This window comes from Hypanus sabinus, unplaced genomic scaffold (assembly GCF_030144855.1).
Source record: "Hypanus sabinus isolate sHypSab1 unplaced genomic scaffold, sHypSab1.hap1 scaffold_349, whole genome shotgun sequence".
Classification (NCBI taxonomy): Eukaryota; Metazoa; Chordata; class Chondrichthyes; order Myliobatiformes; family Dasyatidae; genus Hypanus; species Hypanus sabinus.
The window spans coordinates 240,078-384,256 of NW_026781251.1; the positions used below are offsets into that span (position 1 = coordinate 240,078).

General features: G+C 46.1%; 3 protein-coding genes across 8 annotated transcripts; 1 reads left to right on the top strand and 2 right to left on the bottom strand.

The window, feature by feature from the left end:
* Positions 1 to 2,277: 2,277 nt before the first annotated feature.
* On the bottom strand, positions 2,278 to 10,675 carry LOC132388566 (zinc finger protein 229-like). 4 transcript variants are annotated; one of them, XR_009510273.1, is made up of 4 exons: positions 10,305 to 10,675; positions 6,147 to 7,732; positions 3,270 to 3,380; positions 2,278 to 2,403 (listed from the first exon to the last, which is right to left on the bottom strand). XR_009510273.1 is itself a non-coding variant. In XM_059960944.1 (3 exons), exons 2-3 carry the CDS (start codon positions 7,323 to 7,325, stop codon positions 3,321 to 3,323), a joined length of 1,239 nt encoding a protein of 412 aa, XP_059816927.1. In that variant the 5' UTR covers positions 7,326 to 7,732; positions 10,305 to 10,645; the 3' UTR covers positions 2,820 to 3,320. The 4 variants fall into 4 exon arrangements, 2 of the variants coding, with proteins under 2 accessions (XP_059816927.1, XP_059816926.1); XR_009510272.1 differs by lacking the exon at positions 2,278 to 2,403 and having other exon boundaries at positions 2,820 to 3,380; positions 4,218 to 7,732; positions 10,305 to 10,641; XM_059960944.1 differs by lacking the exon at positions 2,278 to 2,403 and having other exon boundaries at positions 2,820 to 3,380; positions 10,305 to 10,645.
* A 9,590-nt stretch (positions 10,676 to 20,265) lies between these two features.
* Positions 20,266 to 32,332, bottom strand: LOC132388567 (zinc finger protein 271-like). Its single transcript, XM_059960945.1, has 2 exons — positions 32,288 to 32,332; positions 20,266 to 22,855 (listed from the first exon to the last, which is right to left on the bottom strand). The coding sequence occupies exon 2, from the start codon at positions 22,448 to 22,450 to the stop codon at positions 21,143 to 21,145; it is 1,308 nt and encodes a 435-aa protein (XP_059816928.1). The 5' UTR covers positions 22,451 to 22,855; positions 32,288 to 32,332; the 3' UTR covers positions 20,266 to 21,142.
* Positions 32,333 to 46,836: 14,504 nt separating this feature from the next.
* Positions 46,837 to 85,021, top strand: LOC132388561 (NACHT, LRR and PYD domains-containing protein 3-like). 3 transcript variants are annotated; one of them, XM_059960937.1, is made up of 11 exons: positions 46,837 to 46,987; positions 60,873 to 61,154; positions 68,030 to 68,323; positions 71,440 to 71,536; positions 73,622 to 73,782; positions 76,567 to 76,738; positions 76,837 to 76,902; positions 80,341 to 82,078; positions 83,064 to 83,150; positions 83,304 to 83,471; positions 84,292 to 85,021. In XM_059960937.1, the coding sequence occupies exons 4-11, from the start codon at positions 71,527 to 71,529 to the stop codon at positions 84,377 to 84,379; spliced, it is 2,490 nt and encodes an 829-aa protein (XP_059816920.1). In that variant the 5' UTR covers positions 46,837 to 46,987; positions 60,873 to 61,154; positions 68,030 to 68,323; positions 71,440 to 71,526; the 3' UTR covers positions 84,380 to 85,021. The 3 variants fall into 3 exon arrangements, with proteins under 3 accessions (XP_059816920.1, XP_059816921.1, XP_059816922.1); XM_059960938.1 differs by lacking the exon at positions 68,030 to 68,323; XM_059960939.1 differs by lacking the exons at positions 46,837 to 46,987; positions 60,873 to 61,154; positions 68,030 to 68,323; positions 71,440 to 71,536; positions 76,567 to 76,738 and having other exon boundaries at positions 73,644 to 73,782.
* Positions 85,022 to 144,179: the final 59,158 nt, after the last annotated feature.

The following is a 144,179-nucleotide window of genomic DNA, read 5'->3' on the forward strand; positions in this document are numbered from 1 at the left end:
GTGACGTTCTGGGGGACCGTATTCGGAGGAGTTGCTGTTGTAAGAAAGTGGGATGATCGGAATTTCCGTGACCGGGTCAAATAAAGTTGTAAACAGGGGAGGAACTGCTCCGTTGTGTCGGACGCTCGCGTGTACTTTCAGGAAGCAGCCATTCTCTCTTCAAATGAATTGTTGTCTAATCTTGCTGCTAACATTGTGTTTGTTACAATGCCCCAGAGTCTGGCAGAGCTGTCACCGTCATGGGCTGTTGGTTCAGATTGGGATGGCGGTGGGGTGTCAGTGACCTCTGTATCAGAGAGCAACACGGGTTTCTACATCCTCTTGTGAGATATAAATGTCCTCACAGTGGATTCGGATCAGCTGGCATATCTGGAGCTTGCAAGGGGAAAGAGAATAGAGAAGGGGTGAGGAGAGAGAGTATTAATCCGCAAATCATCATCCGGGATGGAGGGGTACAGGAGCTGTCTGATAGATCGTTTTACAGTAATTGTATTTTTATATAATCTCACAGACGGTGACTGAGGAAGGAGCTTGGTGAGGGAGGATACCCGGAGGTGAGCAGGTCAGACACGTTATCAAGACAGTGACAGTGATGTGATATCCTGTGTCATGGGTATAGACAGTCGTCTCAAATGAGGGATTTGTTTGGTGATGCCGCTTCCCTGGAGGTGGAGGAAAGAGGACACACAAACAGGTGGAACCAGCTGTGGGAAGACATGGTTTGTCAGGTCTGACGATGAGCTGAATGTACCATAACTTTCAGACTGAATCAGAAAACCATTCTGAGGGTATTTGAAATGTCAGAAGCAGGAGAGATGTGATCCCATGTGTCCATCAGACCCTCACTGAGATGGTTCCAGTTATAACGTGCAGGGATGAAAGCATAGTGTTTGGGGCTGATTTAATCACTGATTCTGACACAGTGAGAGGGTTAGTTTTGCTGTAAGGAAGTAATATTAATGGAAGACACAGGAACTTCATCAATTGCCAGTTGTTTAGCAGATGTGACCAATCTCTGTCACGTTGACATAAACATAGACTCGCAGTGGTGACAAAGGGGTGCAGTCTGGTTTAATTCAGGTTGGAGAGGGGTGTGGAGTTTTGAAATCAATGCCTTGAGGTGCCACCATCGTTAATTTACCATGTCCGGAGTGGCGGGTCACACAGCACGGAAACAGGCCTTTGGCCGGCCATACCTGTTCTGACCATCCAATCACTGTCTACACTGGTCCCATTTATCAGCACTTGGTTCACAGCCGACTGTATCTCGGCAGTTTCAATGCTCATCCTCTTCGTAAATGTTGTGAAGGGACCTGCCTCCACCACCACCTCGGGCAGTGAGTTCCAGATTTCAGCTACCCTCTGAGTGAAAAGTCTCTTCCTCAGATCCCTCTAAACCTCTTCATCCTCTGCTTAAAACTATGCCCTCTGATCGGTGACACCTCTGTCCCAGGATCGTGGCTGATATGGGCATCAGTGAGGCCTTTGATAAGGTTCACATGGTAAGTTCCTGTGGAAAGTCAGATCACACGGGATCCAGGGAGAGCTGGCTCACTGGATGCACAGTTGTCTTGATGGTAGGAAGCAGAGAGTGATAGTGGGAGGCTGTTTATTGGACTCGAACCCCGTGCCTACTGAGGTTCCACAGGGTTACACCCCATTGCTCTGATTATTCATTGATATTTAAATATATTTGCATTTGCACAGTTTGTTGAATTCTTTGAACATCAACCATTGCTACTTGTCATCTAGATCAATAATTTGGTTAAGAATACACAGGATATGGAGAGTAGATTTGCAGCATGTTCAAACAATTAGTTTTTCTTAAAGAGATTAAGTATAAACTCTCCGCTCTGTTACCCTCTGCGCACACGACCACCTCCTCCCCTTACCGTCCTCCCTCTCACCCTGACATTGGACATACATTCAGGGTGAAAGTGAATTATTTCGGGGAATCTGAAGGGGAATTCTTCACAGAGGTTGGTGAGAGTGTGGAATGAGTTGCCAGTGGAAGTGGAGGATGTGGGTCTGATTTAGACACTAAAGAGGAATTTGGGTGAGGACGTGGGTGGGAGGTGTATGGAGGCTCTGGTGCAGGTAGCTGGAACTAGGCAGTAACAACAAAAACAGGTCGGCATTGGCTGGAAGGGCCGAAGGGCCTGTTACATTGCTGCTGCTCTCTTTGACTCTAATAATATTCTAATTTGTAATTTCCACATCAGTTCTTTGCTGTTCATGACTGAACCCAAACATTTACCCAAACAACAATTGTATGTCTCTTGGCTGGCTACAGAAAGCACTTACCAGCTGTGATACTTGCCAAAGTGGGTGTTACTAAGTACCGACCATGCAGGGTGCCCAAACTTTTGCTTTGGGCCCTTTTCCTTTTTTGTTATTTTGAAACTGTAAAAGATGGAAATTAAAATGTAATCTTGTTTAAAATATTAAAGAAATGTGTCATCTTTGACTTTATGCCTTTCGGAAATCAGGTCATCTTTTACTCGCTGAGCTATTCACAGTAACAGAAATTTTGACCAGGGCTGCCCAAACCTTTGCAAGCCACTGCTGGACTAAGTGTGTAAATGTAGGACGGGACCACGTTGAAAAATAAATGTGCCAGTTTTCCAAAATTGCTCCCTTCCACCCGAGGCCACGAATATATCAATCACCCCTCGTATATATTTTCGTCAAATATGAACAGGATTCAGCACTCCATGTGTGTATATGCAATCGTGATCAGACCAGAACACGTACATGAGAGGCCAACTCAGAAAAATAAATCATCACTCTGGAAGAAAACATTAACCAGTGGAATGAGTATGACCCTCCATGGGAGACATCCTAACGATCTGAGCAGACGAGATGGTGACAAATGAGCCCTGAATAAGGAAGTTAACTCCCAAAGTCATTCTTCCACAGCCAGAGATTTGAGAGGCGAAGAAAATCTCAGACAGAACTACAGTCAGCTCGACTTCTTCAGTCTGCAGGAAATTCAAGGGAAACTTCTTCACCCAGAGTGATGACAATTTGGAACCCATCACCACAGAGGTGGACAACAGGGGAGGATTTGAAAGTTCTGTTGTGGAACAGAATCAGGTCCAGCCGGCCTGAGTTGACTCTGTACTGTACACTAGGTGTGTTATAAATTCACTAAGTACCGGAGACAGTGTTTAAAATACAACTGATTTATTTGTCACAGATCTAGTCCCATTAAAGATGAATATGCAGCAGATGAAACTCCTCCCATGCCCAGTGACCAGGGTGCAGACCTGGGTGTGGTGAGCAGCAGCAATAATTGCAGAGTTCAGCACCGACAACTGCTACGAAGGATGAACAGCTGTGATGGGCAGAAGGGTGCAGAGTTGCCCATGTCCCCCCACCTGCCGGGGAAAATCACAAACTGTTATTGTTACCACGCTGCTAATGAGAGAGAAAGAGAGACAAAGGGAAAACATACTGGGACTGGAACATTTGCTTCAGACAAGGGAGAGACAACACCGGGAGTGAGAGACTTGTTGTTCCACCATATTATGACTCCTGCAAGACTTATGGCTCCGGAGAGGGCTGTTTACTTGGTACTATTCTGTTCATTAAAATTCTTCAGTGGACAGCTGGAGTGGGCTGGTTTGATGGACTAAGCCATTCAAAACTGATTGACACCTGAGACCCCGTGAGTAGGGATAAAATTGAGGTCTGGGGAGATACCCCTCAGATTCACCAGGAGACACACTAGTGAGCACTGCTTGAGTGTTGGAACCCACAAGAAGGTGTGGGGCATCGGGGACCGAACAAAGAATCGGTCAGTTTAACTCACAGGGCTTGTGTGTGTGTCCACCCTTGCCTGGGTGATGAGTCCACCACAGAAGAATGGTCGGACAGAGGGGTCTACCTGAATGGCCACAACACATTGACGGATCGAGAACGTAAAGGAAGGTTTGACTGACTGTAGCTGTCACTGTTCGCTCGCTCTCTCTTTCTCTCTCCAACGATTAAAACACAAGAACCAACAACTACCTCAGCACGTATGAACTGAACTGAACTTTATATTCACATATGACAATTCATTATCCCCTAGACATCGATAGAGCTTGTTTATTATTGATTATTATTATACCCACACTTTTAGGTTTAGTATTGCTAACGTGTATTATCTATATATTTGCATTATTGATATTGATTTGTATATTTTACTAATAAACAATGTTTGAAAATAGTACCCCCAGACTCCAACGGATTCTTCTATCTTTGCTGGTCAGACACCCAGTTACGGGGTACGTAACACAACCACTCTCGAAATTGCATTCAGCAACGGTGATGGACAAATATGCAGCATGCAACTCATTGAAACTTTCTCCCCAGTGTGAACCCGGTAGTGTGTCACAAGTGTAATGCGCTGTAAGGTTTCACTGCTGATGCAGTGGACTCTCTGCAATGTTTCCCTGCTGAGTTAATGGCTTCCCTGCAGCAGCAATGTTTAGGGTACGACTAGCGATAACAGGGTTTTGGAGTGTGGGACTATCCAATGACAGAAATGTTCTTTCTTGTGAGTCTGGTAGAGAGATTTTCATGGCCTTTTGCTGGGGAGAGATGAGAAGAAGAGAGAGTGGGCTCTTTTTTCTTTCTTTTTCATTACTTCACTAACCATCTCGTCAAAGTAAGAATTGTACATCTCAGTCGTTTAATCACATATTGTGTATCGTTTGTTACTGCGGGGGTACTGATTTGTAACAGGGGATACGTCACACAGCATCCACCCAAACAAGATTTCTTAAGTTTGGCCGGGCTGGGGGATATCACCCCCTATATTTAGCTGCTAGCCGAAGTAAGAGTTGCACAGGGTTAGATTACTGAGTGAATCGCTTCTGAAATACACAGCAGGTGAACGGTCTCTCCCCAGTGTGAACTCAATGATGCACATTAAGTTGATTTTGCTGAGGGAATATCTTCCCAACATCTGAGCATGAGATCGGCCTCTCCCCAGTGTGAACTCACTGGTGTCTCTGCAGTTGAGATGTCGGAGTGAATCACTTCCCACACACTGAAGCCTGAATTATGCTTCACCGTACGCTCTGCGTAGCCGCGTACCCGACACGGCACTCTAGGCCATACCGTACGCCGTAGCCTAAAGCACACCTTACGAAAATGTAACTGTGTGTCACAGACTGCGAGAACTGTGATTGGTCTGCTTGGTAACAGCACATTTCCTCCTAGAGATTTCCTGTTGCTTCAAAGTTGGGAAAATGGACCAAATCGAGGAGAGGTTAAGTCAGGAAGTCAGAAAATATTTACATTTGTACGACTCTTCATTGGTATATTATAAAGACTTGCAAATGGTATGAAATTTGTGCAAAGAAGTTTCCACAAACATCAGTTTGGACGTCACGGACTGCACAAAGAAATGGAAAAAACTTCTCTCTTTTCTGCGCTGCAGTGATTTCAATAACTCTTATTCAGCATCTATTAGCTCCAAATCCAACAAGATGAACTCAGCAGTTACCATCATTCCCAACTCCACAAGTCAATTCAACACAGTAGCATAGAACCCCAACGCCAACTAGCATTTTGCCAGAGCAACACAGACACACGAACTCACAAGTAATGGCATACAATGGCATAGGCCACTTGCGTGGGCTACTGTGTATGATACACTGTAGCGTCTACACAGAGGTATAATTCAGGCTTGAGTCTGTGAACGGCCTCTCCCCAGTGTGAACTGACCAGTGTTTTTGTAGGTGGTGTGACTGAGTGAATCCTTTCCCACACTCTGAGCAGGTGAATGGCCTCTCCCCGGTGTGAATTCGCTGATGAACCATTAGGTGTGATGACCGAGTGAATCCCTTTCCACAGTCTGAGCATCTGAACCGCCGTTCCCCAGTGTGAACTCTCTGATGGACCTTCAGGTCAGTTGAACAAGTGAATCCCTTCCTACAGTCCGAGCAGGTGAACGGCCGCTCCCCAGTGTGAACTCTCTGGTGAGCCATTAGGGTGGATGACTGAGTGAATCCCTTACCACACACTGAGCAGTTGAATGGCTTCTCGCTAGTGTGAACAGACTGGTGTCTCAGTAGCTGCGATGACAAAGTGAATCCCTCCCCACAGACTGAGCAGGTGTATGGCTTCTCCCCAGTGTGAACTTGCTGATGTACCTTCAGTTTAGATGACAGAGTGAATCCCTTCCCACAGTCTAAGCAGGTGAACGGTCGTTCCTCAGTGTGAACTCTCTGATGTACCTTCACTTGAGATGACTGAGTGAATCTTTTCCCACAGTCTGAGCAGGTGAACGGCCTCTCTCCAGTGTGAACTCGCTGATGCACCTTCAGTTGAGATGACCGAGTGAATCCCTTACCACAGTCTGAACAGGTGAATGGCCGCTCCCCTGTGTGAACTCGCTGGTGTGCCAATAGGTGGGATGAATGAGTAAATCTCTTCCCACAGTCTGAGCAGGTGAACGGTCGCTCCCCTGTGTGAGCGCGCTGATGCACCATTAGGTGAGATGACCGAGTGAATCCCTTCCCACAGTCTGAGCATCTGAATGGCCGTTCCCCAGTGTGAACTCTCTGATGTACCTTCAGGTCAGTTGAACAAGTGAATCCCTTCCCACAGACGGAGCAGGTGAACGGCCGCTCCCCAGTGTGAACTCGCTGATGAGCCATTAGCGTGGATGACTGAGTGAATCCCTTCCCACATACTAAGCAGGTGAATGGCCACGCCCCAGTGTGAACAGACTGGTGTCTCAGTAGCTGCCATGAGAAAGTGAATCCCTCCCCACAGTATGAGCAGGTAAACGGCCTCTCCCCAGTGTGTACTGACTTGTGTGCTTGTAGGTGGGATGACTGAGTGAATCCCTTCCCACAGTCTGAGCAGGTGAATGGCCTCTCTCCAGTGTGAACTCGCTGATGTACCTTCAGTTTAGATGACAGAGTGAATCCCTTCCCACAGTCTGAGCAGGTGAATGGCTTCTCCCCAGTGTGAACTCGCTGATGGACCTTCAGTTTAGATGAGCAAGTGAATCCTTTCCCACAGTCTGAGCAGGTGAATGGCCTCTCTCCAGTGTGAACTCGCTGATGTACCTTCAGTTTAGATGAGCAAGTGAATCCCTTCCCACAGTCTGAGCAGGTGAACGGCCTCTCTCCAGTGTGAATTCTTTGATGTACTTTCAGTTGGTATGAGCCAGTGAATCCTTTTCCACAGTCCGAGCAGGTAAACGGTCTCTCCCCAGTGTGAACTCTCTGATGTAGCTTCAGTTTAGATGACTTAGTGAATCCCTTCCCACAGTCTGAGCAGGTGAACAGCCACTCCTCAGTGTGGACTTGCTGGTGAACCATTTGGTCAGATGACCGAGTAAAACCTTCCACACAAATTCAGCAGATGACCAGCCTCTGCCCAGTGTGAACTGACTGGTGTGTCAACAGGTGGGAAGACCAATTGAATCCCTTCTCACACACAGAGCAGGTGGATGGCCTTGTCCCAGTGTGAACTTATTGATGTCCCTTCAGTTGAAATGTCCATCTGAATCCATTCCCACTGTCTGAGCAGATGAATGGGAATCACCTGTTCAAAATGACAGCCGTGGCAGTTGGTCAGATCATAGAGTGAATCTCTCTCCGCAGTCTGAGCGGGAATGATGATCGAGTGAATCCCTTGCTCCACTTCTTAAATACCTGGACAGAGACAGCAAAACTGGTGTGTTGTGTTTTAGATTTCCGTAGAGAAATTCCTTGTGATTTGTAACCTGTAAGAAGATGAACAAAATCCATCAGTGGGTGCAGGACAACATTTCAGATGAGATCACTGAGTTGTCAAGCTGTGAATTGATATCACACTGTTACAGTGAGGTTCAACACAAGTTGGAGAGTGAAATCACCTTCTAACTGGGCTCAGTGCTGGCATCTGGAATGACCCTCAAACTCTCTGATGCTCTTCCTGTCTCTATAAGAATGGGGCATTTCTGCCATCTCCAATCTGTGACCTGGCTTAGTTTGACTCTCTCCATTGGCATTATTCCCTGTTCCCACTGAGCTGCATGGGTTCCTGGCCCCACAGTAACTGAAACACTCTCACCGAAAAAGCCGGCAGTGCATTCCACACATTTCAGCCCTGGGAAAACAAACCTCTGGCTGTGCACACGATCAATGCCCCTCATCATCCTCTACACCTAGAAAAGGCACTAAACATAAACAAGGAAATTACACATTGCTTTGAGGATTTGTCAGATGCATACAAAATGATAAAGGAGAAGATTGGGTAAATAAATGCAAGCGGCTTTTTCCACTGAGGTTGGGTGGGATGACAATCAGAGGTCATGGGTAAGTGGGGAAGGTGAAAATGTAATGGGAACATGTGGAAAAGCTCTTTACTGAAATGGTTGTGAGAGTGTGGATTGAGATGCCAGCACAAGTGGTGAATATAAGCTCGGTTTCACCATTTAAAAGAAGTTTGGATAGCAGCCTGGTTGGTAGGGTATTGTTTTTGTGTAAAGATGGCCCAAGGGATATCAGGGACCAAATTCACCACAACCACAAACTGTTCCTACTGCTCCCATCCAGGAAACGGTACCACAGCAAAAGGAACAACAGCCTCCGGGATATCATCTTCTATCAGGCCATCCCACTGGTTAATTGATTTCTATGTTTTCTCGACTGGCCTATATACAAACTAATTATTATAAGTTAATTTAAATTACACATTGCACATTTAGATGGTAACGTAATGTAAATATTTCTACTCCTCATCTATATGAAGGGTATTTGTAATAAAGTCAATTCAATTCACCCTCTCCAACATATGTTCTGTCAATCTAGCTCCCATTCCTCCTACAACTTATTTAAACCACATCACGCCCCCCCCCCCCACGCTACCTCTTGCAAGCCTTATCACTAGGATATTAGTTGCCTCTTGGTCTGTTCCCCTAACTAACAAGTCTCCTATCAACCCTTCAACTTTCCCCTGTAAGGTAATTGCCCACAACAGTGTCTGCAGTGGTCCACCTGCTGTTGTGCGGAATAGCAACAAAGTACTCTGCGATGGCTATTTAACCTCATTCCCCTTCCTGACTCTCACACAGTTTCCTGTGCCCTGCACCTTGGGTGTAACTCACCTCTCTTCATGTCATACCTATCACCACCTCCAACTGCTGGATGATCTGGAATTCATCCCTTTCAAGTTCCAACTCCTTAAAGTGCAGGGTTACAAGCTGCAGCTGGATGAACATCTTGTAGGTGAGGGCATCAGGGACACTGGATGACTCCCCTCCTTCCCTCCAATATCCCCTCTAATTTGTAATAACCGGTGTGCAGATAAATCTTGTACTGTGCATTTTTTACCCAGTGACAAGATGTGCACAGTGAATTTTATATAGAGAGGTATTCATTTTCACAGCTGGCAAATCACTGTCAATAGGAACTTTGATCTCCTCTGGGTTTGATGCAGTTCATCTGCACTCTCACACAACCTATGTAGCAGGCCTGTAACGGGTAATGAAGGATTTTCTCACCAAAGCTTTTGCACACTGTCCATATGTGATTTGCTTGCTAAATTATGCTTTAAAAAGTCAGCTTTCCAAATAGCACTCCATTTCTTCCCACTTGCAAATTCTCCAGCAACTTTAGCATCAACACAATGCACACAGATAACACCAGTTTCTGTATGCTGCATAAATATTTCCCCTGAACCCTCCCTCAAGTGACAGATGGTGGTGAACTCAGTGATGGCAATGCCAATGAATATGAAGGGAAGGGCAGTAGTTTGTCTCATTGGAGTCTGGCACATTTGTGAACTGAAAGCTACTTGTTGCCCAGGGCAAAGGTGTTTGATATCATTATGTACCCAGAGAGAATGGGACAAAACATGTTCTCACCGGTAGAAAAGTCCAGAACAAGAACACACACAAAATGCTGGAGGAACTCAGCAGGCCAGACAGCATCTATGGAAAACTGTACTAAAGCTGAGTTCATCCAGCAATTTGTGTTGCTTGGATTTCCAGCATCTGCAGATGTTCTCTTGTTAGTAATTGGGGAAAGAACAAAGGTGATTTTCTCAACTGGTGATGTAAAAGATTTTGTTCCCTTTCTCCGAGTTCCTAATCCTTGCATTTAGATAGCTGGAGCTCAGCTCTGTCTGAGAGATCCATCGGTTCCCATTCCCTCATCAGCCGGAAGCTCCCCGGGGCCCGTGTACGGATCGTGGGGCTGAGAGAGAGGGAAGAGGGCAGGACTGTCCCGGGATTGCGGGTCACGGTGCCCGCAGTTCACAGGAATTGTCCCTCAGTCGGTGTTTAAGATAAAAACACAGAGAATCGATCTTACCTGCAGACGCTATTTCCAAGGCCTTCTGTGTACCATGCGCATGCGTCATGCTTTGCGACGTCATTAGCCCTGACGCCTGCGCATCTGTTCGGTTCTTCAGCGCCAGCGAAATTTTAAACGCACCGCCTTATGGGTAATCCCGGAGCCATTAAATATTTCTGCAGGCTCTGGTTCAATATTCATAACTCATTTTTTTCGTGTGTGTATAGAAAAATCTGCATCTGTTTTAACGCAGAAAGCTCCCATAAACAACTCAATATACTCAATATCAATGTGTATCCAATGCCAAAGTAAAATGCAGATATAAAACACAGGAGATTCTGCAGTTGCTGGAAATACAGACACACACACACACTCAAAATGCTACATTTTCGAGTGGATTTACAAACCTCTCCTCTCACTCACTTATTCCGTGGATTACTGAACTTTTCCACTTTACCATCTTAAGACTTTAAGCATTGTTTCCCAAGCTTGATAGTTTGGGAGCTATATATACTCACAGCACTGTTAACTTCTGTGTATTTCGTTTAATCTTTTATATTTGGAGTAGATACAGATAAAGATAGTGGTTTTCACATCGAAACCAGACTCCATTAGTGATCTATTGCTGCTGGTCCGTAACAATTGTGCTGTCTGAGGCACAGTCCTTTAAAATTGGTGAAAATGACCCAAAACGTTGAAAAGAGCGGGGAAGAAGGAGTTTAACCAACTTCGTCCGGAGCCCTGAACAACGTCACAACCACAGTGAGCTCATCGTCTTGTTCAGCCCGGAGAAAATCATGCAGGAAATTCATGCAGGTGTATAAGATGATGAGAGGCATTGGTCGTGTGGATAGCCAGAGGTTTTTTCCCAGGGCTGAAACGGCTAACACGAGGGGGAATAGGTTTAAGCTGCTTGAGAGTAGGTGCAGAGGAGAAGTCAGAGCTAAGGCTTTTAAGCAAAGAGTGATGTGTGTGTGAAATGCACTGCCAGCGACGTTGGTAGAGGCGGATACAATAGGGTCTTTTAAGAGACTCTTGGATAGGTACATGGAGCTTAGGAAAACAGGTGGCTATGCGGTCGGGTAATTCTAAGCAATTTCTAGAGTAAGTTACATGGTCGGCACAACATTGCGGGCCAAAGCGTCTGTAATGTGTTTTGGATTTCTATGATTCCATGAAATTCAAAGGAAATCTCCTATCCCACGGAGTGGTGACTCGTTGCAACCTGTCATCTCAGGGAGAGTGATAGGGGAACGGCAGGGAAAGATTTTGATATTCTGATATGGAACAGAAACATGGGCAGAAACCAGATGGGCTGAATGGCCTCTCTAGTGTACACAGTGAGTGTGGTAGAGACTGTATGTACCTGACACACGGGATTTGATACAAAACTGATTTATCTTTCACAGATCCACAATATTAAACACCAGTCTAGTTTAAGGCTGACATCAGCAGAACAGACTCCTCCAATGCTCAGTGACCAGGGTTCAGTCCTGGGTGCGATGAGCAGCCGCAAGAACTGCAGAATCTGACAGTGACAGTCCCTCATGAACCTGCAGCTGCCTTCAGTCACCGTGATGGTGAAACATTTAACACGGAGCTGATTTGAACTTCCTCCCTGATGTGACGTTGCTGGTGTTGCAGCATCTGGGATGATTGAGTAAAACTTTTTGCTCATTCCGGACAGAAATGTGGCCTCTATTTATTGTGAACTCACCGGAGCATCACAAGGTGGGTTAACTGAATGAGTCTCTTCGCACACACGGAGCAGGTGAACGGCCGCTTCCCAGTGTAGAGCTGTTGGTGTATCTGCGATAGCCGACTGAATCCCTTCCAAAATGCGAGCCAGTGAATGACGTCACATTGCTATAAACGTCATGGCAGTGTATCCAATCAGACACGGGCATGGACAGATGTTCGGGCTCTCCTTGTCGCGAGTGGGGCGTTGTCTTCAGCAACTCCGCCTCCACATTCAAGAATCGGCGGCATTCAAGTGCTGGTGAACTGACAGATACAACGGAACTATCGTGCTGTTGTGGTTGTGATTCCCATACACAAATCCTTTGTCTTTTCTAAACTGTTAAAAGTTTACAAACCACGTCAGTGGGTGAAGGACAACATTTCCACTCAGATTATTTACTTTCCATGGTGCCTTCTGAGAAAAACACTGTCACAACTCAAAACAACTTGGGGGGACAAGACTTCATCTTCTAACTGGCCACAGTTCCGGAATCAGGCACAATATCAAACTCTCTGCTTCCCTCTCTGTATCAAAATGGATCATTCCTCCCCTTCATCAGTCTGTGACGTGGCTCAGTTTGTCTGTCTCCTTCGCGTTCTGAGCATGCGCCACACACCCACTGAGATCACATTTTATTCACACGGCTGTGACTAGAGACTTTCTGATTATTATGTCCCTCCTGGTATTTGACGGTTGTAATCTCAGAGTCAGCAATGGTATTGAACATCGGGAGTAGGTGATTAGGCTTTTTCGTTGGAGATGATAAACTGCCGGTAGTGTGTGTCTGGATGAGTGGGTCGTTTTCAGACTGGAAGGAGGTAGCGTTTGGTGTACCCCAGAGATCAGTCCCTGACCACAGTTGTTCACAGTTTAATGTCCTGGCGGAGGCAGCGAGATGTGAGATGCCCCAGTCTGCTGGTGACGCAGAAAGAGTGGAGTTGAGGGAGGGGAGGCTGTTCACATGCAATTTCGTAGCTTTGCAATCAGTACATAGTGCACTGTGGGGCTGCAGTGGCGGGTTCCAATCTGCTAATTACATTTGCCGACGGCACTACATTGATCGGCCGAATCCCAAATAATAACGAGGCAGCCGACAGAGAAGAAGTCATCACCCCGACACTGTGGTGTCAAGAAAACAACCTCTCTCTCATTGTGACAAAAACACAGGAGCTGGTTGTGGATTACAGGAGGAATGGAGACAGTGAGCACATTCAACATTTCCAAGTCTGTTATTGACACAAATGCACATTTTAATATTGATTATGACACAATGTATTTCACAGGTTGTTAATGACATAAAACATATTTAGAGATTGTTACTGACAGAGAATCGTATAATTTATGTTTCGTGTGTTATCTGAATGTACTTGCCTGTGATGCTGCCACAAGTCAGTGTTTCTCTGTACCTGTACCTTCCAGTACTTGTGCACTTGGCAATAAATTCAACAGGACCTGAGAAATCTCAGTGAGATTTGATTAGTGATGATCATCTTGGCAGCTCGGTAGGTCGAATGTATCCGACAGTCCACTGTTAAATGCAAAACCCTGAACAGTGTCGATCAGAGTGATCTTAGACTCCAAGTTCATCGAGAAACTGCACAGATTGATCGGGTGGTTAAGAAGGCAAATGACATGGTTGACTTTATTAGTTGAAGCATTGAGTTCAAAAGTCGGGAAGTTGTGTTGTGGCTGTTACGAGCCTGCGGTCGTACTGTGACTGTTTCTTTAAGAGCGGCGGCGTGAGGAGGCGGGGCTATGATGTCAGTCACAGGCTGACTGTGGGAGGGGGAGAGGGAGAGGGAGAGGGAGAGGGAGGGAGAGAGAGAGAGAGAGAGAGAGAGAGAGAGAGAGAGACTGGAAAAGCTGATCGCTTCAGTTAGTCGCAGCTGAGGCTTGGAACTCTCCTGTGCCCACAAGAGTGGGTTGATCAACGGTACACGGAACCACAACGAATGTGTGTGGCTGTCACTTCCTATAATCCATAGGAGTGGATTGTGGAATGTCTTCTGTTAACCCTTGCCTGGGTATGTTGCTTGGTAACCCCTGGAAGACGGTATTCCTGTGACAGGTCACTTTCGCTGATAACTCGTATGTGGACGGATTCAACGGATAAGAACATCGGCGGCGGTTATTTTGAAGTAACGGCCGTTTCTCTACGTTTCACCCTGGATTACAAATATCTCTCTCCCATCATTTATTCCGTAGATTACTGAACTCTCCTACTTTACCATCTCAAGACTCTGAGCTTTGTTCCCTCAGGCTCGATAGTCTGGGAGTTATACTTACACATATATACACATTACACTGTTAACTTTCCTTTATTTCGTTAAGTTACTATATTATAAGTCGATACTAATAAAGAGAATGGTTTTAACATCAAAACCAGACTCCGCTGTGAACTCTATTGCTGCTGGTTCGTTTCTAAAACGTCACAGTTCGTAACACAGTTTTATAAAACTAGTTAGACCACATCTGGAGTGTTTCATACAGTTCTGGTCGCCCCCATTCTCGGAATGATGTCGGGGCTTTGGAGAGGGCACAGAAGAGGTTTACCAGGACACTGCCTGGATTAGAGGGCATGAGCTATAACGAGAGGCTGGACAAACTTGTGTTGTTTTCTCCAGAGCGGCGCAGGCTGGGGTGAGACTGGATGGATGTTTATAAGATTACGAGAGGAATAGATCGAGTGGACAGACGATATATTTTTCCTGGGGGTTGAAATGTCTAATACAGTTAAGGTGAGAGGAGATGTGAGCGGCGTTTGCGTCTTTCCACAGAGTAGTGGGTAAACGGACATCTGTCTGGGGGTGAGAGACCAAAGCGGCCATGTAATCCCGGTTCCTGTTCACGTTTCTCTGCAGATCTGCAGCATCTGCGAGGCACTGCTCTACCTATACGTGGAGCTTCATCTTTCCCCGTTCAGGCAAGGCAGTGAGATCCGGATCTGTCACGTCCTCTCGTTGTGGTGGACAATATGGTTTTTTTTCGGCAATATTTTCAGCATGTTTCATTCCACTGTTTTCACCTGCTGAAGTGCTGCCGATGTTTCTGGGTGTCTGACCCACTTATGTGAGAATTTAGCTTTTTATAATTATCTGAGCTTCTCATAAATGTGGACAGTTCAGTTAAGCTTCACTCCACTACTTCCAAAGCAACAACCCAGTCAGTCAAATAGTTCCACACAATTAAAATAGTTTATTACATCTTTTTTTCATTTTGTACTATTTATATAAATTAACAATGTGATAGTTATATTCTTATATTAAATCACAATTGTTAAAATCTATGGTTAAAAATTGGGTTCCACTGCTGAACGAATTTCTTGACATAATTCTGGTATTGATATGGGAGACCCACCACCAGTCACCTGATCCCACTTACCGCAGATCGTAATGAGAGATTAAAGCCTTTTCTATTTATTTGCGTTCCTCAGAAAGAGAACTGTTCAGTTTCCTTCTGTGGTTCCAGAGCAGAAGCTCAGTCTGTCTAATATTTCCACACAATTAAAATGGGGAATTTGTTTATTATCATCATGTACTGAACGACAGTTCAAATCTTCCCTGACGTACCATCCACACAGATCGATACATAACAACGGTACATCGGTCTGATATACGATAAAACAATAACTGTAACAAAGCATTATGGCTGCAGAGAAAGTGCAGTGCAGATAGACATATGGTGCAGGGTCACGTCGAGTCACATTGTGATGTCGAGTCTATTTAATCATTCATTTGGCTTATAACTGCAGACAGGAAGCCGTCCTTCAGCCTGGTGTTACGCACTTTAATGCTTTTGTATCTCCTCCCCGATGGGGGAGCGGGTTTGCAGCGAGAATGTCCAGGTTGTGAGGATCTTTAATACATGGCCTGGTTCTCCGAGGGAGTGGAAGTGTAGGGAGAGTCCATGGAGTGGAGGCTTGTTTCTCTGATGTTCTCTGCTCTCCAAAGTTCTCTGCAGTTCCTTACAGTCATGGGCAGAGCAGTAGCCATACGAATGCGTGAAGTATCGACAAGAAGCTCAGAGACCTCGGCCTTCACCCTGCCTTGTGTAGCTGGATCCTGGACTTCCTGTCAGATCGCCGGCAGGTGGTAAGAGTGGGCTCCATCTCCTGTCTCTCTGACCCTCAGGACACATACCCCACAGTGTTGTCTCTTTGGCCCTCTCCTTTACTCTCTGTGCACCCTTGACTTGTGTTGCCACCCACAGCTCCAACCTGCTAATGAAATTGGCTGACAACACTACATTGATTGGCCTAACCTCAAATAATAACTTTCAATCGATCAAATGCCTCCCGACAAGGTTCGGTCCAAACATACTTTTCACGCTTCTTCAGGAGATTGGTCAGAGGAAGAGCGATAGCAGCAAAGTTCTTACGATAATATCCATCCATTCCCAGAAACCTTCTAAGAGCCTTCTTAGCAGTCAAAATAGGAACTTGAGAAATTGCCTGGACTTTTGCCCCAACAGGAGCCAACTTGCTTTGACCAACAACATAGCCATGACAGGTCACAGTGGCATGGCCAAATTCACTCTTAGCTAACTGTAAGGTTGTCCTGAGAAAGCCTGTCAAACGGCTTCTCGACTGCAGAGATATGCTTTTCCCAAGTGCCACTCCCTGTGGCTAAGTCATCAATATAGGCATCTGTGTGTTCTAACCCTGGAATTACAGAATCAATCATTCTCTGGAATGATCCTGGACCATTTTTCCTTCCAAAAGAGAAAACATTGTGTTCATACAACCCAGAAGGTGTCACAAATGCAGAAATTTCTCTACCTCTGTCCGTCAATGGATCACACCAATACCCTTTCAACAGATCAATCTTTGTAAGAAATTTAGCTTTTCCAGACTTATTGATGCAATCATCCTCCCTAGGGATAGGAGAGGATTCTGTTTTTGTTACTGCATTTACCTTCCCATAATCAGTACAAAATCTAACACCACCATCAGGTTAAGGCACAATAACGCAGGGTGAGCTCCAATCTGATGCCAAAGGACTAATAATACCACTTTCATCATATATTCAATTCCTTGCTCAGCCAATTTACACTTTTCGACGTTCATGCAATATGGGTGTTGTTTAATCGGTTTGGCTTGACCAATATCTACATCATGTACTGCGACTGTGGTTTGCTTGGGAACATCGTGAAATAAATCTTTAAACATCAGGATTACTTCCTTCAGCTGTTGTTGTTGCTTTGGCTGCAGATGAGCCAACTCGTTAGCAATGTTTTCTGGAACAACCGAGTTCATTAGCCTAACTGGGACCATGTTTGGCTTGTGAAAATTCTCAGACGAGTCGATTGTTTCATTCTCAATATGTTTTGACAACAACACTCACAGACGGTGCCTGCTTGTCAAAATACGGCTTCATTATATTTATGTGTACCACCTGTGTTAGTTTACGTTGGTCGGGTGTTTTAATAGCATTATTCAGATCATTAATTTGAGAGACTATTTCAAGCACCTTATCTCCCACCTGATATTTTCTTTCTCAAGCCCACTTATCAAACCAACACTTCATTTTGTTTTGAGAGATCTTTAAGTTTTGTCTCACTAGACTACAGACTTGGTGTAGTTTATTCTTGAACTTCTAAACAGAGTCTAACAAGTTAACATGTACATCCCCATCAATCCACTGTTCCTTTAACAAGGACAAGGTTCCCCTCACTATAAATTTTGAAAAGGGTTCACCGAATGCAGTTATAGGGCAGAGTGGGGCCACTGGGGTGACCTGATTCGGTTTACCCACAACTTGACAAGTGCGACAGCTTCTGCAAAAGGTCACAACATCTTTCCTCAAATTAGGCCAGTAGAATTATTACATAACTGTTTACAGTTTTATTCACTCCAAAATGTCGACCTAATGGCATACTGTGGGCCAAAGTTAAAATTTCAGCCATATAACTTTAGGAACTACAACTTGGTGAACAATTTCCCATTCCTCACTCGCTGGTATAGCAGGTGGCCTCCACTTCCTCATTGACACTTCATCATGAGATAATACCCTACTGGCACATTCTTAATCTCATCATCTGAGAGAGCTGTTTCTTTTAAAGCTTCAATCTCAGGGTCTCGGTTCTGTTCTGCTATAAACTCCTTCCTAGACAGGGATAAATCTTTCTCATCAGACTTACGACTGAATCCTGTTGAAACAATGAAGGCAGAAATTCCCTGACAAGTCATCATAACCTGAATCCCGATTTTGGCTATCATGGGTATCAGAATCATGCTGCACAGATTCGTCTGCGTCGGCATACTTTTAGCCATACTTCGAGTTCCTGCGCAGGAAGGATAAATGTTAAAATCCATCTGTGGGTCGTCAGTGGTTGTCTTAGTTGTCAACAGCGCTGCAGGAACAACTTTAGGTCATTCCCTAACAGCAAACTAACATCTTCCAATGGTAAAATGGAGTATAATCCAATTTTAACAGGTCCCAAAAGCAACCCTGACAGTAAATTTACCTTGTACAATGGCACAGAAACCATGCTACCCCCAAAGCCTTTAATAAGATTTACTTCATCAGTGTTCGTCTCATCACCAAACTTTAGAACGCTGTCTAATATAAGTGACTGAGAATCCCCAGTAACTCAAAGAATTTTTGGTAGTTGGGTTGACCCTTCCTTTACTAATACAAACCCATTTGACATAAAATGATCAAAAGCCTTCTTAATTCAGTCAGAGTTCTCAGTCCATAACTGAGCCTCAACAGAATGTTCAGAACCCTGTGGGTTTATAGGTGCGTCAACAAACTGAACACCTGCATTTGGGACTGGCTTCTTTTCATTTTTCTTATTCAGGATAGAACAATTAGCCATCACATGACCAGCTTTCTTACAATAGTAACAAGCAAGACCAGAATATTTCTCTTTCAACTGCTTCCCTTCATCCTTACTCTTGTCACTAGTCCCAGCTGTAATTTCTGGTTTACCCTGGTGATCTCTGGCACTCTTTTGGAAGCTCTTATTTGGGATAATCTTAACCTTATGAGTAAAAGCAAACTCATCTGCTATTCTATCAGACTCCTGCAAATTGGCAGTATCCTTTTCATCTAAATATGTCTTTATGTCGTCAGGAGCACACCTTTTGAATTCTTCAATTAAAACTAACTCTTTCAAGCTATTAAAATCATCATATACTTATCATCATCATCATATATGTGCACCAGCGATCAAAACACACAGACTTCTCATAAGCAAATTACATATGTCCGGTTCACAGATTTCCACAAATTTCAAAACTTTTGCCTGTATGATTCTGGGACCAACTCGTAAGCTTTGAGCACAGCCTGTTTCACTATGTCACAATCAGCTGCTTCATCAACTGTCAAAGCAGAATAGGCTTGCTAAGCCTCCCCCTTTGTAAGAGAACCAACCCTCTTTTGGCCACTTTAAATTCTAAGCAACCTTCTCAAAATGCTGTAAGTATTTATCAACCTCTTTCTCATCAAATGGAGGTACCAATTTAATTTCCTGACTAGCCTCAAACTTATCACCAGAGTCTAACGCTAGACCCCTTTGCTGAAACCACTGTATCTTTTCCAGCTCGAATAGCCTCTGTCTTTCTGCTTCCTCCCTGTTTTTCTGCCTCCTCTCTGTTTTTCTGCCTCTATAGCCTCAAACTGCCTCTGCCTTTCTGCAGCCTCCATCTTTAATTTTTCTGACTCGTACTGGAGCTCAAGTTCACGAGGTTTACTTTCAGGAAACACCTCCAAGTCCTCCACTTTAAACACACCCTCAGATACATAATGTTCAGCTGTCACCCTCTGCATCTGTGCCCTCCTCATTGTCAATTTCAACATAGCAAGTTTTAACCTTCTAGCAAGACTCAACAACTCAATCCGTCTGGCATCCTCTAATGCCTCAGAGGTTCCCGCTTCCAAACAATAATCAGCATCCGCTGCTGATTTTCCACACACAAATAAATCAGAAGGGACTTCCCCAATGAAATCGATAATTAATGACTACGCCCTCAGAGCTGTTCATATCCCAGATGCAGGCCCCAATTTTGTTATGAATCGTAAAGCTTTAGAAACGAATCAGCACCAATAGACTACACCTGGAACAACACACATAAAATACTGGTGGAACACAGCAGGCCAGGCAGCATCTATAAGGAGAAGCACAGTCGACGTTTCAGGCCGCGACCATTCATCAGGACTGCCTGAGACTGCCTGACGAAGGTTCGCGGCCTGAAACATTGACAGTGCTTCTCCTTATAGATGCTGCCTGGCCTGCTGTGTTCCACCAGCATTTTGTATGTGTTTGAATTTCCAGCATCTGCAGATTTCCTCGTGGAGACTACACCAGGAGTCTGTTTTTGATCTTAAAACTATCTTTATTAGAATCTACTTATAATATAGTAACTTAAGCAAGATAAACAAAAGTTAACAGTGTTATGTGTATATATGTGTGTAAATATAAATCCAAAACTATTGAGCTAGGGGGAAACAAGGCTTGGAGTCTTCAGATGGTAAATTATGAAAGTTCAGTTCAACCACGGAATAACTGATGAGAGAGATATTTGTAATCCAGGGTAAATGTCGACAGAAGGCAATTATGTCGAATTCCGCAGGTTCCATGGTGGTAAAACAAGAGAACAGTCACTGTAGATTTTATCTGTCATCCTTCCAAATCCACATACTAATTATCACCCAAAGTGACTTGTCACAAGGCATATTGTCTTCAAGTGAATTACCACACCACACCCAGGCAAGGGGTAACACATCAGTGGTCTTCACAGGATACCCCAAATCAGCTCCACTCCTATGGATCAAACGAGGTGACAACCACACATTCGATGTATGATGAATCGATAATTAACCCACACTTGTGGGCATAGGAAAATTCCAAACAGTGACCCTTGGCACCTATTTCCCTTGTATCGATCTTTCCATTTTTCCTCCTTCATCTCCGTCTGACTCTGAGTGTCTGTGTCCTCAGTTAAAACTAAACAAGCTGTGAGTGATGTAAACAAGCTGCAAGTCAAACTGATTCACCTTCCTAATCTCTCTCTCTTAAAATGACAGTCCACAGCAAACAAAACCTAGGGATTCATAACAACTGACTGGTGTGCCAGTAGTTGGGATGACTGAGTGAATCCTTTCCCACATTCTCAGCAGGTAAATGGCTCCTCTCCAGTGTGAACTCGCTGATGTCTCTGTAGTGTGGAAGAGCGAGTGAATCTCTTCCCACATTTTGAGCAGGTGAATGGCCTCTCTCCAGTGTGAGCTCGCTGATGTTCCAGCAATCTGGATGACTCAGTGAATCTCTTCCCACAGACTAAGCAGATGAACGGCTTCTCCCCAGTGTGAACTCGCTGATGTACCAGTCGGGTGGATGAGTGACTGAATCTCTTCCCACATTCTGAGCAGGGGAATGGCTTCTCTCCAGTGTGAACTCGCTGATGATTCTGCAGGTCGGATGAGCGAGTGAATCTCTTCCCACATTTTGAGCAGAGGAACGGCTTCTCCCCAGTGTGAACTCGCTGGTGTTTCAGAAGGTTGGATGACAGAGTGAACCGTTTCCCACATTCTGTGCAATTGAACGGCTTTTCACCGGTGTGAGCTCTCTCATGTCTCAGTAGGTAGGATGACTGAGTGAATCCCTTCCCACATTCTGAGCAGGTGAATGGCTTCTCCCCAGTGTGAGCTCGCTGGTGTCTCTGTAGGGCGGATGATTGAGTGAATCCCTTCCCGCATTCTGAGCAGATGAACGGCTTCTCCCCAGTGTGAGCTCGCTGGTGACTCTGTAGGGTGGATAACTCAGTGAATCTCTTCCCACATTCTGAGCAGGTGAATGGCCTCTCTCCAGTGTGAACTCGCTGATGACTCTGCAGGTGGGATGACTGAGTGAATCCCTTCCCACATTCTGAACAGGTGAACGGCTTCACCCCAGTGTGAATTCGCTGATGTACCAGTAGGGTGGATAACTCACTGAATCCTTTCCCACATTCTGAGCATGTGAATGGCTTCTCCCCAGTGTGAACTCGCTGATGTCTCAGTTGGCTGGATAAAGCACTGAATCCTTTCCCACATTCTGAGCAGGTGAATGGCTTCTCCCCAGTGTGAACTCGTTGATGTACCAGTAGGTTGGATAAATCACTGAATCCTTTCCCACATTCTGAGCAGGTGAATGGCTTCTCCCCAGTGTGAACTCGCTGATGTACCAGTAGGTTGGATGACCGAGTGAATCTCTTCCCACAGACTGAGCAGGTGAAGCGCCTCTCTCCAGTGTGAACTCGCTGGGGACTCCGTAGGTTGGATGACTGAGTGAATCTCTTCTCACATTCTGAACAGGTGAACGGCCTCTCCCCAGTGTGAACTCGCTGGGGACTCCGTAGGTTGGATGACTGAGTGAATCCCTTCCCACAGACTGAACAGGTGAATGGCTTCTCCCCAGTGTGAACTCGCTGGTGAGCCATAAGTTCAAATGACTGAGTGAATCCTTTCCCAGAAATTCAGCAGATCACCAGCCTCTACCAGGTGTGGTGTGAACTGACTGGTGTGTCCACAGGTCCAACTGAATCCTTTCTCACACACAGAACAGATGAATGGCCTTGCCCAGTGTGAACTTGCTGATGTACCTTCAATTGTGATAACTGAGTGAATCTATTCCCACTGTCTGAGCAGGTGAACAGCCTTTCTCCTGTGTAAGATGACTGGCTTGCTATTTGGTCAAATGATCAATTGAATCCCTCTCCACAGTCTGAGCAGGAAGGATAGTCGATTGAATCCCTTGCTCCACTTCTTAAATATCCAGACAGAGACAGCAAAACTGGCGTTTTCTGTTTGAGATCCCCGGCGACAAATTCCTTCTCGTTTTTAACCTGTGAAAAGATTTACAAAATCCATCAATGGGTTTAGGACAACATTTCAGATGAGATTACTTGAGTTGCCATGGTTTGACTTGGTATCACACGGTTACAGTGAGGTTCAACCCAAGTTGGACAGAGAAATCATCTTCTGACTGGGCAGAGTGCTGGTATCTGGAATGACCATCAATTCCCTGAAGCTCCTCCTGTCTCTATAAGAATGGGGCATTTCTGCCGTCTCCAATCTGTGACCTGGCTCAGTCTGACTCTCTCCGTTGGTATTATTCCCTGTTCCTGCTGAGCTGCATGGGTGCCTGGCCCCACAGTAACTGAAACAGTCTCACGCAAATTGTCTTTGTGGATGTGCATCTGGGAATTCTTTTATGTATTATTAACTTAAAGTGCTACAGCTTTAACACCATATAAAAAAATACCTGCTGAGATGACTGGTTGGTCCGCACAGCTGGTAAAAGGGGTTAGAGTGAATTTTTGTAATATTTCAAGTTCTTGTAGAAAAGTACAACACAGAAACAGGTCCTTTGGGCCATCTAGTCTTGTGCTGAACTATTTAAATTGCCCCTCCCACACTCCTACAATCCAGGTACCTACACGAACTTCCTAAATGTTGAAATCGAGCTCGCGTGCACCACTTGTGCTGGCTGCTCATTCCAAACCTAGATGACCATCTGTCTGCAGAAGTTTCCCCTCATGTTCCCCTTAACATTTCACCTTTCACCCTTAACCCCTGGCCACTGGTTGAAGTCCTACCCAATCTCAGTGGAGAAAGCCAGCTTGCATTTACACTATCTATGCCCCTCTACCACAATCAAATCTCACCTCAATCTTCTACATTCCAAAGAATAAAGTCCTGACCTGTTCAATCTTTCCTTACAACCCAAGTCCTCCAAACTTGACAACAGCCTTGTGAATTTTCTCTGAAATCTTTGAATCTCTTTTAAATCTTTCCTGTCAGTAGGTGACCAAAACACCACACAATATTCCAAATTAGGCCTCTTTTACAAGTCAACATAATATCCATCTATTGTCAGGATTTGGTTCACGAAAGCCAATGGGCTAAAATCTTTCTTTCCGTCACTATCTAACTGTGATACCACTTTCAGTGAATTAAGGACTTGTATTCCCAGGTCCCTTTCTTCTACAACACTCCTCCGTGCCCGACCAGTCACTGTGAAAGACCTCCCTTGGTAGGTCAAACCAAAGTGCAACAGCTCACACTGGTCTGAATTAAATTCCATTTTCCATTTCTCAAACCATTTTCCCAGGGGGTCCAGATTGCACTGCAAGCCATGATAGTCTTCCTCGCTGTCCACTACACCACCAGTCTTGGTGGTCATAAATCTGCTAATCCAGTTAACCACACTATCATCCAGATTACTGATATAGATGACAAACCACAACAGATCTAGCACTGATCCCTGTGGCAACCACTAGTCACAGGCCTCCAGTCAGAGAGGCAACCATCTGCTACCACACTCTGGCTTCTGCCAAAGACAGTGTCTCATCCAATTTACTATCTCATCTAGAATGCTGAGTGACTGAACCTTCTTGACCAACCTCCCATATGAGACTGTGTCAAGTGCCTTGCTAACGTCCATGTAGACAACATGCACTGCCTTGTCTTCAACCACTTTCCTGATAACTTCCTCAAGAGACTCTGTAAGACTGGTTAGACATGACCTACCATGCAAAAAGCCATGCTGTCTATCCTTAATCAGTCCACATCTAGCCAAATACTTATATTTCCGGTTCCTGCACATAAGTTCCAGTAACTTCCCCACTATTCACTACTAGTCACCACTCCGTGGGTTTGGAGATTTCCCTTGAATTTCATAGAATCATAGAAATCTATAGCACATTACAGACCCTTTGGCCCACAGTGTTGTGCCAACTATGTAACTTACTCTAGAAGCTGCCTGGAGTTTCCCTAGCGCATAGTCCTCTATTTTTCTGAGCTCCATGTAACTATCTAAGAGAGTGTTAAAAGTCCCTGTTGTATCCGCCTCGACAACCGCTGCTGGCAGTGCATTAGACACATCCAACACTCTCTGTGTAAAAAACCTACCCCTGACATCCCCTCGGCATATATTTCCAAGCACCTTAAAACTATGCCCCAGCCTGTTAGCCATCTTAATGCTGGGAAAAAACCTCTGGCTATCCACACACTCAATGCCCCTCATCATCTTATACACCTAAAAAAGGCTCCAAACATAAACAAGGAAATTTTACATTGCTCTGAGGATTTGTTGGAAGTAAACACAATTATGAGGGTATAGATAGGGTAAATGCAAACAGCTTTTTCCACTGAGGTTGGGTGGGACGACAACCAGAGGTCATGGGTAAGTGGGGAAGGTGAAAATTTAACGGGAACATTTGGAAAAGTTCTTTGCTGAAATGGTCGTGAGAGTGCAGAATGAGATGTCAGCACTAGTGGTGAATATGAGCTCGATTTCACCATTAAGAGAAGTTTGACAGGTACCTGGATGGTAAGGGTATGGAGGGTGATGATCCCAGTGCAGGTAGTTGCAGGTAGCTTAAATGTTTTTGTGGCATTGACTAAATGGGCCAAATAGCCTGTTTCTCCACTGAACTTCTCCATGTTTCTGTGACAGAGAAGCTGGCCAAACTTGTTTGGAAGGGAAAAGGTCGGAGTGACAATGGAGCAGCAATGGCTGGAGTTTCTGGGAGCAATTCGAGAGCTGAGTAATTGATACATCCCAAAGACGTGGAAGCATTGGAATGGCAGCAGGGCACAACCGTGGGTTAAATGAGAATCCAAAACCAACATAAAAGCAGAGGAGAGGGCAAACAAAAGAGCAAAAGACCATTAGGAAGCTTTTAGAATCCAACAGAAGACAACTAAAGGAAAGTCAGATGAGTTCAGGAGTGGAATTATGAAATGGTTGTCATTAATGAGTTTTGGTTGCACCCAACAGTCCGCGGCATTTAGAGGAATGAGATATCCAGGGCCTCAATATCTCTTGAAAACCAAGATTCCCTGCACTAGTTACCATTCAACTTTTATTTTGTCAGACACATACAAACTCTACACCCTTAAAATTTCACTTCTGAAGAACTCCCACTTACCAAGTTCTCCTTTGCTAAAAAACATCCTGTCCCAATCCACACTTGTCAAATCCTTGCAAATATCATAAAAATTGGCCTTTCTCCAATTTAGAATCTCAAGAGAGGTCCAGGCCTCTGCTTTTCTGTATTTACTTGGAATCTCATGATCAGTAGATACAAAGTGTTCCCATACACTAATTTCTGTCACTCGCCCTAGATCACTTCCCAATAGCTTATTGCACACTTCTACAACGGGAATTTTACATACTGATTAAGGTAGATTTGATAAGCTCTACCCCATCTAGTCCTTTTACAGCCTAGGATTCCAGTCAATAAACGGAAAGTTAAAATCACTCACTTTATCAACCTTTGTTTCTTGGCATAGTCCGCAATCTCTCTACAGATTTGTTCCTTGAAATCCCTCAGACTGTTGGGCGCAAGCAAGTCCAAGTAATGGCTACAATATCATAATTTCATGTCCTGAGGTCTGAATGACATCTGTTTGGTGTCAAAAAAACAACCTTGCCCTCAATGTCACTGAAACAAAGGAGCTGGCTGTAGACGACAGGAGAAATGGAGACAGGCTGACCCAGGATCTGGGGTTGAGAGGGTGAACAGCTTTAAGTTCCCTGGCACACACAACACCGAGGATCTCACCTGGTCTGTACATACTGGCTGTGTAGTGAAAAAGGCACAACAGCACCACTTTCACCGCAGGCGGTTCAGGAAGTGTGGGACGGGGCCCCAAATACTAACAACTTTCTACAGGGGCACAATTGAGAGCATCCTGACTGGCTGCATCACTGCCTGGTATGGGTGCTGTACTTCACTCAGTTGCAGGACCCTGCAGAGAGTGGTGCGGACAGCCCAGCGCATATGTAGATGTGAACTTCTCACTATTCAGCACATTGACAAAAACAGGTGTGTAAAAAGGACCACTGTGTAAAAAGGATCATTGGGGACCAGAGCCACCCCAACCACAAACTGTTCCAGCTGCTACCATCTGGGAAACGGTACCACAGCCTGAAAGCCTGGATCAAAAGGCCTAGGGACAGCTTCTTCCACCAGGCCATCTGATTGATTAATTCATGCTGATACAATTGTACTTTTATTTATCCTGACTGTCCTGTTGTACATACTATTTATTATAAACTATTAAAAAATTTAACATTGCACATTTAGACAGAGACATAACATAAAGATTTCTACAACTCATGTATGAAGAATGTAAATAATAAAGTCAATTCGATTCAATTCAACCTCTCCACTATCTGTTCTGTCATTCTGGCTCCAATCCTCCCTGCAACTTTAGTTTAACCACCCACCCCACAGGGGAGCACCAGCAAGCCTTGCCAATAGGATACTCATCCCTTTCTAGTTCTGTTCCACTAACTAACAAATCCCCTATCACCCCTTTGACTTTCCTCTGCCAGGTAATTCCCCCCAACAGTTTCTAAAGTGTCCACCTGTTGTTGTGTGGGATGGCAACAAGAGTACTCGGCGATGGCTATTTAACCTCATTCCCCTTCCTGACTCTCACCCAGTTTCCTGTGTCCTGCACCTTGGGTGCAACTCACCTCTCTGCACGTCATACCTATCACACCCCCTAACGCTTGGATGATGCGGAATTCATCCATTACCTACTCCAACTCCTTAAAGTGCAGCTGGATATACACCTTCTACGTGAGGGCGTCAGGGACACTGGAGGTCTCCCCGCCTTCCCACCAATATCCCCTCTAATTTGTAATGACCAGTGTGTGCAAAACCTTGTACTGTACAATTTTTACCCAGTGACAACAACATGTGCAAACTGAATTTTATATAGAGAGGTATTCATTTCAACAGCGAGCAAGTCACTGTCAGTAAGATCTTTAATCTCCTCTGGTTGAGTCTTGATTGAGTTCATCTGCACTCTCACACAACCTATGTAACAGGTTAATGAAGGATTTACTCGCCACAGCTTTTGCAAACCACCTATTTGTGATTTTCTTGCTAAATGATGCTTTCAATTTCAGATTTCCAAATATCACTCCACTTCTTCCCACTTGAAAATTCTCCAGCAACTCTTGCATCACCACAATACACACAGTATTGTACATAAATATTTCCCCTGAAGTCTCACCCAGGTGACTGACAGTGGTGAACTCAGTGATGGTAATGCCAGGGAATACTGCCTTTAAGGGCAGTAGTCTGTCTCCCTGGAGTCTGGCACATTTCTGATGTGAAAGCTACTCGTTGGCCAGGGCAAAGGTGTTTGATATCATTATGTAGCCAGACAGAATTGGTGGAAGCATGTTCTCACTGGTAGAAAAATGCAGACCGAGAGGAGGTAGAACAAGCAACAGACACAAAATGCTGGAGGAACTCAGCAGGCCAGGCAGTATCTATGGAAAAGAGTACTAATGCTGAATTCCTCCAGCAATTTGTGTGTGTAGCTTGGATTTCCAGCATCTGCAGATTTCCTCTTTGTGATTGGAGGTACAACAAAGATGATTTTCTCAACTGGTGATGTAAAAGATTTTAGAGCCATAGAATAGAACACTACAGCACAGTACAAGCCCTTCAGCCCTCCATGTTGTGCCAACCCATATAAACCTTAAAAAAAAGAACTAAACCCACACTACCCCGTAACCCTCCATTTTTCTTTCATCCATGTGCCTGTCCAAGAGGATGTTAAATACCCCTAATGTTTTAGCCTCCACCACCATCCCTGGCAAGTCATTCCAGTCACTCACAACCCTCTGTGAAAAAAAAACTTACCCCTGATGTCTCCCCTAAACTTCCCTCCCTTAATTTTATACATATGCCCTCTGGTGTTTGCTGTTGGTGCCCTGGGAAACGGGTACTGACTATCCACACTGTCTATGCCTCTCGTAATCTTTTAGCCCTCTATCAAGTTCTAGACCAGGCATGGGCAAACTACGGCCCGCGGGCCATATGCGGCCGTTAAGTTTTTTAATTCGGCCCGCAGAACTTGATGAAATTATATTAATAAACCTTGTTAACGTCTTTTCCCCGCAATTCTGGCGTTTTCCCAATAGATGATGCACTATATACATTGACCTTTGTTGAGGTGCAGCGTATTACTCCACATTTGCGCTTTACTCTTTGTTCGGCTCGACCTTTTTGTGTGAACAGGCGTTCAGCGTCATGAACATCAACAAAGCCAGCCACAGATCCAAGTTAACTGACCAACCCCTCAGATCCATCCTGAGAATCGCCACAACAAAACTAAATCCAGACTTTGATGCGCTAACTAAAAAGGGAGACCAACACTGTTCCCACTGAAATTAAAAATAAGTTTCTTCGTTGTGTTATGTAAAAAATGCATTTGAAAATATTTTTTTCAATAAGCCTTACATGTTACATGTCATTCCTGTTAAGTGATGGACACGAGTAGTGCGCAGGTGCACGTACGTTCTCAAAATAAAAAATGCGCTCCAGATCAAATAACGCGCTCCGCATACTGGCACGCTGGCATTGTTCTGTCTTTGTGCTGGTCGTTGTTGAGTTTTGGCACAGTGGACAATTGAATAAGAAGGAGTAGGACAAGTAGACCTGCATCTCCTACCGGTTTTGAAATAAAGACAGTCAGGAGGAGAGTGATGATGATAATACCTTGAAGGATAACAGAATTTTCAGTGCTTTAAAATAATAACTGTTACTATTTAAAAAAGCTGTATTTTATTCATTTAATTTTCAGTGTTTTAAAAGTCATTTCAATAAATAGCTAAATACCATGGGACTTCAAAGACAGATATTTTGTTGTAATGCATTTGTTCATTTTCAATTGAAATTAAAGCACATGTTTTCTACATATCCCATGATATTTTATTTTCTCTTATGAGGTGTATTACCAAAACACTCCGTCCATCTGCTCCTGGTCTGGCCCCTTTGTCAAATTTTAGAACCCTTTGTGGCCCACAAGTCAAAAAGTTTGCCCACCCTTGTTCTAGACCTTTCATATTATTTCACATTTCATAAAGATTGAAACAGAATAGGCTGAAACACACTGTTCAAAAGTGCTGGCGTTCAATCCACTTGGTGCATTGACTCATTACATTTTTTGGGTTTATGTTTGTCAGAAACACATCCAACAGATTTCCCATCAGAAGTGCAGGAAAATTCTGTACCTGATTTCAAATGAACCACTGAGCACTCTGAAAAAAAGGTGCGGCAGAGGCCGATTTCTCCCCTGTGCTTTTATTTTTAGTGTGAACTATGTAACATTGATGGTGATTAATGATCATTACTTTCAGGCGACAGCCCTCCAAACATGTGACGAACCACAGTAAAACTTAGTGAACCTGCCATGGTTGGGTCTTGGGTGTCGGACCAGCAGATTTTCTGTATTATTAGATGTTCTCATATTAATACATCATACCTCACTTCCAAATCACTGTTTTTAGACATCACATTATAGAATGATATGTTCCACATAACCTGCAAGTTTAAAAGAAGCTCAGAAAATAAGGTCAAAGTAAGTTTCAAAGGCATCTGGGAAACAGAAACGTGCAAGTTTAAAGGGAGCAGAGATACCTGACTGACCTGCATGAGGTGTTGAGCTACCTAAAATGCATTCTTGAACGTATAATGTAGATTTAAAGCAATAATTGGATTTAAATTATTTTATTAAATTAACATTATCTTGGATCTCTTAATCGTAATTCACATTTAATGTAGGATTAACCTTTCTGCATTTGGATAACTACAATTTTTGTTCTTTTCTTTCGAAAAATGCAGTCACATCATAACACTATTCAAACTTCAGACCAAAAGTCTTCTTTTTCCCCCTTCTATTTTTTCCCAGGAAAAAAATACTATAAACTTTTTGCTATTTAAAATTGGTAACATTTATCAATTCATGCTGTTGTTTAAAATTAAATTGCTTAACTCCATGAAGCAAACTTGCAAGTTCACTAGCTAATAAAGAATTGAACAAAGAGGATTGTATATTTTACGCACAAAGCAGCATAATATCAATGCTCCTACATCATAAATTGGGAGACAAATGTACACATCCCAAACTTATTAGGTATTTGTACTCAATTTTTCCCACAGATGGTGAACTGCTAATCTTGGCTGGTTCATCAGGCACAGCATGGAGTAGATCTGAAGGGAGCTGGAGTGGTTTGTGTATTTGCAGCAGTGCTGGGAGGAAAAATCAGCATGAATGATGAATGTCTTTAATGTCCCTTCCTATAAAATGCTCAACAGATGGTTCACACTTATTTGACCTTGAGCTTTTTTTTAAAAACCATATTACACTTTAGTCAGGATTACTTAGAATTTCAACATCTCTCTTCCAGTGAAAATAATAAGTGGGAAGGGGTATAATTTAAAGATCCTATATATTCAGTTTAATCCACCCCGTTCTAATGAAATGTTTATTCAGTTATTTATGCTATTGACAAGGCTCTGAATAAAGCAAATGAGGACCAATAGGTGTGATCCATTCTTACCAGTTCAATGGCATAATTTTAAACTCACTTCTCCAAGTTTTCACATTTAGGAGCAGAATCACAAGAAGAGGTGGCAAATGACCAGGGAAAGCTTCACACAGAATCACAGAATAATTATTATAAAATTATTGTTGGCATGAAAGGAGATCATCAACCAGAACTATCCTCTCAATTCCAATCCTTTTCTCTTGCTCTGCATCACTCAAAAATTCACTCTCATTTCCTTTCCAATTCTATTTGAAAGTACCGTCTTAGTCTTCGACAGTACTGTCCTGTGGATATCCAGTAACTGTGCTCTGGAAGTCCAATCCAAAGTAAAATCTTTCCTAATCTACAATACTAGCACTGAACCTCACCATACTTTATCCCTATTTTCTAATCACAGGAAAGACTAAGTACTAATTTAAAACAAAGGCTAAGATTTAAACTTTTATCTTATGGTGATGATCATCTAATGTTATACTGCTATATATAAATAAAAGGGGTGATAGATAAGTTTGTGGCCTAAGGTAGAAGGAGACAATTTTAGAAAATCCAGCATATCTATTTTTCAACATAGTCCACTCCTACATTTACGCACTTAGTCCAGCGGTCGTGTAACATACGAATCTTAGACCTCCAGAGAGTGTCCACAGATGGGTGATGTAAAAGATTTTGTTCCCTTTCTCCGAGTTCCTAATCCTTGCATTTCGATAGCTGGAGCTCAGCTCTGTCTGAGAGATCCATCGGTTCCCATTCCCTCATCAGCCGGAAGCTCCCCGGGGTCCGTGTACGGATCGTGGGGCTGAGAGAGAGGGAAGAGGGCAGGACTGTCCCGGGGTTGCTGGTCACGGTGTCCGAAATTCAGAGGAATTATCCCGAAGTCGGTGTTTAAGATAAAAACACGGAGAATCGCTCTTACCTGCAACCGACATTTTCAAGGCCTCGTGTGCTGCGCGCATGCGTGATACTCGGGGATGTCATCAGCCTGACGCTTGCGCAGTTGATCAGTGCTTCAGCGCCTGATAAGATTTATTCGCGCAGGGCCTTTTGGGTAATACCGGTGCCATTAAACAGTTCTTGAAGTACCGGTTCAATGTCCATATCTCATTTTTTTTCGGGTATATAGAAAAAGTCTGCAGCTTTTTTAACGCAGGAAGCGGCTCACATGAACAATATACTCAATATCAACGTGTATTTAATGCCAAAGTAAAATGTGGATATAAATCACAAGAGATTCTGCAGTGGCTGGACATACAGAGACGCGCACACACACAAAATGCTGGAGGAGCTCTGCAGTTCAGGTAGCAACTAAGCAGCGGAGTCCACAGTCTAGGCATGCTGAAGAGGCTCGGTCTAAAAGTTGTTTATTTATTCCTTTCCACAATTGCTGCCTGATCTTTTGATTCCCACTAGTATTTTGCAGAAACTAACCATCTTTTTTTTCGGTCAACCAGTTTCCAAATTTTTCTGATCTTCCCTTTGTAGCCATATCCTGCTGGTCTGATTCCTCCTCCTCCTCGTAAACTCCAGACCCCATCTCTGTCTGGAGCCCCAAAGCCTGACTCAGGCTGGCAACTCTTTGGTTTCTGACTCTGCTCCATCGAAGATTCACTCGCTAGTCTGCTGTCAGACTTTAGAGGTGCATTGTGTTACAAGACCGCAGATTCGTTTACTGTGAGTGTCGCTTTGAGTGCCTGAGTGAGGCGGGTCTGTGACGTCACACAGGCGTTGCAGCAGAGACAGAGAGACAGAGGGGGGAGGAGAGGGAGGGGAGAGAGAGAGATAGAGGGAGAGGAAGAGTGAGAGAGACTTCAGCTTGTCACTGCTATGCCCAAAAGATTGGGTTGATCATCGGCACGCAGTGCACAACGGATGTGTGACTGTCACTTCGTATCATCCATATGTGTGGATTTCCCTTACCCGGAATCGGGGTGTTTTGTGGTAACCACCCGAAGACGATATTCTTGTGACTGTCACCTGGTGATATTTCTAAGTGTATTTCGGAACTAATCGACGGATAAGATCTTCGGCGACTGTTATTCCGTTCACCCAGCGTGGAATGTGTGTGGAATTCTTCGTAGTTGCCTTCTCTCTACATCTTCGTGTGGATTTACAAATCTCTCCTCTCACTCACTTGTTCCGTAGATTACTGAACTTTCCCACTTTACCATCTTAAGACTTTAAGCATTGTTTCCCAAGTTTGATAGTTTGGAATACGTACAACACCGTTAATTGCTGTTTATTTCGTTCAATCTTTTAGATTTGGAGTAGATACTAATGAAGAGAGTGGTTTTAACATCGAAACCTGACTCCGTTAGTGATCTATTGCTGCTGGTACGTAAAAATTGCAACAACCCAGCTGTCTGAGGCACAGTCCTTTAAAATAGGTGAAAATGACACAAAACATTGAAAAGAGCGGGGAAGAAGGAGTTTAACCAACTTCGTCCAGAGCCCTGAACAACGTCACAACCACTGTGAGCTCATCGTCTTGTTCAGCCTGGAGAAAATCATGCAGGAAATTCATGCAGGTGTCTAAGATGATGAGAGGCATTGGTCGTGTGGATAGCCAGAGGCTTTTTCCCAGGGCAGAAACGGCTAACACGAGGGGGAATAGGTTTAAGCTGCTTGGAAGTAGGTACAGAGGAGATGTCAGAGTTAAGGTTTTAAAGCAAAGAGTGGTGTTTGTGTGGAATGCATTGCCAGCGATGGTGGCAGAAGCGAATACAATAATTTTAAGAGTCTCTTAGATAGGTACACGGAGCTTAGGAAAATAGGTGGCTATGCGGTAGGGTAATTTTAAAGCAGTTTCTAGTGTAAGTTACATGGTCGGCGCAACATTGTGGGCCAAAGCGTCTGTAATGTGTTGTAGATTTCTATGATTCTCTGAAATTCAAGAGAAATCTCCTATCCCACGGAGCGGTGACTAGTTGTAACCTGTCATCACAGGGAGAGTGAGAGGGGAACGGCAGGGGTAGATTTTAATATACTGATATGGAACAGAAACATGGGCAGGGACCAGATGGACAGAGTGGCCACTCTAGTGTACATTGTGAGTGTGTTAGAGACGATAAGAACCTGAGACACGGGATTTGATACAGAGCTGATTTATCTTTCACAGATCCACAATATTAAACATCAGTCTAGTTTAAGTCTAACATCAGCAGAACAGACTCCTCCAATGCTCAGTGACCAGGGTTCAGTCCTGGGTGCAATGAGCAGCCGCAAGAACTGCAGAATCTGACAGTAACAGTCCCTCATGAACCTGCAGCAGCCTTCAGTCACCGAGATGGTGAAACATTTAACACGGAGCTGATTTGAACTTCCTCCCTGATGTGACGTTGCTGGTGTTGCAGCAGCTGGGATGATTGAGTAAAACTCTTTGCTCACTCCGGACAGAAATGTGGCCTCTATTTATTGTGAACTCACCGGAGCATCACAAGGTGGGTTAACTGAATGAGTCTCTTCGCACACACGGAGCAGGTGAACGGCCGCTTCCCAGAGCGAAGCTGTTGGTGAATCTGCGATGGCCGACTGAATCCCTTCCAAAATGAGATCCAGGGAATGATATCTCACTGCTCGGAACGTCATGGCGATTTATCCAATCAGATCACGGACATGGGCACGTGTTCGGGTTCTCCTTGTCGCGAGTGGGGCGCTGTCTTCTCCAGCATCTCCGCCTCCACATTCAAGGATCGGCGACATTCAAGCGCTGGTGAACTGACAGATACAGCGGAACTAACGAGCTGTTGTGTTTGTGAGTCCCAGCATAAAAGTCGTTCAGAGAGAAAAATCAAACTCCCACCCCAACCCCAGCTTAAAAAAAAACGGCATCCCGATCATCAATCTACAAACCCCACCCCTCTGGACAAAAGGGTTATTTCAGGTTGGAGAGGGGTGTGGAGTTTTGAAATCAATTCCTTACAGCAAAACTAACCCTCTCACTGTGTCAGAATCAGTGATTAAATCAGACCCCAAACACTGTGCTTTCATCCCTGCACGTTATAACTGGAACCATCTCACTGAGGTCTGATGGAGACATAGGATCACATCTCCTCTGCTTCTGACGTTTCAAATACCCTCAGAATGGTTTTCTGATTCAGTCTGAAGGTTTTGGTACATTCAGCTCGTCATCAGACCTGAAAAATCATGTCTTCCCGCAGCTGGTTCCACCTGTTGGTGTGTCCTCTTTCGTCCACCTCCAGGGAAGCTGCATCACCACACAGACTCCTCACTTGAGAATACACACAGTGTATTCTGTTGACTAATACACCGTGTGTGGACCCCGCTGGCAATTCTGGTGTTGTGACCCGAATCGAGACAAACACCACGCTGCCCACTCCACCTACAACACGGCACAGCCGGACACATAACAGGGGACTTTACATCCCACAACGCTGGATTCAGTGATGAAACCCGTCATTGATGTTGTTGTCCCACTGAAAAGTCCATTAAGGTGCTTTTAAATGCCAGCGCTCGCCCACAGGTGACGTCAGACACAGTTCCCACGCGCCTGACGTCACACATGGGCTCCCCACACCGGGATCTGCCCTCACGTGCGCGGTGTCTTACGTCACCCACGAGCTTCATCGGTACAACGGCTGGGCTAATAATCACGTGACCAGCCCATTCCCCCATCGCTGTCAACAGAGGAGTCAGGAGCTACGTTATTCCCATTGGTGCGAAGCGATGTCAATCACTGGTTACAACCAGTCACGGAGGCGGACAAGCCGAGTGGGCGTTACCCCACTGAGTTCGTCTCCCGCTCAAGCGCCGACCGCCTCCTCAGAGCGGAGAAAACCTCAAAGTAAATGTTCGCTTTCTGATTTATTTCCATTTCCCTCCGAGGGAAGTTGGGGCGTTTGTGAAGCGTCTCCCGCGGCCGGAGTCTGATGTATCGCTGAGAGGTAGGAGGAGACCGCTCGGCCCGTCGGTTCGATGCCGGTTCCCCGGGGAGGGAGGGATTTTATTGACAGGATGAAGATGCTGAGAGAGGGGGCGGACAGGATGTTTGTCCCGATGGGGACAGGAGGGGCTCATCTGTGGAAATGTCTGAGCCCACGGTGGTGTCGAGCAGAGGGATTCACCACATGGGGGGCAAACACCGGCAGACTGTTGCCCTGCAAGCGGGGCCAATGGTCCGGGCAAAGTGACAATTATTTGTGTTTTGTTGAGATTGTGCCTGGAATATGGTGTAAAATCCCGCTCCCCAAACTAACACGGGTTATACAGACCAAAGAACAAACTGCCGGAGGAACTCAGTGGGTCGGGCAGCATCTGTGGAGGGAAATGGACCGTCAACATTTCGGGTTGAGACCCTCCCTCTGGACTGAGAGTGGACGGGAAATAGTCAGAGAAAAGAGGTGAGGGGTGTGGATGGGGTAAGAGCTGGGGAGTGAGAGGTGGATCCAGGTGAGGGGGAGGTGGGAAGGTGGAAATAGTGACAGGGGTGGGAGGTGAGGGGTTGGGGCAACACCGGGCTGCAGAAGATGGAAATTAATTCCACAGAAGATTAACAAAGAAGTTAGAGAGTATTTGTTATAGAGAGTGCAATGAAGATTCACCAGACTGATCCCTGGGGTGCTGGGCTCATTATATGAATAAAGATCAAATGTGATTACCCTTTCATTTAGAGAATCGAGGATTGAGACACATTGAAATGTACAACATCATTACCGGCTGAACCAGGGATCACAGTCTCTGAAAAAAGGAGTGGTCTGTCCGGGACTGAGATGAGGGGAAATGTCTCCACTCCGAGGGTGGTGAATGTCTGTAAACCCCACCTCAGAGGGTGGTGAAGACTCGGTGATCGTCCCCACGTAAAACAGAGGCTGACTCATGTGTGGAGACCGAAGGGATCGAGGAAATTAGGATCGGACAGAAACATGTGTCTGAGATGGGAGAGCAGCCGCCATCTTGTTGATAGTTAGAGGGGCTAAATGGCCACCTACTGCTGTTTCTCACTTGATGTTTCAGTGTTCCTGTCCAGTGAGGCCGGAGGAATGTGAATACAAATTAGTGTTTATAAACATCGACTGATTTACATGAAACCTGCACAATCCTGTTTTGGATCTAAAATGTTAGTCGGATCGGAATGGGATTCGAACCCGTAGCCCCTAACCCAGGGAGGTGGAGGGATGGGACGGGAATATACGGAGGGAAAATGTTAAACATGTACCCGGTGTAAATAGGGAATAATGAGGGAAATGCGGTGGGGAGGTCGGGCAGCGTGTGAGGGGCGAGGAGCGGAGTCACCGGGTCACGTGGGAGACCCTCCACCCGTCACGTGATCCCGTTTTACCGCGGATCCGCAGCATCTGCAGCACACACACAAAATGCTGGCGGAACACAGCAGTCCAGGCAGCATCTACAGGGAGAAGCTCTGCCGACGTTTCGGGCCGCGACCCTTCGTCAGGATGTCCAGCATTTTGTGTGTGTTGTTCTCCAGCTTTTTACCTCTTTCCCCAATCAGATCTTCCCTTCTCCAGACAACACACACACACAACACTGGTGGAAAGCAGCAGGCCAGGCAGCATCTCCAGGGAGAAGCTCTGTCGACGTTTCGGGCCGAGACCCTTCGTCAGGACTAACGGAAAGGAAAGATAGTAGGAAATTTGAAAGTACGAGGGGAGGGGAAAGTGCGAAATGATAGAAGAAGACCGGAGGGTGTGGGGAGAAGCCAAGAGCTGGAAAGGTGATTGGCGAAAGTGATACAGAGCTGGAGAAGGGAAAGGATCAGGGGACGGGAGGCCTCGGGAGAAAGAAAGAGGGAGGGGGGCACCAGAGGGAGATGGAGAACAGGCAGAGTGACGGGCAGAAAGAGAGAAAAAAAGGAGGGTGGCAAAAAAACTAAATATGTCAGGGATGGGGTAAGAAGGGGAGGAGGGGCATTAACAGAAGTTAGAGAAGTCAATGTTCATGCCATCAGGTTGGGGGCTACCCAGACTGATATAAGGTGTTGTTCCTCCAACCTGAGTGTGGCTTCATCTTGACAGTAGAGGCCATGGATAGACATATCAGAATGGGAATGGGACGTGGAATTAAAATGTGCTGCCACTGGGAGATGCTGCTTTTTCTGGCGGACCGAGCGTTGGTGTTCAGCGAAACGGTCTCCCAGTCTGCGTCGGGTCTCACCAATATATAAAAGGCCACACCGGGAGCACCGGACGCAGTATATCACACCGGCCGACTCACAGGTGAAGTGTCGCCTCACCTGGAAGGACTGTCTGGGGCCCTGAGTGGTGGTGAGGGAGGAAGTGTAAGGGCAGGTGTAGCACTTGTTACGAACCCCGTAACTGGGTCACTTACCAGCAAAGATAGAGATGTCTGTTGAAGTCTGATGATACTATTTTAACAGTATTTATTAGTAAAAATACACAAAAATAATATCAATGCAAATATACAGATAATATACGTCGTCAATACTAAATCTAAAAGTGCGGGTATATTAATAATCAATAAGAAATAAGCTCTATCGTTGTCCCGGGGATAACGAATTGTCCAATGGAAATATACAGTTCACTGCAGTTCCACAAGCTGCTGTCTTTTGGTTGTCGCTGTGGTGCACTTTGTTGGAGAGAGAGAGAAATACGAATAGAATGGAATAGTTACCGCTACGGGTTTCCTACTGTTACGTATTCAGGCAACAATAAATATATGAGTTCGGCAAGGGTTTCTTATAATAAAACAACACGTTTATTAAACACAGAAAACAAACCCCCCAAAAGTAAACAAACACTACCGTAACCGGAAACAGCTGCTGAGCGGCTGTTCAAACAGTTCGTAAAGTGATATTCCAAAACAGTTCTTTAAAGTGATATTGCCAAAAGTTCGATATGCTCACAGTCCATTTAAAAGGAGAGACTTTACAGGACGATTTAAGTTCTCTTTCACGTCGTTTGCTTCGATTCCCGACGTCGAAATTCCCACGAAGAATTTACGAAACAGAACGGCTTAAAGGCACTGACCTTTCCTTCTCCACTACCTTCAATCCTTTCTAGGTAAACCTAGGGATTAGCACGAAGATAGTCAACGAAATCCTTCCAAATAAGGATCAAAGGTCGCCCCCGTTTCACCATAGAAAGCGATTCTCCTCGATCTTTAACTTCCAACCTTGAATCTTCACTCTCCTCTAATTCTCAAACTAACAGAATCATAAAGAACCTGTTGGCATTAACCTTTTTAAACTTTAGGCATTAAATAAAAACTTCATCCTTCAACTAAACTGCGTCATCACTTCAAACACGCAGTGGCATGAAGTCAACTTGGCAAATCCAGCCACGAACTGCCCCTCCTCACAGGGTGGGGTCTACCTTTTATAACCTGTAAAAAAAAACCCGTCACATGATCTCTACTGGCGGGAAAATGATGTCATTCCACCATCACAAGACCATCACCTCAAGTCCAGTACAGCTTCAACCCCAGTCACATGACAAGGGCACCACCGTCATGTGTCACGAGTACGTAACACCTCCCTCCAAAAAAAAAACATTTTTGGTCTGACAAGAACAAAAATTTTTAACAATTGCTTACAAGAAAAACAAAGGTATAAATTTTATAACATATACAATCCACAACACCATCATATAACAGCTTATAACTCACAATACAGTAGGAGTGTTACAATTGAAAAAAAAACCACTCCATAAAAAAAATTACAGTGTACATTCAACATCGAGATAGACAATCAGCAACCACATTATCTTTACCTTTAATATGAGTTATCACAATATTGTACTCTTGTAACATCAAACTCCTTCATCTGTTGTCTCTGATCTAACTGTAAATGTGCTAATTTTTCATCAATATTTTCCAGAATGGTTGAATTTGGTAACCTAACAGAAACAATGTTGGATTTAGAATGAAAGTCAGATGAATCATCTATCATGTTCCTAGTTAAATCAAACTCATTCTCACTAACCACAACAGTCACAGTATCAGATTGTTTCTCAAAATATGGTTTCAACATATTTATATGGCAAAGTTGTGTTGACCTTCTACGATCTGGAGTTTTTACCACGTAATCCACATCATTAATTTTAGACACAATTTCATAAGGACCATGAAATCTAGCTTGTAAAGGATTTGTCTGCACTGGGAAAAGAACCAACACCTTATCTCCAGACTTAAACATCCTCATCCTAGCGTCTTTATCATACCAATTCTTCATTTTCTCCTGAGCCAACTTTAAATTTTCCTTAGCTAAACTACAAGCTTTATGTAACCTGTCCTTAAATTTCAACACATAGTCCAACAAATTAGTGTGTACTTCCTTATTAATCCACTGTTCTTTCAACAAAGCTAAAGGTCCTCTAACTCTATGCCCAAACACAAGTTCAAATGGACTAAAACCTAAAGATTCCTGTACCGATTCCCTTACTGCAAATAAAAGTAAGTTTATACCCTCATTCCAGTCACTTTCATTTTCCACACAAAATGTCCTAATCATATTCTTGAGGGTAGAATGAAACCTCTCCAAGGCACCCTGCGATTCTGGATGGTATGCAGACGAAGTGATTTGCTTAGCTCCCAATTTATAAACTATCTGTTGAAACAATCCAGACATAAAATTACTGCCTTGATCAGTTTGTATCTCCTTAGGTAATCCAAAATAAGTAAAAAAATTTATAAGGGCCTTTGTCACAGTCTTAGCTTTTATATTCCTAAGTGGTACTGCCTCTGGAAACCTAGAAGTACACATGATAGTCAACAAATACTGATAACCAGTTTTTGTCTTTGGTAATGGACCAACACAATCTACAATAACTTTAGAAAATGGTTCACCAAATGCTGGGATAGGTTGTAATGGAGCTACTGGTGTAACCTGATTTGGTTTACCCACAATTTGACAAGTATGGCACGTTTTACAAAACATCGCCACATCTTTTCTTAGACCAGGCCAATAAAAATGTTTTAAAATCTTGTCCACAGTTTTCCTTACCCCTTGATGTCCACCTAAAGGCACACTATGAGCTAAAGTCAAAATCTCATTTCGATAAGCTTTTGGAACAACTACCTGGTAAACAACATTCCAATCCTCACTTGCAGGAATTGTAGGCGATCTCCACTTCCTCATCAACACTCCTTTTTCCAAGTAATATCCTACTGGCACCTTATCAATTTCACTATCTAGTAAAACCTGCTCTTTTAATTTTATAATCTCAGAGTCTCTATTCTGCTCTGCTATCATCTCCTTCCTAGACAAAGATAAATCTTTATAGTCAGACTTACTCCCAGAATCTTGTTCAAACAACGAAGATAAGAAAGTCTCTGACACATCCTCAAAACTCGAATCCTGAGTTGAACAGTCCTGAATAACAACCTCATTCTGCGCATCAATCTTTTTAGCCATAGCTCTAGTCACAACACAGGAAGAATCTGTGTTAGAATTCATCTCTGGTTCCTCTGACTCCATTGTCAAATGCACTTCAGGAAAAACTTGTCCACCTGCCAAGTCATTACCTAACAATAAAGAAATACCCTTCACAGGTAAGCTATGCTGTAATCCTACTTTAACAAATCCAGTAACTAACCCTGACTTTAAATTTACTTTATGTAAATGTACCGGCATAAAATCACTTCCAACACCTCTTATGTAATTTACCTCACCAGTATCAGACTCTTCATTAAACTTCAACACACTGTCTAACATCAATGACTGAGAAGCACCAGTATCCCTAAGGATTTTTATTGGCACCAAAGTAGATCCTTCCTTCAAGGATACAAACCCTTCAGTTACAAAATGATCATATCCCTTTCTAACTTGGTCAGACTCTAACAAAACCTCATTTGTTTTTATCAAACCCTGTAACTTTACAGGTTCTTCAGTATGTTGCACACAAGCATCTGGAACTGCTTCCTTCTCTTTCTTTCTCAATTTGAAACAGTTAGCTATTACATGGCCAGGCTTCTTACAATAGTTACAAGTAAGACCAAACTGTCTTTCCTTCACAGGCTTTCCTTTCTCATTAACTTTCTCATTAACCTCCGATTTAATTTCAGATTTACCTGGAGTCTCCATGTTATTTTTCCTCTTAAAAATTCTGCCCTGAGGAAATTTGTTCTTATGGATCAAAACATACTCATCAGCTAATCTAGCACAGTCCTGCAATTTATCAGTATCCTTCTCATTTAAGTAGGTCCTTACTTCAACAGGAATGCTTCTTTTAAATTCCTCCATTAAAATCAGCTCTCTCAATGTATCATAGTCCCCATTTACATTTTTAGAAGAAACCCATCTCTCAAAACACATAGCTTTATCATAGGCAAATTCCACATAAGTTTTTTCCACAGACTTTTTCAAACTTCTGAATCTTTCCCTATATGCTTCTGGGACTAACTCATATGCGTTTAAAATATGACTCTTTACAATATCATAATCAAGAGCTTGTGCAGCTGTTAAAGCTGTGTAAACTTGTTGTGCTTTGCCTTTAATTACACTCTGTAACAACACTGACCATTTATCTTTCGGCCACTCTGACATCAGAGCAATAGTTTCAAAATGTTGAAAATACCTTTCCACTTCTGTTTCACTAAATGGAGGGACCAATTTAATTTCTTGACTAGCAACAAACGTTTTTTTAGAACCAGAAGACTGATTTCCAGTCCTTAATTCCTCCATTGCATATGCAAATTCTCTCTTCTTTTGTTCCATCTCCAATTTACACCTCTCCAAATCAGCTTTACTTTGTTCCAATTTCATTTGTTCGATTTGCAACTGCATCTCCAGTTTACTTATTTGAAACGACTCTAAAATCGATTCATCAAAAACACCCGAATCCACATAGTGTGACGCGATTTTCCTCTGTATTACAGCCTTAGAAGTAGTCTGCAAAATACCTTTAAGTCGCAATCTACTAGCTATCTCAAACACCTCAGTTTTTTTCGCCGTCGCCAACACCTCTGCAGCTGGCGAAGCCAGAAACTCATCAATATTCATTGCTGCCGAATACCACAACAAGCCAAACAAAAGAACCGAGTAATCCCCGTTTCCAAAACACCGATTTAAAAGTTAGCAAGCATTTAAACTCAAAAAATTCAATCCCGACGCAGCCCCCATATTTAATGTTACGTATTCAGGCAACAATAAATATATGAGTTCGGCAAGGGTTTCTTATAATAAAACAACACGTTTATTAAACACAGAAAACAAACCCCCCAAAAGTAAACAAACACTACCGTAACCGGAAACAGCTGCTGAGCGGCTGTTCAAACAGTTCGTAAAGTGATATTCCAAAACAGTTCTTTAAAGTGATATTGCCAAAAGTTCGATATGCTCACAGTCCATTTAAAAGGAGAGACTTTACAGGACGATTTAAGTTCTCTTTCACGTCGTTTGCTTCGATTCCCGACGTCGAAATTCCCACGAAGAATTTACGAAACAGAACGGCTTAAAGGCACTGACCTTTCCTTCTCCACTACCTTCAATCCTTTCTAGGTAAACCTAGGGATTAGCACGAAGATAGTCAACGAAATCCTTCCAAATAAGGATCAAAGGTCGCCCCCGTTTCACCGTAGAAAGCGATTCTCCTCGATCTTTAACTTCCAACCTTGAATCTTCACTCTCCTCTAATTCTCAAACTAACAGAATCATAAAGAACCTGTTGGCATTAACCTTTTTAAACTTTAGGCATTAAATAAAAACTTCATCCTTCAACTAAACTGCGTCATCACTTCAAACACGCAGTGGCATGAAGTCAACTTGGCAAATCCAGCCACGAACTGCCCCTCCTCACAGGGTGGGGTCTACCTTTTATAACCTGTAAAAAAAAACCCGTCACATGATCTCTACTGGCGGGAAAATGATGTCATTCCACCATCACAAGACCATCACCTCAAGTCCAGTACAGCTTCAACCCCAGTCACATGACAAGGGCACCACCGTCATGTGTCACGAGTACGTAACACTACCTTTATGATTTTGATTCGTCAGGAGTCCCGTTGGTGTGGCCGTTCACTTGTGGCCTCTCCTTTAGCTAAAGCCATTCTTCCGTGGTGAGGCCGCCAACCCCAGGCAAGGGAAAGGACACACACGAACCCCACCGACTGTCGCTATTAAAGGCTGTCACCGGATTCCTAGCGTTTCTCCTGGTGCGTCTAAAGGGGTTGTTCCCCAGACCCTCTTTTATCCCCACTCACGGGGTCTCAGATGTCAATCAGGTTGGGATGATGCAATCCCTCAACCAGCCCACTCTGGTCATTCCCTGAGGGCTTCAATGAGTAGTACAGCACTCAATACACAATTCCGTCTCCAAGAGACAATGGCCGTTATCAGTGGCTCCGTTTCGCTGAGGCCAGGACACATTCCAAAACCTTGAGGATTCTGCGTGTCCCTCTCTCATTTCCTGGGTCCCAGACTCGAATTAATAGCGATCTTGCGATTCTCAAAAAGGAGAGGGCGACTTTGTACCCTTCGGCCCCTCAGAGTTGCTTCACCTTCGTAACACACTTCAGATTCAGATTGTTTATTGTCATTTAGAAACCACAAATGCAATGAGTTAAAAAAATGAGACAATGTTCTCCAGAATTATATCACAAAAGCTCAGGACAAAACAGAGTACACCAGAAAATCCACATAACGTTTGGCAATCCCCAATCCAGAGTCCGGAGAGGCTGCTGCGTGTTAATATCGCGCTACCATCTTAGCGCGTTCCCCGGAAAGGTGCCCCAAATCCACCAGACAAAACAAGACCAAAAACTAAAGCTACAAGACCTGAACAAAACCACATAGTTACAACAGTGCAAACAATAGCACAATTGATTAAAAAAAAGACTATAGGCACAGTAAAAATAGTCCAAGATGTTAAAGGACTGTAAATTCAAAATAAATTACCACAGTTTCCACGAGTCCCCAGGGTCCCGACAGACTCGCCATCCCACGCCGGCGGCAGAAGGGAATACCCCCGCTATTGGCTTCCACGGCGCCGCCCGACTCAGCCTCGCAGACGCAGCACACACCAAATGCGCCGAGTCCGTCGAACCTCCGAGCCAAAGACCATCCCCTCCGGCACAGCTTCTCCGAGCACCATCCTCTGCCGAGTGTATCAAGACGGCCCCGCCAATGCGACCCCGAGGACTGGGGGCCTGTTCTCCCCAACAGAGTCCCGGACCTCACAGCAGCAGCAACGAAGAAGGTCTTCCTGGGATTTCCCGGTGTTTCTCTGCACGTCCACGTCCGTTTTCAATCGATTATGATTGCGCACGGCACCCCACTTCACAAATAACAGATAATCGGCTCCGGAGTGGCCGCTGCAAGCTGCGTCACCATCTTGGATCCTTCCAAGTTGTTCCGCTTGCAAGGATAAGTGCCAGGAGGGAGATCGGTGGGAAGGGATGGGGGGACAAGGGAGTCACGTCGGGAGCGATCTCTGCGGAAAGCAGAAAGGGGGGGGGGGAGATGTGTTTGGTAGTGGGATCCCATTGGAGGTGGCGGAAGTTACGGAGAATTATACGTTCGACCTGGAGGCTGGTGGGGTGGTAGTTGAGGACAAGGGGAACCCTATCCCGAGTGGGGTGGCGGGTGGATGGGGTGAGGGCATGGGAGTTGGAAATGGGAGAGATGTGTTTGAAAGCAGAGTTAATAGTGGAGGAAGGGAAGCCCCTTTGTTTAAAAAAGGAAGACACCTCCTTCGTCCTGGAATGAAAAACCTCATCCTGAGAGCAGATGCGACGGAGACGGAGGAATTGCGATAAAGGGATTGCATTTTTGCAAGAGACAGGGTGGGAAGAGGAATAGTCCAGGTAGCTGTGAGAGTCTGTAGGCTTATAGTAGATATCAGTAGATAGGCCGTCTCCACAGATGGTGACTGAAAGATTAAAAAAGGGGAGGGAGGTTTCGAAAATGGATCAGGTAAATTTGAGGACAGGGTGAAAGTTGGAGGCAAAGTTAATGAAGTCAACGAGCTCAGCATGCGTACAGGAGGCAGCGCCAATGCAGTCGTCGATGTAGCGAAGGAAAAGAGGGAGATGGATACTCGTATAGGCTTGGAACATGGGCTGTTCCACAAAGCCAACAGAAAGGCAGGCATAACTGGGACCCGTGCGGGTGCCCATGGCTACACCCTTGGTTCGGAAGAAGTGCGAGGAGCCAAAGGATAAATGATTGAGAGTAAGAACTAATTCCGCTGGGCAGAGGAGAGTGGTGGTAGAGGGGAATTGGTTAGGTCTGGAATCCAAAAAGAAGCTGAGAACTTTGAGACCTTCCAGGTGGGGGATGGAGGAATATGAGGGCTGAACGTCCATGGTGAAAATAAGGCGGTGAGAGCGAAAAATTTTTCATTGAAAAAATTCAAAGCGTGAGAAGTGTCACGAAAATACATGGGAAGGGATTGAACAAGGGGAGATAAGACAGGGTCAAGGTTTGCAGAAATGAGTTCGGTGGGGCAGGAGCAATCTGAGACAATGGGTCTACCTGGACAGGCAGGTTCAGAGGCCCCGCCCACTTACCTGGTGACGCGCTGGCGACATCGCGCATGCTCAGTCCGGGAAGGGCGGTGTTGTTTTTCGTTCTTTGTTGAAGCGGGTCGGCGGTGGGATCGGGATCGGGAGGGGGTCCTCACCCTCGCCCCCTGGGGAGCCAGGGACGGATTATTCTCTGCGGGGCGACGACAACAGTTTCCTTTCGGTGAGTATTGAAGCAGGTCCGGAGCGGGGAGGTCCCGAATTCAAACGGCAGGACTGGAGAATAAAAGGTGGGGGTGGGGAAGGGAGAGAACCACAAGGTGATCGGTGAAACCTGAAGGGGGAGGGGGTGAACTTTCCAGAACTGGCGGCCTCGCCCTGCTTCCTTCACAGAATCTGCCGGGGTCAGATTCGGGTTGTGAGACCTTCACACCGAACCGTCTGAGATGAGCCGCCGCCCAGCCCGTGTTGTTCTGGTCCTATTAGCAGGATAACGTAAACATGTTTCTATATTGTTACTGACAGAGAATTGTATAATTGCTGTTCTGTGTGTTATCTGAATGTACTTGCCTGTGATGCTGCCACGTCAGTGTTTCTCTGTACCTGTACCTTCCCGTACTTGTGCACTTGGCAATAAATTCAACAGGACCTGAGAAATCTCAGTGAGATTTGATTAGTGATGATCATCTTGGCAGCTCGGTAGGTCGAATGTATGCGACAATACACTGTTAAATGCAAAACTCTGAACAGTGTTGATGATCAGAGGGATCTTAGACTCCAAGTTCATCGCTCCCTGAAAGAGACTGCACAGATTGATCGGGTGGTTAAGAAGGCAAATGACATGGTTGTCTTTATTAGTTGAAGCACTGAGTTCAAAAGTCGGGAAGTTGTGCTGTAGCTTTATAAAGCTAGTTAAATCTGGAGTGTTTCATACAGTTCTGGTCGCCCCCATTCTCGGAAGGATGTCGGGGCTTTGGACAGGGCGCAGAAGAGGTTTACCAGGACACTGCCTGGATTAGAGGGCATGAGCTATAACGAGAGGCTGGATAAACTTGTGTTGTTTTCTCCAGAGCGGCGCAGGCTGGGGTGAGACTGGATGGACGATTAGACGATTACGAGAGGGATAGACGATATATTTTTCCCAGGGTTGAAATTTCTAAGATAAGAGGCCATTCATTTGAGGTGAAAGGGGATAGGTTAATGGAGATATGAGGGGCGTGTATGTTGTTCCTCACCGAGTCTGCTGGGTCGTTCACTGAAATTTGCTCCCTGGGGAGGGAGACCCTCCGCTCAGACGTAGTAATCACCCTGCGCATGCTCACAGCCGCCCCCCCCCCCCACCCGGATGGATGGTGGTTTATCTCCCCGTTCGTTGTTGAAACGATATATATTCCTTAATTGAATACACTGAGCACTGTGCTGTACTGTTCAATGTTCTGGGTCTCTTGTGGAGAGGTTTTGGGGTAATGGAGGCAAAAAGGCTGAGTGGGAACAACAGGTCGCTGGAGTCCAGTGTGGGAAATGTGAGATCACCCACTTCTGTAGGAGAAACTGAAATCCTGAGTGTTAAAATGGAGAGTTTAAGTGCAGAGGGTAGAGAGGGAGGTGAAAGGTACATTGTATTTATTGTAAGAGTTATTGGGTGTAAGAGTGAAATGACATTAACAATTACTCGCGTTTTGTTGAGATTGTACCTGGGATATGATGTAAAATCCCGCTCTCCATGGGTTATACCGACCTGCTGTTGAAGAAAGGCTTAAAAAAAAAACCCAGCAAACTATAGACCAGTGCTTCTGACATCAGTATTAGAAGCACTGCATATATGAGTATTTGAAAAGACAAGACTGACTTGGAACAGTCAGCATGACTTTGTTTACTCCTGGCAACACACACAATTTTTTTTTGATGAGGTTATTGGGAATATTACCAGGAAAGTAGATAAAGGCAATGAAGCGAATGTTGTTTACATGGTCTTTTGCAAGCATTTAGCAATCCTGCATGGGAGGTTGGTCAGGGAAATTCATTTGCATCACGTTCAATGTAAGGAAGTAAATTGGAGTAAATAATGGCATTTTGGGAGAAAGTGGACTATGATGGTTGATGATTGTCTACATTAATCGTTGGGTCCGTTGCTGTTTGTCATCTATATCAATGATTGGGATGGTAATGTTTTTAACTTGATAAGCACATTTACATGTGACGCCAAGATTAGGGGTGTCATTCACAGTGAGGGAAATTATCTATCATAGGTTACAGGGATCTGGAACAGCTGGAAATACTGACCTGAAAATGGGAGATGGAATTTAATGCAGGCAAGTGCGAAGTGTTGTGCTATGTTAGGTCTTGCACAGTAAACAGTGGAGCACTAACGTTGCGGTGGAACAAAAGGATCTGGGAATAAAGGTCCATAATTCATTGAAAGCAGCGCCACAGGTAGATAGGGTGGTTAATAAATGCTTTTGGCATAGTGACCTTCATCAATTAAATTATTGACTGCAGGAGAAGGGATGTTAGTTTGAAGTTGTATATGACATCGGTGAGTCCAAATTTAGAGTATTGTGTGTAGTTCTGGTCACCTACCTACAGGAGAGGTGTAAGTTTGAAAGTGTACTGGGAAAAACTTCAAGGAGGTTTCTGGAGGCCCTGAGTGATAAGGAAAGGTTGAATAGTTTTGGACTTTAATCCTTGAAATGCTAAAAATTGAGAGGAGATTTGACAGAGCAGTGCAACATGAAGATGGGTATAGATTGGTAAATGCAAGCAGGCCTTTTCCACTGAAGTCAGGTGGAACGACAACCAGAGATCATGCATCATGGGTGACAGATGAGAAGTTTTAGTGGGACATGAGTGGATAAGTCTTCAATCAGAGGGTCGAGAGAATGTGGAACGAGCTGCCAACAGGAGTGGTACATGCGAGCACGATTTCACCTTTGAAAATATGGATGGGGGAATATGGCTACTGTGCAGGTGGGTGGGAACAGGTGGTTTAAATGGCTCAGACAATGCACCTGTACTGTGTTCTGTTTCGATATGACTCTCTAACCATGACTCCTTGATCACAGACAGAAGTTTGATTGAGTAAAGATCCGAAATTAATATCAGACTTGAATAATTCACACCTTAATTCCCCAAGAATACTCAACAGCCTGGATGTGTTTTGACATGGTTTTAAACTGCTCCCTGTCATGGATATTTCGTAACCAGGGAAAGACAAAATGCTGGAGTAACTCAGCAGGTCCGGGCAGTATGTATGGAACTGAATACAACGGGAACGTATTGGACCGAGACCCTTCAGTGGAACTGGAAAGGAAGAGGGAAGAGGCAATACCATTGATTGATTTGGAAGGTGCAGGTTGCTTTTGTGTGAGACTCGGAGCTCAGGGTTTGTGTTTAAACAGCTGCCTGCATATTCCTCAGAACAGGGAGCAGCCTTTCTGCTGAAACCAATTCAAACTGGTTTGACATTTCACTCTCTATCACATAAACAAAGTCACATCAGTGTTCTGTTTAACTATTTCTGCATATGCAAATATGCTAAACTGTTAATAGTTTGCAAGGAACCTGTAACATGTCATAAACGACACTGCCAACGGGCTTGAACGAGCTACATTACCAGTTACAGTTGCTGTCCTGTTTGCTGTGAGTTTGCAGAATTTAATTATTTTTACTTAAAACTCTCATTATCTGCAGTTGTTTTAAAACTTTTTTTATGATACCTTAAAAAAAAGATTCATGCCATTCCCAACTGTGACATTCCTTAATACAAAGACACAACACAGTGTATGAAAAATGCATCTTTCCCAAATTTGCCAATAACCCTTAAAATATTGTTGATGTAAGGGTAAAGGTGAGGGGCAGAATGAGGTGGAGAGAGAGAAAGGTTGAGCAGGGAGAGGGGAAAAAGTCAGGGCGAGGGTCTGTTATGTACCCCGTAACTGGGTGTCTAATCAGCAGAGAAAGAAGAATTCATTGGAGTCTGATGGTACTATACTGAAGGTGTTTATTAATAAAAATAAGCAAAATAATATCACTAATGCAAATATACATATAAAACCAGTTAGCAGTAATAAACATAAAAGTGTTGGAATAATAATAATAATAATCAATAATAAACAAGCTCTATTGATGTCTAGGGGTAAATAAATTGTCATAGAAAAGGATAAAGTTCAGTTCATGAGTGCTGATGTAGTTATAGTTGTTGTATTGTAATGGTTGGAGAGAGAGAGAGAGCGAGCAAGATGTAACAGCTACAGTCAGGCAAACCTTTCTTTGCTTTCTTAATCCGTCATATCGGTGTGGTCATTCAGTTATGACCTCTCCATTCTTCTGTGGTGGACTCGTCACTCTGGCATGAGTGGACACACACACAAGTCCCCACCAGCCCTGCTTTTACACTGATAGCCTTACTGACCGACTTCCTGGTTCGGTCTCCGAAGCCCCCACCTTTCTTGTGGGTTCCAACACTCAGTCAGTGTCCACTGGCGTGTCTGGAGGGTGTCTCTCCAGACCTGTCTTTTATCCCTACTCACTGGGACTCAGCTATCCATCACTCCTGAATGACTGTGTCCATCAAATCAGGCCACTCCTTCAATCCACTGAGGAATGTTTATGAGCAAACTATTGTCCTTGCAGTGAAACAGTAAATAATTCAAAAAGGAGTCACAATATGGTTAATCAGTAATTTCCCCCTCTCTCTGATCTGTCGCTGATGTTCCTGCTTGTTTTTCCATCTCTCTTTCTCATGGTCAGCATAGCAACAGTAATAGTTTGTGTTTCTCAGGAGGGGAATGGTTAACTCTACCCCATTGTCCATCAGGTCTATTCATCACTCATAACATGTCTATGAGGTGGACAGGGAGCAACTAAGATGAAGTAGAGTCAGTGGAGTAGGTAGACGGGGGGTAGATGTTGGGACACAATGGGGAGACAGCGGAAGGGAATATGATTAGAGAGAAAGGGACAGAAAGGGAGTTTGGTAAAGAAAATTTATTTGCTCCACGTTCAACGTAAGGAAGTAAATTGGCATAGACAGTGGAGCTTTGGGCGAAGGCTGACAATGATAGTAGATGATTGTCTCCCTGATTGGGGGTTTATGACCGGCGGAGAGCCACAGAAATGGTAGTTGGGCCGTTGCTGTTTGTCATCTATGATAACGTGTTTAACTTGATAAGCACATTTGCATATGACAGCAATATCAGGGGTGTAGTCGGCAGAGAGGCAGGTTACAGTGGGATCTGGTGCAGCTGCAAATACTGAGCTGAAAATGGCAGATGGAATTTAATGTAAGCAAGTGCAAAGTGTTGCACTATGTAGGTCTTCCACAGTAAACGATAGCGCACTAAAGAGTGCGGTGGAATAAAAGGAATAAGACATTGCTGACTTTGAATTTGGAGTATTGACTGCAGTTTTGGTCATCTATCTATAGAAGAGAAATAAATAAGGTTGAAAGAGTACTGGGAAAAGGTGCGGGTTGTTTTTCTGGGAGATTCAAAGCTCAGGGTCTGGTGTAAGCAGCTGTTTGGCCCTGCACATTCCACAGAACCGTAGGCAGCTCTTCGTAAAGCAGAACTTTAGGCCATTCTGCTAAAACCATATCCAACTGGTTTGAAGTTTCCCTCTCATTTGGGTTTGAAAACATTCACATTATTAGTCTGCTTAACTATTTCTGCTGCAGGGAGGGTCAATGAATGTGAAAGCTGATATAAAGAACACCACCGATGATTCCAAAACCACGCTACCAATTACAGTTGATGCTCTGCTTGCTGTGAGATTCTGGAATTTTATAATTTCTGCCTTCAGACTCACGTTGTCTATATTTGTTTCTAAAACATTCTTTTCATGATTCCTTAAAAAATCAGTTTGTGACAGTCACCGGACCATGAGACACAGGAGCAGAATTCAGCCTATCGATTCAACTCCACCATTCCATCATGGCTGATCCCCGATCCCACTCAACCCTATACCATTCTCACCATATCCTTTGATGTTCTGAATGATCAGGAGACAATCAGCTTTTGCCTTAAACACCCACGGATTGTCCTCCACTACAGTCTGTGACAGATTCACTACTCTCTGGCTAAAACAAATCCTTCTTTAATCTTTTCTAAATGGTTGCCCCTCAATTTTAAGGCTGCAACCCCTAGATTTGGATACCTTCACCACAGGAGCATGCTCTCCACATTCACCCCAGCCAGTCCTTTTAACAGTCAGTAGGTGTCAATGAAATTCCCCAGCATTTTTCTAAATTCCTGTGAGAACAGACCCAGAGCTGCCAAATTCTCCTCATATGTGAACCCCTTCATTGCTGGAATCATCCCCATGAATCTCCTGCGGTCATTCAACAACGACAACACATGCTTTCTGAGATACTGGGCCCAAAACTGTTGATGACACTTGAAATATGTCCTGATTAATGTCTCATAAAGACTGAGAATTTTCTCCTTGCTTTTATATTCTATTCCCCTTGCAATAAATGACAACATTGCACTTGCCTTCTTTATCACAGACTCAACCTATAAATTAAACTTCCAGGAGTCAGACCCGAGTACAGCTGATTCCCTCTGCACTCTGATGTTTGAACATTCTCCCGTTTAGATGACAGTCTACATTGTTAGACAGGGATTGACAGGCGGCAGCTGGGCAGGAAAAAGAAGGCGAGATGGAGAGGGATGAAGGCATGAGAGAGCGGGGAAGGGTGTGGGGAAAGAGGAAGGGTAGTTGAGCATGGGATGAGTAGAGCACGGGAGGGGGAAGGAGAGAGCTTGGGGAAGGAGGGTGGGAGGAAAAGTGGATGGGGGGTGGGAGAAGAGCGCAGCAGGTAGGGGGCAAGTGGGAGGACAGCGCGGTAAGGAAAGCGAGTGTTTTGAAATGAGCGACTGACACTATATAACCGAATAACCTCGGGTGTAGCGGCTCAGACTGACATCTCTATGTATGGTGAGCACACCGTTCACCCGGCACCTCACTGAACTCCGCCCGGTTTCAACATCACAGTAAGTGTTGTCTCCGATTCTTCAGAACCAGGGAGCATTTACAATCGGGTTTGGCTTTTGTCGGGCTCAGGAGGGAAGTCAGTGGGAGAAGGGAACTCTGAAATCTTTAAATTAACAAATTAATTATTGACCAAATGGATTAAAAGAAACAATTACCTTCAACTACAAACATTCTCTAGTTGGTTTCTACTGAGACTCTGCAGAAAAACCTTTCTGCAGTGATATGCGAAATGTCCCCACAGGGCAGCGAAAGAGTCTCTCTCCCTCATCGCACTCCCTGACACACACTCACTCACATACACAGGAAAAACTATTGAGAATACAGAACTACTGTAAGATATTGGCATTTGGAACATCGTCGTGGACTATGCCACAGATCGATTCATTTAATTAAATCGCAAATATATATATATATTAAAACTACAGATATTGGGTGTTTGAAGTAAAATAAACTACTGGAAACTCTCAACATCTAATAGCAATTGTAATAAGTAAACATTCAGATTGCAGACACTGGTGAACTTTCTTTTCTATATCGTCGGTGTTTTAATGTTTTTTCCTGTTACAGAAATATTTAAATTCAGTGTTAAATTAACTTTGTTCACAGTTGAACGTGAGCGCGAAATGTTGAAGTAGTTTATTTGTTTTAAACAGAAAAGCCGCTCCCTGCTCCGAGGAATGCCTGCGTGTCAGAATTAGCCCTGCAGACAGGCAGCAGCTTGCACACAGAAAATTGCACTGTGAGTCTCACAGAGCAGCAACACCGGCCCCTCCCCCATAGTTACAAAATGACCCTCCTCTGATGGTCTGGTGTAAAGTTAGAAGGAAACAACTTGAAAATATACCCACAGGGAGACTGAACATTCTTAATGAATTAAGGTGAATTCAGCTTCTGTTCTTTATTTCTGATCTTTACTTCCAGTTGACACGTTACCCGTGTTTTGGATCAGTGACCAAGAAGTTGCTTGCAAACAAGAGAACATTTGCAGATGCTAGAGCAACACACACAAAATGTTGAAGTAACTCAGCAGGCCAGACAGCATCTAGGAAGAGAGTGAACAGATGACGTTTTGGGCCGAAACCCTTTGGCAAGACTCCTTTCCCAGATGCTGCCTGGCCTGCTGAGCTCTTCCGGCATTTTGTGTGTATTGGAAGAAGTTATTCGCCCTACTTTGTCTCTTCTGTCGGTCGTGGTATTTGTGTTCTTGCATTATCCTGTCTGCACGGTTGAGATTCTCCTCAGTTCATGTCAAGGTTAAAAACAGTTCCTGCATCAGGGGTTATGATTCCAAAGCAAGAGCGAGAAAAGCTGTTTAGTCAACACGGCTTCTGTTTCCAAAACTTGTGACTTCCGATGAATGCATGTCTTTTTTTCTCATGACTGTTTATTGTTGGTGTTTCGAGCTGATTTCCTCAACATCCTTTTAAAGAAAAGACATTGATTCTGTTCATGGTCTCGATACATAACAAACATTGTGGGTGGGGTGGTGACCAGTTACAGAAAGTGACCGCCATGATTTCACTGGGTGGGGCAGCAGGCTGGATGGGCTGAGTGGCCAATTTCTGCCTGGTCTGTGCACAAGAAAAGCTCTGACTACAGAGTTACTGTAAACTAAGTTAATAAGTACAGACCACGGCAAATAACCTACTGTTGAACAAAAAACAACTCTTGCAGTAATTAAATCATCCAGAACATTGAGCGAGATGATAAGCAACAATGAACCTAGCACTGACCCCCACTGCACCCCACGAGTCACTGGTCTCCAGTCAGAGAGTCAAACCATCTTCCACCACTTTCTGGCTTCTCCCGCAAAACCAATGTCCAAATCAATTTACCACCTCATTCTGAATGCCAAACCTTCTTGACTAATCTCCCAGGTGGGACTCTGCCAAATGTCTTGCTACATTGTACTGAACTATATATATATTTAATTCAGTAAATTAACTGTTCTCTCTCCTAGAGCTGTAAGTGTCACATTGTTCCAGTTTGATAACTGACCAACAACATTCTTGCACAGCATACTTTCACTGCACTGGGGAGAAACTAACCATGAAAGTTATGGGGGAGACTCTGCAGAGCTCTGCTGTTGCCCAATGCCCAGTGTCTGAGTCCAGGAGCTGATGACCCAGGGGCTGCTGCAGGACCGTCCACACTGCAAGTGTCCTCTCAGGGCAGTGGAGCGAGTCTGTTTCAAAAAGCCTCTGGTATCCCTGTGAACACAGCCTCAAATCGGCAATGCACAGATTCTGGCTCTCTGGAAAGTGAAATGAGAAAGATGGTTTCCCATCACTGACAAGTGGAGCAGCGGCATTACTGCCCCACGACGGCTGTGATTGAGTCCCAGGGATGAGGATGTGATCTTTGTCCGTCTGTCTGCACAGTTTGTTATTGGGAAACAGAGAAGTACACGGGAAGTGGATCTTCAGCCTGATAGGCCCAATCGGGATTAATCCCCGTAGAGTCATCAGGAGGATGTGTCATATCACAGGCATACATCGTGAACGTTGTTGGCTTTGTGGCAGCAATACAATGCAATATATAATAGTAGAGAAAAAACTATTACAATAAGTATCTGTTACTGAAAGTTAAATAAGTATTGCAACAATGAATTCAGTGAAGTAGGTTCGTGGGTTCCATGTCAATTCAGAAATCAGATGGCAGAGGGAAGGAAGCGGTTGCTGACTAGTTGAGTGTGTGTCCTCAATCTCCTGTACCACCTTCCTGGTGATACCAATGAGAAGGGGGCATCTCCTTGGTGAAGCAGATCCCTAATGACTGATGCCGCCGTTTTGAGGCATCGCTCCAAGACGATGTCCTGGATGCTACGGAGGATACTGCCCATGATGGAGCTGACTGAATTGACAACATTGCTGAGAGTATTTCTATCCTGTGCAGTAGCTTCACCACTTCCCCCATCCCACCATATCAAGCGATGTGCAGCCAGTTAGAATAGTTTTTACGGTACAACTGTAGCAATCTGTGAGTCTTTGGTCACATCTCAAATCTCGTCAAACTTCTAATGAAATATAATGGCTGCCGTGCATTCTTTGTAACTGCATCGGTATGCTGGGCCCTGGAGATCCTCAGAGATGCTGACACACAGGGACATGAAGTTGCTCACTCTTTCTACTGCTGACTGATCAATGACGATTGGTGTGTCCCTGTGCCCTCGTCTTACCCACTCAGAAGTCCACAATTAGAACATTGATCTGACCGATGTTGAGTGTAAGTTTGTTGCTGCAACACCACTCATCCAGGTGATGTATCTCGCTCCTGTTTGCCTTCTACTCACCATCTGTAAATCTGCCAACAATAGTGGTGTCATTAGCAAATTTGTCACAGGCGTTTGAGCTGTGCCAAGCTGCACAGTCATGGGTGCAGAGAGAGTAGGGCAGTGGGCAGAGCACATATCCTTGAAGTGAACCAGTATCGATGGCAATGTGCAGGCGTTATATCTAAACCGCACAGATTGTGGTTTTCTGTTGAGGAAATTGAGGATCCGGTTGCAGAGGGAGGTAGAAAGGCCAGCAGTTCGAGCCTTTCGATCAGAGCTGTAGGAATAATTGCATTACACACTGAGCTCTGGTTGAGAAACTGCAATCTGATGTAAGTATTCGTATTGTCAAGGTAATCCAAAGCCGCGTGAGGAGCCGATGAGATTGCATTGTGACCTATTGTGGATACAGGTAAATTACAGTGGGCCCAGGTCCTTGCTGAGAGAAGAGCTAATTCTAGCCATCGCAAACCCCTCAATCATTTCATCACAGTAACTGTTATTGCTATGGACGATAGTCATTAATGCAACTCACACTGCTCTTCCTGGGCACTGGTATAATTGTTAGCCTTCTAAGGGATGTTCAAACTTCCAACTGCAACAAAAATGACCCCATCTCCGAAGCAGTCACAGAATACAACTCCTGTTTTTCCGGGGTGGCTGAAATCCTTGTAAATCTGTGTGATAACAGCACCCACCACTTCCTCACTCTCTGTAAATTGATAGAAATACATAGAAAATTCCCACCATGTATTGTATTGAAGGAAAGGCAGATGAGCAGTCATGGATCAACAGATGGCATTATGATATTGTCACCATTATTGAGACTGGCTTGCAGAGAACTGGCAGCTCAATATTCTGGGGTTCTGTTCTTTTGGACACGATAGAGTGTGAGGGATTAAAGGGGTAGGTGATACTTGATCTCTCATTAGGGACTAAGACCGGACAAACGTAACAGAAGTCTGTGTGTGGAGACTGTCTGCATCTGGTGATCACAATGCCATCAGATTCAAAGGAATTATGGCGAACGATAGCTCTGCTCCGTGGTATTGAGGCCCTGGTATAGAAAAAAATTACGTACAAAAAGCTGGATGAACTCAGCAGGTCGGGCAGCATCGGTTGAAAGGAGCAGTCAACGTTTCAGGTTGAGACCCTTCGTCAGGACTGAAGAAGGAGGGGGCAGTGGCCCTATAAAGAAGGTGGGGGGAGGGTGTAAAACCAATCAGAGGAAAAATCGAACATCGAATTCTCCAACTTCTAGAAATTCCCCCCTCCCTCTCCCTTCCCCCATCCCACCTTCACTCTGTCTCCTCTTCTAGCTGCCTATCACCTCTCATGACTCTGCCTTCTTCTACTACTCATAGTGCTTTCCCCTTAGATTCCTTCTTCACCTCTCCTGCCTATTCCCTCCCTGCTTCTCCTCCCCCACCTTCTTTAAAGGGCCTCTGCCCCCCCCTCCTTCTTTAGTCCTGACGAAGTTTCTTGACCCAAAACGTTGACTGCTCCTTTCAACAGATGCTGCTCGACCTGCTGAGTTCATTCAACTTTTTTGTACATCTCGATTTGACCACAGCATCTGCAGTATACTTTGTGTTTAGAAAAAAATTGATGCATAGCAGGTGTAGGCAGGTAGGAAAAAATTGAGGTACTTATGGAGTCAAGGAAATGCAAGATAACATTGAGTAAAGAAACCAGGAAGGCTATAGGGAGGCATAAGGTTGTCCTAACACACAAGGTGAGGGATTATACAGATGTTTTAAAAGCAAAAGGATTTCAGGAGACACAATTAATCGTCTGGATTATCAGAATGGCAATGTACACATGGAGGCAAAAAAGATAGAGGAGTTCTGAATTGGATCTTTGCTTCTGTGTTCACTCGGGAAAATAATCTATAGAAGTGAGGCAAAGGAGAAGTTATACAAATTACAGAGGAGTAAGTGTTTTGGGCAAATTGGGCAGCTTCGAGTGCATAAATCCCCAGTGACTGAGAAGTTCAGTCCTTGGACCCTGATGTAGGCGGATGCAGAAATTGCAGGGATTTAACCATTATGTTTAAATTATGCTCAAAGACAGGAAAGCTACCAGAGGATTGAAGGATAGCTCATTTCGTTCCACTGTATAAACAAAGGATCCAAAATTAAACCAGGAAATGATAGGTCGGTGCGGCTGACATCAGTCGTGGGAAGACACTGGAAGGACCGGATATAGGAGTATTTAAATAAACAGGACTGATTAGGGACATCCAATGTGACTTTGTGTATTCTAGACAATCTTTTTGAAGAAGTTACAAGGAATGTTACCAGGACAGTTTTGAAGGCAAGGCACTAGATATTTCCTACATGGACATTTAGCGAGGTCCTGCATAGGATGTTGACCAATAAATTTAATTCTCTTGGCATTCAAGGTGAGGAATTAAATGGGAGTAGACATTAGCATAGAGGAGGAAGGCAGATAGTGGTAGCAGATGGTTGCCTCTCTGACTGGAGACCCGTGACTTGTGGATTTCCACAGGGATCGGTGCTGATATCCGTTGTTTGTCAACTTTATCAATGATCTCGATGATAATTAGATTATCCGGATCAGCAAATTTGCAGATGACACCAGGGTTTGGGATGTATTTGACAGCGAGGAAGACATTCAGAGCTTGCAGCGGGATCTGCATCAGGTATAAAAATGGCTGATAATGGCAAACGGAGTTTAATGTAGGCCTGCCAGCTGTTACACTTTGGTATGACCCGTCAGGATGGGTCTTACACGGTGAACCAGATGGCATGATGCGGTAGGACAAAGGCGTCTGGGAATACGTGTCCATGATTCATTGAAAATTGCAGCCCACCTAGATAAGGTAGTAAAGAAATCTTTGGCACATTGGCCTTCATAAATTAAAGAATTCAGTATAGGAGATTGCGTGATTTGAGATGGTTATGAGGCCTATTTTTGGAGTATTGTGTGCAGTTTACGTCACCTACCCACAGGAAAGATGTACATAAGGTTGACAGATTACAACGAAAATTTACAAGAATGTTGCTGCGATTGGTGGACCTGAGTTACAATGGAAGATTAAATAGGTTACAACTTTGTTCCTTGGAATGCAGAAGATTTGGGGAAGATGTAATGGAGGTCTACAAAATCATGAGGTGTACAGATAGGGTCGATGGGGTACAGGGATGAGGATAGTGAGGGAATAGAGGGAATAGAGGTATAGAGGGAATCGGGTATAGAGGGAAGTGAGGCTCCCATTTTCAATCAGCAAACAACTCCCTCCTCCCCCCGTGTTCATTTCAATCAGTGCGTCATTCCCTCCGTTTTAACTTATGTGACAATTTTCAGTGAGTGCGTCACTCTCTCCCTTGGTAAAACCTCTGTCCATTTTGAATAAATGACATTTAAGAGAGATAAATTCAACAAGTATTTCTGGCGAGGAGTCTATCAACAACCCCTGCTTGTAAAACAAAACCCGCTGTTAACCGTGGGCGAGAGAGGTTCTTGTGACAATAGTTGTCCGGATGGAAATGCAAAAATCTCTTCCAGTTTTTTTTCCCAGTTAGTGGAAATATATAGTCGAACGTGTTGGTTTAATTTCAGCAGAAATGCTGCTCCCTGGACCTGAACAGGTGAGGGACGTTTGAGCTGAAACTCTATCCATGCCAGGCAGTCTTTCTTACACACAGGGCGGAGCTCAGACCCTCCCTGAACCCAGAGTGGATCACATTCTCAGCCTGGGACTGGCTGAGTTAAACAGAGAAACTCCGCCCCACTGGTTACGATGAAAGAAAAAGGAGAGATCCACACGGAAATCCGGACAGAAAGGTTAACGCAGCCTGTTTGTTTTCCTCTTTAGGGTTGCTACGTTGACCCCACTCCCGCTGAAAGACCCGTCCTGAGCCGGTGAGAGTTAGTGTGACCCGGACTGCGGCAGTCCCGCTCTACCCCGGCTCACCCGGCCCTGTCCATCTGTAATGAGCGGCGGACACATCACAGCCGAGTGGCCTCGGGAGCAGCAGCTCAGACCCAACTCTCTGTACAGAGTGAGAACATCGGTGCAGGACCATTGTTGATCACCCGGGAAGACAGACTGATTTCCCGGGACCACACTGAACGCCGTCCGGTTACAACATCAGAGGTAAGTGTTGTCGATGATTGTGCACAACTATTCAGCGTTTACAGCGAGACTCGGCTTTGGTCGGGATCGGGAGATAATTTAGTGGAAAGAGGGAGTTCTGACATGTTCATGTTAGCGAGTCAGTTACTGTCCAAACGGATTAAGAGAAATGACGCCTTTGCCGTCATCCAGAAATACTCTCCTGGGTGGTTTCTACTGAGTGCGAGCAGAAATCATCTTTCACCCCGGTAGTGACTTGTGATATCTCACTGGGCAGTGACCCGTCACTGATCTCTCTCAAACAAGAGAAAATTACCAGATGCTGGAAATCCGAGCAACAGACACAAAATGCTGGAGGAACTCTGCAGTCCGGGCAGTGCGTATGGAGAAAAGGAACAGTCGACCCTTGAGACCCCGGCTAATGTATTTTACATCGCGTCATTGATTCTATCGCTCTTCCCTGTACCACAAAGAGCTAAACTTCCTTCATGCTTGAATGACAATGTTTTGCTGAACCGGTTTGGATTTGATTTCAGCGGAACGGCCGCTCCCTGTCCTGAGGAATGTGATGGACAGGCAGCTGCTTGCTCGCAGTCCCTGAGCACCGAGTCTCACAGAACAACAAGCCGCACCTTCCAAATCAGTCAATCATCTGCCCTCCTCCCCTTTCCAGTCCAGTCCTGATGGAGGGACTCGGTCCGGAACGTCAACTGTTTACACCCATCCATAGATACTGCCTGACCTGCTGAGTTCCACCAGCACCGTGTATGTTGCCGTGGTTACGAGAGATCCGTGTGGGGCAGTGGGCGGCGCTATTTGTAAGAAACAATGCACAGTATCCACACTGTCAGAATACTGTAATCTTGGGGAATTAAGGTGAGAATAATTCAGCGTCTGATATTTATTTCGGATCTTTCTTTCCAAACAACAAGTTGTCTCTGCAGTGGATCAGTGATCAAGGAGATATTTGTTTTTTTTTAAGCCAGTTCTGTCTCTAGTGCCTTTTGTGATCCAACTGTTTCCTGCTGTCATGATTTACATTTTCCACTGGTTAGGTAAAGATTAAGATCAGCTCTAGAACAATGGCACCTGTTTCAGAGCAAAGGTGCGGGAGCTGTACAGTAAACACCTTTTCAGATTTCCTTATTTCAGCCGAATACCTTGATTGTTCCTGTGTTGAATGTGAGCAATTTGAACTCTTCCTCTCAATGGCCAGTGGAAGCAAAGACCGTAGTTCTGTTTAAGCACTGGATTCTTGACAAACAGTGGGTTTGAAGTGTTACAGGGATGGATATGTGGGAATATGTAATGAAAATTTAGATCTGATCAGCCACGATTTCATTATCTGCAGCAACAGTTTCGAGGGGCCGTGTGGTCCAGTTATGTGTGTTGGTATGTTGACAACTCTGATAACTTAATTAATGTAAACTGGTATAATGACTGCATGCGAAGGGAGATAGGATTTCATTTATGTATTTGAACTGAAAACAAACATTGATTATTTACGTCCAGCTTTGTGTGTTAGATATGTGCCCCAGCTGTGTTCGGGAGTCGGATTTATGCTGAACTCGGTGAGCTGGACAGTGTGGTATTGGAACGCTTCCCGTTCCCTGTTAATTCCGCTGCATATTCCCTGGGGCTCTCGCACACCAGCTCATGGCCCCGCCCACTGCCCGACACGCGCGCTCTTGCGGATCTCCTTACTCTTGCGCTTCCGGGCTCAAGCTGAGACCATTTGGGAAACCTTGCGCGGCCGCCAGAAGACATGCAGGTTATTTAGCTCCCATTGGTGCCAGAAAATGTCAATTTATGCCTCATATCAGACTGAACTGACCGCACAGGTTTCAGCTCCATTGCAGCTCACCGGGAAGTCAGACTGCGGTTACCCGGGACCCCACCGAACGCCGTCGAGTTACAGCATCAGGTGTAAGTGGTGTCTCCCATATCAGGGTATAGGTTTTATCGATTTCCCAGAAGGAGAAAGAGTTAAAGTGACTTTGCTCATTCCCTAATGAGAGTGAATTGTCGTATAAATTGGATTTAATTTCATCAGAAAGGCCATTCCTATGTGAGGAATGACCACGGACAGGCAGCTGCTGACACACTGAACCGAGTCCGTCAGAACCACAACCCACGTATCTCTAATCATTCAATCATCTGGCCCTTCCCCTTTCATTTCCTGTACTGATGAAGTGTTTCGGCCCGATATATCGACAGTTTATTTCCATCCAGGCATGATGCAAGGCCTGCTGAGTTCTTGCAATTTATGCATTTCCATGGCTACGAAAGATCAGCGAGGGAACGCGTGTGGAGCAGAGTGCGGAATCAGTTGAAATTAGTTAAAAGGAACGGTGGATATTGAAATCATACCCACACTGACAGAATATTCCTGTGGAATTGAGAGGAGATCCCCGCGGGGCCCCCCAGTGGCCACAGGTCCCCACATCACTGCCATTGTTCGGAAGTCGGAGGGTCAAGACGTGGGCTCGGCTGTCCGGCACTCCCGATCTCTACATCAACTCCATCAATCTGACTCTGGGCGAACTTTAACAATTTACAAACATAATTCCTCTCAGCGACCAGTTGTCTGAATGATTCCCTGGCTCTTAGAGGAAGGGGTATCTATGGTCCACACTGTCAGGGTGTTTAGTATACCAGGAGTTATACATTGCAGGAACGAGAGGTCTTCTGATTAATGCACTGTGTGCAGAGCCGACTGGCAATTCTGGTTTACATTAGCAAATCAGTTGTTTTTCAAAATACTGAATAGAGAGACACTGCACCGATTAAAGCTTTAGGAAACAGAATCCTCCCCAAAACATTTAGAAGACAAACAGCACACTGCCCACTAAAGCAGTAAGCGTGGTCCTTTACGTCATACACGTGTTGCCCGGCTCGCGCTGAGATGGCTCAACGGCTGAAGTACTAATCATGTCACCTCGCCCCCACTGGTGCTCTCAACAGAGTATTTAGATCATCGTCATCATCAGGTGATGTGCTCAGCCATGTCTGAGCTTTGACTGCCATGGCCCACACACTCCTGCTTCGGGTCAAGTGGATCAATTCATTGGTATAATTTCCAGTTCTCTGGCTGCTGTCTCCATCATTTGTCTTCCTCTTGCTTTCTTCCCTTCAATCTTTCCCATAATTACCCTGCATTCTAACTCTTCTTTCCTACTCGCATGCCCAATGAAGTCACGTTGCCTTTTCACGCTCAGACATGATCTCTCTCGGGCTTGCTCTGATCATGACATCCTCGTTAGATATTCGTTTCATCCATGATATTTTTTTGCATCCTCAAAAACTACATCTCTGTTGCTTTAGTTCTTTTCCACATGATAGTAGATATTGTCCAACATTCTGAGCCATCTGGTAAACTTGATAAACGTAAAGTTTCAGTGCTGTGAGGTGGGTTGGCATGCCTAGTTTAGTATTGGTCAACACAGTATACTCTTCATTCTTGTAAATGTGTCTTTGGCCATCCCTATTCTTCTTTTGATGTCCATGTCGCTCCTGCCATCTGATGTCACCCAGTTTCCTAAGTAGCAAAGTTCTGTACTTGTTTTATGCCTTCCCCATTTATTCTCTGCCTGCAAATAGAACTCTGCTTTTTGGATATCACCATACATTCTGTCTTTTTGCAATTGATAGATAGACCCATTTTTGCACATTCTTCAACAACTATATCAATTCGGTTTTGTGGTTCTTCCTCCGTACTTGCAGTTAACACAGTGTCATCCGAATATCTGAAATTATTGATGTTTTCACCGCCAACTTTGATTCCCAAGATGTCTCATATTTTTTTATAATATTGTTTCACTGTGCACATTAAATAAATCAGGGGAAAAGACACATCCTTGTCTAATGCCTGTCGTGATTTACGTAAACAGACTCACCTTTCGGTCTATTCTTACAGCGGCAGTTTGCTCTCAGCACAGATTTCTGATTTCAGATTAGGCGCAGGTCTTTTGAATCTAGATCTAGAGTTTCCTGTAATATTTCAAATAACTTACTGTGCTTCAAGGCTATCTGCATCTATCTCTTCCTCAATAACGCCTTATCCCCACTCCTCCTGTTACATTACCATTCCCAACCACTGCCCCTGCCATTCTCTATATGCGAGGGAGCAGAATGACTCAACCGTGCCTGGGTGCAAACCCCCTGTATGCCAGCCGCATTCTCCGTGCACAGGGGGAGGCCACCGAGCTGGGTTTACCTCTCATTCCCATTGACGCCGGGCTTCCTCGGGCATTAGGAAAGGCGGTAGGATCGTCAGCTCAGTTAGATACTTCCAGTCCATGGACACAAAAGGGAAAGAGGCCATTATCAAGCCCCACACCTGATATCCGCTCAGTATGGGGATTGTCGCACTGGGGCACTGGCCAGCGGCCGGTGGTCGAGGAATTCCCAGGAGGGAAGGCGTGATATGGGAAGTGGTTCAACGAGTTCATCCTTGTTCACGTCTCAGTTACTCTCAGAAGTTGCAGTCCTGGTCACTTCCTTCTATCACAACATTAGGCTCTCGGTAGTTTATTAACATCTTAAGATAACTGCAAGTAAATTTGAGAAAAAAAAAAGACCACTGAACAGCGATTTTACTTTCACTGCTCTGGGGGGAAATAATCATGAAAGGTATGAAATGAGGGAAATTCTAGTGTCTGAGTCCATGACCTGATATCCCCAAGGCTGCGGCAGCACTGTCCGCACTACAATTGTACTCTCAGGTTACTGGCATCGCGGGATTTAGGAGAACAAATTAGTAGACGTCACAGAATATTGCAAGAAACATAACTTGTTATAGTTTGATTTTAAACTTACACAAATAGTCTGGCTCTCTCGTACTGTAAATTGAGTAGAGGCACTGAAGTATTTGACAAATGTCTTCAGGAAAGTTTCCTTAATGAGTAAGTTGAAGACCCAAATATAGAGCGTGTGATACTTACTGTCTGAGTAGGGAATGAGACAGGACACACGTAACAGAAGTCTGTGTGTGGAGACTATTTGCGTCTGGTGATCACAATGTCATCAGTTTCAAAGTAAGTGTGGACAAAGCTAGCTCTACTCCGTGGGTTGTCATTCTCAATTGGAGAAATGTCAATTTTGAATATATCAGAAAGGATCTGACTTGTGTGGATAGGGACAGGTTATATATTTTGGCAAATACATACTTGTAAGTGGAGACATTGAAATATAAAATTTATAGACTTCACGGCATTTATATGCAAATCAGTATAAAGGGTTAAATGTACCTGTTTTTGAGAACCTTGGTTTTCAGGAGATATTGAGGCCCCGGTAAAGCGGAAAAAAATACGGGGTGCATAACAGGTGTAAGCAGGGCGGAACTAAATGAGGTACTTATGGAGTCGCGGAAATGCAAGTTAACACTGGAGAAAGAAACCAGGAAGACAATAGGATTGCAGTGGACAAAATTGATTGTCTGGATGGTAATGTATGTGTGGAGGATAGAGGAATTTTTAATTGGAATTTTCCACTCGGGAAAAGCCACAGAATTTGTAGAAGTGAGGACATGGATGGTATACAGATTATAGATAGGTAAGTATTTGGCATATTGGGCAGATTTCAATGTATAAATCCCCAGCGACTGACAAGTTGATCCCTCAGAACCCGTTGGAGATGAGTGTGGAAATCAGCAAATTTGCAGATGACACCAAGGTTTCGGATGTATTTGACAGCGAGAAAGACTGTTGGAGGATATGGCGGGATCTGCACCAGGTGTAAAAGTGGCTGATAATGGCAGATGGAATTTAATGCAGCCTTGTGAGCTGTTGCACTTCTGTAGGATCCATCCGCATGGGTCTTACACAGTGAAGAGTACGGCACTGAGGAGCGAGGTCGAGCAAAGGCGTCCGGGAATACAGGTCCACAATTCATTGAAAGTTGTGGCATACCTAGATAAGGTATAAATAAATTTTTGGCGCATTGGCCTTCATAAATTAAAATATTCAGTATAGGAGACTGCATGATATAAGATGGTTATGAAGTCTAATTTGGAATATTGTGACCAGTTTAAGTCACCAACACACAAGAAAGATGTAAATAAGGTTGACAGAGAACAACGAAAATTTAAAAGGATGTTGCTGCGATTTGTGGACCTGAGTTATAAGGGAAGTTCGAATATGTTACGACTTTGTTCCTTGGAACGCAGAAGATTTGGGCGAAATTTGATGGAGATCTACAAAATCATGAGGGGTATAGATAGGGTAGATGGGGTAGAGGGATGAGGATAGTGAGGGTTAGCTCAGGGATAGAGGGGAGTGAGACTCCCATTTTTAATCAACACACATCTCCCCTCTCCTCCCGTGCTCATTTCAATCAGTGTGCCATTCCTTCCCTATCGGCCATTTTAAACAATGTGACAATTTTCAGTGAGAGCATCACTCCCACCTCAGAAAAACTTCAGGCCATTTGAAATAAATGACTTTTAAGAGAAACAAATTCATCAAGTATTTCCGGCGGGATGTGGATCAACATCCATTGCTTGTGAAATGAAACCCGCTGTAAACCGGGGGCGAGGGGTATTCTTGTGACAACAGCTGTCAGGATAGAAATACAATAATCTTTACCAGTTTTTTCCCATTTGGTGAAAATATACAGTCGAATGTGTTTGGTTTAATTTCAGCAGAAATGCGGCTCCATGTACCTGAACAGGTGAGGGACCCTGGAACTGAAACTGTACCTACGCTGGGCAGTCCAGTTTACACACGGAGCGGAGCTCAGATCCTCCCAGAACCCGGACTGGATCACATTCTCAGCCTGGGACTCGCTGAGTTAAACAGAGAAACTCCGCCCCACTGGTTGCGATGAAAGAAAAAGGAGAGATCTACACGGAAATTCGGACAGAAAGGTTAACGCAGTCTGTTTGTTTTCCTCTTTAGGGTTGCTACATTGACCCCACTCCCGCCTCGTCCAGCTGTCAGACCCGTCCTGAGCCGGTGAGAGTTAGTGTGACCCGGACTGTGGCAGTCCCGCTCTACCCCGGGTCACCCGGCCCTGTCCATCTGTAATGAGCGGCGGACACATCACAGCCGAGTGGCCTCGGGAGCAGCAGCTCAGACTCAACTCTCCGTACAGGGTGAGAACATCGGTGCAGGACCATTGTCGGTCACTCGGGTAGTCAGACCGTGATTTCCCGGGACCACACTGAACACTGTCCGATTACAACATCAGAAGTAAGTGTTGTCGATGATTCTGCACAATTATTCAGCGTTTACAGTGAGACTCGGCTTTGGTCGGGATCGGGAGTGAATTTAGTGGGAGAAGGGTGTCCTGACATGTTCATGTTAATGAGTCAGTTACTGTCCAAATGGATTAAGAGAAACGACGTATTTGCCATCAACCAGAAATACTCTCCTGGGTGGTTTCTCGTGAGTGCGAGCAGAAGGCATCTTTCACCCCGATAGTGACATGTGAAACATCCCACAGGCCAGTGACCCGTCACCGATCTCTCTCAAACAATAGAAAATCTGCAGATGCTGGAAATCCGAGCAACACACACAAAATGTTGGAGGAACTCTGCAGGCCAGGCAGCGTCTATGGAGAAAAGAACAGTCGACCTTCGAGACCCCAGCTAATGTACTTTACATCGTGTTATTGGTTCTATCACTCTTCCCTGTACCACAAAGAGTTAAACTTTGTTCGCGCTTGAATGACAGTGTTTTGCTGAACCGGTTGGATTTGATTTCAGTGGAATGGCCGCTCCCTGTTCTGAGGAATGTGATGGACAGGCAGCTGCTTACACGCAGACCCTGAGCACCAAGTCTCACAGAACAACAAGCCGCACCTTCCATAATCAGTCAATCATCTGCCCTCTTCCCCTTTCCAGTCCAGTCCGGATGAAGGGACTCGGTCCGCAACATCGACTGTTTACACCCATTCATAGATACTGCCTGACCTGTTGAGTTCCTCCAGTATTGTCATGGTTTTGTCATGGTTTTGAGAGATCCGTGTGGGGCAGGGGATGGGTTTATCTGAAAGAAACGATACACCGCATACACACTGTCAGAATATTCTGCGGAACTAAAGAGAGAATAATTCAACTTCTGATATTTATTTCAGATCTTTATTTCCAAACAATCAGTTGTCTCTGCATTGGATCAGCGATCAAGCAGATAATTGTTTTTTTTGCCACTTCTGGCTGTGGTGCCTTTTGTGTTTTGACTGTTTCCTGCTGACATGACTTATATTATCCACAGTTTAAGTAAAGATTGTTATGTACCCCGTAACTGGGTGTCTAACCAGCAAAGACAGAAGTATCCGTTGGAGTCTGGTGGTACGATATGTAAAGGTGTTTGTTAATAAAAATAAGTAAAACCATATCAATAATGCAAATATATATATAACACAACGTAGCAGTCATAAACCTAAAAGTGTAGGAATAATAATAATAAGCAATAATAAACAAGCTCTATCGATGTCTAGGGGTAAATGAATTGTCATAGAAAAGTATAAAGTTCAGTTCATGAGTGTTGATGTAGTTATGGTTCTTGTATTGTAATCGTTAGAGAGAGAGAGAGAGAGATGTAACAGCTGCAGTCAGGCAAACCTTGAATAATTTTTTTCTTATTCCGTCGTACCGTCGTGGTCATTCAGCTATAACCTCTCCGTCCTTCTGCTGGACCATTCTTCTGTGGTGGACTCATCACTCTGGCATGAGTGGACACACACACAAGTCCACACCAGCCTTGCTGTAACACTGTGAGTTGTACTGACCGATCTCCTGGTTTGGTTTCCGAAGCCCCCACCTTTCTGTGGGTTCACAACCCTCAGTCAGTGCCCACTGCCATGTCTGAAGGGTGTCTCTCCAGACCTGTCTTTTATCGCTACTCACGGGGTCTCAGCTATCCATCATTTCTGAATGACTGTGTCCATCTAATCAGGCCACTGCTGCTGTCCACTGAGGGATGTTAACGAGCAAAGTAGCAGTAAATAAATAATCCTTATCGAAGTCATAATACAGTTAATCAACAGTCTCTCTCCCCATCTTATCTGTAGCAAATGTTCTTGCCTGGGCTTTATCTCTCCCTCTCTCTCTTATGAGCAGCATAACAACAGCAATAGTTCATAGTTCTCAGGTGGGGGGTTGGGAATGGTTAACTCTGCACCCCATTGTCCATCAGGTCTGTTCAGATTAATATCCATCAGATTAATATCAGCTCCAGAACAATCACCACCTGTTTCAATGCAAGGGTGCGGGATCTGTACAGCAAACACAGGGATGGACATGGGGGAGTCCGTAATTAAATTTCACATTCGATCAGCCATGATTTCATTATTTGCAGCAGCAGTTTCGAGGGGCCGTATGGTCCAGCTGTGCATCTTGGTATGTTGACTAGAAAAGCTCTGACAATTTAATTACTGTAAATTATTAAAATGACTACATGCGAAGGGAGGTCAGCAAAAACGTTGGCAAACCTCTGTAGATGTGTGATGGAAAGTCAGCTGACTGTCTGCATTATGGATTGGTCGGGGAACACCAATGCTTTTGAGCAGAAAATCCTACAAAAGGTAGTGGGTTTGGCCCGGTATGTCACAGGTATGTCACTCTCTCAACCATTCAGGACATCTACATGAAACATTGCTCTAGAAAGGCAGCATCCATCATCAAAGATCCTCACCGTCCAGGCCATGTATTTCTCTCGCTGTTGTCATCAGGTAGAAGGTACAGGTGCCTCTGGACGGGCACCACCAGGTTCCAGACCAGTTACTATCGTACAAACATTTGGATGTGATTGTACAAGGCTTGACCAGTAAGTTCGCAGATGACACAAAATAAATAGATGGTGTTCACGGTGAACACTATCGTAGCTTATAGGGGATCTAAATGGGTAGAGGAGTGGTAAATAGATTGCAAAACCAACACGATCATCTACGTTACCATGCAAAGGTTGATTATGTGGGGGGAAGTGCCAGAGGAAGTGGATGAGGCAGGCACAATTGTACACTTCCAGAAGCAGTTGGAATGTGTAGATGGAGTGAAGAGGCCGGGGGGTGGGGGAGAGATGGGTCCATCACAGGAAATTGGGACCATCTCGGTGAAAACTGTTATCAGCATTGTCCCGTTGGGCTGAAAGGTCTGTATCTGTGCTCTGTTGCTCTGTGACTCCATCAGTAGGATGCACCAGATATCACTGGACAGACATACTGTGATGGCGTGGGAGTTCATGTTAACAGGGAATGTTTTGGCTCTAAGCCAACTGCTACTCTGATACAGGGGATGGAGATACTGTTATATTTACAAAGTAATCGTACTGGCTCAAACTTGGTGTCTGCTTCTTGTGTAATTCAGGGCATCACCAGCAGGTGGAGCTTTCCTGCGCCGGGACCAAAGTGTGAACAAAACGACGACAATCAACAATCGTCAGTCAGACTCAGAATGGACACGGGTATGATCACTGCGATCTTTATAACTAAACTTCTGTTCTGTTGGCGCACACTAGTAAAGATGAAGAAACTTACACAGATGTTAACTGGGCACAGAAAACTTTCATCAAGCAGTGTTATTGATCCCACTGGTGAAGCAACCTTGAGTAATTGATCAATCTAACAGTTCCTGCGCAGGGACCTGTGAGGGGTAATGGTCGAATCACTTCACTCACCATGCAAAGCTTCACCTGAGTGAAAGGAACAAAGAGTCCTGAATCAGGTGGCTGTGAGTGAAACACAGAAATGCAATAGCGGGCTTGGGGGTTGTGTAAAAGACCAGGGTCGGTTTCTGCTTCACCTTTAGACAAGACCAGATGCGTACCATATCTCCAACTTCCATTTATAAAATTCAGAACCAGATGGTAGGAGCATTTCCAGGAATTCAAAGATTGTGTGATAACTGAACATCTCAGGTCTTGGAAGGACATCTATCACTCCTTCCTGGTTTTCTTGCTTGCTGCAGAAAGGAGATGAGAGGAGTTTCCGAATTCTGTTTTCTGTAGCCGAGCTGAGGACATTGCCAGCGTTGAGAATGGTTGATGACCAGACGACAGTTCACTCTAGATAAATTTGCAGTCTGCCTCTGTGTTTTAATACCTGAATCCATGTCTGGGCTGTGGACAAGTGGTGAATGTGAGTTCTCAATATTTCTCTATTGAGATTATCTGCTACCTGGATTTTAAATTCCCATGATCTCTTGTGAGAAACCTGGTATAGCCAATGACCAAATATCTCAGTCCCCAATAGGCATTGTGATTGTGCTCAACTCTGTGAGTCCAGGTGGAATAAAACAGAGATTACAGCCTGGGCACAGGTCCTTTGATCCAACTAATTCAATCTGATCTAAATGTCTCTTGTGCTTGCTCCATTTTCCGACAGCTTTTCCCAAAGTTCCCTTATAGTCCTCTATCCTTTTCCCCGCCCACATCCTCTCAACTTCGTAATTTAATTTGTGTTTACAGTCTCCTCTGGCTGCATGTAATTTTTACCCATCACCCGCCAGGTGAAAGAATGCCATTTCTGTCACTTTTAAATTTCTGCACTCAAGTTTTAGAATCCCCTACCCTGGGGAAAAGACTGTGATATTTCTACCATACCTATGCCCCTGATTATTTTATATACATGTGTAAGGTCACCCTTCAAGCTCCCATGCTCCAGGGCAAACTGTTCCAAAACCGAGCCATATAACAGAAAACCCAACACCGTAGTCCGGCATCATACTGGCCATTCTCCACTACACTCTTTCCATCTTAAACACATCCATCCTATAGATTTGCAACCGCAATTACACACAAAGCTCTCTAAGCGAGACTTTGACAATTATCTGCACAGTTGTTACATGCAGGGGATGATGGTCGGGACACCGAAAACAATGCACTAAAGCAGGGCCAGATTGAGAGCAATGTCCCAATAGAAATCGGTCCGGCCACCGCAGAGGAGGAGGATCAAATTCAGCCCAGAGACAGTGACATCAGAGTCACTGATCAGGAGCCTGAAACCGGCACAAGTGAGGCGACTGCCTGTCAGCTCGGAAGCTCACTAAACATGGAATTGCAAAGTCACCAACAATGGAGAGGGTGGATGCAATATGGGGGTGATGTGTTCGTAGAATGTGGTAGGGAAGAGGGTAAAAATGAGGCCTTGTTGGAGGGTTGGTCAGAGGAGAGGGCAATGTGTGGGTGTGGTACGTGTGGTGTAGTGGGGCACCTGTTACCCCACTACAGGAAATGTACATGATTTCCAGTCTGTGCATTGGAGGAAATGCAACTTTCCAGATGAAGAGAGTATTTACAGGATGTGAATTAAGGAGAATGTTTTTGCCAGAATAGTTTGAATTGAATGAGGTCCTTCTGGTAACGTAATACCCAGAACATTGCTGGGTCAGTTGTAAGGCCAGTTTTGGAGTTCAGGATAAAATCCATGTTTCCAGCTGAAGGCAAGTGATCACTGAGTTTCAAGAATTTACTTTTTTGTTGATTTGGGTGAGAGCGCTGGAGACGAGGGAGATTTGAATTCTTGTCTACATACACTTTTCATATTTGCAGAATTTACAATCTCTGACCTCCTGGCACCGGGGGAGGAATACCGACTGTACCAACTGACAAAGTTCTATAGAGACAGACTCAAACAAGCGATTGAAGAAAAGGTTGAAAGACTCGGTTGGATGTTGACAAAAGAGGGACATTTCAGTAGAGAAGAAAATGAGGTGAGTGTATTTAGTGTATTATCACTGAACAGCTGGTATTAGAGGGAATAGTGATCAATATTCATCTCCGGCACATTCTAGCATAGTTCAACGTGGCAAGGGAGACTTTGATTTCTGACTAGTCTCCAGCAGATGTGGTTTCAGCTGTTAAGATGGGGAGTACTGGGAACTGCATGTTCAGCGTCACCATTTCCTCTCACACCTGCTGTATATAGGTTGTGATATAACAGCAGTGACTGCATATTTGGACTGTTGAGCAAGCATTCAACCCGAACTAATTTTGCATCTTACAAGACTGTCGGTCAAATTCACCTAAGCTCATTAATCCAGGAGGAATATTAAACTGTCAGATTGTAAATTGGGCCAACCAGCTTCACTGCCGTGCTTGAGGGAGCAAAACCTGCTAACCACAGCTCGTCTGCTCTCCATCTGAGTTCCCAAACAATGGGTGGCTGACTTGTCGGAGTCATAGAACAGTACAGTACAGAAACAGGCTATTTGGCCCATCTATTCTATGCTGGACTACGGAAACTGCCAATTCCCATTGAACTGCACCAGGCCATGTCCTCTATACCCTTATCATTCATGTATCTATCCGGACTTCTTTTATCCGCTTGTACCACGTGCTGCTATTTCGTTCCATGCTCTCACCACGCTCTGAGTGAAAATGTTTCTCTTCTGAATGAAGATGTTGAGGGAAGGAAACATAGAAAACCTACAACACAATACAGGCACTTCGGGCCACAAAGTTGTGCTGAACCTATCCCTACCTTAGAAATTAGTAGGCTTACCCATAACCCTCTACTTTTCTAAGCTCCATGCACCTATCCAAAAGTCCCTTAAATGATCCTATCGTATCTGCCTCCACCACCGTTGCCGGCAGCCCATTCCACGCACTCACCACACTCTGAGTAAAAAACTTACACCTGACAACTCCTCTGTACCTACTCTTCAGCAACTTAAACCTGTGTCCTCTTGTGGCAACCATTTCAGCCCTGGAAAAAAGCCTCTGACTATCCATACGATTATTGCCTCTCATCATCTTATACACATCTATCAAGTCCCCTCTCCTCCTCCGACACTCCAAGGAGAAAAGGCCGAGTTCATTCAAACTATTCTCATAAGGCATACTCCCTAACTGGGACATCCTTTTAAATCTCTTCCACACCCTTTCTAATCAACAGTTTGTATATATTGTATGTATATATATATATACATATGTGTGTGTGTGTGTGTGTGTGATTGTGTGTGTATATATCAACAGAAACTTTTGGTGAGCCATTTTACATTATTAGCGAGCTTCACATTTCATATTCTCTCTACTTACGGCTTTTTAGTTGCTTTCTGCTGGTTAATAAAAGCTTCCCAGTCCTCCAGCTTTCCTCTTTACTTTGCTGTAGTCTATGCACAGTCTTTTGCTTTTGTGCTGCATTGACCTCCTCGTTAGCCACGGTTGCTCATCCTCCCTCTGATATAATTTTTCATCTTTGGGATTATCTTCCGCTACCTGCGCCTTTCGAATCGCTCCCAAAATCTTCATCTATCCCTGCTTTTCTGTCGCCCCTGCTAGTGTCCTCTGCCAATTTATTTTTGCCTAGCTCCTCTCTCATGCCTATGTAATCCCTTTATTGAACTATAATACAGATAAATCTAACTTTTACTTTCTCCCTCTCAAACCGCAGTGTGAGTTCTGCTATTTTATGATCACTGCCTCTTAAGGGTTTATTTGCCTTAAGCTCCCCAATTAAATCTGGTACAATGCACAATCGCAAATCCAGATACGCCTTTCCGATAGTGGGCTCAAACATAGGATTCTCTCAAAAGCCATCTCATAGGCATTCTATAGATTTTATCACTTGGGATTCAGCATTGACTTGATTTTCCAAAGCTACCTGCATTTTGAAATTCCCCATGCTTATTTTAACATTGAACTGTTTACATGCCTCTTTTCTCTCCATTCAAATTTGTAGCCCACATTATGGTTACTGTCCCATCAGGGTCATTTTTCCTATGCCGTTTCTTAACATCTACATTGTCCAGTCCGATATCACCTCATTATAAAGACATTTCATTTTTTCATGACAATGAAGTCAACCCAACCCTCTAACCCATATGCCTGTCCTTTCGACTAAATATGTATCCTTGGATGTAAGCACCCAAATATGATCATTCATCCACGATTCAGTGATGCTGACCATCGATTGTTGTGATCTCTCGCTCTCCTCTCTCTTCCGTTTTTGTTGTCGCATCTTTTTGATGTAACGTTGCACATTGACAGATCGAGGACATTAATCACATTGCATCTACTGCAGGGCATCGGTAAATCCTTATTGTTACACAATATTGATTTAGAACTTCCTTCAGTTACTGTTTCTCTGTTAATGACTGAACCCAGGGAGGATGAGACAGCAGCCCTGTGACTGCATCAATTCTGAAGCTACTGGGGCCATTAACAGATATTTTCCTGCACATTCTCCATGTCTGTCTGTCTACTCCACAATACATTATAACCATATAACAACTACAACACGGAAACAGGCCATCTCGGCACTCCTAGTCCGTGCCGAACGCTTACTCATACCTAGTCCCACTGGCCCGCATTCAGCCCATAACCCTTCATTCCTTTCCTGTCCATAGGCCTATCCAATTTTACTTTAAATGACAATACAGAACCTGCCTCTACCACTTCTACTGGAAGCTTGCTCCACGCAGCTACCACCCTCGTGTTACTCTTAAACTTTTGCCCCCTAACTCTCAACTCATGTAATTATTTCACTTTTATAGAAAGTTACTGAGCTGACAGAGAAGGGAAACCGGGCAGAGAGTTCCAGACTCTTCCTCAGTTTGGTGAATGGCAAAGGCTCCCGGGCCCGGAGGGCGATGTGGGAAGCCTTTGTGACATGGAGGACTGAGTTACCGAAGTTGGATAGAATACTGAGAGAAATACAGGAGCTCGGTACGTTACAAATGCACACTGAACACAAAGGCACATTGAAATAAACAGGTTTATTTACTTCAGTTCTGTTTTCATGGACATTGTTTTAACTTAAACAGGTCCTGCTCCACTTGAATACATGAACTTCGCCGAAGGGTTATCTGAGTTACCCTCTCATCTGATAGGTGAGTGATGACATGCTCAGTTCAAACCAGATCTCAAATGTTTGACTGTGACTTGGTAGAACCTGGTAATTAAAATTCACCATTAATCACTCGCTGATCTCTGGTTCAGGTTACAATTCAGAGAATCTCTCGTTGCAGCCTGAATATTCTACATTGTATTTTTTCTACTAATCCAGCTGTTGGTAAAAGTAAAGCTTTCACTCCAGGTCCTACTGATCTGGGAATGCCCACACACCCCAGACAGGCTCCTGATACACTGTATGACCCAGTCCAGGTGACTTTTCTATCTTCAGACCTTTCAGATTCCAAAGCACCTTCTCCTTTGTAGTAGCAGCTGCACTCAACTTTGTCCGCGGATGCTCTTTACATTTTGTAATACCACAAGTGACTTCCACAGAGTTTGTCTAGCATTTCCTTTTCACCCGTTGCTACATCTACAACGTCATTCTTCAGCAGTACAATATCGACCCTCTCACTTATTTTTTTTTAAGTCTTTATATATCTGGGAAAGAAAAGCAAAACTTTGGTATCCTCTTTTATATTATTGACCATACCCTTGCATTTATGCACATTTCGTGTATATATCTAGGAAAATCTATATCACAGCTCTATCTCACATGACACAGGCAATAAATTCCAGGCAGCCACTACCATGTGAAAAAACTACCCACATGCTGTAAATTTACCCCATCTCATCTTAACCAAATGCACTCTGGTACGAGAAACTAGTCATAAGTGAAATTAAAAAAAAAAACAACAAAATACAGGTTGTTTACTTAAACTTTTATCTCTCAAACTTGTACACCTGTCAGATCTCTGTTCTAACTCCAGAGGGAACAAACCAAGCCTATCAAGTTACTCTACTTGTAGCAGATGTTACCAAATCCAGGCAATATCCTGATGAATCTGTTCTGCACCCTCTCCAATCCTTCCAAGAGCTGGACAATCAGAAGTGAACACAATACTCCAGATGCTCCCTAAAACCATAAGATCTAGGAGCAGAACTAAGCCATTCGGCTCAGTGAATTTGCTCTTCAATTCAATTCCTCTATACCCCATTATCTCAGTAATCAGGATCATATCGACTTGTATTTTAAATAAACCCAATGATTTGTCTTCCTCAGCTGTCTTTGACAATAATTTCACAGATCCACCACCCGCCAGCGAAAGCAATTTCTGCCAATGTGGGTCCCCGGCAGCCAGGACAATTCAAGCGGTTCTCAAGCATGTCAATTTTCTGTATGAGCCTCCCATGTGGGATCTTGTCAAATGCCCGACTAATATCCAAACAGTTGATATCCATGTGTAACTTTATCCTTTGTCACCTCCTGGAAGAATACAATTAAGATAGCAAGAATCTACTTTCCCCACCCAAACCCTTGGCACTGAACCATAACCTACCGCAAGTATTCTCTCTTTCATACTCCCATGGTGCAGAAGAGATAAAAGGCTGAAGGTCTGTAACACCAGCCTCAAAAACAACTTTAATTCTGCATGTATAAGTTTACTGAATTATCATTTACTATGTTATTATTGGCTTAACAATAAGACAAATTTATTTATAATATTGTACCATCGTGCATCTCGTAAATAATTACCACTGACTTAGATAACCACAATAGACATACAGAAGAGTAGTAAGAATACAGTTCGGGTATGAATGGATTTAAAGAACAACTGATAATGGATTATGTAAATTTAATAGCAAACCCTGGGGAAAGCAGAACATTTTCAATATTATATTGCCTATCGAAAACCATTTGATTCTGTCCTCGCGTGTTTAAGAGAAGTTTCTAATATATTTAAGATACACGCAATCTTTGTGAGATTTCTGAAACGCTCTATTAACATCTGCAAAGGAACAACCACTGTTATCAAAATAAATGGAGGCATGTTTCAGAGCGACTTACAAAGCCCACTATAGTTTTGTCTAGTTTTAAACCCGCGTTCTTATTTACTGAAACAGACAAGAATCAGGTATCAGGAAAAAAAAACGACTTATACTTTGACACAGCTATACAGGAATGATTGGATATTAGTTGTTCTTGCATCAGTAAAGCTAAAATAATTTATTCAAATAATGGAACTAAGTTCCAAAGAAACCATATATAGCATATATAACTACGCATATGTGTGTTTATATAAAATATTAAGTTAAATAAGTAGTGTAGAAATAGAAATAAAAAAAGAGATTAGCGAGACATGATCGATGGGTTCAATGTCCATTCGGAAACTGGATGGCAGAGGAGAAGTTGTTCCTGAATCGTTGAGTGTGCGCCTTACTCCAATCCTGTGCAGTAGTCCTCATGCAGCAGACGGTGATTCAGCCAGTTACAGTTATATTCGAGTGATGTTGAAAACTCCTGATGAAGTATAGCCACTTGTTCTGCCTTCTTTGTAGCTGCATAGATATATTGGGTCCAGGTTAGATACTCGGAGAATTTGACAGCCAGGAACTTGAAATTGCTTACTCTGTCCACGTCAAATCCCTCTGTGAGAATTGGTGTGTTGTGCTCCCTCATCTTGCCATTTCTGAAATCCACAATTAGTTCTAAGGATATATTTTCATCAACGCAAGGAGGATTCAGCACTCCATACAAGCATATGCAATTCTGATAAAGGGTACACATCACTGAATGGAATTGAAAGCATAACACATAGAAATGAAGAAACTTTCATAAGAGAAGCAAGTTAACCAATGGAAGAATGTCCTGGCTTGCGTATCTAGTCAGCTGGGATGCAACGTCCATGGTCGACTCTGATAGGCGGAGGTATCATAATACAGTTCCCCACACTCCACCTGCCAGACTGATCAGTAGCAGTTGCCAAAACTTCCCCACCCTCTCCACACACACGGTGTGTACCACTGAGATGCTTATGGTCTCTGCCAGTCACGGAGATTCCTTTCCAGCTTTCCTCCGCTCCTCCATCACTGAGACTGAAAACCACACATTTTCAATCTTGTTGTTCCGATGGGTTATCGATCCGAAACCTCATATTCCCACATATTCTGCTCCTGTTTTGATGCAAGAGCAGTAGACACCTGTGACTCCCCAGTGTGCAGCTTTGCCAAAGTGCACAGTGTCCTGCTCTCCATATGTCCACACTAGATCAACATTAACATCGTCTGTTAATGAGGCAAACAATGGTTTAAATATAGTGGCATGTTGTTGCAACGGAAGTGCAGTCAGGATTGCAATAGGATATCAGGGGAATGTTCACCTTCACAAGTCAGAATATGAGGATTACACATTTTCTGGGACTTTCATCTCTGTCAATTCCGGTGTCTGTGAAAAGAATTTTACTTTGTCCTAATATCCATGGAAGTATGAATCTAATTCATGTAATCTCAAACACTGAATGTTGAAATGAGGTTATAATATTCTTTGTCAGTTGAGCTATTTAACATTTTTACTATGTTCTCTGTCCCCATGGAAGATGTTCAACAGAAACACAAGGAGACTCTGCGGGCACAAACTGAAACACTGAGAGTGAACACGATCCTGATGAGGGAGAAGGTGAAGGTTTTCCAGCTGGTTGATCGATACGCTGAGCTCACGGTCATTTCTACTGTTCGAGATCGGAGACTGGTGGAACATGAGCTGCTGGCAAGAGGCAGAGACCACGAGGAGTGGAGACAGAAACATCTCCGCAGAGAGCTAGAAAAAATTCCGACTGATCAGTTGATCCAGAGCAGTTTTTCCCAGAGTAAATCCAAATCTGGGAGTTCGGCAGCAGTGGCCGGAGTCCCGGGGATTGGGAAAACAACAATGGTACAAAAGATTGAATATGACTGGGCCATGGAGAAAATATACCAACAATTCCAGTTTGTCTTCAGTTTCAAATTCCGGGATTTAAACTCCATTAACTGTCGAATAAACCTGAGGGAACTGATTCTGGATCAGTATCCTTACTTTGGGAATATCCTGAGAGAGGTCTGGAAGAACCCAGAGGGATTGTTGTTTATATTCGATGGTTTAGATGAATTCAATGACAAAATTGATTTTTCTGATAGTCGGAGAGACAGAGAACCTCAGTCCACATGTACAGATCCTGAATTCAAGTGCAAGGTGTCGGACATTGTGTACAGTTTAATCCAGCACAAGCTGCTCCCAGGGTGTTCAGTGCTGGTGACCACCCGTCCCACTGCGTTACATTTATTGGAAAAGGCCAAGATCATTGTCTGGGCTGAAATCCTTGGATTTGTTGGTGAGGAACGGAAGGAATATTTCATCAGACATTTTGAAGATCAGACGGTAGCGGAAGCTGTTTTCAACCACGTGAAGGAGAATGAGATCCTGTACACCATGAGCTACAACCCCTCCTACTGCTGGATCCTCGCTCTGACACTGGGCCCCTTCTTCACACAAAGAGTCAGGGACCCGCAGCGAGTTCCCAAGACCATCACCCAACTCTACTCCTACTATATTTACAACATCCTGAAAAACCACGGCCGTGAGATTGAGAACCCCCGTGATGTATTACTCAGGGTTGGTCAGATGGCCTTCAGAGGAGTGTCCGAGAGGAAGATTGTGTTTACAGATGGAGATTTGATCAAGTACAATCTGCAGCCTTCCCAGTTCCTGTCAGGGTTCCTGATGGAGCTTTTGGAGAGAGAGAATTCTGCCCGGAGTGTGGTGTACACATTCCCACACCTCACCATCCAAGAGTTTGTAGCTGCAGTCGCACAATTCCTGAATCCACATCCCGGGGATATCCTGATATTCCTCACTGAAGCCCACAGCACGACAGATGGGCGATTTGAGGTATTTCTCCGTTTCGTTGCTGGTCTCTCCTCCCCAATGACAGCTCGGGGCCTGGAGGAGTTTCTGGGTCCATTTCCTCATCAAACAACCTGCCGGGTGATTGACTGGGTGAAGGGGGAGATTAAACGCCAGATTGGAAACACGAGGAGTGAAGCTGGTAAAAGGAGCCTCCTGAACACATTGCACTACCTGTTTGAGTCTCAGAATCGTGGACTGGCTCAGGCCACACTGGGATCTGTGAAAACTCTTTCATTCAATGGAATGACATTGACCCCGATTGACTGCGCGGTCCTGTCTCATGTCATCGGACTCTGTGATGAAATAAAACACCTCGACCTTGAATACTGCCACGTTCAGTATGAAGGAATCCAGCGGCTGGGACCTGGGCTGCAGAAGTGCCAGGAGTTGAAGTAACCTGATTTATCTCTAACTGTGAAACAGTCCACTGTGTTGTTTCAAGGAAAAGGGATTTGTTTAAAACTGTAGTAAATAAGATAGTGAAGAACTGTGTCAAATGCCCAGGGGATCAGTCAGTAATTCCCCAAGGACGGGAGGGTTCTGTCGCTCCTTGTGAAGGGGTGTTGGAGACTTCATCAGATCAGTGAACAACGGCCATTGGATTAATGGTAGTAAATCACAGGAATGGCCGTGTTTCTCGCTGCCTGTGACACGTCCATTGACAATGTTCCTTCTCACTGTTACTGGCACCCACATCGGCACAGGCTGCAGCAGGAGGGTCAGAGATTCACACCCCCTTCCCGGTGAGGGACAAGAGACCGTCAGCAGACTGTCCCGGCGAGAAGGAAAGAAATACCATTGTGAGATTGTCCTCCCACGGCCCTTCCCCGATTGTGAAGAATTGTGACAAATGCCATCCTGTGGGATCTCTTTTCCGCATTCCCCTTCCTCCTGTGGGATCTCTCTGCCCCACCCCCTCCCTCCTGTGTGATTTTTCTTCCCCATCTCCCTTCTTCCTGTGTGAGATATCTTCCCAACTCCACTTCCTCCTTTAGGGTCTCTTTCCCATTCCCCTTCCTCCTGTAGCTTTTGTGATTCTGTCCCTTTTCCTCAGGTGGGGTCTCTTCCACAAACTCCCATTGACATTTCCACATTCACAAATCGTTCTCACTGTGGGACTTTCTCCCATCCCGCGGCCCTGCCCCTTCTGACCCTGTCAGTAACCCTTTACTATCCATCGAGGAATAAGACAGACTGCATTTCTGACATTGGGGCAATAACCTGGAGCTGGTCAGTGAGGGACATTGACAGTGATAGGAACTCCATTCAGTGATATACTGAAGAGTTTAATGTATGCTGAAATATCCGAGTGAGAGAAATTCCCTCAGACCAACGGTTTGAATCACTTTGTTCATCAATCTGTCTGTTTGTGTTTAGAGTTGGGCAGAATGTCCTGGGAGATTCAGGAGTGAAACTGGTGTCTGCGGCTCTGAGGAACCCGGAGTGTAAAATACAGAAACTGTGGTAAGTATCAGACTGTGGGAGATTGTGTTTACAGTCACTGAGTGTCTGACATTGAACATTAATGTGATCAGTAATTGTGTTACTGATAAACTGGGGATTTGTACCATCTCCTGTCTCTGTGTGCTTCACCCTCACTCTCTCTCTCATCTCCAGGCTGAAGGGCGTCGGTCTCACAGATTCTGGTGTCGAGGATCTCGTCTCCGCTCTCAGTAAAAAACCATCACTGACGGAGCTGGACCTGGGATTAAACTCGCTGACAGATGGATCTGTCCCCGCTCTCCGACGCCTCATACTGACCCTCCCGTGTCTGGAGCGGATCGAGTGAGTGTTTGTGCTAATTCTGAAAGTTGCCTCACAAGTATATAGGGCCGTTAAGAAAGCTTATGGGGTGTTAGCTTTCATAAGTCTTGGGATCGAGTTTAAGAGTCGCGATGTAATGATGCAGCTCTATAAAACTCTGATTAGGCTACACTTGGAGTACTGTGTCCAGTTCTGGTCGCTTCACAATAGGAAGGATGTGGAAGCATTGGAAAGGGTACAGTGGAGATTTTCCAGGATGCTGCCTGGTTTAGAGAGAATGGATTATGAGAGATTAAGGGAGCTAGGGCTTTACTCTTTGGAGAGAAGGTGGATGAGAGGAGACATGATAGAGGTGTACAAGATATTAAGAGGAATAGACATAGTGGACAGACAGCGCCTCTTCCCCAGGGCACCACTGCTCAGTACAAGAGGACTTGGCTTTAAGGTAAGGTGAGGAAACTTCAAGGAGGATATTAGAGGAAGGTTTTTCACTCAGAGAGTGGTTGGTGCCTAAAATTCACTGCCTGAGTCAGTGGTGGAGACAGATAGACTAGTGAAGTTTAAGAGACTACTAGACAGGTATATGGAGGAATTTAAGGTGGGGTGTTATATGGGAGGCAGGGTTTGAAGGTCGGCACAACATTGTGGGCTGAAGGACCTGTAATATGCTGTACTATTCTATGTTCTGTGTTAATGTTCACTGTGACAAAATATCAGCGGATCCGCGGGTTTTTTGGTGATATTTGTCTGTGTGTGTTGTTGAAACATTAACCCCAGTCCCCTGTTACTGACACTGTTGTGTAATCTGTTTATTTCATCTTTATTCTCCCATCTGTTGCAGGCTGGGGTGGAATCAGTTCAGTGAGACCGGGGGGAAGGAACTGAGATCTCTGCAGGTACCCAGACCCGGACTGACAGTGATCCTGTGAACATCTGAATGTGTGAACATCCCCGCCCGCGGGATGGGGACATTTTGGCCAATTCGCACACTACCCTTTAACTGCCACTCTTACCTTCAATTGCCACACGCCAGGTGTAATTCCCAACGGTATTAACGGAACTTTCCATTCTCCCGCAGTGACGTATTTCCGCCTATTGTCCGGCGGCGCAGTTTCCACCGGATGTGCTGGTTAGGGACTCCCCACATGAGACTCTGTGGAATTACACAGACAGTAAGAGTCTGGGTTCCGGGGCTCAGTCTGGGACACCGGTGTCCCGGGGTGGAATTATCCCGGGAGAGGATCCTATATCTCCCTTTGCTGAGGACGGTGCATTCGGCAGCCTGGCCGATATAATGATGTTAAATGGACAAATCCCTCGGCAGTGACCCTGGATCTGCAGCGATCCCGGACACGTCCCTGAAGTGTGATTTTATAATCATCGGTTCCCCGATGCAGAGTGACGGTGAGAAACGCGACTGATTATTCAACCGGTCACTCCTTGTCGCCGGTCAGTTAATTTTGTGTGACTGAGTGAGTCGGGAGCAGGTTATTTATTCCCGCACGTCAGCAGTTCACACATTCTTTAATTTACATTTGTCATGATGAAATCAATAAACCGCTGTAACTTCCTGTCCTGGTGCCGGACTCGAGTTTTATTTGAGGTTTCTGCTGCCCCCCGCACCCTGTGCACTGCAACAGTGGTTCGGAGCAACTCACACTGACACAGTAGCGTCTCAGCTCCAGGCTGAGGGAGGTCGGACTGGAAGAGTCTGGTGCCCAGGATCTAATCTCCATGCTACCCCCACCGTGGCTAACTGCCCCCAAAGAGAGTTAAAAACATCGACTAACGTCAGACCTGATTTCAATTAGGTCCCAAATATGTGATGGGGGATGGTATACCGGCATTGAGCACGGGGTGAAGCTTCCTCCATACCATCCCATCACATACCCCTGTGGTCAGACACAGAGTGAAACTCCCTCCACACCGGCCCATCACACACTCCCAGGGTCAGACACAGAGTGAATCTCCCTCCACACCGTCCCATCACACAACCCTGGGGTCAGACACAGAGTGAAACTCCCTCCACACCGTCCCATCACACAATCCCGGGGTCAGACACAGAGTGAATCTCCCTCCACACCGACCCATCACACACTCCCGGGGTCAGACACAGAGTGAATCTCCCTCCACACCGTCCCATCACACAACCCTGGGGTCAGACACATAGTGAATCTCCCTCCATAGATTACCATCACACACCCCTGTGGTCAGACACAGAGTGAATCTCCCTCCACACCGTCCCATCACACAATCCCGGGGTCAGACACAGAGCAAATCTCCCTCCAGATGGTACCATCACATACTCCCAGGGTCAGACACAGAGTGAATCTCCCTCCACACCGTCCCATCACACACTCCCGGGGTCAGACACAGAGTGAATCTCCCTCCACACAGTCCCATCTCACACTCCCGGGGTCAGACACAGAGTGAATCTCCCTCCAGATGGTACCATCACACAACCCTGGGGTCAGTCACAGAGTGAAGCTCCCTCCACACCATTCTACCTCACACTCCCGGGGTCAGACACAGATTCTCCCTCCACATGGTACCATTACACCCTCCTGGGGCCAGTAACAGGATGAAGCACCCGCGGCGCAGTCCAATCCCGCCCTCTCATGCCCAGACATGGAGAAAAGGTCTCTGTGGTGTGAGATATATCAATTAAGTTCTCCATTTGAAATGGATGAGAAAGGACAATCTCAGCTTGGAACAGCAGCATGGGATCCACCCCTCCAGCCTCTGTAGAGGAGGTCAGAGAGACAGGGAGAGATGGAGTTGAGCGACTGGGAAGGATACAGTGGTGCATGCAGTGAGAGAGGGTGCAAAGGGACAAACATGAGCTGGGGAGCAATGGTGGATATTAGAACCCTAGCGGTTAACAATCACATTTGATTTCTAGGGTCGGAAAGTAGCCGAGGATGAAACCTAAGATGAGGGTAATTTCGCATAAAAGGGACCTCATCTCTTCTCGTCCTCTTTCAACGTCCGCACTCCTAAGAGGACGTTGGCCCTCCCAGTCTGCTCACACAGGCCGCGCTACTAATCTGTCTCCACCCTTTCCCATCGCCCGAAATCCCAATGGACCCTACTCCTTCCCCTTTCTTACCATCTTATGCACTCCCAATGGGGCCCCTTCCAGTTCATTCTCAACGGGACTGTGACCCTGGAAATTGCTGGGGATTCCTGAATTCCGTGTTTGACGGAACTCAGGGCTGTGTTTACGGAATTGACGAAAACGCTGATGGGTTTATTAGTTACATGGAAAGTCGAGTGTGGATCCAGGTGGAGGGATGAGGAGAGCGAGTGGGGGAGGGGAGGGTTTTGCTGGTGGTGGGATGGTGACAAGACGCTGAGTGTGGTGGGATGAGGAGAGCGAGTGGGGGAGGGGAGGGTTTTGCTGGTGGTGGGATGGTGTGAAGACGCTGTGTGGTGGGATGAGGAGAGCGAGTGTGGGAGGGGAGGGTTTTGCTGGTGGTGGGATGGTGACAAGACGCTGAGTGTGGTGGGATGAGGAGAGCGAGTGGGGGAGGGGAGGGTTTTGCGGGCGGTGGGATGGTGACAAGACGCTGTGTGGTGGGATGAGGAGAGCGAGTGGGGGAGGGGAGGGTTTTGCTGGTGGTGGGATGGTGTGAAGACGCTGTGTGGTGGGATGAGGAGAGCGAGTGTGGGAGGGGAGGGTTTTGCTGGTGGTGGGATGGTGACAAGACGCTGAGTGTGGTGGGATGAGGAGAGCGAGTGGGGGAGGGGAGGGTTTTGCGGGCGGTGGGATGGTGACAAGACGCTGTGTGGTGGGATGAGGAGACCGAGTGGGGGAGGGGAGGGTTTTGCTGGTGGTGGGATGGTGACAAGACGCTGAGTGTGGTGGGATGAGGAGAGCGAGTGGGGGAGGGGAGGGTTTTGCGGGTGGTGGGATGGTGTGAAGACGCAGTGTGGTGGGATGAGGAGAGCGAGTGGGGGAGGGGAGGGTTTTGCGGGTGGTGGGATGGTGACAAGACGCTGAGTGTGGTGGGATGAGGAGAGCGAGTGGGGGAGGGGAGGGTTTTGCGGGCGGTGGGATGGTGACAAGACGCTGAGTGTGGTGGGATGAGGAGAGCGAGTGGGGGAGGGGAGGGTTTTGCGGGTGGTGGGATGGTGACAAGACTGAGTGTGGTGGGATGAGGAGAGCGAGTTGGGGAGGGGAGGGTTTAGCGGGTGGTGGGATGGTGACAAGACGCTGTGTGGTGGGATGAGGAGAGCGAGTGGGGGAGGGGAGGGTTTTGCGGGCGGTGGGATGGTGACAAGACGCTGAGTGTGGTGGGATGAGGAGAGCGAGTGGGGGAGGGGAGGGTTTTGCGGGTGGTGGGATGGTGACAAGACGCTGAGTGTGGTGGGATGAGGAGAGCGAGTGGGGGAGGGGAGGGTTTTGCGGGTGGTGGGATGGTGACAAGACTGAGTGTGGTGGGATGAGGAGACCGAGTGGGGGAGCGGAGGGTTTTGCTGGTGGTGGGATGGTGACAAGACGCTGTGTGGTGGGATGAGGAGAGCGAGTGGGGGAGGGGAGGGTTTTGCGGGTGGTGGGATGGTGACAAGACGCTGAGTGTGGTGGGATGAGGAGAGCGAGTGGGGGAGGGGAGGGTTTTGCGGGCGGTGGGATGGTGACAAGACGCTGAGTGTGGTGGGATGAGGAGAGCGAGTGGGGGAGGGGAGGGTTTTGCGGGTGGTGGGATGGTGACAAGACTGAGTGTGGTGGGATGAGGAGAGCGAGTTGGGGAGGGGAGGGTTTAGCGGGTGGTGGGATGGTGACAAGACGCTGTGTGGTGGGATGAGGAGAGCGAGTGGGGGAGGGGAGGGTTTTGCGGGTGGTGGGATGGTGTGAAGACGCTGTGTGGTGGGATGAGGAGAGCGAGTGGGGGAGGGGAGGGTTTTGCGGGTGGTGGGATGGTGACAAGACGCTGAGTGTGGTGGGATGAGGAGAGCGAGTGGGGGAGGGGAGGGTTTTGCGGGTGGTGGGATGGTGACAAGACGCTGAGTGTGGTGGGATGAGGAGAGCGAGTGGGGGAGGGGAGGGTTTTGCGGGTGGTGGGATGGTGACAAGACGCTGAGTGTGGTGGGATGAGGAGAGCGAGTGGGGGAGGGGAGGGTTTTGCGGGTGGTGGGATGGTGACAAGACGCTGAGTGTGGTGGGATGAGGAGAGCGAGTGGGGGAGGGGAGGGTTTTGCGGGTGGTGGGATGGTGACAAGACTGAGTGTGGTGGGATGAGGAGAGCGAGTTGGGGAGGGGAGGGTTTAGCGGGTGGTGGGATGGTGACAAGACGCTGTGTGGTGGGATGAGGAGAGCGAGTGGGGGAGGGGAGGGTTTTGCGGGTGGTGGGATGGTGACAAGACGCTGAGTGTGGAGGGATGAGGAGAGCGAGTGGGGGAGGGGAGGGTTTTGCGGGTGGTGGGATGGTGACAAGACGCTGAGTGTGGTGGGATGAGGAGAGCGAGTGGGGGAGGGGAGGGTTTTGCGGGTGGTGGGATGGTGACAAGACTGAGTGTGGTGGGATGAGGAGAGCGAGTTGGGGAGGGGAGGGTTTAGCGGGTGGTGGGATGGTGACAAGACTGAGTGTGGTGGGATGAGGAGAGCGAGTGGGGGAGGGGAGGGTTTTGCGGGCGGTGGGATGGTGACAAGACGCTGTGTGGTGGGATGAGGAGAGCGAGTGGGGGAGGGGAGGGTTTTGCGGGTGGTGGGATGGTGACAAGACTGAGTGTGGTGGGATGAGGAGAGCGAGTTGGGGAGGGGAGGGTTTAGCGGGTGGTGGGATGGTGACAAGACTGAGTGTGGTGGGATGAGGAGAGCGAGTGGGGGAGGGGAGGGTTTTGCTGGTGGTGGGATGGTGACAAGACGCTGTGTGGTGGGATGAGGAGACCGAGTGGGGGAGGGGAGGGTTTTGCGGGTGGTGGGATGGTGACAAGACGCTGAGTGTGGTGGGATGAGGAGAGCGAGTGGGGGAGGGGAGGGTTTTGCGGGTGGTGGGATGTTGACAAGACGCTGAGTGTGAGGGAGTGACACGCTTCGTGGTGCAGGATGTAGGAAGGCGGGTCACACGCTGTCAGAAAATGGCTATCGGCAGAAGATTAAATGGAGAGTGGAGAGTGCGAGTAGGGAGGGAAAGGAGAGGAGGGGTGAGGAGTTGAGATTGAATAAACAGGGAGGGAAGTGAGTGGAAGATGAGGAAAAGGGTGTGTCCCATTCTATGATGCTGGGAGTGTAATTGTCAATGGTAACCATCACAAAATGGCCGCCAGCCAGGGCGGTGACAGAGGGGTGAGCGAGGGAACGGAGAGTGGAGTGTTTCGGGAGTGACTGGAGCACAGGTCAGGAGAGGGCGGTTCGTAATAAGTGAGCTGGAACTGGTGGGTTCCCACGGGCAGGAGCACCGTTGCCCTCCTTCCCCGCCTTGATTCTTCTTTCGGGGCGAGCCTCTGGTTGCAGGGCCCGAATCCGTCAGGCTGACCCGTGGAGTAGGGGGACGTGTCGTCACTGGGGCCCGTCAAAGGTAGGAGTGGGCGCAGTTTTGCCGGAGAAGACGGAGGCGAGGTCTGGCGATACAGGCTGGTTGGCGTGGATCACCACCATTTTCTGCAGGGTGGGGGAGAAGGAGGGGACAGATTGAGGAGGGGAGGGGAGAAAGAGGTGAGGAGATGAGTCCCACTGCCCACTCCCTCACCCTCTCGCTCCCTCAGTTCCCTCTCTCCCTCCCTGTACTCTCTTCTCTCTCCATCTCTTCCCCCACCTCTCTCTCCCCAACCTATCCTCCTCTCCACCCCACTCCCCACCCTATTCTCCTCTTCTCACCTCTCTCCCCACCCTATCCTCTCTCGACCCCTCTCCCCACCCTATGCTCCTCTCTCCACCCCTCCCCACACCCTTTTATTCCTTTTCTGCCCCATCTCTGTGAACTGTCAAGTCCATCAGCAAAAACAGGAACGATTCTCTAATTCCCTATAAAGTATGAAATTACAAATATTATCTCAGATAAATTCCCCCCTGGAAAAGACAGTGATGTGCGAGTTTGCATTTGTAGTCAGACGAGAAATACAGATGTTGGGAATAATTTATTCCTTTTTTAGGGTAGCAGGCAATCACAGAATGGAACCCCGTCTGTCAGTATCGATTCTGTCGATTAGGTCGGGATCGGGCGTTTTATTCTTTTCTGGCGTTCCCGGCGAGGTGAAATTGGGCGATGTGGGGAATTATGAGGGTACTGGGATCATCCAGTGCAATTTCGTGAATCTCGATGTGTGCGAAAATTCATGGCAATTAAAATATAACGTGGGTAAATGTATTGTTTGGGGAAAATTAAAAACGAAGTGCTTCCAAAATAGCGATTTGCATATTATATTGGAAATTTCTCGTGTGCCAGTTCTCAGGTCACCTGCAGCACTGTTCACTGATCACGTGTAAATAGGGTAACCAGTTAGATTCACAGATGGTGAGTTGATATTCTCAGCAAGTAACTTTATGTTTTCCTAGTCCAACTTGGTCAAGTTTACAAATTACAGCGACTGGCTGATGTCTATAATAGCTGATGGTGGCGGCCCTCCAGCCATTCATCCCATTAGGTACGAGCAACCATCCCTTGTACCCGGTGGTTGACCCTCCATCTATTGTAGGGGTGACCAGAGCCCGTCCTTCCCAGCGGCGCGGAACCTCTATTCAGAAAACTTGAGAAATTGAGGGGTGTCAATGGATCAGACTGACGCGGCCGCTGACTGGGGATCGCCAGGGGATGTCTGGAGCTCTGGCTGGTCATGACAGACAGCGAACCACTAGTGATGCGATGCTGAATAGGCGGCAGGCGCTGGGAAACCTGAACAAAAAAGATCCTGTCAGAATACACAGTGGCCGATTGAGACCAAAGGCTGCGAATGTTGCCCGTGTTTCTCGGGAGAGCAGTCCACTCACAACGGAAATCACCAAGGCAGTTCAGAGAAGAGAGACACACATGATATGGTCATTAGAAATAAACACGTTTATAATGCGTTTATACTACTGAGTAATGGAACTTGAGATTCATATGACAGGAGGCAGGGGCAAACCTAACATAAAAATACATAAAAAATAGGAGCAGGAGTAGGCCATCCGGCCCATCGTGACTTTCCCGCCATTCAATAAGATCATGGCTGATCTGTCCGTAAACTCAGCTCCATCTACCTGCCTTTTCCACAGAACCATTAATTTTCTTTCTGTGTAAAAACCTATCTAACTGTATCATAAATATACTTAGTTAGGAAACCTCAGCTGCTCACAGAATTCCATAGAACATAGAACATATAAAACATAGAATAGTACAGCACATTATAGGCCCTTCGGCCCACAATGTTGTGCCGACCCGCAAAACCTGCCACCCATATACCCCTCACCTTAACTTCCTCCATATACCTGTCTAGTACTCTCTTAACTTCACTATTGTATCTGTCTCCACCACTGACTCAGGCAGTGCATTCCACGCGCCAACCACTCGCTGAGCAAAAGCTCTTCCTCTAATATCTCCCTTAAACTTCCCTCCTCTTTCCTTAAAGCCATGTCCTCTTGTACTGTGCAGTGGTGCCCTGGGGGAAAATCGCTGGCTATACACTCTATCTTTTCCTCTTAATATCTTGTACACCTCTATCATGTCTCCTCTCATCCTCCTCTCCAAAGAGTAAAGCCCTAGCTCCCTTAATCTCTGATCATAATCCATACTCTCTAAACCAGGCAGCATCCTGGTAAATCTCCTCTGTACCCTTTCCAATGCTTCCACATTCTTCCTATTGTGAGGCGACCAGAACTGGACACAATACTGCCAGTGTGGCCTAACCAGAGTTTTATAGAACTGCATCATTAAATCGCGACTCTTAAACACTATCCCTCGACTTAATAAACCTAACACCCCATAAGCTTTCTTAACTACCCGATCTGCCTGTGAGGCAACTCTCAGGGATCTATGGACATGTACCCCCAGATCCCTCTGCTCCTCCACACTACCAAGTATCCTGCCATTTACTTTGTACTCTGCCTTGGAGTTTGTACTTCCAAAGTGAACCACCTCACACTTTTCCGGGTTGAACTCCATCTGCCACTGCTCAGCCCACTTCTGCATCCTATCAATATCTCTCTGCAATTTTCGGCAATCCTCCACACTATCTACAACACCACCAACCTTTGTGTCGTCTTCAAACCTGCCAAACCACTCTTCTACTCCCACATCCAGGTAATTGATAAAAATCACGAAAAATAGAGGTCCCAGAACAAATCCTTGTGGGACACCGCTAGTCACAACCCCCCAATCCGAATGTACTACCTCCACCATGACCCTCTGCCTTCTGCAGGCAATCCAAATCTGAATCCACCTGGCTATACGTCCCTGGGCAACATGCCTTCAGACTTTCTGAATAAGTCTACAGTGTGGAACCTTCTCAAATGCCTTACTAAAATCCACGTAGATTACATCCACTGCACTACCCTCATCCATATGGCTGGTCAGTTTCTCAAATAAGTCTATCAAGCTTGTTAATCACGACCTACCCTTCACAAAGCTATTTTGGCTGTCCCTGATCAGACTATGATTCTCTAATTGCCCATAGATCCTATCTCTAAGAATCTCTTCCAGCAGCTTTCCCACCCCAGACGTAAGAGTCACAGGCCTATAATTACCCGGAGTATCCCTAATACCTTATTTGAATAAGGGGACATTTGACTCCCTCCAATCCTCTGTTACCATTCCCGTGGACAACAAGGGCATAAAAATCCTAACCAGAGGTTTAGCAATCTCTTCCCTCGTCGCATGGAGCAGCCTGGGGAATATCCCGTCAGGCCCCAGGGATTTATCTGTCCTAATGTATTTTAACAATTCCAACACTCCTTTCTCTTAATATCAATCTGCTCCAGAACATCAGCCTCACTCATATTGTCCTCACCGTCATCAAGTTCAATTTCATTGGTGAATACCGAAGAGAAGTATTCCTTGAGGACCTCGCACACTTCCACAGCCTCCAGGCACATCTTCCCACATTTATTTATAATCGGCCCTACCTAAGATTCCTGTCATCATTTTGTTTTTTACATAATTGAAGAATGCCTTGGGGTTTTCCTTTACCCTGCTCGCCAAGGCTTTCTTATACCCCGTTCTTGCTATTCTCAGCCCCTTCTTAAGCTCCTTTCATGCTACCCTATATTCCTCAATAGACCCATCTGATCCTTGCTTTCTAAACCTCATGCATGCCTCCTTCTTCCACCTGACAAGATTTTCCACCACACATGTCACCCATAGTTCCTTCACCTTACCTTTCTTTATCTTCCTCACCGGGACAAATTTATCCCTAACATCCTGCAAGAGATCCTTGAACATCGACCACATGTCCATAGTACATTTCCCTGCAGAAACATCTTCCCAATTCACACCCGCAAGTTCTACCCTTATAGCGTCATAAGTTGTCCTTCCCCAATTAAAAAAAATCATGTCCTCTCTGATTCTATCCTTTTCCATGATAATGCTAAAGGCCAGGAAGCGATTCTCACTGTCCCCCAGATTCTCACCCACTGAGAGATCTGTGACCTGACCCGGTTCGTTACACAATACTAGATCTAGTATGGCATTCCCTCTAGTCGGCCTGTCAACTTCCTGTGACAGGAATCCGTCCTGGACGCAATTCATAAACTCTGCCCCATCTAAACCCTTGGAACTAATCAAGTGCCAAGCAATGTTATGGAATTTAAAGTCACCCATGATAACAACCCTGTTATTTTTCACCTTTCTAAAATCTGCCTCCCAATCAGCTCCTAGATATCTCTGCTGCTACCAAGGGGCCTATAGAATACCCGCAGAAGAGTAACTGCTCCCTTCCTGTTCCTGACGTACACCCATACTGACTCAAAAGAGGATCCTGCTACATTACCCACCCTTTCTGTAGCTGTAATGGTATCCCTGACCAGTAATGCCACACCTCCTCCCCTTTCTACCCATTTCTATCCCTTTTAAAGCACTGAAATCCAGGAATATTGAGAATCTATTCCTGCCCTGCTGCCAGCCAAGTCTTCGTAATGGCCAGTATATCATAATTCCATATATGCATCCAACCTCTCAGTTCATCACCATTGTTCCTGATGCTTCTTGCATTGAAGTACACACACTTTAGCCCTTGTACCTTACTACCTTTACACCCTTTATTCTGCTTCTCTTTCCTCAAAACCTCTCTATATGTCAGATCTGGCTTTACTCCATGTAAATCTGTCACTGCTCTAGAGCTCCGGGACCCATCCCCCTTGCACATTATTTTAAACCCTTCCAAACCATGCTAGCAAACCTACCAGTAAGGATATTGCTCCCCCTCGAGTTCAGCTGCAACCCATCCAATCTGTACAAGTCCCACCTTCCCCAGAAGAGATCCCAATGGTCCAAAAATCTAAAACCCTGCCCCCTGCACCAACTCCTCAGCCACGCATTCAACTGCTATCTCCTCCAATTCTTACCATCACTATCACGTAGTACTGGCAGCAATCCTGTGAAAGCCACCCTTGAGGTCCTGCTCTTCAGCCTTCTGCCAAGTTCCCGAAACTCACACTTCAGGACCTCATCCCTCTTCTTGCTTACGTCGTTGGTACCAACATGTATCACCACTTCTGGTTGCTTTCCCTCTCGTACCAGGATGTCATGCACCCGGTCAGAGACATCCAGGACCCTGGCACCCGGGAGGCAAAAAAAAAAAAAAAAAACACGCGGGTGTCCCTATCTCGTCCACAAAATCCCCTGTCTGCCCCCCTGACTATAGACTCTCCAATAACGACATCTCTCCTCTTCTCCATCCCATCCTTCTGCACCACAGGGTCAGACTCACTGCCAGAGGCCCTGTCGCAGTGGCTCACACCTGGTAGGTCGTCCTCGCCAACAGTATCCAGGACGGTAAATTTATTATTCAGGGGATTGGTTACAGGGGTGCTCTGCACAACCTGTCTACTCTCCTTCGCTTTCCCCCCTCAGACTGTCACCCAACGACCTGCTTCCGGCAGCCTAGGTGTGACTACCTCCCTGTAGCTCTCATCTATGACTGCCACATTCTCCCTTATGAGTCGAAGGTCATCCATCTGTTGCTCCAGATTCAGCACACGGTCTTTCAGATCACCCAGCCGTATGCATTTCTGGCAGATTTGTCTCTGCGGGAGAGGGGAGATCCCCCAAGTCTGCCACATCTCAGAGGAGAGGCACATCACCGTCTCAGGGGGCATTGTAAAGACTAACTGGGAATAAGCTCGTCCTCCATCTCTTCTTGTCGAAGCCTCTGGAGTCAAAGCCTCAAATCTCAACTCCTTCACTGGGCGTTTACTGTCTGATCTTTTTAGTCCGTTTGTTTTTCTGTCCGCTTTCCCTCACCCTCATCTGTCTGGTCTTCTGGAGTGTCTCAACCTGGACTGGGATTGCACGACAGCTGGCATAAAGCGGACACCCTGACTGTAATATTGAACTGTTTGAATGATGACGGGTCTGGTTTATTGGTAATATAGATACTTCCGTTACATATGTTGAATGGTCTGCAGCGCGCTTTCATTAACACGTGCCACTCCGATGTTATCTCTGTTTTTCAGCCATCACTAAACTGAGATGATGATATAATTTCCGGCAACGCTGACAGCGTCATTACTAATCCACGCCCATTGTTGACCATTATGATAAAGATATTCACAGTCGCTGACCAAAGTGATGATGCCATATCGTACGCTGGTCATTCACTGAAATGCACCCCTAAGAATCCATATTTTAATTTTTCCTCTCTAGAATATTCAGCTGGTTATACAAATCCTTGAGCGATCGTTACAGTCAGTCAGCTGATCGCCCACGAGCTAGATCAAAGAGATCAAGTAAGTGCAGTCCTGTATTTTATACATTTCTGTATTTAGTTGTTGTCTTCGTGGACCGCACTGCCATTACTTCCCCAAGCGACAGCGCAAATAACAGCTCCAGGGTTAGACCAGATGCTCCTGTCCTGCAACTGCACCGCCAGCAACTAATGGAAGATCACTGTCTTCCCCCTGCATCGGCTTTCACATTCCATGCGTAACTAAGTCGCTATCCCAATGCAAGTAGATTCCAGTTTGTCAGAATGAAACTGATCTCGCTTCGAAATGGATAAGTCATGTTAATAATAGTCGACAAAATAAAAAAAAACTTCGAGGAGCCACGAAACAAGAGTGAAATGCAAATAACACAACGAGCAGCCAGGTATACTTTATGTAGGCAGGGTGAAAGTAAGGAACGACCGGTTGCGGACGGCTGCTTCGATGATAGAACAATGACGGTGGTTGAGAACTGGGGTTAAATAGGCGGCAAATGACGAGTATTCGGGAGTGACAGGGTAACCCTACTAGCCGGGTAGATACACGGATATGCCTGCATGTTCAGGCTAGGAGTTGTCAGCGGGAGCAGACCTGATAGGATCCCCGCAACGACGGCCGGTCCCTAAAGATCGGATCGATTCGATGGAACTCACCGTTGAGCGAAGGATCCAAGATGCAACAATGGCACCCAAAAAACAGCATCTCTTCTATTTGATCATCCATGTTAAGGTGCATTGAACAACCTGTGAGTCGTGTACACTGGAGCACATTTCACCGTCCGAGGTTCCGGAGGTGCAGAATCGGGTAGGTTGAGTGATCAACAGTCAGCCTTGTGGTTGTTAGGTGTGATCTTGAGGGACGGTGCCAGCTGGAGACGGTAAGTGACTGGGATGATGCGTTGCATTACCTTCAAACCGGAGAGAGAAAGTAGTTGTGCAGGGGCGGATATCTAGTGGACAGCAGCCAATTAATTCCTCAAACCTGTTAAGTCTGGTTGAGCTGCAGGGCAATTAGCATGGAGGCAGTTGTCATAGTTGGCAGCTAGGATGGTCCTCCATGTCCTCATCGAAGTACTGAGGTAGCGGCGAACCAGGGCTCTGGCCAACGGAACGTTCACCGCTGGCTCCTCCGCAGGGAACAGTGGAGGTTGGTATCCATGAAGACATCAAAGGGTGACATACCCATTGCGGAGTAGGACGCCTTGGTAGGGAAATTAAATGGCCGCTTTGGACAACTGATCTACCACTCTCATGATCATGTGGCCCGATCGGAAGGCGGAAAACCTATTAGGAAATCCATGGCGTTGTGTGAATTTAAGCGTCGAGGTACTGCTAGGCACCGCAGGAGGTAAGAAAGCCGCTGTTTGGACACACTGAAGTCAGGTATCGATAAACCGACATACATCTGCGATCATGCAAGGTTACGAGAGCCGGCGTCGCAGAAAATCTAAAGTATGCTGTGCTCTAGAGTAAATCGAGAGTACGTAGCGAAATTAAGGTCGCTCTAAACGGCGAATCATTTGCTTGCATCTTCGGAAACAGTTCTATTTCCATCTTTAATATGTTTTTTCCTTCCCTTTGAATATTTTTGAAGACCCTGTCCTGGAGTTACACGCTGACTTCGGTTCTTCGAGGAATAGGACCCGTTCTCGGGGTTTCAGGACTGACCGTTTCTCGCACGACGCCGACGGGAATTAGTCCTGTTTATTTCTTCTCCTTGCTTCCTGTCATTCAGTCAATCTTCTATGCACCATAGCACCTTCCAGTAATACCTATGGCGCTCTACCTTCTTTAGCACTCTCGTGTGTGGCATCTTGTAAAAGGCTTTCTGAAAATCCAGTGAAACAACATCCATTAATCTCCCTTTATCTCATCTGCCTTTTCTTTTTGACAAAGAATTCCAACAGCTTTCAGGTTGGACTTCCCGTAATTCGGCCGATTTTATTATGTGTCTCCATGTAACCGAGACCTCATCGTTCATACAGGTTCGTCTTTTCAACTTCTGAGGTCAGGCTACCTGCCGGATAATGTTCTGTCTATTGACTACCTCTCTTCTTAACGAGTTGGGTCGGTTGACATTTCGTATATTCTAGTCATGTGGACTATTCCAAAATCCAATTGGTATTGAAAGATCGCCGCTAATGCTTCCACAGTCTGTCAGATCCCTGTTTCCCTGTTTCAGAATACTAGTCTCTTCCGTCTGGTCCAGATGACAAATTTAACTCCACATCTGTCAGCCTCCCAGGCACCTTCTCTTCAGCAATAGCAACGTCTATGGCTTGATAGTCTCGTTCGACTGGCATACTGCTGGCGTCTCTCACGTTGGGAAATGACAGGAATTATTGAATTCGTCCGCTCTTTCTTTGTTTCCTTATTCAGAGGAAAGATAGATTATGTTGGTTATTACATTAACAGCAACAAACAAACGCCATATTTCTATTGTTGTGACCTGTAACCGAGGCAATTTCCGGAGTGAAACAGAGCAGACCATGACGTTGCACCTTTGATGACGGAATCGATGGACGGCAAAGCCTTGGAATGGACCAGATGAGCAACAATCATGAAACCGAGAGATGAGCCGGAGAGCGTTTCCCAACAACGTTCATTGACTTCTCGAATAGTCTTTGAGGTTTTGCAATTTTGTGTCAAGCTATCCAAAACTCATCGCAATTGCGATTTCACTTGAATGAAATCATGTTTATTTTTACCCTATCTGTTGGGAAATAAAACGTCAGCCTTGTGCAGCATTGAATAATCAGTGTGCTGGTTCGAGTATAAATGAATGACCGTGGAGATTCATCAGCTTAGAGTTTCTTCAGCGAAATCGCGGGCAGCTGGAAGAAAGGCTGAATCGCACACAGCATGCTTGAAACATTCTACCGTGTGAGAAAGATGTATTACTTGATCGTTTCCGTTATCGGTGTTCCTGGTAAGAACAGAGGCGAACTAACATTTGCAGATTTGTGTGCACAGTACTTGGACTCGGTCAATTACCGACAGCGTTGTGATGCCGGTGTATCAGTGAGTGCGGTGCAGACATTGTGACAAAACTCTTGAGTTCATTCAGAAGTTCCCTTGCAGTTTAATCGGTGGTCTCGGCTGAAAACAAACCGGCAGCATAAACAGATGTAGAGTGTAAGATCTGGGAATTGGATTCATACAAGACAGTTACGATTTATCAATGCAAATTCGCTGGTAAAGTAAACTCTGATAATCCATCGTTACCGGAACCTTTACGGCCTTCTTGGTGTTATTTCGTATTGATCTTGCAATATGCTTCAAATTCAAATCTAAGTGCATTGCACTGTGTTTTAAGGAATTGCTGCAAATTTGAATGGAACGGGTAGAGCAAATCCCCGGCGAGAATCAGGGCAAACGGATAAACATCGTTTGTGATTCAAACTCTGAACCATCGGGAGCATAGAAAATTCAAATCAGTGTCCGTGGGTGTTTTACTGTACTAGGGTTAGTTTGCATATTCTATATTTCGTGAAGTGGGGTGGGAGTTAAGAGCCAAACCAGCGGTGTTTGTTAAGGGTCAGAGGGTCTGTGGTTTATGTGATACTCGGCTCAGAAACGAAAATAATTCAGAATATTGCTGCAGTGTTTTGAGGCAAATTCCAAAGGAGAAGCTGTTGCGAAGCATCTACATTGGCGTTGCTTCAGAAATTAGATGCTTTAAGCACTAAATGAAAGATATCTAAAAAGTCCAGAATATTTAAAAAACGAAACTGGGTATTTTCCGATCCAATACCCTGATACAATGAGAAGGAATCGCGGGTAAGAGCAGTTGCAGAATTTAAAACAAGGAGCCTGTTTGTGGGTGACAAAGGAGAGTCGAGGAGGAGACTGTGGGTGAGTGACAAAGGAGAGTGGAGGAGGAGCCTGTGGGTGGGTGACAAAGGAGAGTCAAGGAGGAGCCTGTGGGTGGGTGACAAAGGAGAGTGGAGGAGGAGCCTGTGGGTGGGTGACAAAGGAGAGTGGAGGAGGAGCCTGTGGGTGGGTGACAATGGAGAGTGGAGGAGGAGTCTGTTTGTGGGTGACAAAGGAGAGTGGAGGTTAGTCTGTGGGTGGGTGACAAAGGAGAGTGGAGGAGGAGCCTGTGGGTGAGTGACAAAGGAGAGTGGAGGAGGAGCCTGTGGGTGGGTGACAAAGGAGATTCGAGGAGGAGCCTGTGGGTGGGTGACAAAGGAGAGTCGAGGAGGAGCCTGTTTGTGAGTGACAAAGGAGATTCGAGGAGGAGCCTGTGGGTGGGGGACAAAGGAGAGTGGAGGAGGAGCCTGTGGGTGAGTGACAAAGGAGAGTCGAGGAGGAGTCTGTGGGTGGGGGACAAAGGAGAGTCGAGGAGGAGCCTGTGGGTGGGTGACAAAGGAGAGTCGAGGAGGAGACTGTGGGTGGGTGACAAAGGAGAGTCGAGGAGGAGCCTGTGGGTGGGTGACAAAGGAGAGTGGAGGAGGAGTCTGTGGGTGGGTGACAAAGGAGAGTCGAGGAGGAGCCTGTGGGTGTGGGACAAAGGAGAGTCGAGGAGGAGCATGTGGGTGGGGGACAAAGGAGAGTCGAGGAGGAGTCTGTGGGTGAGTGACAAAGGAGAGTCGAGGAGGAGTCTGTGGGTGAGTGACAAAGGAGAGTCAAGGAGGAGCCTGTGGGTGGGTGACAAAGGAGAGTGGAGGTTAGTCTGTGGGTGGGTGACAAAGGAGAGTGGAGGAGGAGTCTGTGGGTGGGTGACAAAGGAGAGTCGAGGAGGAGCCTGTGGGTGGGTGACAAAGGAGAGTGGAGGAGGAGCCTGTGGGTGGGTGACAAAGGAGAGTCGAGGAGGAGCCTGTGGGTGAGTGACAAAGGAGAGTCGAGGAGGAGACTGTGGGTGGGTGACAAAGGAGAGTCGAGGAGGAGCCTGTGGGTGGGTGACAAAGGAGAGTGGAGGAGGAGCCTGTGGGTGGGTGACAAAGGAGAGTGGAGGAGGAGCCTGTGGGTGGGTGACAAAGGAGAGTCGAGGAGGAGTCTGTGGGTGAGTGACAAAGGAGAGTCGAGGAGGAGTCAGTGGGTGAGTGACAAAGGAGAGTCGAGGAGGAGTCTGTGGGTGAGTGACAAAGGAGAGTCGAGGAGGAGTCTGTGGGTGGAGGACAAAGGAGAGTCGAGGAGGAGCCTGTGGGTGAGTGACAAAGGAGAGTGAAGGAGGAGCCTGTGGGTGGGTGACAAAGGAGAGTGGAGGAGGAGCCTGTGGGTGGGTGACAAAGGAGAGTCGAGGAGGAGTCTGTGGGTGAGTGACAAAGGAGAGTGGAGGAGGAGTCTGTGGGTGGGTGACAAAGGAGAGTCAAGGAGGAGCCTGTGGGTGAGTGACAAAGGAGAGTCGAGGAGGAGTCTGTGGGTGAGTGACAAAGGAGAGTCAAGGAGGAGCCTGTGGGTGGGTGACAAAGGAGAGTGGAGGTTAGTCTGTGGGTGGGTGACAAAGGAGAGTGGAGGAGGAGTCTGTGGGTGGGTGACAAAGGAGAGTCGAGGAGGAGCCTGTGGGAGGGTGACAAAGGAGAGTGGAGGAGGAGCCTGTGGGTTGGTGACAAAGGAGAGTGGAGGAGGAGCCTGTGGGTGGGTGACAAAGGAGAGTCGAGGAGGAGCCTGTTTGTGGGTGACATAGGAGAGTGGAGGAGGAGCCTGTGGGTGAGTGACAAAGGAGAGTCGAGGAGGAGTCTGTGGGTGGGGGACAAAGGAGAGTGGAGGTTATTCTGTGGGTGGGGGACAAAGGAGAGTCGAGGAGGAGCCTGTGGGTGGGTGACAAAGGAGAGTCGAGGAGGAGTCTGTGGGTGGGTGACAAAGGAGAGTCGAGGAGGAGTCTGTGGGTGAGTGACAAAGGAGAGTCGAGGAGGAGTCTGTGGGTGGGTGACAAAGGAGAGTCGAGGAGGAGCCTGTGGGTGGGTGACAAAGGAGAGTCGAGGAGGAGTCTGTGGGTGAGTGACAAAGGAGAGTCGAGGAGGAGCCTGTGGGTGGGTGACAAAGGAGAGTCGAGGAGGAGTCTGTGGGTGTGTGACAAAGGAGAGTCGAGGAGGAGCCTGTGGGTGGGTGACAAAGGAGAGTCGAGGAGGAGTCTGTGGGGGAGTGACAAAGGAGAGTCGAGGAGGAGCCTGTGGGTGAGTGACAAAGGAGAGTGGAGGAGGAGCCTGTGGGTGGGTGACAAAGGAGAGTCGAGGAGGAGTCTGTGGGTGGGTGACAAAGGAGAGTCGAGGAGGAGCCTGTGGGTGGGTGACAAAGGAGAGTGGAGGAGGAGTCTGTGGGTGGGTGACAAAGGAGAGTGGAGGAGGAGCCTGTGGGTGGGTAACAAAGGAGAGTGGAGGAGGAGCCTGTGGGTGGGTGACAAAGGAGAGTCAAGGAGGAGTCTGTGGGTGGGTGACAAAGGAGAGTGGAGGAGGAGCCTGTGGGTGGGTGACAAAGGAGAGTCAAGGAGGAGTCTGTGGGTGGGTGACAAAGGAGAGTCAAGGAGGAGACTGTGGGTGGGGGACAAAGGAGAGTCGAGGAGGAGCCTGTGGGTGGGGGACAAAGGAGAGTCGAGGAGGAGCCTGTTTGTGGGTGACAAAGCAGAGTCGAGGAGGAGCCTGTGGGTGACAATGGAGAGTGGAGGTTATTCTGTGGGTGGGGGACAAAGGAGAGTCGAGGAGGAGCCTGTTTGTGGGTGACAAAGGAAATTCGAGGAGGAGTCTGTGGGTGGGTGACAATGGAGAGTCGAGGAGGAGCCTGTGGGTGAGTGACAAAGGAGAGTCAAGGAGGAGCCTGTGGGTGGGTGACAAAGGAGAGTGGAGGAGGAGCCTGTGGGTGAGTGACAAAGGAGAGTGGAGGAGGAGCCTGTGGGTGGGTGACAATGGAGAGTGGAGGTTATTCTGTGGGTGGGGGACAAAGGAGAGTCAAGGAGGAGTCTGTGGGTGGGTGACAAAGGAGAGTCGAGGAGGAGCCTGTGGGTGAGTGACAATGGAGAGTGGAGGAGGAGTCTGTTTGTGGGTGACAAAGGAGAGTGGAGGTTAGTCTGTGGGTGGGTGACAAAGGAGAGTGGAGGAGGAGCCTCTGGGTGAGTGACAAAGGAGAGTGGAGGAGGAGCCTGTTTGTGGGTGACAAAGGAGAGTGGAGGAGGAGCCTGTGGGTGGGTGACAATGGAGATTCGAGGAGGAGCCTGTGGGTGGGTGACAAAGGAGAGTGGAGGAGGAGTCTGTGGGTGGGGGACAAAGGAGAGTGGAGGAGGAGCCTGTGGGTGAGTGACAAAGGAGAGTCGAGGAGGAGTCTGTGGGTGGGGGACAAAGGAGAGTCGAGGCGGAGCCTGTGGGTGGGTGACAAAGGAGAGTCGAGGAGGAGACTGTGGGTGGGTGACAAAGGAGAGTCGAGGAGGAGCCTGTGGGTGGGTGACAAAGGAGAGTGGAGGAGGAGTCTGTGGGTGGGTGACAAAGGAGAGTCGAGGAGGAGCCTGTGGGTGGGGGACAAAGGAGAGTGGAGGAGGAGTCTTTGGGTGAGTGACAAAGGAGAGTCGAGGAGGAGTCTGTGGGTGAGTGACAAAGGAGAGTCGAGGAGGAGTCTGTGGGTGAGTGACAAAGGAGAGTGGAGGAGGAGCCTGTGGGTGGGTGACAAAGGAGAGTCAAGGAGGAGCCTGTGGGTGAGTGACAATGGAGATTCGAGGAGGAGTCTGTGGGTGAGTGACAAAGGAGAGTCAAGGAGGAGTCTGTGGGTGGGTGACAAAGGAGAGTGGAGGTTAGTCTGTGGGTGGGTGACAAAGGAGAGTGGAGGAGGAGTCTGTGGGTGGGTGACAAAGGAGAGTCGAGGAGGAGCCTGTGGGTGGGTGACAAAGGAGAGTGGAGGAGGAGTCTTTGGGTGAGTGACAAAGGAGGATCGAGGAGGAGTCTGTGGGTGAGTGACAAAGGAGAGTCGAGGAGGAGTCTGTGGGTGAGTGACAAAGGAGAGTCGAGGAGGAGTCTGTGGGTGGGTGACAAAGGAGAGTCGAGGAGGAGCCTGTGGGTGGGTGACAAAGGAGAGTCGAGGAGGAGTCTGTGGGTGGGTGACAAAGGAGAGTCGAGGAGGAGTCTGTGGGTGAGTGACAAAGGAGAGTCGAGGAGGAGTCAGTGGGTGGGTGACAAAGGAGAGTCGAGGAGGAGTCTGTGGGTGGGTGACAAAGGAGAGTCGAGGAGGAGTCTGTGGGTGGGTGACAAAGGAGAGTCGAGGAGGAGTCTGTGGGTGGGGGACAAAGGAGAGTCGAGGAGGAGCCAGTGGGTGAGTGACAAAGGAGAGTCGAGGAGGAGCCTGTGGGTGGGTGACAAAGGAGAGTGGAGGAGGAGCCTGTGGGTGGGTGACAAAGGAGAGTCGAGGAGGAGCCTGTGGGTGAGTGACAAAGGAGAGTCGAGGAGGAGCCTGTGGGTGGGTGACAAAGGAGAGTGGAGGAGGAGTCTGTGGGTGGGGGACAAAGGAGAGTCGAGGAGGAGTCTGTGGGTGAGTGACAAAGGAGAGTGGAGGAGGAGTCTGTGGGTGGGTGACAAAGGAGAGTCGAGGAGGAGCCTGTGGGTGAGTGACAAAGGAGAGTCGAGGAGGAGCCTGTGGGTGGGTGACAAAGGAGAGTGGAGGAGGAGCCTGTGGGTGGGTGACAAAGGAGAGTCGAGGAGGAGCCTGTGGGTGAGTGACAAAGGAGAGTCGAGGAGGAGCCTGTGGGTGGGTGACAAAGGAGAGTGGAGGAGGAGCCTGTGGGTGGGTGACAAAGGAGAGTCGAGGAGGAGTCTGTGGGTGGGTGACAAAGGAGAGTCAAGGAGGAGCCTGTGGGTGAGTGACAAAGGAGAGTCGAGGAGGAGTCTGTGGGTGAGTGACAAAGGAGAGTCGAGGAGGAGCCTGTGGGTGAGTGACAAAGGAGAGTCGAGGAGGAGTCTGTGGGTGAGTGACAAAGGAGAGTCGAGGAGGAGCCTGTGGGTGAGTGACAAAGGAGAGTCGAGGAGGAGCCTGTGGGTGAGTGACAAAGGAGAGTCGAGGAGGAGTCTGTGGGTGGGTGACAAAGGAGAGTCAAGGAGGAGCCTGTGGGTGAGTGACAAAGGAGAGTCGAGGAGGAGTCTGTGGGTGAGTGACAAAGGAGAGTCGAGGAGGAGCCTGTTTGTGGGTGACAAAGGAGAGTCGAGGAGGAGTCTGTGGGTGGGTGACAAAGGAGAGTCAAGGAGGAGCCTGTGGGTGAGTGACAAAGGAGAGTCAAGGAGGAGCCTGTTTGTGGGTGACAAAGGAGAGTCGAGGAGGAGCCTGTGGGTGGGTGACAAAGGAGAGTGGAGGTTAGTCTGTCGGTGGGTGACAAAGGAGAGTGGAGGAGGAGTCTGTGGGTGGGTGACAAAGGAGAGTCGAGGAGGAGCCTGTGGGTGGGTGACAAAGGAGAGTGGAGGAGGAGCCTGTGGGTTGGTGACAAAGGAGAGTGGAGGAGGAGCCTGTGGGTGGGTGACAAAGGAGAGTCGAGGAGGAGCCTGTTTGTGGGTGACATAGGAGAGTGGAGGAGGAGCCTGTGGGTGAGTGACAAAGGAGAGTCGAGGAGGAGTCTGTGGGTGGGGGACAAAGGAGAGTGGAGGTTATTCTGTGGGTGTGGGACAAAGGAGAGTCGAGGAGGAGCCTGTGGGTGGGTGACAAAGGAGAGTCGAGGAGGAGTCTGTGGGTGGGTGACAAAGGAGAGTCGAGGAGGAGTCTGTGGGTGAGTGACAAAGGAGAGTCGAGGAGGAGTCTGTGGGTGGGTGACAAAGGAGAGTCGAGGAGGAGCCTGTGGGTGGGTGACAAAGGAGAGTGGAGGAGGAGCCTGTGGGTGGGTGACAAAGGAGAGTGGAGGAGGAGCCTGTGGGTGGGTGACAAAGGAGAGTCGAGGAGGAGTCTGTGGGTGAGTGACAAAGGAGAGTCGAGGAGGAGTCTGTGGGTTGGTGACAAAGGAGAGTCGAGGAGGAGCCTGTGGGTGGGTGACAAAGGAGAGTGGAGGAGGAGCCTGTGGGTGGGTGACAAAGGAGAGTCGAGGAGGAGTCTGTGGGTGAGTGACAAAGGAGAGTCGAGGAGGAGCCTGTGGGTGGGTGACAAAGGAGAGTCGAGGAGGAGTCTGTGGGTGGGTGACAAAGGAGAGTCGAGGAGGAGCCTGTGGGTGGGTGACAAAGGAGAGTCGAGGAGGAGCCTGTGGGTGGGTGACAAAGGAGAGACGAGGAGGAGTCTGTGGGTGAGTGACAAAGGAGAGTCGAGGAGGAGCCTGTTGGTGAGTGACAAAGGAGAGTGGAGGAGGAGCCTGTGGGTGGGTGACAAAGGAGAGTCGAGGAGGAGTCTGTGGGTGAGTGACAAAGGAGAGTCGAGGAGGAGTCTGTGGGTGGGTGACAAAGGAGAGTCGAGGAGGAGCCTGTGGGTGGGTGACAAAGGAGAGTCGAGGAGGAGCCTGTGGGTGGGTGACAAAGGAGAGACGAGGAGGAGTCTGTGGGTGAGTGACAAAGGAGAGTCGAGGAGGAGCCTGTGGGTGAGTGACAAAGGAGAGTGGAGGAGGAGCCTGTGGGTGGGTGACAAAGGAGAGTCGAGGAGGAGTCTGTGGGTGAGTGACAAAGGAGAGTGGAGGTTAGTCTGTGGGTGGGTGACAAAGGAGAGTCGAGGAGGAGTCTGTGGGTGGGTGACAAAGGAGAGTCGAGGAGGAGCCTGTGGGTGGGTGACAAAGGAGAGTCGAGGAGGAGCCTGTGGGTGGGTGACAAAGGAGAGTCGAGGAGGAGCCTGTTTGTGGGTGACAAAGGAGAGTGGAGGAGGAGCCTGTGGGTGGGTGACAAAGGAGAGTCGAGGAGGAGTCTGTGGGTGAGTGACAAAGGAGAGTCGAGGAGGAGCCTGTGGGTGGGTGACAAAGGAGAGTCGAGGAGGAGTCTGTGGGTGGGTGACAAAGGAGAGTCGAGGAGGAGCCTGTGGGTGGGTGACAAAGGAGAGTCGAGGAGGAGCCTGTGGGTGGGTGACAAAGGAGAGACGAGGAGGAGTCTGTGGGTGAGTGACAAAGGAGAGTCGAGGAGGAGCCTGTCGGTGAGTGACAAAGGAGAGTGGAGGTTAGTCTGTGGGTGGGTGACAAAGGAGAGTCGAGGAGGAGCCTGTGGGTGGGTGACAAAGGAGAGTGGAGGAGGAGCCTGTGGGTTGGTGACAAAGGAGAGTGGAGGAGGAGCCTGTGGGTGGGTGACAAAGGAGAGTCGAGGAGGAGCCTGTTTGTGGGTGACATAGGAGAGTGGAGGAGGAGCCTGTGGGTGAGTGACAAAGGAGAGTCGAGGAGGAGTCTGTGGGTGGGGGACAAAGGAGAGTGGAGGTTATTCTGTGGGTGTGGGACAAAGGAGAGTCGAGGAGGAGCCTGTGGGTGGGTGACAAAGGAGAGTCGAGGAGGAGTCTGTGGGTGGGTGACAAAGGAGAGTCGAGGAGGAGTCTGTGGGTGAGTGACAAAGGAGAGTCGAGGAGGAGTCTGTGGGTGGGTGACAAAGGAGAGTCGAGGAGGAGCCTGTGGGTGGGTGACAAAGGAGAGTGGAGGAGGAGCCTGTGGGTGGGTGACAAAGGAGAGTGGAGGAGGAGCCTGTGGGTGGGTGACAAAGGAGAGTCGAGGAGGAGTCTGTGGGTGAGTGACAAAGGAGAGTCGAGGAGGAGTCTGTGGGTTGGTGACAAAGGAGAGTCGAGGAGGAGCCTGTGGGTGGGTGACAAAGGAGAGTGGAGGAGGAGCCTGTGGGTGGGTGACAAAGGAGAGTCGAGGAGGAGTCTGTGGGTGAGTGACAAAGGAGAGTCGAGGAGGAGCCTGTGGGTGGGTGACAAAGGAGAGTCGAGGAGGAGTCTGTGGGTGGGTGACAAAGGAGAGTCGAGGAGGAGCCTGTGGGTGGGTGACAAAGGAGAGTCGAGGAGGAGCCTGTGGGTGGGTGACAAAGGAGAGACGAGGAGGAGTCTGTGGGTGAGTGACAAAGGAGAGTCGAGGAGGAGCCTGTGGGTGAGTGACAAAGGAGAGTGGAGGAGGAGCCTGTGGGTGGGTGACAAAGGAGAGTCGAGGAGGAGTCTGTGGGTGGGTGACAAAGGAGAGTCGAGGCGGAGCCTGTGGGTGGGTGACAAAGGAGAGTGGAGGAGGAGTCTGTGGGTGGGTGACAAAGGAGAGTGGAGGAGGAGCCTGTGGGTGGGTGACAAAGGAGAGTGGAGGAGGAGCCTGTGGGTGGGTGACAAAGGAGAGTGGAGGAGGAGCCTGTGGGTGGGTGACAAAGGAGAGTGGAGGAGGAGCCTGTGGGTGGGGGACAAAGGAGAGTGGAGGAGGAGTCTGTGGGTGGGTGACAAAGGAGAGTCGAGGAGGAGCCTGTGGGTGGGTGACAAAGGAGAGTGGAGGAGGAGCCTGTGGGTGGGTGACAAAGGAGAGTGGAGGAGGAGCCTGTGGGTGGGTGACAAAGGAGAGTGGAGGAGGAGCCTGTGGGTGGGTGACAAAGGAGAGTGGAGGAGGAGCCTGTGGGTGGGGGACAAAGGAGAGTGGAGGAGGAGTCTGTGGGTGGGTGACAAAGGAGAGTCGAGGAGGAGCCTGTGGGTGGGTGACAAAGGAGAGTGGAGCAGGAGTCTGTGGGTGGGTGACAAAGGAGAGTGGAGGAGGAGCCTGTGGGTGGGTGACAAAGGAGAGTCGAGGAGGAGCCTGTGGGTGAGTGACAAAGGAGAGTCGAGGAGGCGCCTGTGGGTGGGGGACAAAGGAGAGTGGAGGAGAAGCCTGTGGGTGGGGGACAAAGGAGAGTGGAGGAGGAGTCTGTGGGTGGGGGACAAAGGAGATTCGAGGAGGAGCCTGTGGGTGGGTGACAAAGGAGAGTCGAGGAGGAGCCTGTGGGTGAGTGACAAAGGAGAGTCGAGGAGGAGCCTGTGGGTGGGGGACAAAGGAGAGTCGAGGAGGAGCCTGTGGGTGGGGGACAAAGGAGAGTCGAGGAGGAGCCTGTGGGTGGGGGACAAAGGAGAGTCGAGGAGGAGCCTGGTTGTGGGTGACAAAGGAGAGTCGAGGAGGCGACGAAGACATGCGAACAGGTGAAATCAACGCTTTGAATTTTGTAAATCGACCGAGGCGGAGGGAGAGGCTTCGCCGTATGAAGAATGTGTCAGGACATGAGGACGTGAACACAACCCCTGAGAAAGTTGCCGAGGTATCCAGCCTTTACACATCAGTCGAAAAGCTGATGGCAGGAGGTTTACGTTGATTTGTCCAAAGCGCTCTCAGTGATCAGTTGACTTTGCATCCTTCCCAAACGTATCATTTTATCAGTACAGAAAACTGTCACCTTGCACCCAGCATGCACACGTCTGAGGCTTCTGCGTCTCCCACTTTGAAAATGTTAAACCTCCTGAAAGTTCCTGCATAACTCTGCCCTGAGACTCACGGAGAGGCGAGAGAGTAATTCACTCTTTCTTTTCGCTGTTCCCCCAGTGAATTTAGTGGCGATTGTGATCCTGTCCCGGGGAAAGTGCGGCCTCTCCACCTGCACCACTCGCCACCTGGTGGCCATGGCAGCGGCGGATCTACTAACCATCATCTTTCAGGTCATATTGTGGCGGATCAGTTATTATTACTTCCCCGGGACTTTCCTGGACATCACCCCCGTGTGCAGTGTGATCTCTATAGTGAGAGTGGCAGCCACGGACTGTTCTGTCTGGTTCACCGTTAGCTTTACCTTTGATCGGTTTGTCGCCATCTGTTGGCAGAAGCAGAAAGTAAAGTATTGCACCGGGAAAAATGCCGCTGTGGTTCTGACAACAACCGGCGTTCTGCTCTGTTTTAAGGATGTGCCCTACTTCTTTCGATATCGTCCAGTGAAAGTGATCGGCAATATACCCTGGGACTGTATTACAAAGCCGGGCTACTATACGGATCCCGGGTGGGTGGGATATAACTGGCTTTCTACAGTTCTAACGCCGTTACTCCCGTTCGTGTTAATACTCCTGTTCAACGCTCTGACAGTCAGACACATTTTAGTGACGAGTCGCGTCCGTAAGGGGCTGAGGGGTCAGAGCAAGACGGAGAACCGCAGTGACCCGGAGATGGAGAGCAGGAGGAGGTCTGTGATCTTACTTCTCACCATCTCCGGAAGCTTCATCATCCTGTGGTCGGTGCGTGTTGGTGAATTCCTTTATTACACCATTGCTGGATTGGATCAGAATAATTACAATGATTCGGAATACATATTTGAACATACTGGAGACATACTACTGGTATTCAGTTGCTGCACAAACACTTTTATTTATGGAATAACAGAGCAAGTTTAGAGAGCAGTTTATCAGAGCAACGAAGTATCCGCTCACGCCAATTATTCAACTAATTAATAAAGAAACTATTTAAGTTCTTCTCAGAGGGAATGGCAGTGTTTTCCATCTCGACACTACAGAACGGGCTGTCATTGTGAGTGGGGTTGCGGGGAAAATAGAACTGGTTTTCGTGTCCGAGAGACAGCACGGGAAAGCCTCGCAACTCGCGACGCCGACCTCCTACCAGTTATTAAACACATCCAACTTCTTATATTTATTCCCCCATGTTCCCGCTCTCCTTACCGCCACCCTCCTTTTGATCATACATCCTTCATCACAACGTAAATACTCAACTCAAGTGGCTCAAGTAGGCTCAAGTGACCTTCAAAGCCGTTGCATCTCGGCGACGGAAAGGAAACGAGTCTCCGAGCGGAAATACTGCCGTCATCCGGAGAAGGGGCGGAATTCACTTGTCAGTAACAAATAGGTTTAATAAACGCAATGCAATAGAAGGCGCCGGGCGATAAGCACTTTAGTAAGGCTTTCGGCGAAGGCCAGATGACTGATTGAGACAATCAACTGACAAGGAATTAAACTATTAATCCACGGGAGTTCCATCTAATTCTTCCTCCTATCCTTTTTGGGTGGTCTGTTCCTCAACCACAATCTCCTTCCTGCTAGAAACCGTTAGCACCTTCTCCAATCAAAAATCCTTAAACCCTTTTCCTGGTTCGACCCAGTGACTTGACCTCCACACTTTCTGAAGCAGCGAATTCGAGTCCTCTGGAAATGAGTTCCCGCGTTGCACCTGCCTTCATAACACCGAATTAGCCTGTAAGCCAGCCTTCGGGGAATCTGGAACAAAGACTCCTTAGTCCCTATGTATTTATCGTTTCCAGTTGGAAACTATTCGACCTACTAATCTTTCGCTCCAAAGTGCATGTCTGACACCTCCATAAGTTGTATTCTACCTGTCACTTCTTCGTCCACTCTCCCAAACTTACTCCATGTTGGCGAATCTACCCGTGTCTGCAGGTAAATCCTGCCCACCAGAATCCCATCCATTAGCCGACTCCCGACCTTTGAAATGCTTTTCAACTAATAGTTCCCGGCACGTATCTTATATTAGGACACACCATTAGCTTTCTCCTGCACTTTCAATCCATTTGGTTTTTATAAGGACGGCACAAGGATCTCTGTCGAAGACACACTGCACTGTTCCGGTATCTCATTATATCCTGGGATAAACGTGTCCAGGATTTGAGTACAGTCATGAAGTACTCCAACAATTCATTCATTCTGCCTCAGGCAGCTCAGTCCCCTCCACCGAACTCACAAACTACGTCCGTCTCACGAGTAAATGGAGATCTGATGCATTCATTTAATACTCCATCATTTTCTGTGCTTCTGCACATAGAGGACCCATGGCGCTGACGGTGTCTGTTCCATACCAAGCCTGAAGATACCTGTTTACCCCAACTACAGACAGTCAGTCCTGTGCAAACGTCATAAGTAAATATATGTACCTAGGGTGCCTGAGAGCGCTGCACAATACTGTATTTGTCAATGTGAAGAGGAGAACGAGTTTGGAAATCTTCACATCTAGCCGTTCCCTGTGCCTTTCCAGTCCAGACGAAGGCTTTCTGGCTGAAGCTTCCACTGTTTACTCCCATCCAAAGATGCTGCCTGTCCTGCTCGGCTCCTCCAGCTCATTGTGCGTATCTTTTTTTAGATTTTCACCGTCTGCAGTGTCTCTTATGTCTTTGTAAATCTCTAGGGATCAGAGATGTTCGGAATGGGGAGGATGGATCACCACGGGAGGACTGTGGGATAGGTGGCAGGAATGTAATTCCTGGTCACACCGATCCCTGAGATACCCGGCAATGAGAATTGATTTAAAAAAAAAATATTGTTTATTACAGAATATCTGTCTGGTGCTTCCCGCTCCTTCCCCTCACCCAACCCCTTTTCCCAATTATGAATCTCCTCTCACCCTGCCCACTCCCCACTCTCAGTCTACGATAGAAATCAATGTATGAAACAGGTTTATCATCACACACATATGTCATGATTTATTTTCGGCAGCAGTACAGTTCAATGCATAAAATTATTACAGTACGGTGCAAAAGTCGGTGGCACCCTACATATCTACTACGTACATATGCTCAGGAATTTCGTACAGTATTTTAAAGACAGGATTTCACGTTTCTCGTCTATATTTTAAAAAAAGGAATATTCATGGATCTACTGAAGTGCTGCCATGACCCTTTGACGTCACAAGGACCTGTTTTGATTCAAGCTGCCTGTATCTGGAAATATCTGTTTATTTCTTCCATGACCATTGCCAAATGAACTGCCCTAATTTTGTCATCACTGCCCTTGACTCGAACACGAACATACTTCCACTGTTTTCCTAAAGGCTGCACACTTTTCCGGCGTCATTTCCGTTTTCCTTCCCCATGCCACCTAAACTACGGTCCACGCATTTAAGGTCTTAGACTTCAATGTCTGCATATCAGTTCTATCTGTTCTGTCTAAACACCTGTAAACCAGCAGAGTGATGGCCATCGGTCCCAAGCAACCTCCACGCTAACACATCAGCCAATCGAACAAACTCATTCCTTCAAAGGTGTTCGAATTCAACCATTTGACTTTTTGTATCATTTTTTATTTAACCTCACAAAGCATTCCTGGGAGCAATGAACGCACTTCAGCCAATCGAAGTTGTTGACGCTTCGGCAGTCCCGCGCAGTATTTCGGAGGACAAATTCATCAAGTATTACACCCTATTATTTTTAATGTATCCTCCCCTTACCTCCCTATATACATCTATCTCTACGTCCTGCTAATGATTGAGCGTCCTGTTGCTTTTTTTTTGTACCTTAGGCTCGTAAGGTTGAGATTCACAACAATATTCATGAGGAGACGGTTCTCGGGATCCAAGTTCACACCGTATTGAAAACGGCTACACATGTTGGTAGGCTTGTAGAGAAGGCGCTGTGGGATGATTGCATTTATCAGTCGATGAATTGACTATTAGGGAATCGACAAATTTCTGACGATTCTTTATAAAATTATAATTAGGCTGCATGTGAAATATTGCATTGAGGTCTGTATTTCAGTCAGGATATGGGGAGTCTGATAACGGCGCAAGTGATGTTTTTCAGATGATGCCTGCATTACAAAACATGCGCTTTCGGCGATTTCCGACAAAAGTAGGTTTCGTTTATTTGTATAACCGAGTGGATTTATAGATTAATGAGGTTCAGAGTCATGGTTAGACGAGAGAGTCAGTATCAGTCCGATAGGGTTGAAATGTCTATCACCAGTGTGCATGCATTGAGGTTTGTAAGAGGAAATTTCACAGATAATTTATGTCTTTCATTCCTCGGTGCCCTCGTCTGTTTTTCGTGGATGTCAACGGACAGTAAGATTTTCCGATTGCATACTGTGTAGGCATTCTCTGATATTTAACCGGAACCACTTGAAAAAATATTCTGGATTGTGTTCTGCATTTACTTATTTATCCTTCCGCGTTTGGGATTCTCATTTCCCTTGACCAGTTCCGAGATCAGCGCGCATGAAACTATTGATACAAAACACCGCACCAGACATGCTGAAGGGAATGGAAAAAGGAAGCAAATGCAAAGCAGGGCTGGAAAACAGTGTGATTCATCAGGGCTGGTACAGTCCTGATAGGAAAAAAGAGACCAAACCGGCCAATGCGAGACAATCTTATGACTAGTGACTAGAGATAGGCGACGTGGACTCAAGATATATAGAGGCAAAGGTACAGTAGCAGTTCGCATAGCGATAGTAAAATTCGGGACGTCGGAGTTTAATTCCGGCGTCCTCTGTGCGAAAGATTATATGTTCCTTCCTAATCGGCATGGGATCCTCGGGAGTCTCCGATTTCCTCTCACAATAAAAAGATTTACCTCTTATTAGTTTCATTGATAATTCTAAATGTCCCAGTGGCTAGGCCAGGGTTAATAGGTTGGCCAGGGTTAATAGGTTGGTTAATAGGTTGGCCAGGGTTAATAGGTTGGCCAGGGTTAATAGGTTGGTTGCTGGACAAAACGGTCTCATGGGTGACGTTATATAAGATTTGGTGAGGCCTAATTTGAGTATCGTGTGCAGATTTAGTTATTTCTCTACAGGAAAGGTATACACGGGGTTCAATGAGTACAACAACATTTCACAAAGATATTGACTCGTATGGAATTATTGATTATAGGGCAAGTTTCAATCGGTTAGGACTGCATTCTTTGCAAAGTAGAAGTTGGAGAGGAGATTTGGCAGAGGTATTGAAAATCATGAGGGATGCGGCAAATACAAAAAAAAAGTTTTCTCCACTGTGGTTCGTGTGGACTACAAACAGATGTGATGGGGTAAATTTGAAAGATAAGAAGTTCAAGGGGGAAGAAGTGGGGGATGTTCTTCACTCAGAGGATTGCGAGGGTGTGGAATGAGCTGCCGGCTCAAGTGGTGTGTACATGCTGGATCTCAACGTTTGAAAATTTCGGATAGGTACATGGATAGTAGAGATGTTCCCGGTGCATGATAATCAGAGTAGGCCGTCTGAATACTTTCGGCACGGCCTTGTTTCTACATTGTTGCTTCTCCATGAATGATGTCATCGGCAAAAGAATGTGGGGTAATATTAGAGAAGTAACGGAGTTAGTGGACAGGAAATAACATCGCGGAATTTATACTAGAATCCAAATCTCTGTGATATTGATAAAGGCGGGGAAGTAATTGAAGATTAATATGATGCCGTAAATACCGGGTCAACTTTCATGAATACGATGAAATGTGCTCAAGCTCCTTAGTGGGCAATGCTCGATGCTCGGGCAGAATAGTCTATTTCTGCGCTGTTGTATTTCTGTATATGAACTGCAGCCGGACTCATCACAACAGCTTGACCCTGCGTTGCATCACAGGCGGCTCTGCGATTAGTTTCGACTTGTTGAATCCATGAGGGGTCAGGGGAAGCAGTAGCCACAGTAGTTTCTCAGAATAAGAACCAGGATATCATCGACATATGTCGTTAAACCATATTGTAATAATAATACCCTGTATGTACATTAAACTGCTAAGTTAAAACACATGTTACAACAATTGAAATATTTTTTAAAACTAGTAGTTTAGTGTTCATGGCTTCAGAGTCCAATCAGAAATCCACTGTCAGAGAGGACGAGGCTGTTCCTGAATCGCCGGGTATGCACCTGCAGGATTCTGCACCTCCTTTCTGATGGTAACATTGAGAAAAGGGCATGTTAGGTGGGGGAGGGTGTCCTTAAGGATGAACGCTGTTTTTCTGAAGCACCACTTCTTGAAGATGTTTTGGACACTACGGAGGCTTGTGACAGTGAGTGAGCTGACTTATTTTGCAAGTTCATGCAACGTATATCGATCCTGTGCATTGGCCGTTCCTCCCCCCTCCCCACCATACAACACCGTGATGCTCTCTACAGTGCAACTCTAGAGGTTTTTGTGTTGTAGGTGGCTAAACCAAATATATTCAACTTCCGAAAGAGATATATCCGCTCTTTTGCCATCCTCATGGCTACGTGGAGACCAGGCATTCTCCTCAGAGCTATTGGCAGCGAGGAAATGGAAATTGTTCACTCTCTCCCTTCTGATCACTCTATGTGGATTGGTTTGCGTTTCCTTGTTCTAACCTTCCTGAAGACCTCAATGAGTTCTTTGGTCTAACTAACATTACGTACAAGGTTGTTGCTACGACACCACTCCACCAGCTGGTACATCTCGTTCCTGTACGCCCTCTCGTCACCGTCTGTGGTTCTGGCAACAGTAGTTGTATCATCAGCAGGTTTACAAATTGCATTTGAGCTGTGCTGAGTGACACAGTGACGGGTGTACAGAGGGCAGAGCAGTGGTCTCATTCTTGTGGTGCGCAGTGCAGCTTATCAGCCAGGTGGAGATGTTATTTCCAATCTGCACAGAAGGTGGTCTTCCCGTTACTCAGTCGAGTATCCAGTTGCAAATGGTGGTACAGAGGCACATGATCCAATTTTTAACGGAACAACTTCGGGGGCATTATAGGATGCCAGAAAGTTGGTATTGTTGAATATTGCGCGACGCTTGAAACTCTCGGTGGTGAAACCGGCGACGCGGAAGTCGGAGATACGGAGAGCAATAGCCGCGTATTATGTATCCAGGAAGGTGTTCCCGGTAGAGGTGTTGGAGCTGTTCCCTGAGAGTAAACCAGACGGGGGTGAGCTTCAGCTTCACCTGGAGAAAATAAGGTTGGATGAGGAGGAAAGGAAAAGTGAGCATCAGTTCCAGATAAGGAAGCTGGAGACAGAGGGGGGGAAAGAGGCGGCTGAAAGGCAGAAGGAAGATGCTGAAAGGCAGAGGGAAGACAGGGAGAAAGAGAGGCAGTTTGAGCTGGAAAAAGAAAGGTTAAAGGCATCGAATGGAGGGGGCCAGGCAGCGGACCCAAACAAGGTGCCAAAGATTGGTCAGGAGGTTAAGTTGGTACCCCCGTTCGAGGAGATGAATGTCGATAGGTATTTCCTCCATTTTGTGAAAGTTGGTATGAATCAGGACTGACCTAAGGGGAAGTGGGCTGTTCTGTTACAGAGTGTACTTAAGGGGAAGGCTCAGCAAGCCTATTCGGCAATGTCTATGGAGGAGGCTAAAGATTATGACGAAGTAAAAAGGGATAAACTGAGGAGTTATGAGGTGGTTCCAGAGGCATACTAGCAGAAGTTCCGGAATTTGAGAAGGCCGTGGGACCGCACGTATTTAGAGTTTGCCCATGCGATGCACATGCATTGTGAGCGTTGGTGCGCCTCGAAAGGGGTCTCTGGGGATGATAACAAACTGTTATAGCTAATGCTGTTTGAGCAGTTCAAAGGTTGTGTCCCTGAAGGAATGCGGACCTATCTAGATGAGAAGGAGGCAGAGACTCTGTGCGCGACTACCAAGTTAGCAGCCGAGTATGCCTTAACCCACAAGACAATGTTTTCCTCAAATAAGCGCTACCAGAGAGGCAGTAGGGACGGTAGAGAAAGCCCACCGACTAAGTCAGAGAATAAGCCGGGGACCAGCGGAAAAGGCAGGGAGGAGGGAAAGCAGGCAGGCAATAGGTTTCCCAGCTTTACGTGTTATGATGGGGGGAAAGCCCACCGACTAAGTCAGAGAATAAGCCGGGGACTACCGGAAAAGGCAGGGTGGAGGGAAAGCAGGCTGGCAATAAGTCTCCCAGCTTTACGTGGGGGAAAGCTTTGCTCCGAAGAAGGAGACAGGGAAAGGAAAGACGACAACCCCGACTGGTTGCAGTGAGCCGGTCAACAGACCGATGAGGTAGGCGAGGTTAGATAGAGCCCAATTGGGATGCGAGGTTTATTCCGGAAGGAATGGTCTCCGTGAAGGAGGGAGAAACCCCAGTTCCTGTGGGAATCTGGAGAGATACTGGGGCTGGTCAGTCATTGATCCTAAGGAAGGTGTTAGAATTCGGTGCTGAGACCGAGACTGGGGAGGTAAATGTGATACAAGGGGTTGGAAAAGGGACTGCGGTCGTACTGTTGCGTAAAGTAGTTTTGAAGTGTGATTTGGTATCCGGACCAGTCACGATCGGGGTACGGTCTGCACTCCCGATACCCCATGTAGATGTCTTACTCGGGAATGACCTGGCCGGGGGGGGGGGGGGGTGTTCTCTGCAGTTCAGCTCACGAGTAAGCCTGCCAGGACTGAGCACCCACCCATAGTTTCTGAAGTTAATCCCGGAGGCGCAGTCACCAGACGGATGTCGAGGTAAGCTGCTAAAACAACCGCTGATTTAGCTGAGTCCAACCTTGATTTAGCTGAGACGTTTTTACCAGCCCTGTACCAGGAGAGGTTAGAGGATGGTCAAGCGGGGAATAGTGCGGTTAAGGAAACTATGGGAGACGAAGCAGATTTAGTGTTGTCAAGGAACGAAATTTTGAATCTTGCCCATAAGAGACCCCTAGGTGAACATTTTGAAGCGAGGAAGGAATTTATGGAGGCACAGAGCCAAGATGAGAAAATATGTGTCGGCGAGAAGGTCCAGGATTGAACACTGATGATTTATACAGCTTGAAAGAGCTGGTTGTAGTTGAAGAATTTAAGTGTGTTCCCAATGATGCGAGGGCAGTCCGAGATGAAAAGCATGCCGCTACCTTGAGGGAGTCTGCTGGGTTAGCAGACGAGGTTGTTTTAACCTGCAAGGTGGAGTTTACTCCAGAGCGGAGTTGCCCAGAGAGTACCTGGGAGGATCAGGGGAACTTGGAATTTGAAATGGGGACTGGTATTCGAAGCATAGAAGAGGCAGATGTCCAGTTTGCCTGTGTTCAGGTTGTGGAGGTACCTGTGGATTCAGGTACTGAACCTTGTGTTGAAACTCAGGAAAGGTCTGAGGTGTCTGATTTGGTTAAAAAGGAATGCTATCCTTTTGGGTCAAATGGACTTGGTTCAATGAATAAGGGGTTAAACCTGGCACCAGTGGAAAGTGAGAATTCTCAGTCACTTGTGCTAGAAGTTAGTGATGAGATGAAAGCTGGTGAGATGGATGTTATTGAAGATATTGAGGGAAAAAGTGTAACTGGACTTTTGAATAAAGTAAATTTAAAGTCGGGTTTGATTCCAGGACTGTTGATCAAAGTGAACGGATCTTTAACTAAACAATGGTTTGTTAACAATGTGCCTGCGAATCAATTACAGTTTGTTTTGAAATTGAAGTCTAAACAATTTGATGTTGTTAAAGTATGTGATTTGGAGGGGCAGAACTTGAAGTGTTGTTTTGAACACAAGGGATCACCTGCAGGTGTTAAACTAGAAACTAATATAATTAAAGATCCAGAAGATAAAATGAATGACCTGCTTAAAATTAACGAGTGGTGTGAAAGTACAACAAAGGTGCCTAGTTGGGCAAACATTGGTGATACGCTGGCACTTGTGAAGGGGGTCTGTGAAAGCCTCATCTGGGCTGGTGAGCCAGCTGACCACGTGAGAGTTAAGTGGAAAAGAGGCAAGAGTTTACCAAATGCCACATTGAATAACAGGATCTGGTTTTGCGGGATTTGACTTATTTTTAGACGAGGCTTGTGAAAGAGAAAGACAGTGTCATAGTAGATTGAATGTTAAGTTTAAAAGTAAAATAGAGATTAGTATTTGCACGAACTTCTGTAATGTACTACATTATAACAGCACATGTATCGTTCCAATTTTGTAATATCCACCTAAGATAAGAATTAATTCCACAGTAGAAAAAGAATTACTGTCACATATTCTGGCGTTACGGCATTTTGAGGTCTACATTTGTCCGGCACAGAAACCAGTGATCGTTTATACTGATCACAACCGATTGGTATTTTTGACTAACATGAATAATAAAAATAGGCGGTTATTAAATTGGAGTCTGTTGTTACAAGAATTCTATATTAAAATACAACATGTAAAGGGGACTGACAATGTAATTGCTGATTGTTTATCCAAGTGTTAATTCGAAAGTATATCTGTGTTATTTTGGTAGTTAATGACCACTACTGTATTATATTAGACTCTGTAATGTGCCTTACTAGTGAATTTTCCCCGGTAAAAAATCTTTGAAGCGTGGGGGTGCTATGTCTGCTGAACAAACCAGATGGAAATGGGGTCAAGAGCTGAACCCACACCCCCCCTTGGGAACTTTGCTGCTAATGAGAGAGAGAGAGAGAGAGAGAGAGAGAGAGAGAGAGAGAGAGAGAGAGAGAGAGAGAGAGAGAGAGAGAGAGAGAGAGAGAGAGAGAGAGAGAGAGAGAGAGAGAGAGAGAGACACGAAGAACAGAGGTGCGAGCATCTCACAGATAAGAGAGAGAAAGAGTCGGATGATTTAGTATTATCGCTTCTTCACTGATGAAAAGGTAAACAATCTTTTGCTAAAAGGACACTTCTTTGTTTGTTAACATTCCTGAGGAGACAGCAGTTAGTGGACTAGTTTGATGGACATGGACATATTGAGTTGATGGATAGCTGATACCCCATCAAGGGGGGGGATAAAAGACGGGACTGGGGAGACACCCTCAGACACACCAGTGGACACTGAAAGAGTGTTGGGTACCCACAGGAAGGTCGGGGCCTGGAGGATCGGTTCAGGAGAATCGGTCCGGAGCACGGTGGATGAAGGCAGACCGGTGGGGACTTATGTGTGTGTCCGCCCTTGCCTGGGTGACGAGTCCATCACTGAACAACAATCTAGCCTGGAACGGAAGGGTCATAATCGGTGACCCCAACGGCACAACGGAACAAGAAGACGACGGAAGGTTTGTCTGCTGCAGCTGCTCATCTCTCTCTCTCTCTCTCTCTCTCTCTCTCTCTTTCTTTCTCTCTCCAACCTTGCAACACAACAACAACTGAACTGAACTGAACTCTATATTCCCTTATGACTATTCATTTACCCCTAGACTTTGATAGAGCTTGGTTTTGATACTTATTCCTACACTGTATTTATCATTGCTAACCTGTTTTATATGTATATTTGCATTTTTGATACTGTATTGCTTAGTTTACTAATAAACACCTTTAGTTACAGTACGTCCAGACTCCAACGTATCATTCCATCTCTGCTGGTCTGTTATCCCAGTTACGGGGTACGTAACAGTACCAAAAGCTGTCTTTACTACCCTATCTACCCGTGACGCCACTTTTAGTGAATTTTGTATCTCTATTCATAGATCCCTCTGTTCTAGTGCACTCCTCAGTGTCCTACCATTTACCTTGTATCTTCTACCTTGTTTTTTCCTTCCAAAGTGCAATACCTCACACTTGCCTGCATTAAACTCCATCTGTTTCTCCAGCTGATCCAGATCCGGCTGCAAGCTTTTTTTCATCAATGTCCGCTACGCCTCCAGGCTTTGTATCATCAGCAAATTTCCTGATCCAATTTACCAGATTTTCATCCAGATCATTGATATAGGTGACAAATAACAATGGATCCAGCACTGATCCCTGTGGCACATCACTAGTCACAGGCCTCCACTCAGAGAAGCGATCCTCCACTACCGCTCTCTGACATCTCCCGTTGAGCCAATGTCGAATCCAATTTATTATGTCACCATGGATATCTAGTGACTGAATCTTCCTAACTAACCTCCCATGCGGGACCTTGTCAAAGGTCCATGTAGACAACATCCACTGCCTTGCCTTCATCCACTTTCCTTGTATCCTCCCGGAAAAGTTCTAATAGATTTGTTAAACATGACCTACCATTTTGACACTACCTAATAAGTCCCTGTCTATCTGAATACTTGTAGATCCTATCTCTTGGTACTCCTCCCAATAATTTACCTACTACTGACGTCAAACTCACCGGCCTATAATTTCCCAGGGTCAGTTTGTGTGCATGTTGTTCGATAACTCTATAATCTCTCCTTACGAATCCTGCCGAGTAACTCACCTACTCCTGACGTGGGGCTGGTCTATGTTTTTCAAGAGTACCCATCGCGCTTCTAAATTAACAATAACATTTATTATTGGCTTTCTGGCATCTTGCTTGTGTGTAGGCAGAACCCAAATGCATTGGTCAAATCCGCAGTATACCCATCTCCTCCGTCTCAATAATGTGCAGTAAATCCCTTCAGGCGCTGGAAACATATCTCGCTTAATGCTCCTTAAGAGACCCAAAACGACCTCCTTAACAGCCACATGCTTATACTATCTTAAAAGACGTTTTTTTTTTATCTCTTCATGGTTTTGTATGCTTGCAGGATAGTGAAGGTTTGGTTATACACACTGACGGCTGGGAAAAATACGTTTCAGCGCATGTGCAAAGCGACGGGGGTATATTTGAGCCAATTCCTGTCCCAAGAGAGATGGGTCAAACGCAGGTACTTTTATTCGCATACTTGTTTATTTATTTTTAATTTAGTGTCATTTTGTATCTTTTCCCGAGACTGTTCCGAGAGAGAGAGAGAAAAAAAACAACCTGTAAAACGCAGTAATGTTAAACCTGACCCATAATGTTTTCAGGAGATGTGCGATGCAAGTCTTTTATTCATTCTCAAACTGGTGAGTGTCTGCAATGTGTTTCACGGGCGATGGTCGAGGCCGAGCCGATGGAGGATATTAGAATCCACGGGAATATAAGGAAAATGCAGGGATGTAGACCTTGTGTGGGCAGTCGGGATTTTTTCAGCTCGGCATTAAATTACCAGTTCAACTGGTTCAGAACTCGCAGTGATCGGAAATGCCTGTTCCCGTTCTGTCCCTTTGTGGTTTGGTGAGACCACAGCTGGAGTACCGTGTCTCCCGCCTCAGAAAGGACGTAATTAACCTAGACAGGCGCGTTAAGGATTCAGGTCTTTTGTTTCCGGGAGGGGAGGACTCGAGTCAGGAGGAGACTGGATAGTGACTGTGCTCTGATCACTAATATGAACGTTGTGTAACAATGATTGTCCCCTCCGACGCAACAAGTCCCACTGTAACGAAACATTTGTGGGGCAATGTAAACTGATGCAAATGACACAAGCTGTTCGTAAAAGGAAATGCTGGACATCATTCACAAACTCCATCATAGAATTGCTGTGTTCACTTTACGAGGCGGTGCCTGACCTAATAACGAAAGTTCAGAACGATTGGTTTTGTTTTTTTTTAAATCAAAGTAAAGGTCTCCGAGTTTTGTTATGAACTGAACAGTCACGGGCATGTTTTACTCGCAAAATCTTACGAGCGTGCGTTGACTGCGAACTCATCTGCGAATTCAGACCCACCATTACAACCACACAGAGCACTGTGTCCCGACTGCAAAACTACGAAAATGTATGTGAATTGTCCACCTTCCCCATCTCCAGCCCCGCATTGGCGGTGGGTAGAACTTACAATCAAGGCAGGTCACTCCTGAAGGAAAATATGGACACGGGCTGGCCAAACTCTATAACACAGCTTCCCACACGTGCACCGCATTCGCTTCCCCACCTCGCTCAGAAACTGTCTCACGGCTCCCCCTCACAACCACATCACTCTCTCCCTCGATCACGATGCACGCTCCTCCATCCTCTTCTGGTCCACACCCCTGCTGCACATAATGTGCAGGAACTGCTGGTCCATGGGATACTCCTCCCGGAAATAACACACGAGAAATCAGGCTGTGAATGTGAGGACCAAGGGCCAGGACTGAAGACTCCAGACTCCTCTCAGTGCGCGGCCTGAGTAATGAACTGAAGCACCGAGGTGAACGGATATTACACCGCGCTGATCATCTGCTCCCTGAATTTCGACTGAGTGACCACGTAAATAAATGTGTTCGTGCAGCAACTGAAATTCTTCAGCAAGGCTCCGACGAAGTGAAAGATCCATTCAGAATCATTGAAATTGTATCGTAATATTTTGATCTCATAATAAATGAAATTTATAACGTTCGTCATCCACAGCAGGATGAAGCTGCCGGAGACGGTGAAGAGTAAAACCTCCTCCGGCTCTCCATCTCCGGGTCCCTGCTGTTCTCCCCCTTGCTCTGACCCCTCAGCCCCTTACGGACACGACTGGCCACAACAATGTGCCTGACCGTCAGAGCGTTGAGCAGCAGAATCACAACGAAAGGGATGAACGGATTTAAAACTGTGCCGAGCCAATTGTACACTATCCACCCGAGGTCAATGAAGGAATTGGCCGTAGGTTTACAGCGCCACGGTACATTGTTGACTATCTGACTGGGTTCCCAGAGAAAATAGCGGGGAACGTTTTTCAGAAAGGACAGCACGCCGGTTGTTGTGAGAACCACAGCCGCAGTTTTCCCGGTGCAATATTTTGTTCTCAGCTGCTGACAACAGATGGCAACAAACCGATCAAAAGTGAAGTGTCGGTGAACCAGCCAAAGCAGTCTGCGGCTGCTATTCTCAGTACCTCCGTAACCTTGCACACAGGGTAAATCCTCAGAAAATTGCACCGAAAATAAGAATTGAAGACTTGACGTCCAAGGACCTCTATGACAACGGTCAGCAGATCCCCCGCTGCCATGGCCACCAGGTAGCGAGTGGTGCAGGTAGAGAGGCCGCACTTTCCCCGGGACAGGATCAGAATCGCCGCTAAATTCACTGCAGGGAGAGAGAAGAGAACAGACACTGGACATTATTAAACTCATTCTCCGATAATGGACGCAGGATCTGGATTCAGCCAGAGGTCTGGAGACAAGTTGCGGTGAACGGCCGCTCATCCATTACCAAACATGGGTCAAACTGTCTCCAACCTGCCCTCTTCAATGTACAGATAAAGCGATGTGTCGGTAATTATCGGGGTTAAACACAAGCTGCACGAACAACAACGATCGGGACTTAACGCGATATCTGGTGGGGCCTGTTTCGCTGATTTCCAGGGATTGTCCCTGCCTCTGGAAACGCAGCACCTGACGGGGCCGAAACAGCATCCACAGGGCGAAAACACACAATAATTGCTGCTGGAACTCAGCAGTTTTCTCGATATTGAACAGACACCGAGACATCCGTCCGAGTCCTTACTTCAGGGCCGAAGGGTGCACCGAGCGAGGTCGGCTCTCTGAGGGAAAGCCGCGACAACATAGTAACCAGATGCCGGGTGGCTCCGTTAATGGATTACTTCTACAGCGCAGCTCATTTTGACAACCCACGTCAGTACATCCGTGATCTCAGGTTCAGGAGATCAGACCCAATTATTGACAAACAGGCAATAGAATCCATCAGTGACAGGTTCTTCAAGGAGACGTGAAACACAGGTTCAAGGATTCAATCTGATCAGAAACACAATGACTGAAATTCAGTCTCGGAAAATCGCTCCCAGTCACACTGCCCCGGAGTGCTGCCCGTCTCCAGGACTAGGACAAATCTGGAGGCGGTGTCACTGGAAGTCTCCCAGTCTCTCCGTCCTGGGGAGCAGTCTGTCTCCAGCGCTGGGACAACAGGGAGAAGGTGCATTTAAAACTTCCCGGTCACACCTTCCTGCAATTCTTCGGCTACCAACACTGGGACAACATGGGCAGGGGATCATTAAAGGACCAAGTATTCACTGCAGTCAATAATTCATAAACAGTCAACACCACAATATATAACATTCCTAGTCTCACATTCCCGGAGAGCTGCCTGTTCACAACACTGGTACAACTCTGAAAAAAATTCCATCAAATGCAAGAACAACGTTCGGGTAGATCCCGTGAGTTAGAGGAGAGACAGGGGTTTAGTTCAGTTTGTCATTAAATCTGATAAATCAGAATATTGAAGAGTCAGGATCGATATCACTGACGGATATTCCTGCCACGAGCATCAAGGGGGAAGCTTGTAAAATGACCCCAAACAGTTCACACCGGTTTCCAGACAGAAGTGCCAGACACGAATAGCTCTGCTCACTCACCAGGAAATCCAATAGCGACAATGAACACGTTCAGTATTCTATACACAGGCCAGAACCTATCCAACAATGCAGGCATTTCCTCAGGCGAGTGATCTGGCCCCGTGAGCTACAGAAGATCTCTCGGAACGAAATGTCGAGGCTGCACAGACCTGGGGTTTTAATGATATTTCGCGACTCCACGGGGACAGGTTTCAACAGATTTAAAAATAAACATTTTAAAAATTTATTTCTAATATGATTACGTCAGCCAAGTTCAGTCCCTGGTTGCAACTCTATGATTACCACAGTGAATTAATTGTCAAACTGAAACAATGGAGATTCTGATGTGACTAAGGATTGTAAACTCCGAGTGACGTTCCGCAGCAAAGGGGATATTTTTTCAAACACCATCAGACCCAACTTTCCGCCTCATCTTGCACCAGTGGGACTCTTGTCCATAAGCTGAGCAGATTGACTGAGAGTAAAGCGGCCTCTCCACTCTAATTCTCCACCAAATGCAATCATAGCTCATCTCACTGTAAACATATCTCCCATCCCGATACAAGAAACCATCCTCAGATTTGTTAAAGTGAACCAAACTTTGTCCTGGGTCCTGAACATCTCAACGTTCATCAGCACTTAGAGAAATGTTTGCTCTGAGAAAAGAAATTTCTGATTGTCCTACATAGACCAAAGAAAGGCAAATATCTGGAACAGACCTTTCGGCCCACAGTGAATGTGCCATCCATGACGTCATATGAAACGGAACTCACCTACCAATACTTGATCAGTCCCCCTACTCTCCCTGATTGTCCACATGTCAACCATCACAACAGTAACCTTGGGCTTCTGGGATCTCAGTTCACAGAAGCTTTTTGTCCATCTGTGTGGATGACAAACGTGACTGAACCTTCTAAGCTGTCTCATCTATTGCATAGAGCTTCCACTGTAAATCTGTACTTCAAAGGAACCGTTTGTCAGACACAACATCTTGAATTGTAACATTGTAGCTTGAGTTACTGTATTGAATCACCTACTGTTAACATTGTCAGCAGGATGAAACCGTCTTGACGTAATTTGAGTCTGAGAGTCTCCGCCGAGACTGTGTCCAAGAAAATATCTATTTGTGGTGAAGAATAAACACTCTCATATCCACCAACCTGTCAAGTGTCTTCAGTGACTCCCTCACAGTCAGAATATTTGAGGACAAATATTCAGGACCCACCCATGAACCTAATACATAGTCTGCAAACTCAGCAGTCTCAGGGAATGACTGTGTGTCAAAGACCACGACGGAGAGCTGGAGGGGCCAATATGAAAGCGTACTTGTGTATCTGAGCTCTCCACAGCGATGTGTCGGTCCTTAGACTAATCACACTGCTCCCACTTTCTCTTTCTTTTTCAATCTTTTTTATTAATATCAAGATAATGAATGGAACATAATAATATTGCTACAAAATTGTTGGAATTACATTGTTAATGGATAACATTTATATTTAGATATTCAGATAATACAAGGGTAATGCACTTGTCAAAAATGTTCGAGTACAAATGTAGAATGAATATATTTGTGTGTGTGTGTGTGTGTGTGTGTGTGTGTGTGTGTGTGTGTGTGTGTCAGAGCGAGCATTATGTGGTTAAAGTAGAAATATTGTCGGAAAGATTAACGAGGATGTTAATATATATATATTAACATATTCTATAAGAGAAGAAAATATTAAAAATTTACCCCTCAAAAAATAATCTAAACAAAACTAACCAAAAGAAAAAAACTAAGAATTGAAATGAACATGGGCTGTTCACAACATCAAGAAAAAAGGGCCATTATTGTCATCAACTCTGAAACTCCCTGGGTATCTTAACACAAGAACAGGTTTGGAAAGAGGTCACATCACATCCAATGAAAGTGTTGAACAAAAGGCTTCCAAGTCTTTTCGAATTTAATAGATGGAGCACATATAACACTTCTGGTTTCTCCTAAGTGTAGGGCTCTCGGATAATTAACTGCCTATATAAAATGTCTGCTCTGCAGGGCGATAATGAAATGGTTTCTTTGTGGGTAACTGATTGTAACGCTCTGTTTAGTTGGAGTGTCTGGGTTATAATTATTGATAACGGAGAAAACTAACCAATGGTAGCAATGTTGTTTTATCTGTGTGTGTGGGTACCTGGAGTGAGTGCGCGGGTTTTTCGGGGAGGAGAACCGAAGAAGGAGGACGTGCCGAAGACTTCAATAATTGAGCTCAAACGGTTGTGCACGAATTGACTGAACTCTGATAAATTTTTGCGCCTTTTCTTTCCTCGTTCTTAAATATTGTTTCGCTATTAATGACTTTGTTCTAGTAAGATTTGTAAAGTGTAATCTGTAACCATATTGGTCTGATATTATGTGTGCGAGTTTGTACCACGGTGCATTTCACAGCATCCACGCAAGGAAGAGTCACGGTTTGGCGGGTGGACGGGTTTTCGCCTAGACATACATTAGCCGACAGCGTGAGTGTTACATAAGTTTAAGCATTGCATAGTTTGAGAGGACCAATGAAATGTGGTGGGAGGATTAAGCTCTTCCCAATTCAGAAAAATAGATCTTTTAGCCATTAATGTCAGAAATGCAATCATCCGACGTGTGTCCATGAGAGGCATTGATCATGTGGCTAGTCAGAGGCTTTCCCCCAGGGCTCAAATAGATAGCACTAGAGGACCTAGTGTTATGGTGCATGGCAGTAGGAACAGAGGAGTTGTCAGTGGTAAGTTTTTTTTTACACAGACAGTGGAAATTGCGTGGTGTGGGCTTTCTGCAAATGCGGTGGAGGCGGAAGGCATGGGGTCTTTAAGAGATTCCTAGATGGCTACATTGAACTCAGAAAAATAGAGGGCTATGGGTAAATCCTACGTAGTTCTCAGGCAGGGACAGCTTTGTAGGCCAAGGGGCCTGTATTGTGCTGTATGTTTTCTATGTTTCTATGTTTCTACTGATCACATTAATGTTTAGTGTCAGACACCCAGTGACAATAAACACAATCTCCCACAGTCTGGTACTTACTCCAGTCTCTGTATTTTACACTCCGGGTTACTCAGAGCCGAAAACAACAGCTTCACTCCTGAATCTCCCAGTTTATTAGCACCCAGGTCCAGCTCCGTCAGTGATGGGTTTGTACTGAGAGCGGAGGCGAGATCGTTGGCACCAGAATCTGTGAGACCGACATTGTCCAGCCTGGAGATGAGAGAGAGTGAGGGTGAAGGACACAGAGAGACAGGAGACGGTACAAATCCCCAGTGTTTATCAGTGACACAATTACTGATTGTTTTTTCTTCAGCACGACTGCGCAAGTCGGCCAGTGAGAACAGCGAGAAGAGTTTAAACGGAAGACAGATTTACAGAGCGAGCGTCCGAGAAGCGGGAGACAGAGTAGGAAGGCTTTGGCTGAACGGGGCTTCGGCGATAAAGGGAAAATTCCTGGAGGTAATAATAACTGATCCGCCGCAGTATAACCTGAGATATGATGGTTAGTAGATCCGCCGTTGCCATGGCCACCAGGTAGCGAGTGGTGCAGGTGGAGAGGCCGCACTTTCCCCGGGACAGGATCGCAATCGCCACTAAGTTCACTGGGGGAACAGCAAACAAAATGAGTGAATTACTGTCTCTCCCTTGGTCTCAAGCCAGAGATAAGCGAGAAGTTACAAACATTCCAACTTCGCAGACAACTCATTTCTGGAAGTTTACAAATGTAAAACGGCGCGGTGCTCGGTACTGGAAGAGGAGCAGTGTTTGGAAACAAGGCATTGTCCATTGATTGCCGAGAGGGCTTTGGAGAAATTAATGTAAATCTCCAGCAATCAGGTTTTAGACTGATATGTGGATCCTAGCTACCAGGACAAATTACTCAGCGGTGGTAGCTGTCGCGTCACTGACACCTATGGTCTGTCACTCTCGCGATACAGCGGTCCCGCTCCCTCCGCCTCTGTCCACTTACACAGTCCAACGCAAGTTTACAGCCATACTTCGCATTTCCTCGTCCCTTCTTAGATTTCCGTTCGTCACCCGCCCGCAGGGGACCCGCTTGCCTCGCTTCTTTTAAAATTTGCAGCTACTTCTTCCCGGGGTTCTTCACACAATGTCAAAGTGTCCGATCAGAATGTTCCTATACTCCCTTTTAATAATTTTCCGTAAGACACTGAATGTTTGACGTATCTTGCACGGTAATGCTTTGAAAATCCAATACAAAAAGAAAAAAAATGGAACAACATAGACACTTCAGAAACATTGTCCTCTAGGCTGATCTGTAAACCCTGGATAATCTTGTAAATTTCTCACTGCCGCGATCCCGTCACCGATGTACTGACACTCTCCTCATACAGCGAAGCACCGCTCATCCGCCTCTGCCCATTAGAAATGCAGATTTATTTCCCCCGTAGGACCACAGAACCATAGAACATTATAGCACAGAAACAGGCCTTTTGGACCTTCTTGGCTGTGCCGAACTATTTTCTTCCTAGTCCCACTGACCTGCACCCGGGCCATATCTCTCCAAACCCCTCTCATCCATATCCCTGTCCAAGTTTTTCTTAAATGTCAAAAGTAAACCGGCATTTACCACTTCATCTGGCAGCACATTCCTCACTCCCACCACTTTCTGCGGGAAGAAGCAACCCCCCCAATGTTCCCTTTTAACTTTGCCCCCTTCAACCTTAACCCATGACCTCTTTTTTTTTCTCCCCTAGTCTCAGTGGAAAAAGCCTGCTTGCATTCACTCTATCTATACCCATTATAATTTTATGCACCTCTATCAAATCACCCCTCATTCTTCTACGCTCCAGTGAATAAAGTGCTAACCTTTTCAACCTTTCTCTGTAACTCAGTTTCTCATGTCCAGGTAACATCCTTGTAAACCTTTTCTGCACTCTTTCAAACTTCTTAATATCCTTCCGGTAATTAGGTGACCAAAACTGCACATAATACGCCAAATTCGGTTTCACCAATGTCTTACACAACCTCACCATTACATTCCAACACTTATACTCAATACTTTGATTTATAAAGGCCAATGTACCACACGCTCTCTTTACGACCCTATCCACTTGTGACACCAATTTTAGAGAATTCTATAACTGTATTCCCATATCCCTCTGTTCTACTGCACTCCTCAGCGTCCTACTGTTTAGCTTGTATGTTCTACCTTTGTTTGACCTTCCAAAGTGCAATACCTCACACTTGTCCGCATTAAACTCCAGCTGACATTTTTCAGCCCTTTTCTCCAACTGGTCAATGATTTAGATGAGGGCATTGAAAACTATATCAGGAAGTTTGCTGACGATACTAAACTGGGTGGCAGTGTGACATGCGAAGAGGACATTAGGAGAATATAGGGAGACTTGGATAGGCTGGGTGAGTGGGCAGATATTTGGCAGATGTCATTCAATGTGAATAAATGTGAAGTTATCCACTTTGGAAGCAGGAACAAGAGGGCAGAGTATTGTTTGAACGGTGTAGAGTTAGGTAAGGGAGAAATGCAAAGAGACCTAGGAGTCCTAGTTCACCAGTCAATGAAGGTGAATGAGCAAGTGCAACAGGCAGTGAAGAGGGCAAATGGAATGTTGGCCTTTGTTACAAGGGGAATTGAATACAAGAGCAAGGATGTCTTTTTGTACAGGGCCCTGGTGAGACCACACCTGGAATATTGTGTACAGTTTTGGTCTCCAGGTTTAAGGAAGGACATTCTGGCAGTTGTGGAAGTGCAGCGTAGATTCACTAGGTTGATTCCTGGGATGGCAGGGCTGTCTTACGCAGAGAGATTGGAGAGATTGGGCTTGTACACACTGGAATTGAGGAGATTGAGAGGGGATCTGATTGAAACGTTTAAGATAATTAAAGGATTTGATAGGATTGAGGCAGGAAACATGTTCCAGATGTTGGGAGAGTCCAGTACCAGAGGGCATGGATTGAGAATAAGAGGTCAGTTATTTAAAACAGAGTTGAGGAAGAGCTTCTTCTCCCAGAGAGTTGTGCAGGTGTGGAATGCACTACCTCGGAAGACGGAGGAGGCCAATTCTCTGGATGCTTTCAAGAAGGAGCTAGATAGATATCTGATGGATATGGGAATCAAGGGATATGGGGACAAGGCAGGGACTGGGTATTGATAGTGAATGATCAGCCATGATCTCAGAATGGCGGTGCAGACTCGAGAGGCCAAATGGTCTACTTCCGTACCTATTGTCTATTGGTCCAAATCCCTCTGCAAGCTTTGAAAACCTTCCTCGCTGTCCACTACACCTCCAATCTTTGTATCATTAGCAAATCCGCTGATCCAATTTGCCACATTATCATCCAGATCATTGATATAGATGACAAATAACAATGAACCCAGCACTGATCCCTGTGACACACCACTAGTCACAGTTGTCCACTCAGAGTAGCAATCCTCCAATACTACTTTCTGGTTTCTTCTACTGAGCCAATGTATAATCCAATTTACCGCCTCTCCATGTATACCTAGCGACTGAATCTACCTAACTAACGTCCCCTGCGAGACCTTGTGAAAGGCCTTACTAACGTCCATGTATACAACATCCAACTGCCTTCCCTTCATCCACTTTCCCGGTAACATCCTCGTAAAACTCTAATAGATTGGTTAAACATGATCTACCACGCACAAAACACCGCTCGCAAGTCGTGTCATGACCTGCTCCAGACTACTGCAGCGTTGTTCCAAATGTTTCAATGCTCATTGTTCTAGAGTGGAGAATCGCAGGGACCGTACCCCGGCTGAGCTCCATTGGACATCTCTATGGTGTCCCTTCACTCCCTCTTCACTTCATGGATAACAGGGCATGAAAACCAATCCTGCTACACTAAACGCGCACAGAACTTTTATTTAACTTTCGGAACTTCGGAAGTTTGAGACTAAATTTCAAGTGATGTCTATATTTCTTCCTTAATTCTCACCGCCGATTCTTTTCTCGGATTCCCTTCAAACTTGCATCAATTTCTAAAAGCGCAGCGCAGTACGATTTAATTTTAATTTAAAGTATGTTACAGTATTGATGCGGAAGTACATAGACCGTAAAGGTGCACAGCATTCCGGGTTATCGGAACTTACTTTAGCAGAGTCTTTGCATTGATAAATCAAAACTGCTCGCCATAAATCCACAAAATAAATTCGTCTCTGCGATCTTCCACTCTACATCTACTTCAGCTGCCGATCTATTTTCCGCCGAGTCCACGGATCAACCTGCAAAGGTACTTCACAACGAACACGGAGCCTTGCCACAATGTCTGCACCGCACTCGTAACCGCATAACAACCGAACGAGTTTAAAGAACGCGCAGTCACAGCCGCAAATGTTACTTTACCCATGTTCTTACCGGGAACACAGATAACGGCAATGATCATGTACCATATCTTTCTCACACAGTAAAACTTTTCAAACGTATTGTGTGAGATTCAGCCTGTCTTCCAGCTGCCGCGATCTCGCTGAAGAAACTCTGAGCTGATGAATCTCCACGGTCATTCATTTATACTCGCTCCAGTACACTGAATATTCAATACTACACAAGGCTAACTTGTCTTCCAACACGTTAAAATAAACGGTAAACGGTAAAAATACGGTAAAAATAAACATGATGTCATTTAAGTCAATTCCCAATTATGATGACGTATGGCACTAAACTGTAAAACCTCAAGGTACAAATCTAAATTGTAAACTTGTACTGAACGCAAGGAAACTGTTGATCATATTGATTAACACTTTCTCGAGCACCTCAGCTCTATCCACAAAAATGCGGGACTGCACAGTGCCAGACATTCTCAATACATTTACCCACTGCGTTTCCGTCATGTTTGTCCATGGCCTCATCTTGTGCCATTATGAGGCCACTTTTAGTATGAATAAGTAACACCTCATATTCCGTCTAGTTATCCTCTAATCGAATGGCATCAACATCGATTCATCTAACTTCCGAAATGTTTCTCTACTTCCTTCCTTCTTCACCATTTCGCCCATTTGGCCTCTTCTCTCATCTCCTCTCCTGCAAGCCTTCATATTCTGGTAACTTCTACTTTCTTTTTAAGCTCTGATGAAAGGCCATGGTCGAAAACGTAGACTGTTTATTCGTTGCCTTAGAGGTTGACCTACAGAGGATCATTATTGAGTCTGCCATTCCATCACACACCAGTTCACTCGGCGTATTATCATCATCCATTCAACCATTGATATCCCCACTCAAATACCAATATCCTCTCCCTCTGCACAGAGATTCCCATACCATTATTTCAAACCCACTCTAACCTAGCTCCACACTCCGAGTAATATCTCCCATCCCCTGACATCCCTTACCTCTATACACCCATTAACCCACCAATGAGTATCGTTACACCTAGCCCTCCATTCGAAAAAAAATAATTTCGCCGTCTATTCCCACCCGTACACCCATTAATATCTCACCCTGCATATCCTCACACCAGACCTGAATTAATACCCGAACAGACAGAATTCCAAATTCCGCTTTATGCACTTACCTTTGTATACTTCACCTAGTGTAATTCCATAATATCATTCCCATACACCCCTTAATGCTATACCCAATGTAATCCTTTTCGCCTCTCTCTCAACCCACCCGCTAATATTCCACCGTCTCATCAAGCTCTGGAATTCATCCACACGCCCATTAACACAATAATTAATACAATCCCTCTTTCCTTTGTGGTAATGATTAGCGTAATATTTCACATCATTCTGCATCGTGAATGACACCAGCAGTATGAAAGAAGGTTGCGACTGGTATTGATGGAAGTGAGCGTATTTGCTATTGCTAAGGAGAAGATGCTTGAGAGGCTGAAATACGCGAAGTTAGAAGCACTAATCAGCTGGACCAGCTGGAGGAGACCGGGTTGCTCTGTCTGGTTCACTGCCACATTGAGATCTGATCAGTTTGTCGCCATCTGTTGCCAGATACAAAGTATTTGCACCGGGGAAACTGGGGCTGTGGATCTGACAACAGCCTGCGCTATCTGAAAGACGTCGCTGAGGACGGCATTTGCGGTGAACTTTGAATAATCATTGTGATTTGGAAGAGGCCGGAAGAGTAAGAAGTAACAAATGTCAATCCACTCCACTCTAAGGTGGACAAACGACAAGAAACTATAGGCTGATTAGCCTGTCATCAGTTGTTGGAAAGATGTAGGACTCCATTATTAATTATGAGATTTCTCGTCTATGGAGATTAATGATAACATTGGGCGGATTTTACTGTGGTTTCCTAAAGGAGATGTAAAGCTTTATAAATCTGTTGGAATTATCTGAGGAAATCAAAAGGCAGATTCCATACAGGAGAGGCAGTGGATGCTGTTTATTTGGAATTTCAGAAGGCCTTTGACAATGTGCCGCGCTTGAGGCTTCTGAACAGAATAAAACGCCCTTAATATTAAATTATACTGTCATGGATGGAAGACTGGCTGAATGGCAGAATGCAAGAAGTGGGACGAAACGGAGCTGATTAGTGGTTTTCGGCAGTCGTCGGCTTTGGGGCCGCTTCTGTTCGTTTTGAGAGAAGGGAAGGTCAACAAATAAAATCTCCGATGCAGCGGGCGGTCAAATTGTGATTTATTCAACTGTGGATTCCGTCATGGTGGTTTCTGAAGAAACTTTCACATTTCTTTCACGTAGATGCTTAGTCATTCTTCGAGTCAGTTATTCAATTGTCCTTCCCAACCAGCTTCCAGATTGAGTGTTTGTCTCTCTGAAAGAGGAGGCAATCATTCTTCAGAAAAGGCTTTATTCTTATCCGACATTTCCGATATTCAAAGCGGCGTGCTGACTCTGCAGAGCCCCGTGGCGCTAGCAAAATGTCAGTACACGGTGGGGAATCTGTTATGTATGTGGGTGTGTGAGCGTGTTGGGTTGCGCACTGCTGTGGGGATTGCGTCCTTTTAAGGCGATGTCACCGACTCGGGGATACGAAATGGTTTAGTGATGCGTCTGCCAATATAGAGGCTCACACTGATTTGGGAATGCTCCTTGATTTAGGTTTGTGTTTCCCAGTATTTCCCTGTTTCGGGATAACACTGAGTTGTGGAGTCTGCAGATTTCATTTTGTGACGTATCTCAAAGTTGATCCATTTGTCATAACAAATTATCTCAGAGCAGGAACCAGTTCAATCTGTTCAGAAACTCGCAGCCTCAGCATTACGAAATCGACAGGCACCCCATTTTTTTTTTGCAACACCGGATCTGACACACCTATGTCTGGAACTAATTCCAAATGTGTGCGCACCCGATTGTTCCCAAACGCACATCTAAATCCGTGCACATCCGCACATTAAATGCACGACCAAATCTGTCGTACCACTAAATCTACCGACTCCCCAAACCCGTGTCCAACCCTAAATCAGAGCGTTCACTCAGATCTGCGCATAGCCCAAATAAGTGCGTACCCACAATTTCAATGCAATTTGAACCTGCACCTGGGGGTAGTGGAGGCAGACATTTTTAGCATTGTTGAAGACATTCCTGCTCTGGGATACTCGAATGTGCAAGTGGGGGAGTAAGCTGGTCTGGGGAGCGCACTGATCTGGAGATTGTGTGGATTTATGGCCGTGTCGGCCAATATCGGTTTTAGGGGTTCACTTGAATTTCTGGATATACACGGATTTAGGGTGTTTTTCTCTAACATGCGACTGCATCCTGAATTTTGGATTACACAGATTTAAGCATATGCGTCAAATATGGGGGCGCGGATGTATTCGGTGGGTGCACGAGGATTTGTGTATGCTCGTAGATTTAGGGATGTGATATGGAAAATAGGCATTCACGCGATTTGGTGGCAACCCAAATGTGGGGATGTAGGCAGATCTGGAGTTGATGAACAATCTTATGGTATGTACGGAATTTTAATGTTGATGCAGTCAGTTTTCTCAACTGTTTTAAATGATTTCTGCTCTGAGATTTATTGACTTATTCTTCAATATGGAGGTGCACACTAATTTGGGGATGTGCATTGTTTTAACGGCGTGTCGGCCTCTCTGGAGTTTCAAACGAGTTTCGGGGATGTGTGGAGATTTGCGAAAGTCGGCGTGTGTGGGGTTGCACACTGATTTGTGGGGTTCAGTCGAATTTGGTGATGCACATGAATTTGGGCCAGCATACTGATTTGGTGTTGCGTGTGGATTTGGGGCTGTGCGTAAATTTAGGAGTGTGTTGGTGAAGAGCGGTTGCAAAAGGATGTATGTCGGTGGATTTGGAGATAGGACAATCACAAGGATGTTTCATTTAGAGACACCAAAACAATAAATGCACTTTCAAAGTTGAATTTTGTTCTTGCTATATTATTACTGTGTATATCGTTATTTTCTGTACTTTTTGAAAGGTTCTGCGAATAACCAATGTGCATGAGGGGGTGTCAACAGGTTTGGCGATGTGACGGATTTGGAGTTCATATGGATTTAGGGATGTGCGCAGGTCATGGAGTGTGTTGGGGAACATTGACGCAGTGAAATTTAGGGTGCACTCGGATCTGGGAGTGTGTGAGCAGATTTCGGGATTCATTGGCGCATATGGATGCACACGGATTTGGGGTTGCCAGTGGACCTGGGTCTCGAACTTACTTCATTTACATGTATTTTCATAATAGATGGGCTTAAACTGATGGGCTTATACTTGTTTTGTATACTTCTCTTATATGGAGGCAGAAATTCCGTGAAATGTTTGAAATGACACATTTGATGAGATAATTAATTATTCAGTGGGAGTTTGAGCGGGTTTGCGGGTGTACGCGGATTTAGGATGCACAAGCACTTAGGGATGGGCGCAGATTTAGGTGCGTGTCGACGAATATGTGGCTGCGCACGAATTTGCAGCGTCTTGGTGTATTTGGAGGGGTGACGAATCTCAGGAATGTTTCATTTATAGATACTTTAATGATAAATGTATAAATACACTTTAAACTGAATTTTAAACTGTTCCTTTAACGAGGAGACAACTATTTTGTGAACTATTTGAGATTATTATTATTATGTTTCACTCGGATAACGATTTGCTAATGAATGCATTTAGGGTGTGTCGTCAAATACTGGTACTGTCACTGATCTGGGGTTTCACAGTGCTTGGGAGTGTCGTTGGAGTTGAGGTTGTGGCGAATCTCAGGATTGATTTGGAAACCCCCTTTCTTCCCGGACGTCTCAGGAAACGGCTCCTTCGCCCTCGCTAGCAGTCTCCAACTCATTATCCAGCCAAGTACGTCTGGTGCATACACACTCACTCCCGCCAGTCCGTGAGATCGGAATGTCAGCCCCCCCCCCCCCCCCACGGCTCAGCATTGGTCTGAATGCTGTGTGTTTTGCTGCCTTGTTACAGATCGTCACAGGAGATAAAGGATTGCACACGGTATGCAAATAAAAGAAATATATTTAGAGCAGAAACTTTACTTAATGTGCACAGGTTGGAGCATAAAACTTCTGAAACCTGCATTCATCGATCCCCAGCAGGTTCCCCCACATTGGCTCCATGGAATCACGGTTCCCTCCGGATCGAATCTGATGAACTGTTCTCTCCGGCGTTTTCACCGGGAAGTAACGGCTTTGTTGGCCTGTTAACCGATGGACATTTACGTTCGAGTGCGGGATTTAATATCGAAAGCGGTATGACGGTGACGCAAGCAGGGATTTGGTTAAAAAAATAAAAACAAACGGAAGAACGAGTTTAATAATTGGTAGGAGCTGGAGGCCGTGAGCTGCGCGTGACGACGGGTCTGTACCGGAGCTGTGAGTCTCTCAGGTTCTGAACCAATTTTATTTCCCCGCTGACACGTTGTCCGGTGCCCGCCAGTTCTGCAGCGTCAAGATGGGAAACACTGCGAGCGCCTGCAAAAGCACCTCGGATATGTTATTTATTGATCAGTTGAATAATTGACGCGAGCGAATATTTCGCTGCGCTGATCAACTGCTCTCTGAACTTGGACTGAGTTACCCCATAAATAAACGTGTTTGTGCAGCAACTTAGCACCAACAACATATCTCCAGAGTGTCGAAATACGTATTCCGAATCATTGTAATCATTCTGATCCAGTCCGGCGATGGTGTAATAAAGGAATTCGGCAACATACACCGACCACAGGATGATGAAGCTTCCGGAGATGGAGAGAAGTAAGATCACAGACCTCCTCCTGCTCTCCATCTCCGGGTCACTGCGGTTATCCGCTATCCCTTGACCTCTGAGCCCCTTACGGACGCGACTAGTCACTAAAATGTGTCTGACTGTCAGAGCGTTGAACAGCAGTATTAACACGAACGGGAGTAACGGCGTTAGAACGGTAGAAAACCAGTCATATCCCACCCACCCGGGATCCGTATAGCAGCCCGGCTTTCGAATACAGTCCCAGGGTATATTGTCAATCACTTTCACAGGTTGGTATACAAAGAAGTAGGGTACATTTTTAAAGCACAACAAACCGCCGGTTGTTGTCAGAACTACAACGGCAGTTCTCCCGTTACAATACTTCGATTTCTGCTTGTAGAAACAGATGGCGACAAATCGATCAAATGTAAAAGTGACGGTGAACCAGACAGAACAGTCAGTGGCTGCCTGTCCCAGGACAGAGATCACACTGCACACGGGGGTGATGTCCAGGAATGTTCCTGGGAAGTAATAATAACTGATCCGCCACAGTATAACCTGAGATATGATGGTTAGTAGATCCGCGGTTGCCATGGCCACCAGGTAGCGAGTGGTGCAGGTAGAGAGGCCGCACTTTCCCCGGGACAGGATCACAATCGCCACTAAATTCACTGCGGGAACAGCAAAAAAATAAAATGTGAATTACTGTCTCACCGTTCCGTGGGTCTGAAACCATAGATCAGCAGGAAATTGAGCACATTACAACTTCGCAGACAACTCATTTCTGGAAGTTTACAAATGTAAAACGGCGCGCTGCTCGGTACTGGAAGAGGTGCGGTGTTTGGAAAGAAGGCATTGTCAATTGATTGCCGAGAGGGCTTTGGAGAAATTAATCTAAATCTCCAGCAATCAGGTTTTCGAGTGATACGTGCAGCCTGGCTACCGGGGCAAATTTCTCAGCGATGATGGTTGCCGCGTTACTGTCACCTATGGTCTGTCACTTTCCCGATACAGCGGTCCCGCTCCCTCCGTCTCTGTCCACTTACTCAGTCCAAAGCAAATTTACAGCCACCCGTCGCATGTCCTCGTCCTCTCTGTGATTTCTGTTCGTCACCCGCCCGCAGGGGCCCCGCTTGCCTCGCTTCTTTTAAAATCTGCAGCTATTCCTTCCCGGGGTCCTTCACACCAAGTCAAAGTGTCCGATCAGAAAGTTCCTATTCGCCCTTTTAATAATTTTGCCGGAGCCACTGAATGCCTTACGTTTCTTGCACGTTAGTGCTGTGAATATCCAGTACATAAAGAAAAAAAAAAGGAATAACATAGGCGCTTCATAAACATTGTCCTCCTTTACGTTGATGTGTAATGTCTGGATACCCTTGTGCATTTCTCACTGCCGCGATCCCGTCACCGATGTACTGACACTCTCCTCATACAGCGAAGCACCGCCTGTCCGCCTCTGTCCATTAGAAAAGCAGATTTATTCCCCCCCCCCTGTTCGCATGTCTTGTCATCTCGTCATGAGTTGCTCCAAACTGCTACAGCATTGTTCCAAATACTTCAAACCTCATTGTTCCTGAGCGGAGTATCGCCAGGACCTCACCCCGGCTGAGCTCCATCGGACATCGCTATGTTGTCCCTTCACTCCCTCTTCACTTCACGGATAACAGGGCATAAAACAAATCCTGCTACACTAGACCTACACAGAACTTTTTCTTTAATCTTTCGAAACTCCGGATGTTTGAGACTGACAAGTGATTTCTGCGCTTCTTCCCGAAATCTCAGCGGCGATCCTCTTCTCGCATTCCGTTCAAACTTGCCGCGATTTCTAAAAGCACAGCGTAGTACCTTTCAATTTGCATTTAAAGTATGCTACAGTGTTGATACGGAATTACATCAATAGTCTCCAAAGGTGACCAGCGCTCCGGGCTATCGGAATTTACTTTAGCAGAGGCTTTTCATTGATAAATCAAAACTGCCCGCCATGAACCCACAAAATGAATTCGTCTCCGCGATCTTCCGCTCGACATCTGTTTTCTGTCGATCTATTTTCGGCCGGGTCCACGGATCAAACTGCAAAAAAACTTCTGAACGAACACGGAGTGCTGTCACAATGTCTCCACCGCACTCATAACCGCATAACAACCGAACGAGTCTTAAGAACGCGCAGTCACAGCGGCAAATATTACTTCGCCCATGTTCTTACCAGGAACACCGATAACGGCGATGATCATGTACCATATCTTTCTCACACGGTAAAATGTTTCAATCATGCTGTGTGAGATTCAGCCCGTCTTCCAGCTGCCCGCGATCTCGCTGAAGAAACTCTGAGCAGATGAATCTCCACGGTCATTCATTTATAATCGCTCCAGCACGGTAAATATTCAGATCCACACAAGTCTGACGTGTCTCCCAACAGCTGCCGTCAAAATAAACATGATGTCATGCAAGTCAAATCCCAATGGTGATGAGGTATGGCACCTAAATTGTAAAACCTCAATGTACGAATCTAAATTGTAAACTTGTACTGAACGCAGGGAAGCTGTTAATCACATTGATTAACACTTTCTCGAGCACCTCAGCTCTATCCACAAAAATGCGAGAATTCACACTTTCAATACACTTACGCACTCCATTTCCGACATGTTTGTCCATGGTTTCATCTTGTTCCATTATGAGGCCACTTTTATCTTGGATAAGTAACACCTCATATTCTGTCTAGGTATCCTCTAATCTAATGGCATCAACATCGATTTATCTAACTTCTGATATGTTTCCCTACTTCCTTCCTTATTCCTCATTTCTCCTCCTTGGTATCTTACCTCTTCTCCTCCCCTGCAAGCCTTCATATTCTGGCAACTTCGACTTTCTTTTCAAGCTCTGATGAAAGACCATAGTCGGAAACGTAGACTGTTTATTCATTGTCATAGAGGTTGCCTGACCTACTGAGGATCAGAAGTGAGTCCTCCAATCACACACCAGTTCACTTCGCGTATTATCATCATCCATTCAACCATTAATATCCCCACTCAAATACCAATCCTCTCTCCCTCTGCACAAAGATTCCCACGCCATTATTTCAAACCCATTCTAACCTAGCCCCACACTCCGAGTGATATATCCCGTCACCGAGCAGCCCCGACACGACGATTACTACACGAATATTGCAAACTCATTCCAACATCCTTCCACGATCCGATTAACATCTCCCGTCCCCTAACGTCCACTCCTTATACAGAACGATTACTACACTAGTGTTTCAAACCCAGTCTCAACTTCCTTCAATCAATATCTCCCATCCCCTAACAGCCTTTCCCTCTATACACCCATTAACCCATCAATGAGTATTGTTACACCTAGATCTCCCTTCGAAAAAAATAATTTCGCCTTCTCTTCCAACCCTCTGCTCTCCCTTAATACCTCACCCTGCACCATGTCACTTCCTCAGACCAGACAGAATTCCAAATTCCGCTTTATCCACTTAACCTCGTATACTTCACCTAGTGTAATTCCATAATGTCCTTCCCATACGCCCCTTAATGCTGTACCCAATATAATCCTTTTCGCCTCTCTCTCAACCCACCCACTAATATTCCACCCTCTAATCAAACTCTGCAATTCACCCACACGCCCATTAATACAATAATTAATATAATCCCTCTTTCCTTTGCGGTAACGATGAACCTAATATTTTACATCATTCTGCAGCGTGCATGACACCAGCAGTATGAAAGAAGGTTGCAACTGTTATTGATGGAAGTGAGTGTAGTTTCTATTGCTGAGGAGAAGATGTTTGAGAGGCTGAAATACGGGAAGTTAGAAGCACTAATCAGCTGGACCCGATGGAGGAGACCAGGACGCTCTGTCTGGTTCACTGCCACATTGATATCTGTTCAGTTTGTCGCCATCTGTTGCCAGATGCAATGTATTTGCGCCGAGGAAACTGGGGCTGTGGATCTGACAACAGCCTGCGCTATCTGAAAGACGTGGCTGAGGACGGCATTAGCGGTGAACTTTGAATAATCATTGTGATTTGGAAGAGTCCAGAAGTGTAAGAAGTAACAAATGTCAATCCACTCCACTCTAAGTTGTTCAAACGACAAGAAACTATAGGCTGGATAGCCTGTCATCAGTGGTTGGAAGGATGTAGGACTCCATTATTAATGATGAGATTTCTCGTCTATGGAGAGTAATGATAATATAGGGCGGATTTTACCATGGTTTCTTGAAGGGCATGTAAAGCTTTATAAATCTGTTGGCATTATTTCAGGAAACCAAAAGGCAGATTCCACACAGGAGAGTCAGTGGATGTTGTTTACTTGGATTTTCAGAAGGCCTTTGACAATGTGCCGCGCTTGAGGTTTCTAAAAAGGATAAAACGCCCTTAATACAAAAATATATGATGGATGGCAGACCGTCTGAATGCCAGAATGCAAGAAGTGGGACGAAACGGAGCTGATTAGTGGTGTTCGGCAGGCGTCGGCTTTGGGGCCGCTTCTGTTCGTTTTCAGAGAAGGGAAGGTCAACAAATAAAATCTCCCCTGCAGCGGGCGGTCAAATTGTGATTTATTCAACTGTGGATTCAGTCATGGTGTTTTCTGAAGAAACTTTCACATTTCTTTCACGTAGATGCTTAGTCACTCTTCGGACCAACTATTCAATTCTCCTTCCCAACCTGCTTCCAGATTGAGTGTTTGTCTCTCTGAAAGAGGAGGCAATCATTCTTCAGAAAAGTCTTTATTTTCATCCGACATTTCTGATATTCAAAGCGGCGTGCTGACTCTGCAGGGCCCCCTGGCGCTAGCAGAGTGTCAGTACACGGTGGGGAAATGCCGACGCTGTCAGTTTGAACCTCCTCTCGAGCACGTGTGGTTTAGATGGTTGTCCCAGATATGAGGGTCGACTCTCTTCACCGCCAAACCGTATTCGATATTGAATCCCGCACGCCAACGTAAATGCTCATTGTTTAACAGGCCAACAAAGCTGTTACTTCTCGGTGGGAAAGCTGGAGAGAACAGGTCGTATGATTTGATCCGGAGGGGACCGTGATTCGGTGGAGACAGCGTGATGGAGTCTGCTGCAGATCGGTTTTGGGCTCCAACTTGTGCACTTTAAGTGAAGTTTCTGCTCATAAATAAACTTCTTTTAATTGTATGCCGTGTGCAATCTGTTATTTCCCGTGATGCGCTGTAACAGGGCAGCAAAACGCAATGTTCAGACAAACCCGGGCTTCGGTGGGCGAGATATCCGGATCTCGCGGATT

Bases quoted from the DNA above. Each gene is read 5' to 3' on its own strand.
- LOC132388567 (XM_059960945.1), bottom strand. From the start codon at position 22,450: ATGGCTCACCAGCGAGTTCACACTGGGGAGAAGCCATTCACCTGTTCA.
- LOC132388566 (XM_059960943.1), bottom strand. From the start codon at position 7,325: ATGGTTCACCAGCAAGTCCACACTGAGGAGTGGCTGTTCACCTGCTCA.
- LOC132388561 (XM_059960937.1), top strand. The intron at 76,739-76,836 runs GTACGTTACAAA...TAACTTAAACAG, and splicing joins GAGAGAAATACAGGAGCTCG to GTCCTGCTCCACTTGAATAC. The intron at 83,151-83,303 runs GTAAGTATCAGA...TCTCATCTCCAG, and splicing joins TGTAAAATACAGAAACTGTG to GCTGAAGGGCGTCGGTCTCA.